This window comes from Mya arenaria, chromosome 8 (genome assembly GCF_026914265.1).
Source record: "Mya arenaria isolate MELC-2E11 chromosome 8, ASM2691426v1".
NCBI classification, from domain to species: domain Eukaryota; kingdom Metazoa; phylum Mollusca; class Bivalvia; order Myida; family Myidae; genus Mya; species Mya arenaria.
The window spans coordinates 46777882-46882925 of record NC_069129.1 but is presented as its reverse complement, the minus strand read 5'-3'; the positions used below and the strand labels follow the sequence as shown (position 1 = coordinate 46882925).

The window sequence follows — 105044 nt, the reverse complement described above, 5'->3', positions numbered from 1 at the left end:
AAACACTACCATATAGATCCAACATCGGAATCTCTGAAAATAATTCCTTCTTGTCAATTTCCTTTGCAATTTGGCAATTTTGTAAAAATAAAAAAAAATATATTTATTCATTTATTGATATTTCTTTTACACTATATACTTAGTATACAAATAGTATACGACAGCCTTTGAACATATTAGCGATTTCCATAACGCAACACATAATCGATGTCTTAGTAAACGGACTACTTCATGCTTGAAGTACACTGAAATATATTTCATAACAGACTGGAGAATTGAAAATCGGGTCGTTCGAAACATCGGTTCCCTCGAGGTTAAGGCTCGGTCCCCGGCGACCTCGAGCGATCGCAGTTTAACTGTACTTTTATACATTTTATATACTTATACAAACACAAAGATTATGAACAAGGTAAAAAGAAATGCATTTACATAAAGCATATAATATAGCTAACGTCCAAGTAAAGCCGAGTTATTGCGCATTTGAACAATAAATACGGCCTTGTCGAAATAAATACAAGACAAATAAGTATTGTCAATAACCATAACAGGTTATTATAAGTTACTGGGTTGACCCGATCTGGGATATACGGGGCAATAGAAACCATATCGGGTGATAGCGAAGCTCGAACCTTAATATGGTTTCCTGCGCCCCGTATATCCCATATCGGGTCACCTATTAACCCCGTAACGTATATAGCACGTCGACAAAGTATGTGAGCATACTAACCAAAAAACGTAAATGTACATTTAATTCCTTTGATATGTTTTACTATCAGACATGATGATACAAACTATCGAACAACGAATACATGTGTGTATGTTATAAAGCATGTATGCACCAGTCAATTGAACCCCCCCCCCCCCCAGGTCCGGGGAATAGCGAAAACCCCGACACGCGGGGACGAACTGATGGTAAAATTCCGGCCAAATGCCCCCGCACCCCAGGGACCCTAGGGAAGGCCCACCGCATTCACCCGCACTGCGGAGCCACAAGGTAGGTAAAACACGGCCCATTTCCCAGGCTATCCCCGGTATACCCCCGGACCTGGGGGGTGGGGGGGGGGCGTGATTACAATTGACTGGTACATTACAAGTCAACAGTTTTACCCATACGACCTTCGAAGATTCCCAAGAGTTAAGTCATTACGTTTAACTGCTTAATGGAAATTACTACGCGATCTACTTGCAGTGTAGTTAAAGTGTACCGATTTCTGACATTGTAAACCGTCTATATACATCCGAGGTTGTTTTCGATAAAAATGGCCGAGGAGTTCCGAATGTTATTTTCATCCGAAACAACCTCGGATTTATATGGCGATTTAAAATGTCAGAATTATTTACCTTTAACTACGCTGTAATTAGATGGCGTTGTAATCGCAAATGTCTTATTTTAATTATAAAATACTTAATTATTCACTGCGACTATTTTCTTCCCTTTTAAGTTCCGGATAAGATTAATATTTTTCACTAATTTGAGTAGTTGTTCTTTCGTGCGTCGCTACAGTACATTTTGTGCGTTAAAATATGTCATTCTTTCTTTGTTGTCGTGCAAGGGAGTTGACGTTGGAAACTACCCTCAAACCCAGCCCTTATTAATGTTTAATTGCTTCATGTTGCGTATATCCTTGAAGAAATATTGTTGCTGTAATTTTTTATAGCTTTAATACTTCAAATTTAATGTGTATGATGCGTATTGCATGATTTAGCATGTTGTTTGTGGTTGTCATGCATATTAATGGTAATAAGATTAGTATGTATAAATATATTTAGAATTTATTTCATTTTTATATGAGTTGACGGATTTATACATTACGTGAAAAATTGTTAAAGTAATTAGTTTCTTATTCCCTTTTGCTTTCCGTGATTAGTTTCTGAACTAAGGACAAGAAAAAAGTTGATGCATAGCATCAAGTCGGCGCAATGAAATAAGAAGAAAAACGTGCGTGCAGATACCCAAAATGTTTATTATTTCAATAATAATATTTTTGTTTGTGTTGGGTGTACATATACTCAAAGGATATGGTTAATGATATCCTTGCTTTATATTTTGTATAAGTTTTTGATTACCGAATTCCCCTGTCTCTGTGCTGCTTTGATATTTTTAGGCAAAAAAGTCGCCTGTCTGACACTTAAAAAACAGCAGAATAATATAAAAAAAATACAATGAAAATAGTTTCGGTTAATACTACTGTCAATAGATAGTTTAATCATACTGAGAATTATTTTCCCGTCCCGAATGATCTGTCATCAAGAAAGTATTTACAACAAACATATCTGTTTAGAGGGTAATTGTTTGTTTAGTGAATGATATAAAAGAAGCACAATAAAGGTTTACACTTAATGCACCAGTTAATTGTAACCACGCCCCCCCCCCCCCAGGTCCGGGGAATAGCGGAGACTTTGACTTTCGGTCCAGCCAACCCCGGGTAAAATCCACGGGGACGAACTGATGGTAAAATCCCCGCCAAATGCCCCCGCGCCCAAGGGACCATATGTAAGACCCATTCCTCGCTATAATTTGCGCGAAGACAAAACCACCGCATTCACCCGGCACTGCGGGGCCACCTGAAAGGTAAAACACGTCACATTTCACCGGCTATCCCCGGTAAACCCCCGGACCTGGGGGGGGGGGGGGGCGTGGTTACAATTGACTGGTGCATTATTAACATAATTAGGCATTTAAATTAAATATTTTTTGTATGTGCATCTCTGAAGTGTAAATCTATAGTGTTACCCCTATGATATATACCACCGAATTAGGACCAAAAGCTATATAAAATTATCACATAGTGGCATTGTCACGAGTGAAATATTTCCTTTTGGTGTTCACGAGGTGAACTATATTGCAATCATACGATGAAACAATCAATTTTTTGTTTTGTTTTTTTTGGCCTTAAAAAGGATATTAAATGACAGTTAATTGTCGCATTTCAGCAAAGTGCGATAAGTTATATGCGAATGCAGCGTCATTTCGGATATGGTGTCATTGAAATTGTGTTTTCAATCAACCCTGTGCGCGCTAACGTTTATTTAGGAAGTGAGATCGGACTTAAATTTCAAAACATTAAAAAATATCAAATGGTTATTGCACCATTTGAATCAGTCAAATATAATTCCATTTTACGGATAAATCTTTATAACTATTACTCAGTATATAAACCTGAGATTTATCACATGATATACCTTGTGTCCGGTTTTAATGTAGACAGTCATCACGTATTATTCTTTATCACGCCTCCAACACAACTTCAGGACTGGTCACGCGGTGACCCCATAGTTTACCATTATGGGTCACCAAATTTAAATCGTACCAAAATGGCGTCTATTTTCCGATTTCAATGAATGAATGAAACATTTTAACATGAAACATGTTTTCGATGTGATATATACGCTACGGGGTTAGCTCGAACCCAAATATGGCTTCCTTTGCCCTGTATACCCCATATCGGGTCACCTACTAACCCCGTAACTTATAGTATTACACATGTGTAATATAATGCTCATCTTTTTCTATTGGTCAGAAAATTACACTCCGCCTGTTTGCAAACAAAATCAATAGCAAAAATAATTGCTTAATTAATAAATAAATTCTGGCAAGTTTCGCATGTTGTATTTGTGATGAAAATTTATTTGAATACAGTAGTACCTGTTCAATCTAATTTTTAAGAGGAAAGCGTCGAATTTCTTCTTGATTTCAAGAAAAAAAAACATTATGGTTAAACAGGAAATGACGTCATGATTTAAAAGAAAGCAAATATCATTAAAATAATTGTGTTTTTGTTGTTCTTACCTGATATAATCTTAATACGCATTCTACTTAGAAACATATTTAAAACGATCTGATGTATCGGAAGTTTTAAATTATTCCGGGTTCTACATTTTTGCAATGCATGTAGCGCGGGAAATGGCATTGCTATGTGCAAAAGAGCAGGTGAAACATGCAACGATACAGATATAACTTTCATGGGTTAAAACCAGTTAATAATTTCTTACTACATTTACATGCCGAGTGAGAGGAACGGGAGCTAGCGGTACCGGGACAAGATACAAAATACAAGAGTCTTTATTTAAAGTCGGGTATATGCTAACAAAACACCGTAGCTCAATGAGCTATTTTCAGACATGAATAACACACATAAACAACATATCAAAACATTACAAAGAGCTGGTGACCTGGAAATAAATGCATATAGTTTTAAATAGGTACAAAGTTGGAACAAGTTTTTACTAACACCGTTTCTTATAATATTCATGCATACCATAACAAAAAGTAAGATGGAATATAACACCGAATACAGTGATATCATCAACTAGTTTTTTCCAGGTGTACGGCCAGTCCACTCGCACACGGTTCCTCTAGTTTACCTACCACTATAAAATGGTTAGTTTTTTTCAAGAGTATAAATTAAGGATGCTCGTAAACATTTTAAACAGCAACATTCTAAGTAGCCTTATGTACAAGGGAATTACAGCTTAGCACAATGATGTGCAATTGATAAAACTTTTATAATTAATTTAGCTTGCTAGAAAAACAAATATTTGGAGAGTATTCCTAAGAGGAGGTGAATATTTTGACATGAAATTTAAATATTACTAGATTTTGCTGATATTTTAAGAAACAGTTGCGTACAAAGGCATGGTAACTCAGGACTATGATTTGGTCAATCTCTACCTACAGGTAACCATCAAAATCTCTACCCGGCCACCGTCCCGACAATATCAGCTCAAATAACTGTGTAAGAATGTTAAGTGAAAATGCAAAATCGTAACACCTTAACAAATACCTGCCAAAAACAACCCTCAAGTAGTTGTATGTGTTCGAAAGATGTTAATGATGTATAGATTTGAAACAATCATAAATAGATAGTCTTTTTCCATGGAGACAAAGGATAACATATATTCAGTGAAACACCTTTTATTCTCAAGTTCTTCTTATTTTTAAAGTTATAAAATATTTCTGAGCATTTACAAAAGGGACACATCCAGGTGCGGATCAGCCATCTAAATTCCAGGTAGTTTTGAGAGCAACTTATTTCCTTCGGGAGGCTGTTCCATACCTAACTAGTCTCAAAACGTACCTTATTTGAACAACTTTTATACAAATTGCTATCATAGAAAGTCAATATTTCTAATATGACTTGCGACAGGCTAGTATTAAACAGTATTAAAATAAGATAAACTGAATAGAATGGGTAACAAGACGCGCCTGGGAAGGTCAACAAAACATAAATTATGAGGAATTTGACTTTGCTATCACACATTTGTAAATAACGGCAAATTTAATCAAAGTTCTGAAAGTAATGCAGGGGACTGTTTGCAATATGTTGCCTTGAGAGGCATATTTAAGTATGTACATGGTATGGAAAATATTTTCACAGCTAATGAATGTTGCATTAAATATGCTGATGAATAACATGTGATCATTGTGCGAAATGTCCAAAATATATTGATGTGGTATGGAACGAAACGCCTACAATAATTCTGGGTTTAAAAGTTTACATAGTACAAAACGTTAAAGTGCCTCCAAAGGCTCACTAACTAACATATTTCAGGAACTTGGTTAATAAAACGTGTATCATCCACGTTTATCTACGAAATTCCGCCAAATTACGTCCCATATTACGCTGACGTCAAACTTCTATACTGTTCAAATTTCTGATGTCATATCCGTTTTTAAGTCGTTTTGTTCCGGGTTGATTACACGTACAGTCTGTGATACAAGATGGCGTCATCAAACTTTGTAGAAGCCCGAGCGGTGATAAAGTTTAGCGTTGGATTGGGGAAAACACTGGCACAGACTATGGAAATGATGGCCGAGGCGTAATTGAAGTAACCTGTGTGCCGTTCATTAGCATTCAACTGGCATTAACGTTTTAGAGAAGGGTAAGATTCCATAGAAGACGATAAGGGAAGAGGACGGAAGAAGACGAGGGCACGACGTTAATGACGTCGGTGAAGAACATCATCGACGGGGATCACCGTTCGACAGTCCGTGATGACACGAGCGTCGTCGGGGCGGGGTACGGAGGTGTGCAAAGGATTTTAACGGACGATTTAGGCATGCGTAAGGTTTGTGCGAGATGGGTCCCTCGGTTGTTGGACTTGGAGACCGTGGCGCACCCGCCACAGTCGCCAGATCTTGCGCCAATGGATTGTGCCGGTATTCCCAGAAATCAAGAGTCAGCTTAGATGACATCGTTTTCATTCATTCCATCACTGCAAGTTAATGTGCATAACGCGATATCCACGTTTTGCAGAGAGTGGTATTTGAATGTTTATACGCAGTGGATTAAGCGCCATGAAAAGTGTGTCAGTGTTGGTGGGAAATACTTCGAAAAAATGTGACGCTTTATGAGCGCAACGTCACTAACGTCATAGGACTGCGTCGGTCGGGTTTAACCATATGTCATTAATGCATTATAATTCAGCAAAAAAAAATATGTATTGTTCTGAAAATTTCAGGAATTATACTAGATATGCCATATGTATTGTATGTGAATTTTCTTAGTTCTATGTGCAACGATATTAGAATTATTAAAAAAGTCCACGTAACTCTGGATCAACCCTCGTATAATATGACGACTCCTGACAGATCCTTTATAGACATAGACTGGTATCATTGTATTTTAATAATGTTACCGCGCATGCTCTTCCATTCCTTCTAACTGAACTTTAATATTTTCATAATTATCGTTCGGAAGCGGGTTTTGAAATACAAACTGCGTCTCAAATATGAAAGATGCATTCCCGGTTCATTGACAGTAGTTGTTAGTAAAGTTTAACAATCAGTTCATAATTAATGCCAAATTAATAGACTATCGTTAGACGCTTATACATAAATGTTATGTTTTATGTACCATTTCTTATTTACTGACAACTTCTTATAAACAAAGTCTTTGTTTGACTTTTTAATGTATACAATTCTAACCTTTAAAAAGGAAATAAAATACAAAAGGGGATGCTTCATGCATTTGACACCTGTATTAATGTCGATGCATTTGATCATTTGGAAATCTTTGGTCGCTGAACTTGTTAGTTTTTAAGTATATATGTATTGTTAGTAGAGCCTTGAATCAATTATAATCTCATTTGGGTTTGTATAAAGAAGACAATAAATAGTTACGTGTGTGAATAGATCAGTTTGGATGTAATTGTTTGCAAATAAGTGTAGTGTCATAATAACATGGTTCAAAACTGCCTTTTGGCTTGTTTGGTCATTTTCACATTGTGGCTGCCATCAACTTGCAATGCGCAGTCCGAAGTTTGCCTGCGCGTTCCCCGATCCGTTGATGACTGTTATGCCCGGGCACTGGTAAAGTCATTTATAACATATCAATTCTGAGACCAGATTGAAAATTAATTGAACATATGCACTAAAGTAAATATTTCTCCGAATCAGCTTTGTAACGCATCTATCGTTCAGCGGGCTGATACGAAAAATATGCAATTCCGGCAATAATAATTGCATAGTAATCGTTAAAAATAGAGCTCTTTTGGTGTCATTACAAATAACTTAATAAATTCCTATTATGCCTAACCAGCCACTGATAAATAATCAGGGTTAGGGTTGTACTCTTTGTCATGTTATTTGTAGAACTATTCAATAACGCCAACGTCGGCCAAGGTGGATTGCTTGCAGCAGCTATTATGGAACTACAAGCCAGACCAGAGCCTTACTAGTCGAGACAAAGCTTCTTTTGCGGAATTTTCAAGCACTTCGACAGAATCAGAACCCCGTGCCGGATTCCGCATACGAAAAGAGTATCGAAGGTTGACCACTCCTGAACGGTTGAGACTGCACGCCGCGTTCAATAGGTTATACGAGGTAAGATTTATTTTACATACAGAACACTGGCAAGTTTAGGAATTGGTGTGCAACCCTCCCTCAAATATCCAAGTGAACTTTTCTATGTTAATATGGTAGAAAAAAAACTTCCAAGTTAACGATGGCGCACTAGGCGCCTCCACCTTCCTCCGCCTCCTCACAGGCAAATGCTTTTTCAATACAACTTACTGAGATTGTACTTCCATTTAAATAAAGTAAATTTAAAAAAAAACGTGTATACCAAATCCTATTTATCAATTACCTGTTAATTAAAAGATCAAATTGTGTCGCAGACCGGGTCAGACTGGGATAAAAGATTGGGGAACACAAATACATGGCTTTGAATGAAAAAGTGCTATTCATTCAAAATGCCATACAAAAATGAACGAAATATCATTGAAAGATACGTAAATCTTGAAAGCAAACTCTTTTTATTTAATTTTTGGAAATAGAATATGTGGGTGGAATAATTCCCCAAACGTAGAATCCACCGCCAAGCTATTGACAAATTACTATCTTACAGAGAGGGACAATACAGAGATATGCTGATCTCCATGCAAATGCTCTACGTACTGCGCACTCCGGAGCAGCCTTCCTCGCATGGCACCGGGTATTTCTAGTAAAGTGAGTTAAAAACGCGTCTTGTCTTAAGTTCAAGTTTAAAACATTGTTATTAGCGCGATAAGTAGATTTTCTTTCTCGTTCAATTAGAATATAGAATTCGGCTTTCATTGCCTTTAAGCAGAGATATGCGTTTTACAAACGTCGGACATGTAAAGCGTGTTGAAATGTAATATCTTATTATATTTGCAGAGTTCCGCTTGATTTTTATATATCTGTAATGCGTGTTAAAAAGCCATAGCTTATTTCACTTGTCGTGATCCGCTTGTTATGTTTCTCCCATCGCTGATAAGTAGATCCAAATACATGGCCATGTTGAAAATCCTTATCTTGGCCACGGGCAAAGATTAAAAATCTTTATTTGATATAAATAATTTCTCGCTTCAAATTGCACCAGAAACAGTTTTCACGCCGCATTCAAGAATAAATGCTACACTCTCCTCAGAACTATTTAAAGAACGATTTGACTATTTACATATTTTGAATTACTGCGCGCATATCTATGCCAACCACATATTATCATATATCTATACCCAAATTATTTTCACTACGCACAAAAGAGTTCCAGTGATAACATATATTTTAAACTTATTTTGTTTCACTGAGGTGGGAGAAAAAGCATCTTCCATGGTCGCTCTATAAGATAGGCTCATTATAACCTTCAAGCAGGTAGTTCTGCGGAAACGAGGTTACCCTGCGTTCGAGTTGGGATGAACCTAACTTACACGAGCGGCCATGGAAGAAACTTACAATCTGTAATGCGTGTTAAAATGTTATATCTTATTACACTTGCTGTATTCCGCTTGTTATTTATCTGTTATGCGTGTTAAAATGCCATATCGTATTACACTTGCTGTTTTCCGCTTGGTATTTATCTGTAATGCGTGTTTAAATGCCATATCGTATTACACTTGCTGTGTTCCGCTTGTTATTTATCTGTTATGCGTGTTAAAATGCCATATCTTATTACACTTGCTGGGTACCGCCTGTTATTTATCTGTTATGCGTGTTAAAATGCCATATCTTATTACACTTGCTGTGTTCCGCTTGTTATTTATCTGTTATGCGTGTTAAAATGCCATATCGTATTACACTTGCTGGGTACCGCCTGTTATTTATCTGTTATGCGTGTTAAAATGCCATATCTTATTACACTTGCTGTTTTCCGCCTGTTATTTATCTGTTATGCGTGTTAAAATGCCATATCTTATTACACTTGCTGTGTTCCGCTTGTTATTTATCTGTTATGCGTGTTAAAATGCCATATCTTATTACACTTGCTGGGTACCGCCTGTTATTTATCTGTTATGCGTGTTAAAATGCCATATCTTATTACACTTGCTGTGTTCCGCTTGTTATTTATCTGTTATGCGTGTTAAAATGCCATATTGTATTACACTTGCTGTGTTCCGCTTGTTATTTATCTGTTATGCTTGTTAAAATGCCATATCGTATTACACTTGCTGTTTTCCGCCTGTTATTTATCTGTTATGCGTGTTAAAATGCCATATCGTATTACACTTGCTGGGTACCGCCTGTTATTTATCTGTTATGCGTGTTAAAATGCCATATCGTATTACACTTGCTGTTTTCCGCTTGTTATTTATCTGTTATGCGTGTTAAAATGCCATATCTTATTACACTTGCTGTTTTCCGCCTGTTATTTATCTGTTATGCGTGTTAAAATGCCATATCGTATTACACTTGCTGGGTACCGCCTGTTATTTATCTGTTATGCGTGTTAAAATGCCATATTGTATTACACTTGCTGGGTACCGCCTGTTATTTATCTGTTATGCTTGTTAAAATGCCATATCGTATTACACTTGCTGTTTTCCGCCTGTTATTTATCTGTTATGCGTGTTAAAATGCCATATTGTATTACACTTGCTGTTTTCCGCCTGTTATTTATCTGTTATGCGTGTTAAAATGCCATATCGTATTACACTTGCTGTTTTCCGCCTGTTATTTATCTGTTATTCTTGTTAAAATGCCATATTGTATTACACTTGCTGTTTTCCGCCTGTTATTTATCTGTTATGCGTGTTAAAATGCCATATCTTATTACACTTGCTGTTTTCCGCCTGTTATTTATCTGTTATGCGTGTTAAAATGCCATATCTTATTACACTTGCTGTTTTCCGCCTGTTATTTATCTGTTATGCGTGTTAAAATGCCATATCGTATTACACTTGCTGGGTACCGCCTGTTATTTATCTGTTATGCGTGTTAAAATGCCATATCTTATTACACTTGCTGTTTTCCGCCTGTTATTTATCTGTTATGCGTGTTAAAATGCCATATCTTATTACACTTGCTGTTTTCCGCCTGTTATTTATCTGTTATGCGTGTTAAAATGCCATATCTTATTACACTTGCTGTGTTCCGCTTGTTATTTATCTGTTATGCGTGTTAAAATGCCATATCGTATTACACTTGCTGGGTACCGCCTGTTATTTATCTGTTATGCGTGTTAAAATGCCATATCTTATTACACTTGCTGTTTTCCGCTTGTTATTTATCTGTTATGCGTGTTAAAATGCCATATCTTATTACACTTGCTGTGTTCCGCTTGTTATTTATCTGTTATGCGTGTTAAAATGCCATTTCTTATTACACTTGCTGGGTACCGCCTGTTATTTATCTGTTATGCGTGTTAAAATGCCATATCTTATTACACTTGCTGTGTTCCGCTTGTTATTTATCTGTTATGCGTGTTAAAATGCCATATTGTATTACACTTGCTGTGTTCCGCTTGTTATTTATCTGTTATGCTTGTTAAAATGCCATATCGTATTACACTTGCTGTTTTCCGCCTGTTATTTATCTGTTATGCGTGTTAAAATGCCATATCGTATTACACTTGCTGGGTACCGCCTGTTATTTATCTGTTATGCGTGTTAAAATGCCATATCGTATTACACTTGCTGTTTTCCGCCTGTTATTTATCTGTTATGCGTGTTAAAATGCCATATCTTATTACACTTGCTGTTTTCCGCCTGTTATTTATCTGTTATGCGTGTTAAAATGCCATATCGTATTACACTTGCTGTTTTCCGCCTGTTATTTATCTGTTATGCGTGTTAAAATGCCATATCTTATTACACTTGCTGTTTTCCGCCTGTTATTTATCTGTTATGCGTGTTAAAATGCCATATCTTATTACACTTGCTGTTTTCCGCCTGTTATTTATCTGTTATGCGTGTTAAAATGCCATATCGTATTACACTTGCTGGGTACCGCCTGTTATTTATCTGTTATGCGTGTTAAAATGCCATATCGTATTACACTTGCTGGGTACCGCCTGTTATTTATCTGTTATGCTTGTTAAAATGCCATATCTTATTACACTTGCTGTTTTCCGCCTGTTATTTATCTGTTATGCGTGTTAAAATGCCATATCGTATTACACTTGCTGGGTACCGCCTGTTATTTATCTGTTATGCTTGTTAAAATGCCATATCGTATTACACTTGCTGTTTTCCGCCTGTTATTTATCTGTTATGCGTGTTAAAATGCCATATCGTATTACACTTGCTGTGTTCCGCTTGTTATTTATCTGTTATGCGTGTTTAAATGCCATATCTTATTACACTTGCTGTGTTCCGCTTGTTATTTATCTGTTATGCGTGTTAAAATGCCATATCTTATTACACTTGCTGTGTTCCGCTTGTTATTTATCTGTTATGCTTGTTAAAATGCCATATCTTATTACACTTGCTGTTTACCGCCTGTTATTTATCTGTTATGCGTGTTAAAATGCCATATCGTATTACACTTGCTGTTTTCCGCCTGTTATTTATCTGTTATGCGTGTTAAAATGCCATATCGTATTACACTTGCTGTGTTCCGCTTGTTATTTATCTGTTATGCGTGTTTAAATGCCATATCTTATTACACTTGCTGTGTTCCGCTTGTTATTTATCTGTTATGCTTGTTAAAATGCCATATCTTATTACACTTGCTGTGTTCCGCTTGTTATTTATCTGTTATGCGTGTTAAAATGCCATATTGTATTACACTTGCTGGGTACCGCCTGTTATTTATCTGTTATGCTTGTTAAAATGCCATATCGTATTACACTTGCTGTTTTCCGCCTGTTATTTATCTGTTATGCGTGTTAAAATGCCATATCGTATTACACTTGCTGTGTTCCGCTTGTTATTTATCTGTTATGCGTGTTTAAATGCCATATCTTATTACACTTGCTGTGTTCCGCTTGTTATTTATCTGTTATGCGTGTTAAAATGCCAAATCGTATTACACTTGCTGTTTTCCGCTTGTTATTTATCTGTAATGCTTGTTAAAATGCCATATCTTATTACACTTGCTGGGTACCGCCTGTTATTTATCTGTAATGCTTGTTAAAATGCCATATCGTATTACACTTGCTGTTTTCCGCCTGTTATTTATCTGTAATGCGTGTTAAAATACCATATCTTATTACACTTGCTGGGTACCGCCTGTTATTTATCTGTAATGCTTGTTAAAATGCCATATCGTATTACACTTGCTGGGTACCGCCTGTTATTTATCTGTTATGCTTGTTAAAATGCCATATCGTATTACACTTGCTGTTTTCCGCTTGTTATTTATCTGTTATGCTTGTTAAAATGCCATATCGTATTACACTTGCTGGGTACCGCCTGTTATTTATCTGTTATGCGTGTTAAAATGCCATATCGTATTACACTTGCTGGGTACCGCCTGTTATTTATCTGTTATGCGTGTTAAAATGCCATATCGTATTACACTTGCTGTTTTCCGCTTGTTATTTATCTGTTATGCGTGTTAAAATGCCATATCGTATTACACTTGCTGTTTTCCGCTTGTTATTTATCTGTAATGCGTGTTTAAATGCCATATCTTATTACACTTGCTGGGTACCGCCTGTTATTTATCTGTAATGCTTGTTAAAATGCCATATCGTATTACACTTGCTGTTTTCCGCCTGTTATTTATCTGTAATGCGTGTTAAAATACCATATCTTATTACACTTGCTGGGTACCGCCTGTTATTTATCTGTAATGCTTGTTAAAATGCCATATCGTATTACACTTGCTGGGTACCGCCTGTTATTTATCTGTTATGCTTGTTTAAATGCCATATCGTATTACACTTGCTGTTTTCCGCTTGTTATTTATCTGTTATGCTTGTTAAAATGCCATATCGTATTACACTTGCTGTTTTCCGCTTGTTATTTATCTGTAATGCGTGTTTAAATGCCATATCTTATTACACTTGCTGTGTTCCGCTTGTTATTTATCTGTTATGCGTGTTAAAATGCCATATCGTATTACACTTGCTGTTTTCCGCTTGTTATTTATCTGTAATGCTTGTTAAAATGCCATATCTTATTACACTTGCTGTTTTCCGCCTGTTATTTATCTGTTATGCGTGTTAAAATGCCATATCGTATTACACTTGCTGTTTTCCGCTTGTTATTTATCTGTAATGCTTGTTAAAATGCCATATCGTATTACACTTGCTGTTTTCCGCCTGTTATTTATCTGTTATGCGTGTTAAAATGCCATATCGTATTACACTTGCTGTTTTCCGCTTGTTATTTATCTGTAATGCTTGTTAAAATGCCATATCGTATTACACTTGCTGGGTACCGCCTGTTATTTATCTGTTATGCGTGTTAAAATGCCATATCGTATTACACTTGCTGTGTTCCGCTTGTTATTTATCTGTAATGCTTGTTAAAATGCCATATCGTATTACACTTGCTGGGTACCGCCTGTTATTTATCTGTTATGCGTGTTAAAATGCCATATCGTATTACACTTGCTGTTTTCCGCTTGTTATTTATCTGTAATGCTTGTTAAAATGCCATATCTTATTACACTTGCTGGGTACCGCCTGTTATTTATCTGTTATGCGTGTTAAAATGCCATATCTTATTACACTTGCTGTGTTCCGCTTGTTATTTATCTGTTATGCGTGTTAAAATGCCATATCGTATTACACTTGCTGTTTTCCGCTTGTTATTTATCTGTAATGCGTGTTTAAATGCCATATCTTATTACACTTGCTGTGTTCCGCTTGTTATTTATCTGTTATGCGTGTTAAAATGCCATATCGTATTACACTTGCTGTTTTCCGCTTGTTATTTATCTGTAATGCTTGTTAAAATGCCATATCGTATTACACTTGCTGGGTACCGCCTGTTATTTATCTGTTATGCGTGTTAAAATGCCATATCGTATTACACTTGCTGTTTTCCGCTTGTTATTTATCTGTAATGCTTGTTAAAATGCCATATCGTATTACACTTGCTGTGTTCCGCTTGTTATTTATCTGTTATGCGTGTTAAAATGCCATATCTTATTACACTTGCTGTTTTCCGCCTGTTATTTATCTGTTATGCGTGTTAAAATGCCATATCGTATTACACTTGCTGTTTTCCGCTTGTTATTTATCTGTAATGCTTGTTAAAATGCCATATCGTATTACACTTGCTGGGTACCGCCTGTTATTTATCTGTTATGCGTGTTAAAATGCCATATCGTATTACACTTGCTGTGTTCCGCTTGTTATTTATCTGTAATGCTTGTTAAAATGCCATATCGTATTACACTTGCTGGGTACCGCCTGTTATTTATCTGTTATGCGTGTTAAAATGCCATATCGTATTACACTTGCTGTTTTCCGCTTGTTATTTATCTGTAATGTTTGTTAAAATGCCATATCGTATTACACTTGCTGTTTTCCGCTTGTTATTTATCTGTTATGCGTGTTAAAATGCCATATCGTATTACACTTGCTGTTTTCCGCTTGTTATTTATCTGTTATGCGTGTTAAAATGCCATATCGTATTACACTTGCTGTTTTCCGCTTGTTATTTATCTGTAATGCTTGTTAAAATGCCATATCGTATTACACTTGCTGGGTACCGCCTGTTATTTATCTGTTATGCGTGTTAAAATGCCATATCTTATTACACTTGCTGGGTACCGCCTGTTATTTATCTGTAATGCTTGTTAAAATGCCATATCGTATTACACTTGCTGTGTTCCGCTTGTTATTTATCTGTTATGCGTGTTAAAATGCCATATCGTATTACACTTGCTGGGTACCGCCTGTTATTTATCTGTAATGCTTGTTAAAATGCCATATCGTATTACACTTGCTGGGTACCGCCTGTTATTTATCTGTTATGCGTGTTAAAATGCCATATCGTATTACACTTGCTGTTTTCCGCTTGTTATTTATCTGTAATGTTTGTTAAAATGCCATATCGTATTACACTTGCTGTTTTCCGCTTGTTATTTATCTGTTATGCGTGTTAAAATGCCATATCGTATTACACTTGCTGTTTTCCGCTTGTTATTTATCTGTTATGCGTGTTAAAATGCCATATCGTATTACACTTGCTGTTTTCCGCTTGTTATTTATCTGTAATGCTTGTTAAAATGCCATATCGTATTACACTTGCTGGGTACCGCCTGTTATTTATCTGTAATGCGTGTTAAAATGCCATATCTTATTACACTTGCTGGGTACCGCCTGTTATTTATCTGTAATGCGTGTTAAAATGCCATATCTTATTACACTTGCTGTGTTCCGCTTGTTATTTATCTGTTATGCGTGTTAAAATGCCATATCGTATTACACTTGCTGTTTTCCGCTTGTTATTTATCTGTAATGCTTGTTAAAATGCCATATCGTATTACACTTGCTGGGTACCGCCTGTTATTTATCTGTAATGCGTGTTAAAATGCCATATCGTATTACACTTGCTGGGTACCGCCTGTTATTTATCTGTAATGCGTGTTAAAATGCCATATCGTATTACACTTGCTGTGTTCCGCTTGTTATTTATCTGTTATGCGTGTTAAAATGCCATATCTTATTACACTTGCTGTTTTCCGCCTGTTATTTATCTGTTATGCGTGTTAAAATGCCATATTGTATTACACTTGCTGGGTACCGCCTGTTATTTATCTGTTATGCGTGTTAAAATGCCATATCGTATTACACTTGCTGTTTTCCGCCTGTTATTTATCTGTTATGCGTGTTAAAATGCCATATTGTATTACACTTGCTGGGTACCGCCTGTTATTTATATGTTATGCGTGTTAAAATGCCATATCGTATTACACTTGCTGGGTACCGCCTGTTATTTATCTGTTATGCGTGTTAAAATGCCATATCGTATTACACTTGCTGTGTTCCGCTTGTTATTTATCTGTTATGCGTGTTAAAATGCCATATCGTATTACACTTGCTGTTTTCCGCCTGTTATTTATCTGTTATGCGTGTTAAAATGCCATATCGTATTACACTTGCTGGGTACCGCCTGTTATTTATCTGTAATGCGTGTTAAAATGCCATATCTTATTACACTTGCTGTGTTCCGCTTGTTATTTATCTGTAATGCTTGTTAAAATGCCATATCGTATTACACTTGCTGGGTACCGCCTGTTATTTATCTGTTATGCGTGTTAAAATGCCATATCGTATTACACTTGCTGGGTACCGCCTGTTATGTATCTGTTATGCGTGTTAAAATGCCATATTGTATTACACTTGCTGGGTACCGCCTGTTATTTATCTGTTATGCGTGTTAAAATGCCATATCGTATTACACTTGCTGGGTACCGCCTGTTATTTATCTGTTATGCGTGTTAAAATGCCATATTGTATTACACTTGCTGGGTACCGCCTGTTATTTATCTGTTATGCGTGTTAAAATGCCATATCGTATTACACTTGCTGTTTTCCGCCTGTTATTTATCTGTTATGCGTGTTAAAATGCCATATCTTATTACACTTGCTGTTTTCCGCCTGTTATTTATCTGTAATGCTTGTTAAAATGCCATATCTTATTACACTTGCTGGGTACCGCCTGTTATTTATCTGTAATGCGTGTTAAAATGCCATATTGTATTACACTTGCTGGGTACCGCCTGTTATTTATCTGTTATGCGTGTTAAAATGCCATATCGTATTACACTTGCTGTTTTCCGCCTGTTATTTATCTGTTATGCGTGTTAAAATGCCATATTGTATTACACTTGCTGGGTACCGCCTGTTATTTATCTGTTATGCGTGTTAAAATGCCATATCGTATTACACTTGCTGGGTACCGCCTGTTATTTATCTGTAATGCTTGTTAAAATGCCATATTGTATTACACTTGCTGTGTTCCGCTTGTTATTTATCTGTTATGCGTGTTAAAATGCCATATTGTATTACACTTGCTGGGTACCGCCTGTTATTTATCTGTTATGCGTGTTAAAATGCCATATCGTATTACACTTGCTGGGTACCGCCTGTTATTTATCTGTAATGTGTGTTGAAATGTGATATATTATTAATAATTGCTGTGTTTCGCTTGTTATTTATCTGTAATGCGTGTTGAAATGTTTTATATTATTAAATTTGCTGTGTTGCGCTTGTTATTTATCTGTAATGCGTGTTGAAATGTCATATCTAATATCAATTGCTGTGTTCCGCATGTTATTTATCTGTAATGCGTGTTGAAATATGAAATCTTATTACACTTGCTGTGTGACGCCTGTTATTTATCTGTAATGCGTGTTGAAATGTAATATCTAATAACACTCGCTGTATTCCGCTTGGTATTTATCTGTAATGCTTGTTAAAATGTCCTATCTTATTACACTTGCAGTGTTTTGCTCGTTACTTACCTTGTGTCTCTATTTCAAAGTTTTGAAGAAGAGTTACGACGTGTGGACGCGACCGTCTCTATCCCATATTGGGATAGTAGCCTTGACTTCGATATGGACAACGGTGTCAACTCCGTACTTTGGTCCGGCGAGCTCCTTGGTAATGGAAATGGAGATGTCATAACTGGACCATTTGCTGGCGAGTATATATTTTGAAACACTTACTATGTTTAATTCTCTTTTTTCAAAGGCTTTGTTTCGTTTTGATTCCATACACATATTCTAATATATATATTCTAATATTAAGATTGCAATACCGCTGTAAAAATGTGCCATCAATGGTTACAAAGTTCTATAAGTTTTTAGCGTTCTCTGGCAAGTTTTTTATTTTGTATATATGTGCAGTATATGTCAAATCAGAATACAACACGCGTAAAATCAAAGTGAAAAGTTTCCGGAAAGTATTGATTTATAACCATATTAATGATCAATCAAACACGGTTCCAGGTTGGATGACAGGTCGTGGCAATCTGGCCAGGAGGTATGGCGTTAGAGGGCGTTTGATTAGTGACGAAAAAATACAAAAGATGATCAACGCCTGTGAAACTGACGTACGTATTCATTCAAGATTTATAATAGTTTTAAGGTGACTTCAACATATGAGTGTTTCTCAAGACATAAAAGCATTTATAAGACATTGAAATTAATGTATATGTTATAATATGTATGCAGAAATATTATTTTAAAAAAAAACAATAAAAAGTCTGCAATTCTTATAGATAAATTTAAATTGAGTATTAATACATATACTTACAGTGAAGATGTAGTACTAAACAGGAAATAATATTAATATACTATATGCTATTCTGAGAAATCAATTATAGATATGTATAATGAACAGATAATAAACTTAAGGTGATTAAGATACTTTGTTTACCATGTTCTGACAACATAAAAAAGGTTTTTAAGATAATCTTGAGTTGGACTGATTATATCGTGTTTTGCATGTAATCAATGAATTTCAATCATACAAGGCCTCACCAGGTATTTTCTTTTTAAATAAGTTCTAGGCATATACTTTAGAGAAACAAGCAAAGTACTGTTTTACTTCTATTTTACAATTTGGCTAGGGAAAATCTCGTTTTCATGAATAATTAATGAAGCAGTGTCATTGGTTCCGCAAAGTACTAGATGCTTAGATGCTTTACGGTTGAAAAAATTTTCTGGCGATTTGAACCGGGTCGGCCTTCTCGGTACAATACTATTTGGCATTAGTCAAGACCATACGGCCACAAAGGCGTCTGACCCTGTAAAGTTATTGAACAATGTTTGAGTGTAACATGCGAATTCATTGGAAGAAGAGTTGTCTCTCGTGCCTCATGCATATTCATTAAACCGAGATTTTGTCAGTCAAATGTCCCACGGTATGTATGAAGTGTAACCGAAGAAAGTACCGTGGTTGCCGACGACAGACAAAATTAAACTAGTTTTTACTCTCTGTTTCGCTGACCGTTCAAATGCGGTAACCCTGGTAATTAATTAAGATTAATATGTTAATGTTTATTGTTATATTTCAACATACATATTTATATGTGTTGCAATGAGACGATGTGTGTTTCTTGTAAATAGTTTGTTTGGCCTTGAAATGTGTGTCCCAAATCAGGGTTATTATTTCATATTTATCTTCTGTGATGTGTTCATTGTTTCATTGGGAATCCCAACGAAAATGATATATATTATTTTTAGGAGGTAGTCTTCCCTCAATTAGACCCCGCCGACGTACGGGAGAGAGATTACATCATTGAGTTCCACCATAACGGCGTACATAACTGGGTTGGTGGGGATATGGCGGATGGGTCGTATGCTGCATATGACCCTGTCTTCTACATGCATCATGCATTTATCGACTTTATCTGGGAGAAGTTCCGTCGGCACCAGATCTCCACTTGTCAAATAAACCCTGAAACCGCGTATGCAACACGAACCGGAAACAGTGGACATGGGCCAAACGACCCTATGTATGGATTTAGCTCCTTGAATAATATAGATGGTTTGAAAAACGTATGGACTGAGAGGTTTTACAATTATGAAGAATCGCCGCAGTGTCCTAACTGTAACTCGAGGTATCTTTACTGTGACACAATCACCTACCGCTGCGTCAGCCATTCCCGCAGAACTGATTTCAATGTAGGAAATTTCATGTCCACACCGAAAGCCACGACTTTTGGAATGGTAAACGAAACCATTGAGCCAATTACGCAAAGCATACCAAAGCGGATTATATCCCCTTTCATACCGTCACCTAATCCTGATGGACGATTTCAGAGTACAGCAAAAGAGGATGCAATGGCTGCAGTCGATTTACAAAGATCTCGACTACAACCGAATGCTCCTGGACCTGTTCCATTAAATGGTTGGATAAATCTAGAGCCTGATTCCGGGGGAAGACCTTTTAGCGGCCCTGATAGGATAAGGAGGAGAAAATTTATATCGTTGTTGTAAGGAATCTGATACACAAATCTGTTAATTTGTTTGCTGGGTAACTCCAAATTATCTTCATTTATTTTTTGTTATACTTTTTAAGGTTTTGGTGTGAAGAGAATGCCAAAGTAATAAAATAATTTAACACACAAGTTTGTTTTCCTTATTTGCGTTAAATTTCAGTTGGAATAAAGTGCATGTATAAAAAAAAATGTAAAAATGTATGTATGATATGTACTAGTTTTCTATTATACATAAAAGTTTTAAACGACTAAATTCCTGTGAAATGATACCAAAATTTAATTGAGTCAGAAAACTACTAGTAGCGAATATGTGGGCTGGATTCCATAACAAATGCAAATCAAAGGTGTCAACCATAACAAACACGACCATTGCCTTAAAAAAAATGCGCATTCTTTAGGAATTTAGAAAACAACCTACTACTTTGACAATTATGTCACTCGTGTTAATGCCATGTATTATAAGATATTCCGTTATCTTATTTGAAATACAACCGCATTTGTTTGACCTGAAAGCTGCTCATCAGAAGCAGGCCAGTTTTAATTATAAAGTTCATACACTTTGTGTACTAGAAAATGAGTGGCAACCAATCTTTATTTTTATTTGCAGATAATATTGTTTGAACGTTTTGCTCCTTTCATTGGAGTGTCAGTGGCGGTGTATATGACATATTTATTGGTAATTAAAGTCTAATAACTCGTATTTTCGTTATTTTTGCATAATGTATATAGATAATTCAATGTTATGTAATGAAAGTAAGTCAATGCAATTGTGCTGTCCCATGGTTCATAAAGACCGTTAAATATACCGAAGGCACGACAAAGAATTACGTTTATACGCATTTAATTAAATATTTACAACAGAACGGAATTTGACAGTTATGTTGAAAAAACACAAATTATAACTAGTCTTATCACCATCGAACAGTAGAGCTATTGTTTTTAATAACTTGTAAGTAGTTTGCCTGTTTTTACGATTGCGATAAGTAGGACATGCAAGTACGATATTAATGCAAATTCTCAACAATTCTTTTTAAATTATAATAAGTGTTGGTTCTCTTATCAGCAAAATATTTAATTATAACCCGGAACGCGATTCGAGTTTATTACTAGTATGAAGATAGGACATTATATATGTTTCACTAACATCATCCCTCAAATACGTTTGTTGTCAAGTACAATTTTAACACTCGTGTCATTGCCATGTAGAACAATTATTTGTGATCATATATGACGTGGAACCACTTTTATTAGATCTGAATGTGGCTACTCAGTAGCAATTGAGCTTAAATCAAATGGATCATACACTTTGAGAACGAGAAGTTAACTTAGTACCTTAAGTATTCTAACTTGTAGATACGATATATTTGCATGCGTTGCATCTTTAATTGGTTTATAGGTTATGTTGATTTAAGTTTGGTTTAGGCGTTCGTTATGTTAATATGATTGCGCTTATAGTTCGTTGTCATTTTGGCCCTTGCCACTCATGGGCTTGTCCATGAAACAGTGTGTGTGTATACCACGTGATAAATTGCGTCATATATGCTACATCAGAAGGCAACATTTTGCTTAAAATAAAGACTTAAATCAAAGATAACTTTTCTTTTACTACACCATTTTAAATAAAACAAAGGGCAGTCTATGCCGCTTAAAGAACCGCGGCTTCGTTTTATTACCGGAATTTGATAAGGTGATTAATTTTATCAAACACTTCGACAAACATGTTTCCAAAGTAATGTTTTGACAGTGCTCCGTCAGACGGCCGTATTGTGAAAAGGTTTGTCGGAGTGTTTAAAGAAACTACACTCTCAATCACACTCTGGTAAAAGACCAAAGGTTGGTCTCCGTAAGCGGCGCAGACTGCGCCATGTTTCATTTAAAGTGGTGAAGAAATAGGGAAGTTATCTTTATTTAAAGTCTTCATTTGAAGCACCTAGCATTTGTGATGCAATTTATCACGTGGTATACACACACTGGAAAGTGTTCATTATACATTGCAAGTATGAACAAAGCAAAATCGGTTGCGTTGATGCTTTTCTTGGAAAGTAATGATAGGATTAGCCCTGTTGAGCCTTAATTTTGGATTAATACATAAACTGATATATACATATACAATCCATTGTTTTTATTTAATGTTTATTTAGTATGCTTTTAATTAGTAATAATTAGTATTGCAATAATCATTATGCATGTATAGGTTAGAGTTTGATTTGTAATTTCTTCTTGAATAAGTAACCTAAAGAAGCGGAGCGCAGCGATGCAACCGTGCTTTCTTATGCACGAAGAATTTACTGAATAAATTCTAACCGACTTAATGTTAGCCCCTCCCAAATTGCATCCTTTTTAAAATTAAGCCGTGTGCCTGTCAAAAAGACCTGTAAATCACTGCAAGATTATGTGAAATCAGCGTTGACACTGAACTTGCGCCATTACATATACAAACAGTAGGCGTGCCTATATGCGCATGCGCAGTTAAAGCAATTTACTTAATCATGATGAGTCGTCTTCAGCAATATGTAACGACTGTCCACAAATAAGAAACTTAACATTTTAAAAAACGCCCCGATTGGCTAATAATCTAGAGCAATTGATTAATTTCAATGGCATTTTTCTTTATATAGAGTATCTGTTTTTTGTTGCATAGCGAATCAAATTCAACAGAAAATTACACACGAAAAAACACTGCTTTTTAGTCGATCGCGTGGGGAAGGCGTGGGGAAGAAGATGTAGTGGGGTTGATATAGTACACACGAGTGTGTATAATGCGTAGTGTAGACAGTTGTTACTGGGTCATTGTAAATAAGTCGAAAAGGTTGACTCACACGCCTTTAACCTATTTTTTACGCGATCATAACAATTTGGTATATGTAAATATATGATTAATATCATGGACTGTTGATTGCTCAATTAACTTACAATGCATATTATTTTGCGTAATGCGTAATGTTAAAAACTTGAAATGCAATTGTTGTGATGCTGCATGAAGTCGTTGTTATATCGCAATTTAAATATGCACTCTTACTCCCAAATAAGATTTACCACAATAAATACAATTGTTTTGATATACCAAAAAGAATGAATGATGTCGAAAACAATGGTTGTTGTGAAGGATACCGAGTTGAAATTGAACAAAGGGTGCAGAGAACAATGGTATTTCTACCTAATGTGACGATAATAGATCTTTCAGCATTTACCAATCTTTAAAAAAAAAATGCGTTTTCAGCTATTAAATACAAGGTTACAACATTGTTATCAGTAATTAATAGTTTCCATTTACGGTATGCATTATTTAGTAAGTAGTTATATGTGTACCACTCAAAATTATGATTGTCATACATGTGTTTGTATTGATTTTGAATAAAAGTGTCACTTTAATGCAATAAAATGGCGTGCTATGCTTACTTTATTCAATTTGCAAGCGCGTAAGGTCAACCCAGTGAAATAGAGCTTATTGTTTAGCATTTAAGTAAGTGTTTTAAACAGTTGCAACATATCTACAACAAACAACTGTAAAATTTCTAGCCCTGCCGGGTAATATTTTTTTTCAAAATGTATTAGTCATAGCTTGAACGAAGAGTATTGACATACGCATTACTCAAAGAAAATAATGGATCACGTATTTGAATCTCCCTCTAATTGTTTTATTTGTATAATGCAAAAGCAATAAAGTCGAATGCTCATTTATCAAATGAACTTCAAGGACCACGACGAACACATTTATCATGAACGATTCGTTTTATTAAAAACAATTTGCATTGATTATATACTAATATGGACTAATAACCTATGAACAATAAACGCAAGTGTTACATTAAAACAGACAGGTATGGATGTGTTGGATGTATCAGCCCGTTTCAGTTTTTGCAGTTGTTACTTCTTTGTTTCCTTTTCGTGTAAACCGAGCTCTAGAAGTCCATTTATCATTTCTTTTTTTTTCAAATGTAACGCAACAAATGATCGTCCGACGTAAAAAAGTAACGGCAGGTGCGGAAGGCCAATTTTACGAGGAATGTTTTCAACTTCCGTGGCCATAATAAGGTCGAGGTGTTGCTTTGGTTAAACTCATACCGTCTTGAGTAAATGACACAATGTGGACCGCTATACTTGTACCAAGCGGAAGTCCAGTGGCCCGATTAACCATGTGAATGTATTAGTCGAGAAGCTCCAGACATCCTTTTAAAGCGTTTTTATTTGAAATATCCGTTGCTGTTACTTTATTGCAAGCGGTGTGTTGCCTGTAATCAAACACTTTCCATGTGTTCCGTGCAGCCAGATATGAGGTAAAACTCATGGTCATAGGCTGCATAGTCGGCGCCCGCCAACGTCTTTTAAAGCGTTTTTATTTGGAATATCCGTTGCTCTTACTTTGTTGCAAGCAACGTGTTTGCTGTAATAACTCACTTTCCATGTGGTCGGTGATATCAGATATGAGGTAAAACACATGGTCACAGCGTCTTATTAAGCGTTTTATTAAGAATATCAGTTGCGGGTCATATGTTGCAAGCAATCCGTTGCATGTACTAGATCATTTTCCAAATGAAAATAGAATTATATTATATGATTGAGAGTTTTCATTGACAGTAATGGCTTAAGTGAAATATAACAAACATACCATAATTTAAGCCAAATTAACAGTCGATTTTTAAGCTCTAATAATTGATTTAAATGTAAGTATTAATCGTTTTTTGTTTTAATAAGGTTACAGATGTCAACTGCTTATACAGATGGTCTTTGTTTTAGTTATTAATTTATACCACAATGACATTAGGAAAGTAAATACAAACAGGAAACAGGCAGGAATTTTGGACTGGAACCATATGTCACAGGTTATAGTGTCAAGGCATTTAAATATCTTTGGAAGAATCGGGTCGCTGAATTAGTCATTTCGAAGTATAAATATCCAGCAGAACCTTACATCAACCATTACTCTAATTTTGATTTATGTAGCGAGCATAGATAATTTCCTATACACTTTTGATCATTTTGGATGTTAATTTGTATAATGAGTGCGTAGTGGTCGTACCATTATGGTTCAAATCAGACTCTTACTGAGCTTGTTCGTTTTCACATTGTGGCTAACATGGACTTGCAATGCTCAAACTGAAGTTTGCCTTCGAGTTCCGCGCACCGTTGATGACTGCTATGCCCGGTCAAAGGTAGGGCCATTTCTAATATTCAACAATCTCAAATCAGCAGGCAAATCAATTGAACATACACAATTAAAACAATCCTTCTCATGACCAGCATAATACAATTGTCAGCGAGATTATACGTAAAATGCAACACCGATTTAAAAAGAGTTTCCGTTATCATTTAAAATTGAACCTTATTGGTTACATCAAAACACTTTTCTATTCTGATTAAGCAACCAGTGACTAATAATACATGGGTTAAACAATGTGTTCTTTATTTTGTAGAACTATTCAATAACGCCAAAATCGGCCAAGGTGGATTGCTTGCAGCGGCTTTTATGGCACTACCAGACAGACCAAGGCCTTTCTAGTCGAAGCATGTCTTATTTTGCGGAATTGTCAAGCACTTGGACATATCCAGTACCCAAAACTGGGTTTCGCATACGAAAAGAGTATCGAATGATGACCAGGGACCAACGGGAGAGATTGCACGACGCATTCAATAAGTTATATGAGGTAAGATTTAGTTTGTATACATTACACTGGCGGGTTAAGAGAGTCGGGTGCAACCCTCCCCGAATTTTCCAAATGAACATTTCATGTCAATACGAAGATGAAATAAACATAAATTACACCAGGATGCGCCATTTTATACTAAATTTAGCATACTATTTAAGGGCGTGGTCCCAAAAAGCACTACTCCATGTCTGCATTCTCATTCGGTTCATGTTAACATATTACGTCAAATCGAGTAACAACCACTGCAATATAGAGTTGAGCTCACTGCCTCGCAATTGCCGTTGGATCATAAGTGTTCCAAGCACATATGGAAGAAGTGTAAAAGAATAGAATGCGTATTCAATGCGTATTCAATGTATAACTAAGAATGACGGCTTGCTCAAAATTTTGCAGTACAAGTTACTGAGATATTAAATAAAAAACGGAAGAAAATGTGCAGACCAAATCCTTAAAACATACAGACGATTGCTAGTTTAATTTTCTTTCAGAAAGGGACAATACAGAGATATGCTGATCTCCACGCGAATGCTCTACAGACTGCGCACTCCGGAGCAGCCTTTCTGGCATGGCATAGGGTCTTTCTAGCTTAGTAAGTTGAAAAAGTACTTTGAAGGAAAATTTGGCCATACTTATACAAGATTTATATTCAATATTCGGCTTTCATTGCGCCTAAATAATTTCATGCATTTTAAAGATGCATTTGAAAACTGAGGGTTTAACAAACTTGGTACATACAAAATGAGTAAAATGTGATGCATAAGTGTTACAATTTGTTACAAACCTGTCAGTAGTGCACTTCTTTAATAGTAGTTCGTTCTCTTGTTCATCTGTTGTCATCATTTCAAAGTTTCGAAGAAGAGTTACGACGTGAGGATGCGACCGTCTCTATCCCATATTGGGATAGTAGTCTTGACTTCGATATGGACAACGGTGTCAACTCCGTGCTTTGGTCCGCTGAACTCCTCGGGAATGGCAATGGAGATGTCATAACTGGACCATTTGCCGGTGAGTTTGTTTGATTAACATGATATATATTTAAGTTTCTAAATCACGTGTTTTGTTTTGATTTCTGGACTGTGTTCCCATTTCCAGTATTTCGAATAACAAACAGCAATAAAATGTTTTGTTTAACGTACCATTGGAACCTAATGGGACGTCAATTGTTTACAGGGTTCCATATGTATTTTAGTGTTCGTTGCCAAGAGTTCATGTTATACTTACGCATTTTGTTTGTTTTGTTTTTTTAAAGAAGAAGAAAACTACAGGTGAAACATTTAGTTGGAAATGCGAGAAAAATATTGATCTATCACCTTATTATTGATAAATTAAACATGACTACAGGTTGGATGTCAGGCCGCGGCATACTTGGCAGGATGTATGGCGATAGAGGCCGTTTGATTAGTGACGAGAAAATACAATTGATGACAAGCGTCTGTCAAACAGATGTACGTACATACTTGTATTCATATCTTATTTCTATTTAATAATGTGTTGTTATTTTTATTATTTTTTTCAGTTTATACAACCTAGCGTTTCGAATAACGCAATCATATAAAACTTATCAAATGGTACGTAAACACACATAGTCGTTAAAATAAATACGTTATCCTTTTTCTGAAGCTCAAAAGGAATTGTGCAATGTATACACAAAATTATATATACATTACATATGTGGCATAACAGTAACATCTAAATAGTATACATATTTTGTTTAACACAATCTTATTTAAGATGTTTAGTTTCAATTAAGAATTCGCTCTGTGTTAGTCTCATATTATTGGTATCCGGCCGCAAATCCATCATAACACTCTCATACTTATAAGCCTAAACAACTTTTTGACTTTATATGAATGTCGCTAGGTACATTTAGCACAAGTCTTGCGTATGATGTTGGTGTCGATTTGTTTTTCTGTGCATTAATACACTGTGAAAGTGAATTTATGAAAAACGTTTGTTGTAACAGATACAGCGAAAATTACCAGTATTGCCCTTCTTATCGCAGTTGTACAATATAACTTCACGACGGGCAATCATGCTCAGCCATAACATTTTATGCGATATAAAATGCTCCAACGAGTCTTCCGTTGTATTGACATTGACTTCAGTGACAGTAAGAATGTTTTTTATGTTTATTTTTGAAGGTTTGTAATAGTAAAATTAAAAAAAATCGGGGATTGTAGTTCTACAAAGAATTGACTATAGGCTGTGTTAAATGCATAAAATAATCTGAACATAATTCAAAACCTGATCCTCCAGAACTTGCATAACCTGCTAGAGCTTCATGTTGACAACGTAAGTATCTGGATTTTCATGAAAAGTGTAATTGTATATTAGGTTCTAGCAATGGATTCACATCATTCTGGCATTTTCTTGACAAAAGATTGCCTCATGAGATTCGATTTCAAAAAAAATAAAATTAAGAAACCAATACTCCTAACTTTCGTCAATTTGCCACTCTTTGTCGCTACCACGGAAGACGTGTTTGAGCATTTTCAACGCATAACACAATATTATGGCTCCGATTATTAGAGTATGCAGTTTGCATTCCTGATTCTCAAACTCAGACTCAATACGTTTGTGAATATGTGTATTATTATTATACCTAACGTGACTTTGCCTTTATTATTTACCTATAGTTAATTATTTCCGAATGTCTCAGGTAGTTTTTAATACTAACCTCGCTTCGAGTATAAAATAGATATCTTGCTCTTTCACGCTAAGCGTTTCGAAAAAATGTAGCCGATATAAAATAATTATCTATATATAATTATTTATATGATACAGATAGTTAAGGTAATGCAAAATGTTACCTGTAAATATGTGATATATTAGATGTGTTATGGCGGTGTGTTTTAATCTTTATCTGTCTGTTTGGCCTTGAAACGTTTTCCCCTAAGCAAGGTTATCGTTTAAACTTCGGGTACTGGATGAACTCTATTGTATTATTAATATTCTCAAGCGCTAATCAAATGATAAGGAAAATATGCATATTATTTTTAGGAGGTAGTTTTTCCCCAAGTGGACCCCGACAACAGGGAGGAGAGAGATCATATCATTGAATACCACCATAACGGCGTACATAACTGGGTTGGTGGGGATATGGCTGATGGGTCGTATGCTGCATATGACCCTGTCTTCTACATGCACCATGCATTTATCGACTTTATCTGGGAAAAGTTCCGTCGGCACCAGAGCTCCACTTGTCAAATAAACCCTGAAAATGCTTATGCAACACGAACGGGAGGCAGCGGACATGGTCCAAATGATTTGATGTATGGATTTACGTTCTTTAAGAATATAGAAGGCTTGAAAAACGTTTGGACTGAGAAGTGGTACAATTATGAAGAATTACCGCAGTGTCCAAATTGTGGCTCAAAATATCTTTACTGTAACACAACCACCAACCGCTGCGTCAGTCATTCCCGGAGAACAGATTTTAATGTCGGAAAGTTCATGTCCTCACCGGAAGCCTTGACTTTTGGAATGGTAAACGAACTCGTTGAACCATTGACTAACAAAATACCAAGGAGAATAATCTCCCCGTTCATGCCGTCCCCGAATCCCGATGGACGATTTCACGGTACAGCCAAAGAGGATGCACTGAATGCAGTCAATATTCAGGAATCTCCATTACAACCACCTTCTAGTGTAAATATAGCTAGATCTTTTCCATTCAATTCATGGGTTGAAAATCTAGAACAAGCCTCTGGTGGTACTCCTTCTAGCCGCTCTGGTAGGAGAAGGAGGAGAAAATTTATATCATTATTTTAAGAACAATGCTCATGTTCTCTGCATTATATTCACTGTGAAATTGTTTTCTGCAAATACACTTGGTGTTTGCACTTATTTGTGTGCTAATAACAATCGAGGATTTACTGTAGCTTCATATCATGTAGAGTAGATCTGACAGTAAATACAACAACTTATTTTCATAGAGCATAGTTTGTCAGTCTACATGATTTACGTCTACCTTTTTATACATCGCTATGCCCTGTGCGCATGCGCCAAGTAACTATGATTGACAGTTAAAGGTGTGGTTGTTTGGAAGTTGTTACGCCTACGTCATAAACCAGAATTTAAAATAGATATGGGGAAAACTATTAAATCGTATTGACAACCAATTAGTATACAATTAAAATATGTATGTGACATTATTTAAATACAAATTAAACATTTACGTGTCTTTCTTTAATATGGTCTCTAAGATATACAACCAATCAAGCCATTCGGAACCCCTCGGCCATTTTTATCGAAAACAACCTCGGATTTATGCCGGTACATCAGTTGAATTAGTTCGTATTTTTTTAAATTAAATTAATTTAGAAACGTAGTGTTTTAGAATTGTATTTATTGATCTAAGTTTAAACTGATTGCCAGTGAAGTATATTATTGCAAACATAATTAAGATTTCCAAGAGTAAAGTCATAGAGTTTAACTGCTTAATAAAATCACTACGCGATCTACTTGTAGCGGACTTAAACGTACCTCTTTTTTAGTATGTAAACCGTCCAAATACATCCGAGGTTGTTTTTGAAAAAAATGACCGAGGAGCTCCGAATGCCAATCAAGCAAGCTCAGTATCACAATGTGCAATATTTTGTTGATCACTCAGTAAAGTCTGTATTATGAAACATACCAAGGTAGATCTAATAACCCAAATGTCAGCATTTTGTTGATTTTTTTAACAAAACATACCATGCATGTTCATGTTTCGGTGCTTTTCCATTTTCTTTTATGAAGATCAATCCATTTAAAAACAATTATATAACAATAATCTACAAAGCCGCAACAATTTACCATCACCCAAAACTCGTTTAATGAAACCACCTTTTATTTGCAAACCTATTTGCCACGTCAGATACGCCGCTACTTTTAGAGTTGAGCATTATGTGTTCATGCTATCCTTCAATCAATACCAATATTAGTAATCGTACAAAGGATTTTGGTATATTTTAAGACAACATTAATTTTTGGCGCAACCCAAGTGTTCTACATTACACTTATTTATATTGAACACAGACAAAACAAAATAAAACGTTTTAAAGCGTAAGAGACTTCACAGTTGTATCTTTTGTTAAACAAATTTAACACTTTTGGTTGCTGCTATATGAACGCAGTATCAACCATAACAGTCCCGGCCTTTGCATGTCTTCAAACGTGCGTATTGTTGAGAACGGAGAATCAAGAAACAACAAATAAACTAAAGTTTGCGTGCTTATTTATAATAATTATTGAACAACGTTTTACTAATTACTTTAAGAGTACAAAAATAAGATACATGATGTTATAAATATGTAAAATAACAATATATTACATCATCAACTTCCAACAGGGGAGATTGTTGTAATGCCTTTGTTATTAGTTTTTAGGTAACTAACAATATTTATTTTAGGGATGGCAACGAGTAGTAAAATTAATACTCGAGTACTCAGACGATCGTTCGATCGAGTACTCGGGTACTCGATTACTCGGAAAAAATGAATATGTGTTCGCAAAGACAAGATTGTGTATACATGTATCGTAAATGACGTATATTGTGCGTTGGTCGTATTATTGGTCATTTTCACCTTTAAAGTAAACTTTCATTACGTGTTTTTACTATTTTAACAAAAAATGATATAAAAAGAAAACAAATGTTGTTTCAGACTTTTAATTTGTCTTATTCGTTTCATTTTATACAAGTAGGTTACACACCACCATTGTTATTCCCTATATAATTCAATGTAAAATTATAATTTTCAGACAACATTTAAAGGCATTTCAAGCGAATGCAGGCTATGATAACCACATATATTCTTAAAGTACAAGCTTTAAATTATCTTTTAAGCCAATAAAAAGGGGGGGTCAAGTTATTCTTAAGAAAAATCACTCCACTTGAAAAACAAACTCTAAAAATTGCACCGTCCGCCATGACAGATCTTCCAAAATGACCTTTCAACTATAGGGCAGCGGTTTATGCTTTAATCTCTACTCTAAATGATAAATCAAGCAAGAATAGATACTTAAGGTATAAAAGTTTCAGGAATAATGATAGTTTTGATTTACAGTGTATTAAGCATGTGAAAACATGTCTATCAATCATAAGAACATTTTTTTTATTGAGAATTTTCCACACAACGGAAGTACATATGAGGTAATGGTGACGTCATTCCTATAACTAAACCCGTCCCTGCATTTTTAATGAAAAACACTTTCGATTAGTCCTTCATACATAAATACACCCGAAACTAGCTCAATCTGATAGTCTGTGTCAGGTTTTCCAGTTTCACTGCCTGTCACCCAAGTGCCTGTGCGTCTGTATTTTCTAAGGCGTTTTGGCCCAAAATGCCATTCTTTGAGGTTTTTCAACTGAACCTTGACTCAAATGGCATTCTAAGCATCAAATTGGGCAGTTCTACACATCTTTGCACACATTTCAAGTTCTCGCAGTCAAATTTTCACCAAATTTTATTCTAATATGTGGCTACGATAAATTTGAATGCATTGTTACTATTATTTGGTTGAACCTTGTTTCTGATAGACTGTGACATGTAAGAGAGTTATGGCAAAATCAATTACTCGTCAATTCCTATAATATTAGCTTTGCATAAATTAGAATAAATTCAATTTTATGTCACGAATATCAGTCAATGCATTTGCGTTGTTCAAAGCATAACAAATATCTTTTGAGATAACGGAGGTAGTATAATGAATTATGGCGTTTTCTTGTTGGAAATAAGAAAGTGTTGGTATTATATCGGTTTCACGAACTGCGTGTTTGGTGTAACAGTTTAAAAAAAAAATAAAAAATAAAAAATAAAAAAAATGTATTGTTAATTTTACAAAAACCGAAACCGGAGGCGGTCTTCGGTTTGTTCCATCCGAAAACTAGGTCACTTTGAAAAACAACATGGCGGACAGTGATCAAACACGTGTGTTGAAACACTATTTAGATAAAACAGGTCAACAACCATGTGCGTTATAATTGTCTAGAAGACATTCGGCAATAATGGATTCATGCAGAAATTCCACCATGCTGTTGAAACTGTGCACAAAACCATGCTTTTGTAAATTTTTGAAACAGGTTTCTAAACCAATGAAACCATTATGCCCTCATGTTGAAATTCGCAACACCATCTAAAAATCATAATAAGTGTAAGCATTTTATCAGCAAAATAGTTTACAATGATACAAAAATACCCGGATAGTGATCCTTTATTTCAAATACATCCCACGTATGAAAAGGTCATTATTGGTTTCTTGAGGCTGTTAATATGAGCAACAGAAAGAAATATGTCATCAAATATATGTACATTCACGTTGAACATTTGGAACTCCTCGTCCATTTTCCATCGAAAAAAACCTCGGACATCATTTGAAGTAGTTCCTAAAATTCGGAATTATAATAGTATTGATTAATTGTAATGTTTTAACGTGTATTTTGTATTACTAAAATGAAATCGATCACCAGTGAAGTGTATTAGTACATAATGTTTAAGATTCCCATTAGTAAAGTCATAAAGCTTAACTGCTTAATAAAAATTACTCCGCGATCTACTTCCAGCTAAGTTAAACTGTATATATTTATGACATTGTAAACCGTCCATATAATCCGAGGTTGTTTTCGACCGAAAATGGTCGAGGAGTTCCGAATGCATATCGCAATAAGAAAACTCAAACGGTCAACCCCCGAAATAAATTGCTTAAACACACAGTTGTTGCAATACATCTTATATGTAAGCCTTTCAGCAAAATAGTTAAAATTATCGACTACAATACGAATACACAATTTTAAGTATTTCCTTTCAAACAAAATATAATATTCAACATATTCATGTATGTGTCAAATTATTGATACATTATTCATTTTAAAAGTAAATAATGGATTATGTTTTTGAACTTCTCCCTGTTTGAATTATTTCGAATATAAAAAGCTCTTAATTCATATGCTCATTTATCAAATGACAATCATGGACCACAGCGAACTTATCGATCACGAACGATGCGTTTACTTAACCAAATTGATGGTATACTAATACGAATAAATTAATTATTAACTTAAATGATCAATGAAGGCAACTGTTACCATGTGCTTAGTTTAAACAGACATTTTTTCGACAACCGTGGAGGTAATGAAAGTCTCAGTCCGATTCAGTTGTAGTTTCGTTAGTTGTTGGTGTGATCCCAACGTCTTGGCTGGGTTTATCTACGCGTGGTTTCACTTGATTGTTTCTTCTTCGCATAAACCGAGCTTCAAATGCCCGCTTTGCATCTCGTTTTCCAGTAACTAATGTTCTTCCGTCGTTAAAAGGTGATGGCAGTTGCGGAAAGGCAATCTTACGGGGAATGTACTCCACTTCCGTATCAATGTTTAGGTCAAGGTGTTGCTTTGGTCCAATGTTAAAGTCATTCCGTCTTGAGTCAGCAACACATCGAGTCTTTAACTTGTCACACCATAGAAACTCAGAATTGCAGTTCGGACAATACGGGGCTCTGGTATAATTGTACCAAGCGGTTGTCCAGTGGCCAGAATAACCATGTGCATTTATCAGTTCAGAAAATCCGAACATCTTTTTAAAAGCGTCTTTATTAGGATAGTCAGTTGCTGGTACTTTGTTGCACGCAACACGTTGTCTGTACTGGAATACTTCCCAAATGTGGTCGGTGCAGGCAGAAATAAGGTAAAACACAGGGTCATAGGCTGCCGTGTCGGCGTCCGCCACCGTGCCACCTACCCAGTTAAATACTCCGTTCTGGTGGTACTCCATCACATACTGTTCATCAATGTCTGTCCCAATAGGGTATGTAATATCCTGCAGGTAAATGCATATATTTAATCGACTATATTTTACGTGAAAAGAAACTAAACTGAAATAACTAATTATAGCAGTATTTATTTTAAAATACATTTTTCGTGCAAAAACTGCAGTTTCATCTTCAATGAGAGTATATTTAGCACAATTTAACATATATTTACAGACCAACCAATGGTTATTGCAAAGTTAGGAATCAGGCCCACAAATGTGTGAGGTTTAAATGATTAGTGGTCACACAGTATTTTGGTATCATTTGAAAGGGTTGTGCGTGCAGAAAACTATTATTAACGAAAACCTTTTAACAAAAAGATTTATTGGCCTTTAATCATTGCGAAATAAGTCACTTTACGTCCGATTTCAGTTGAAAGAAGGCAAATACACAGACTGAAATAGCTGTATGTGTAATGTACTGGGGTCACTTTTTCACATATTAATAGTCATCAATCAAATTTAAATTGATACCGATATTAAATGGAGTCCACAGATACCAGAATTTAACTTTAAAGTTAAACGGAGCTATCAGAGAAGTAGCTAATTTGTACGTCGGATGCCATAGGTATGAATAAAACAAACATTTGTCAAACGGAAAACACAGATACACAAGATCGCCGCGAAGCGAACGCCAAGGTTCGTTTGACATGTTTTTCAGTTCTAATAGATTATTAAAATCAGAGCTATGAGCCTTTCTCGACTATGTACGTTTTGCCCCTGAATACATGTGTTTTAAATTATGGCCAATGTTTAAGTTGTTGAACTATGGTGAAGACGCCGCCGACTCAAATGCCAAAGCTACAACAGAACTCCGACATTTTTTCTAAGGAAAACATACGATTTGAAAATCAACATGCCATAGCATCCATGTTAAACAGGCAAAACAAATGAATATATCCAAAAACAAATTTACTTACAGCTGCATCGCATTTTGTCATAATCTTGGCAATAACGTCCCTGCTTATAAGGACACCATAATTGCTTTCCCCATATCGCCTCTGCAAAGGACCATGAGTGGTTCGCCAATGTCGGAAATCCCCTGTCACAACCTGACCATTGCCGTTCCCCAGCAAGTCAGGTGTCCAGAGAATCGAGTTGACAGGGTTGTCCGTCTCAAAATCGGCTGTGTAATCCCAGTAGGGCAAACTCACTGTATCGTCCACTCTCCGCAGCTCTTCCTCGAAACTAGACAGGAAGGCAGACTTAATACGTTATTTTTTATTGAATCTTGAATAACATGGCCGTTCATAGAACGTGACGTATTATAGTTGCACTTGCGTGTTCGGGCAGTCGGCCGGGCGGCGTCCAAGGTATTGTCCGATCTATATACGTTGAAGCATTTATTCAATCATTACAAAATTCGATCAAAATTTGTATTGGCAAAATATCTCGGTTAAGTTCGATAACCAGCCATATCGCCCGAGTAAATTCGAGAATTATCGACTTTTTATTAGAAATTACCTGAAATTGGTGGTGTCCTATCAATTACTTTAGAAGCCTTGTCTTATCATCAGCATATTTGGTCAGAATGTGTTTTGACATAATATCTTGAAAAAGTTCGTTAATCATCCATATGGCTGGATTTACTCGAGGGTCGTCGCCATTCAATTATTGATGCTTTCTAAAATCGATCTATTCTGACACTAACTTCAGAAGCCTTGGTCAAAATCACCAGCCACTCCAGGGTTATTTCCCTTGAATTGACAAAACTGTATCACAACAGTGTCCGCTCTCTGAATTTGGCCAAACATGGTGTCCTTAATAAATAGCTGGCAAATTTTGCGAAAGTTGGCACTCTTGTTTGTAATAACTTCGAGTTAAGTGTTGGAAATACCATAGTTAGCGAACACTATTTTTATCGTTCAAGAAATAATGAATACTGAAGTTAGTTATACCATAGTTGCAGGGCTTGTCCTTGTAGTTTTCGTTGTTTTATAGAGTATGCATTAAGATAAATCATGCTACGTTCTTAAGAACTATTAACTTATAAAATAGGACTCGCTTTCTTTACTAATAATTATATAAACTTTATTACTAATACAATTCGTACCAGTTATTATATACCGTCGTCTTTATTGAAGTTGTTTTCGTTCAGGTTGGTAAAACGGCCGATGAATACGTCCAAATAATTTGCTTCAAGTATTTTATTGGTTATTTTAAATGGTGGCAATATTGTTAAGTATATCAACTATTTTTGAATGCATATATCGCAACTTACAAAGCCAGGAATACGCGCTGAAAACCAAGAAATTCGGGTGACAGCTTGACCTCAGGATTAGCATTCGCCATCAGTTTTGCGTAGAGACGAATTGTTCCTTCCTAGAAATATAGTTAAAAGGCCATTAGTTTCTTTTGCTCTGAAACTTTTATTTTCTGTTGAATGATATAATCCTATTTACATTTTAATCACTTAATTGGATCACTGCGGTAGGAATTATTGAGTATGGTAAATTGATAATGGCTCTTTAATATATGTTAACCTATCAATTAAGTATACAATTCAAATAATTATGTTGTAATGATAAATGGGGAGAATGAGACACAATTTTCAACGTTATGACAATTTCCTCTTATGATAATATCCTTTACCAATAACCCTTTGCCATTTACAGGAACACATAGTAACTAATTGTGCTCTGGGTTTTTTTTTCAGCTATAGTATTTCTGATCAAAGTTTACACAGAAGCTTGCATTAACATCGACAGATTTGCATAGACATACTTCATACAAAATTTGAAGAGCCCTGTGGAAATTGCTCCGTTCCTGTCTCGACAACTGTCGGTACTCCTTTCTTTGCCGAAAACCGGTTTTGGGTGAAGGAAATTGGAGAAATCTTTCAGAGAGCTCCTTGAAGTATCGAGAGTCTGCCTCGGAGAGGTTGGTTGCCTTGCTCAAGGACCAAATCAGGTCTTGTAAACAGGAAGTGCGTACGAATTCAGTACTGACCGGTTGAAACTGCAGGCAAAGAAGAATGGTGAAGAAAAATTACCATTGCTAATCTCAGCACTAATCCGAAATAATAACTCTTTTTTATAATGATAATAAGATTTTTTTTCTGTGTGAGTGTTCTTTCTAAAACTAAATTTGTCCACAGTTTTCCGTTTGATCGTGACTGTATGGTTGAAATTACTGGTAATTTCAATACTATGAACGTCCCTATGACTGGCTTATCAAAGCGGTTTTCAATATTCAAATAGTATGATTCTATATTATGAACAATTAGCATGAATTACCTAAAGACATTGGAACTCAAATCGAAATAGTCTCCACCAAATGATTCCGATTTAATTAAAGGGATATTTTTTTTAATTAAAATATCATGAATATAATCTAAAATGAATCTATTTATCGAGTTAGGGTGCATATATATAGACTGCATGTATTACAAATATATATATAAATGCTAGTGTTAAAAGTTTGATCATGTGCCTTAATATTTTGATAGGATAACAAACAAAGAAAGGTTTGAAAACTTACTTCCGCCTCCTGAAAGCACCCTGATGTTTTATTGGGTATTTTCAAACACACATGCGCCTGCCCATCTCCATATTTAAAGGCCATCCAACTCAAAACAACTAGAAACACTCCGATATTTTTGACCGATGCCTCTGGAAGTCAAATGTACAAAAACAAATAGCATGATAATCTTCTCAGTCAAACATACTTAATCAACACTGACATTAAATTATACATTATTAGAAAATATAATAATAATAATAATAATAATAATAATAATAATAATAATAATAATTAAAAAAATAAAAATGATGATGATGATGATGATGATGATGATGATGATGATGATGATGATGATAATAATAATAATAATAATAATAATAATGAGAATAATAATAATGAGAATAATAATAAAAAATCAACAATTATAATAATATAGAAAATGTAAAAAAATAAACAGATTTACATTTAGAAATTGGCTGAATGAAGATCCTTTATCCAAAGAGCTTTGGAAGAACTTCATACTTCAATCTATAGTTCGATACAGTACAAAACTGAAAAGGAATAAAAGTACTTACTCATACCGAAACAGTAACAGTTCCAGGTTAGAAATGAATTAAAATACCGGCTTGACAATGAAATATGTTTAATTAAAAAGAAATATGCATCAATTATTATTTTTCAAAACAAATTAATCATATCGTATCACTTGAAAGAATAGTAGGCTTTTGTTTTAACGCTTTGAGTGACAGATCGATCACGGACTGAGTACAGAGGAAATAAACATACATACCTTGTTCATCATCGTTCACATTGAAATACAAATGGTATATGTGCTGACTCATTGGAGAATCATAGAAACATGAAAAAAGCAACGGACACTATCTATATGTTTTTGCCTATTTTTCAGTGTTTCTTTTTAAGCAATAGAGATTATGTATATGTTGTTTTTTTTGTTACCTTTATTCATACTTATGTGGAAAACTACAGAAACAAGCTCAGTAGCCAAAAGTTAACATAAACCCTGTTTAATGGCACGGGGTAAACGCCAAAGACATATCATACCAATACTAGAACTTTGTCCGTTTTTGTAATTTTCTGCATCCATGAACGACTTTTATTTATAATAAAATAAAACTCAGTTGCATATTTATATACATTTGTAAAGGGGTATACATTTATAGAAATAACCTCATTGTTTCTGCTTACCAGGCTAGAGGAAAGGCTTTTCGATGGGAAAAGTATTGCTTCAAAGGTCATGGTGAAAACTTTTATATACAATGTATATCCCGTAACCGCACGGACACAGTACCGAAACCATGGAAACACACGACTATACTAAACAAAAACAGGCAGTTAGAAGATTTTTTATAAAATAAAACTATCCGCTCAATGCAGTCGTTGAAATTAGTGTACTCTGAACGCGTATAACGAGGTCAAGCCAAATTTAAGAATCGCAGATGTAAATGAATACTTATATAAATACTAATAATTGATTGCCAATTCCAATGGATGGGGATTAGTTTTGACGAATTGACGGGTCCTAATGACATATCATCATTGGATGTGTTATGGTGATAGCCTATAAATATATATTAATACATCAATTTAGTCGACGCTCATGCCGACTCACATTGCGAACAATTAATGGTAAACTATGCTTTTTTCGACATAACAACACATCACAAGGTCACTCCAGTGGTCGGAACCAATCATAACTATATATCCTATGGAATTTCGTTCCTATTTTGCATGTTTATTTTAAAATGGGTATGATTGTTTAAAAAAAGTCTGGAATTAGCCGAATTTAAATTTTGTGAAAGGTTTTTCAGTATTTCTCCAATACCGAAACAAACATTTTACTTAATAGCCAATACTGATGCGGCGAGTTTCGTTTTCGAATCGGTAGTTTTTTTACTTATTAAAAGCTGGGACCAATAACAAATCCTACTTAAAGTTAAAAGGCGATATCATGGATGTAGTCACTTTATCGAAATACATAGTGGTTACGTTCAACAAACTGTTTTTTTTTCTTATAAGAAACGTCACCTTTTATCTCAAGTTTTTTTACAGTTTAGTACACAAAAGGGACTTTTTGGGGAATCTTGAAACATTAGAAATCAGTGTTATTTATCGTGCTTATTGGTCAGTTGACTTAAAAATATGTAGAAAATTTATTTCTTGGTCTCTGACCTACATAACTGTGTATCATTCGAATGTCTGATTATCTTGTTTTCAGTACAAGATGTCATATTGCGAAGTCCGGTGAAGAACATAAGTTTATATCAATACGTGATTTACAATTCAGGTATATTATTAATATTGCTTAATTTAATTTAATCTGCATTCTATTAACTATATGGTTGTTAAATGTTCGACCTTATTCTTTGGAAAACCGGAACACCTACTAGAATGACCCAAATTAGCATCCGAATAAGTCACTCAGTAACCACTGAATGCAATCGGTTTCACGTTTCACTGCCCGTGTATGCTGGTCACAGTCTAGACCGTAAAATAATTTGAACATTATCAAAATTTAATATACTAACATTAGCAACAATAGAAAAATGAAATTATGATTGGTTTCGATTGATGTGGTGTGTTACTGATGAAAAACAGTATTACAATCCGGGGAAGATTCATCGCGTTGTTTAAAGCTGCACTCTCACAGATTTACCGTTTTAACAAATTTTTTTAATTTTTGTCTTGAAAAGAGCAGCTGCACTCTCACAGATTTACCGTTTTAACACATTTTTTTTTTATTCCTTGTCTTGAAAAGAGCAGCTGCACTCTCACAGATTTACCGTTTTAACAACTTTTTTTTATTTTTTTGTCTTGAAAAGAGCAGCTGCACTCTCACAGATTTACCGTTTTAACACATTTTTTTTTTTTTTTTTTGTCTTGAAAAGAGCAAATTTTTGCGTAAATATCGGCAAACCGATGATAAAAGATTGCTGACAAAAGATCTACAAAAAGTAGAATGCAGATTTTCAAATTTCCGTTCGAAAATAAATGTTTCATGGCTTAAACCGTGACTAACGGTTTAAGAAAAATGCATACAACATCAATATTTTAACTTAAATATAAAAATCTGCATTCTACTTTTTGTCAGCAGTCTTATATCACTGGTTTCCACGCTTTTTTGCATAAATCGGCTCGTTCCAAGACAAAAATTAAAAAAGTTCAATCTGTGAGAGTGCAGCTTTTAAATGCGCTAAAATTTAACAACCATATGATTACAAATGATTGTTTTTAAGAAAACAATTATCATGCACACGGGTGTGACTGTTTCATAATGGAACAGGTGATTAACATGCATTAATATGCGTGCATCAGGCACACTTGACGAATTGACTTGCATATATTATTTCAATACAGCAGTAATGTGCAGATTAAATGGGAACGTGAGCAAATTATGTTAATGATGCAGTCTTACTCCAAAATAAGATTTACCACTATTAATTCATTTGTTTTAATATACCAACAAGAATGAATCACTCAAAATGTATGTTTGTTATACATGAGTATGTATTGATTTTGAATAAGAGTGTCACTTTAAGTTGCTGAAAAACAGAATTTTAAAACACCATGCAACCAGCGTTACCATGCAAAATCTGACAGGTCCACCACAGCATACATTGTTACAATATAATTCTTTTAAAGAAAGTCTCAATGAAAATCTTACACGTTAATTATAGAAACAGTATCAAAATACACTAGATTTGAGATTTCCTACGGGTAGAAGCTGTCACTGCCAATTTATGGTCGTGTTCGTGTATGATATGTCTTGGAATTGGCGAAATTTGCGTAAATGTCCGTGATGTAAGACTGCTGACACAAGTCAGATCACAGGTTTTCTTATTTAAATTCAAAAACTGATGTTTTATGTATTTCTCTGAAAGCGTTAGTAACGCTTTTAGCCATAAAAATAACTTTCGAACGGAAATATGAAAAACTGCGAGTTGATCTTTTGTCAGCAGTCTTATATTACTGGTCGTCAGATATTTACGCAAAAATTTGCTCATTCCAAGAAAAAAAGTTGTCAAAATGGTAAATCTGTGAGAGAGCAGCCTTAAAGCTTGCGGATCAAACTTTCCATATAAAATGTCGTGTTTATTCCCGAATTATTGGGTAAACGGCGACATTGTGGAGGAAACCAAATACATACCTGGAATCAATAATAACAGAGGTCATCTTGTACATATCCTTGTGAGAAATTAAAAACATATCAATATCTTGGTTACTTAAATAAAATTTCTCACCTCTCGTCTTGTTTACCACCATAAACCGGCGTGTTTCCACCATAAACCGGCGTGTTTCCACCATAAACCGGCGTCATTCCACAACTAACCGACGTTATTCCACCACTAACCGGCGCTGTTCCACCACTAACCGGCGTGTTTCCACCATAAACCGGCGTCATTCCACCACTAACCAACGATCATCCACCACTTCACCTCGTAACGATTGGACACTGTTTAAGGGTCACTTAATTAGAACATGTATTTGTGTGTGTTTCTAATAAGGTATGAATGGTTATATTTGTCGACGCTTTGTACAATATTCGGTTCTGTTATGTTCTGTTTGTTTACCGTCTACATGATGATGCTTAAGCAGTAAAGACATCATAGTAGAAAGCCGTTGGTTTTAATTTTGAAATATCATCTGCCACATAGGTTAGGCATCATTTAAGCCATTCTGATAGCAACCGGGGTCAAAAATGTTGATTATATTTGTCTGGGTTTTATATCGTTGCATTTGTATAAATGACTGTTCCTAACCAAACTCATATGTGCCTAATCGACACAAGTCGTCAGATTAGAAGCAGATTCGCTAACCACCTCGCTAACTGGACAACCTAAGGTCCAAGCACTGCTAAGTTTTCCAATCTTTATTCAACATAATTATTGTACTTTGTCTTTAGTCGGGTAAATAGTTGTGTTTTGGAGATAAAGAGAGTGAGACTTAGAGATGCGATGTTCCTAATGACTATTAAAAAAAGTAAATGAAATAACTTGAACTTGGCCGCGGCATTAATTCAACTCAGTCGATATTCCGTATCTAGGCATATAGTTAAATATTATGGTATATTTTGAAGGAAGAAAGCTTGCAAGGTCTAATTACCAAGTGCGAAATATACTAAGTATAAATTATTTTTAGATGTATTCACAATGTTAATATATAAAAAATAATATATAATTTGATATCATTGAATCGTCGGAGAAGAAAAAAAAACTAAAAGAAATACCGACAACTGATAATACTAAATTAGCTCCAGTTCATATTTGTTTTCACTCATATATTATAGCTCATTTCGAAGACAATAATGTATAGTTGTAATTCAAACCTCAAGACTAGTTTCCTGAGTAGAAATTACTGTTAATTTGTAATACTTATACAGTAGGTAGCCAGATTGTGTTCGTTTTAAAAAGCTCGAACACACGACCTATTGGTCGTTATTTATATTATTTTTATATGATTTATGTTTCGGAATATTAAAAAAAATGAAGACATTTTTTTAAAGTTAAACTATTCAAGACTGTGAGCAAGGACTGTAATAATATATATCTTTGATGTGAGTAAGTTTTGCCAAAAATGCTGCCGTTTTGACTCATGTGAAATAATACGATAGTTATTCCTGACCCAAAGTGTAGTTTAAGGCTCAATACGGTACACATAATTTAAATCCGTTTATGCAAACAATATTATTTACTATTATCAGAAGCCTGCCAAGTTCAAATATAATTCAAGTTTGATTGAATTGTGAAACATTAACATATTTATATATTTTATGAGCAATGTACACCATTGTCATTAGAAAACCGATGTCGTGTCCGCGATTTGCTCACGTGACTCTTTCCTACATCCGGGGACTTTCACCCAAACAACGCCATTTTCGCTGTTTTGGCTCCGCGAAACAAAGGGCGACGTTTCAAGATAATCTCTTTGATGTAAAGAAAGGAATCGATATAATGGTATATTAAGCGTCTATTTACTTCTAGAAATAGCTTTTGGGAGTGTACTATACGTGTATGTTCGTAAGTCAGACAGGTATTTTTCCCGCGTGTACACATTGATCTCGTAAGCCCATCGGACCAGGAACAGTTGAAATTACTCGGAATTTCTTTAAGAGTGCAATATTTATTTCGAGTGTTTTGGTGGTGTTTTATCTATTCCATTTGTAGGTTGTGTAAAGATTTTCCTGAGGGGCAATTCAAGGTATAGCTTATGGTTAGGTCAGTCGTAACTAGTGTGAAAGTGTTTTCTGCCTTTTTTCTGTGGCAGTCAATAGTTTTCAAGTCACTACTTGATGCCAATTGAAATAGATTTTTTTATCTAATTTGCCCCAGTTGTCTTTCTTGTTTGTTATTATTAATCATCTATCTAATAATTAAGTGGCAAAAGTCAATTTGTGGTCAAGTTCTTTGAACTTTTGCGATTTGTTTTTCATATACTCAAAAAAAATAAACGATTGTGTTTAACCCGGCTGCCAATGTAATCACGAAACACAAAAATAATTTACCATTTTGGTAAGCACTTACGTCTTTATACAAGCAAGCGCACATTCATGCGATCTGCTGCATAAAACACTTAATAGATCAATTAGCGATTTTATTTTAGCGACCAAAACAATGCATTTGTTGTCCATCAGCTTTCTGTGGGGTATTGATTTTCAGCCTTTTTGCAGCTGATCAGTGGACTGAAGAATGAAAATTGTGATGTTCCTTGGAGGAAACACAACTGAAACTTACTAATAACCTCCGTTTAAAATTAATAACCTCTGTTAAAAATCATTTGTTAAAAATCATTTTGTTTACATAACAATGGAAAGCGGTTCAGATGGCTACAGTAAATTGCTGTTATTGTATGATGTAAGCTTACCACAAGAATGCAGTCGTATGTGCATTTCAGAATGTGATTTTTGTTCTTGTTGAATACATTAAACCTGGTCTAAAACTATGTTACTTTTCAGATTTTATGACAATTACATAGTGACTGGTGCGAACACATGTTCAAAGTTCAGAGCTCATGGTTGAAGATGTTCTTGTTTCGTTTTCTTTGGAAAACTCCCAAAAACGTCACTTTATATTATTTCTCTACAAAATAATAATTATAAAATTATATGCTATTGATCATGCAAATGATGTCACAGGTTATGGTTCAAAATCATGTCAAATGTTGGCTGCAATTACAACATAAAATAAATGAATGTACTGTACTGTACGTTTTTTTCAATATGAATAAAAAATCCAGAATTACTTCTGAACAATTTTTATATGATTTTAATCTTGCCCCAACTTGTGTTAAATGAATAAAAAAAACATCTAAACTAACTTGGGCAGTGCACATGATTGTTATGTCATGCTTTATGTCAATTTAACTTTTCAGGCAGATCACAGATCGCATTGATTAGTGACCACCTAGCCGGAAAATAAGGATGGAGGGTGCTGGAGAAGGCCAGGCCATCAGTGCCGAGATGCTGCAGAGCATCCAGTCAGGTAACACTTATTATCAGTTATGCAAAATAATTCTCATTAAACATTTGGCAAAACTATTGGCAATTATGTGGTTTGATTTTGGACTCGCATACTCACAACATGAGAGTGAAATTTAGATATTGCAAGCGACTTTTGTCTAAGCTCACAAAACTCAGCAAGTAGATATTTATCTTCTCAGAACAAAAGTAGAAGTTTCTGAGCACTTGTTTATTTAACAAGGATGTTTGAGTACTGGATACATTGTATAAGTTGCGCACACACTGGTAATAGATGTAGGGGCACATGATGTAACAGTTCAGCTTTGTCATTGGCTGATTTGAACACACATCTCCTGGAATCCAGATTTTGGAGGTTAAACTAAGGACCATTATTTGCATGTATAGCAACCGATATGCGATTTATTTTTAATAACATAACATGCAGATAAAAAATTTAGATGACATTTTTAGCTTGACTATTTAAAGAATAAGGAGATCTATACTACTCACCCTGATGTCAGCGTCGGCATCACACCTTGGTTAGATAATACTTTTTTAGAATATAATGCAAATTATGGGCCTTTGTTATTTGACTTAGAAATTTTGGTTAAGGTTTTGCATATAGGCACACATAGGTTTATATATCAGAGTTTATTACCATGCTTCTGATACTAACGTCTATCATTTCTATGTGGCTGCCATTAAATGTATAACATGCTTTCCATGCACAGCTCTGATTTGTTTATGTTTCTCCATCAACTTAAAAATCATAGAGCCCGTAGATTAGAAAAGTTCAGTCTTTATGAAAGTGCAGTACACTATAGGCCTTGAGTTTCTGCAATACAATCTGCATTTTAGTCTTGCTTTTGTTTAACGTTTTAATAAATCTTAGTATCAGTGTTCTCAATAAGAACCAACTAAAGGCCAAAATAGACGGTTTAAACAGCAATTGGGCCGGTTCAAATCTGGAAAAATAAATGAATTTTAAGTAAAATAAGTAGTAGCTGGTCGGTTACTTTACTATTTGAGATAGTTCAACCGAAACTTATTGAGAACCCTGTTAGTAAACAGATACAGTCATTCACAAAAATATACAGATGTCTGAAGTTGAATAATTTTTTGATCACTTTGTGTTTTATTCTTCAATAGAATTTTTTTTTACCTCAATATATTTTACCAGACACAAGCTCCTGCAATATCAATGTTATTACAGCACCTCAGCAGACTGCAGGTTCTAAGTATGACATGATCATATATATCAGTTTACCATTACAGCTGTAGGTACGGGAGGCGTGATTGGCCAGGTCCAGGTGATCGAGACAGAGAACGGACCAATGACTGTGATCTTCATGGAGGAGGGAGCAGAAGGGGTGGGAGAGACTGTGGGCGGGACAACCCTGGGGATGGAGGGGGATATCCAGCAAGGGGAGGATGTTCAGTATACATACCAGGTCGTGGATGACAACACATTCACTACCACTGGTGAGTAAACAAATTACAAAACCAATTTTGTTATACAGTTATGTACTATAAGCTTAAACTATATGACAATTTATTCCATTATTGAAAATTAGTTGAAAATGGAACTTGTTTATGGAGAATAATACTATAATAGTTTTTGTAATATTTGGGGGAAAGAAAAAGATTGAGGTGTTGTCATAGTGTTTGTGTCATTGGTGGATATTTTTCTTGCCACACATCTGTGAAAAATATTGACATGAAATGCTATACATTACCGGCTATACATTACACATGCTCATTATAACAATTTGACATATGGAGCAAGCTCAATAAATCTGACTTAAATATTTGTTGAGCTTGGCCTATAAAAACGAATGACTGCAGGTGTTTTACAGCCTAGATTTTTTTATGCCTTGAAAGTGGGCATATTAAATTGCTGCGTTCATCTGTTTTTCCATGATCTGGCTGTAACTTTGTCATGCCTGAACAGATTTTACAATTACTTGGCACATGTGTTTTGTACTTCATGACTGCGTGTACCAGGCAAGACCCATGTCCCTTTTTCAATGGACAATGTCACAGTTGTTTATCATTATGTAATGGTTATTGGTGTCTGGGCTGTATCTTTGTTGTGCAAGGAGGGATTTTAAAAGGCACATGTATGTGTTCTTTAAATCCAAGATCTTGTCACATTTAAAACCCACATCCCTACCTCAAAGGTTAAGGTCACACTGAATGGTTTATCATTATATAGATTGCTGCATATATGCACATGGAGTATAGTAAGTTGTGTATGGGCTGTAAATTTGCTTGAGATATTTTTAAATGTCTTTTTGCACATGTTTGGTACATAAAGATGTCGTGTCAAGTGCAAGACCCGGGTCTCTACCTGCATAATCAATTGAACTTGATGACACTTGCATCGAAATTGTCATTGACTGACAGTTCCATCTTTTTTTCGAAAAGGCCCCTATGCGATTTTCAGTGTATAAACCAAGTATAAATGTTGCTCTGATTGCTTAGTGTATTTGGAAGGTATTCTTAGCCATATAGTTTTTGAACCTAGACTAACCCATACTTTTTCAGCAACCAGAAACAACATTAGGGCTTTATAGATCCCTTCATTGACTTGAGAAGTTTTAGTTATCAAGATTTAATGGAAAGTTGCAATGTGTAGTACTATATTACAGGTAACCTTCAGGACTCGACCCAGCAAAGCATCCTAGCAACTGAGACAGTCACTACAACAGACACAACATTCGCGCATGATCCGGTTGTGAGTCTGCAAAACAGCACTGACAACTCGCAGATAGCAGTGAGTGATGCAATGCAGACAATAGTGAGCAATCCCTCGCAGATAGTTGTAAGTGACAACTCTCAGATAGCAACAAGTGATGCTACACAAATAGTGGTGACTGATCCTTCACAGATAGCAGTTGGCGACACCACACAGATATCAGTGAGTGATGGAACTCAGATTAACGAAAACGACACATACTACATCACTGAGACGGGGGAATTGGTAAAGATCGACAGCTCTCTGCTAACTAATGCAGACCTACAGCAGCAGGAGACATACATCCAGACATCAACAGATTCATTTGGAAACCAGCAGCTGATCCTTCCTGAAGTTTCAGCTGTTTCTAGTAGTATCATGCAAACGCCAGTTATCCAGAGTCAGACGCTTATTCCTGAAACTGTCCAGAGTCAAACAATTATTCCTGAAACTGTTCATAGTCAGACTATTATTCCTGACACTGCACATAGTCAGACTATTATTCCTGAAACTGTCTATAGTCAGACTTTAATTCCTGAAACTGTCCACAGTCCGTCTATTATTCCTGGAACTACTATCATGACTTCGAGCCAAGAGGATGTTTTGACAGCCATTAAATTGTCTCAGAATAACTACTCCGCTGGAGCATCAAATGCAATCAATACGAGACCACTCACGACGTTCAGTAAAAATAAGCCTTTTGGCAGTGAAAAATCATTACAGACACTGAGAAACCCTTATGTGACTTTGCAGACAACAATTCCTACACAGACCATGGTGTTCCCAAAAGCAAATGTGAAACAGCCAGTTATAAATGTCAGGAAGTCTACTCCTATAGCTAGAACCCCTATCGCCGCTAGGACCCCAGAGACAGTTAATGTTAGGTACCAGCAGACAACAGGTTCAGGACTGTTTACATACAAAACTGTTAAAATAAACCCTCCGGGTGAACAAAAGACTAGGTTGACAGTGAACACGAAACCCCCACTTAGAACTCAGTCTCTGATTTCCCAGTCATACCTTGGTACCAAGAAGACCGAGCAGAAACCGCAGGCTAGGACCCATGTGCTGTCGCCGGCAACTACCATAAAATATGTGTCGAAACCAACTTCCACAGTTGTGAAACCTGTGACACCCAGACCTACAATGACCCAAGTGAGAGTCCAGCCACCTGGGTACAGAACGGTCCCAATTAAACAATCACCCCAAATTATGATGAAGCAATCCCAACAACAAGAACTGAAGAGTGCCACAGACTTACTGTCCAGTGCAATTCAAGAAGCTGACATGAAACTGCAAGAACAGAGAATCTCTCCAGAAACCACCCGAATTGTCCTGCCCACAGCAAGTGTAAATCAGTCCCGGCTTCCCACATCCCTCCTTCCCAGTCGGGCTGCTGGAAATGTAGCCACTTCTCTGATTCAACCAGCTGTGGAAGCACCAATGAAACCAGCAGATCAGGGGGATTTTTCAGATTCCGCCATGCTTACACTTGTGACGCAGGCTCTGGATTCTGGCTATCTAGCTGTCCCCTCTGAGCCTTCAAAGGTGTCCGAGATAACCACATCATCTACAGTTGTCCAATCCACAGTTGAAGCCATTCCAAAAGACATTAACCAGTTGCTAGATGAGCCCCCAGCTGTTGCTGTTCCAGTCTCAGAGTTTCTGGCTGATAATCTCGCTATGGATATTGATGAACAGTCAGCTGTTCAGAAGACAACTGAACTGGAGAATGAGGATGCTGCTCATGCTACAAAGTCTGGTGATAAACCCGCCAGTGAATCTGAAAAGGTAGACACTGATATTCAAATTGTTAAGGTAGATGATAGTGAAAATGTTGTTATTACTTTTGATGAAACTGACTTTGATAAAGTTAGTTGTTTAGAGTCTGAGACTGAAAGTGCAGATTCTGAAATAGTAGAAACTGCCAAAGGTAAGCGAAATCTTAAGATGATTATGAAAGCAAATTTAACATATTCTTCAAATCAAAATACAGATAGAATTTCAAAAAAGTTTTGGCCAGTTACATTTGAAATTGATGAAAGTTCTGATGAGATTGGTGATGATGAAAATGCTATTGTGATAGATTCTGATAATACTCCTGAAACATCAGTGAGAGATGAATTAGGACCTCAGATTAGGACACATGATTTGTCTTCAGCAACTACCGTTAAAAATGTTTCTAAACCACTGCTCAGTAGATCTATTATTGAAAGTAAGTTTAAACCATCAGAAAGTAGGTCTAAAACTCCAAAAAAGATTAAGGATAAGTTACATATAAAAAGAAATTCAAAACCAAGTAGGAGTAAATCAAAAACACATGTTGATGCCAGTATAGATGATAAGAACATTCAGAAAATAATAGATGGTGCAATTTTAGAACTTGAAACAGTAAAGACATTAACGCTTACCCATGATGTGAATAGTAGCCAGGTTGGAGGACGGTCCAAGATACCATCAATAATGGATGCCTTGAGAGTGTCGAAGGTTTTTCAACCTAGAGTTCTTGTTGAAAAGCTTCCAGTGCCTAAACCAAATGTTGTGAAAGAAAGTGGTAAAAAAGATCCAAATTTGTATTCAAAAGCAGAAATGAATGTTGAAGCTGTTGTAAATAAACGCTCAATGCCAAGCACCATTAAACATATTGTGCAACCAACAGTATTTGTATTAAACCACCCAGCTCACACAATGAGCAAAAACAAAGGTGAGGTTGATACAAGTGTTGTTGAGAGAAAAACTGATAGTGTAGGTCCAAGATCAGAGCCAAGAATGGTAATTCACTATTCAACTACTGACACAAGTGATTCTGGAAAATTCAAAGTAGTACCAAGATTTCTTGTGAAAAATATTGCAAAAGCTCCTTCACATGCACCTGAAGCACATGTTGATGTTAGTGATCATGAAAGAAATGCTGAAAGAATTATGGAAACTGAGATTTTTGATCTGGATTCACAAAACAATGTCTTTGATTTTCATGATGTTGACAAACAAATCAAGGAAGAAATTGTAAAAGATTACACTTTAAACATGTCTGGTAGCATACAACCAAAAGTTATCACGAGACTTCCAAAGTCTGATCTGAACAAAAGACAGAATGGTATTAATATATCTGGGAGAAACTCTCAGAGGAAAGATGATACTGTTGATAGAAATTTAGATATAGGAAACAAAAAAGATGCATGTCATAGCAAACCAAACACATCCACAATAAGTGCAGACTTTATATCTGGTGTGACAGGAGTGACATCTAATAAGCTGCAGCCCAAAGTTGTTGTGAGTAGGCTAAGTAGGAAAATGATTAATGAGTTAAAATCTGAAAAGAAACAAATGAAAAAGAAGTTATCAACCATTGACCAACAGAAATTGAAGGAAAAGCTTGACAAAAAATTTGCCGAGATGGCTGAGGTGGAAGTCAATAGACAATTAATAAATATCAAAAGGATAAGAAGTGCAGTGGATCAAGAAACTTGTGTTTACTGCTCTCTGTGTGATATAAAGTTCAAACATACTGATGATTACACTGATCATGTGGCTAAAACCCATCATATCAAAAGACTCTACCAGTGTATGCTGTGTCAAGACTGTTTTCAAAGTAAAGTGTACTTCGACCTGCATATGCGCTCTGAACACAAAAAGATTGTCATGAAATGTCCAAGTTGTGAGCAGTCTTTCTACCAAATGTGTGACTTAACAAGACATTACACTTTCTGTAAAAAACAGGCATCACCTCAAAATGTCATTGTAACATCCCTGAATTTGAACGCTCTGAAATCTCTGCAAAGTAAAGATGGCAGGAAAGAAGTTAAGTCTGAGCCAACAGACAACATTTTTGGGAAACCTAGAATCGTTTTTAAGTATAATTGCTCAAATTGTAATGCTTCATGTGATTCCGTACAAGAGCTGTATGTGCATATGAAGCAAGAACTCGAAATGACGTATCGAGAGCAAGCCAAGAACAATGACAAGAGTCAAAAGAAATCTGAAAATATGAAGGATAAGGATAGATACAAATGTGATAAATGTGACAGAATGTTTAAAAACAAAGGCATTTATGATAAACACATGACTGCCCACAAAGGCTTAAAACCTTTCAAATGCCCAAAATGTATTTATTCATTTGCGAAGAAGAGTAGCCTTACATACCATGTATCTGTGTGTGGAACTGAAAAAGAAAACAAACGACTAAAATGGATGAAAAGATTTGATGTCAGGGGACAAAGAAAAGTTTTCAGAATAGGGCCATTCAAATGTGAAATTTGCACTGCATCATTTTTCAGGAAAACGAATTTCATGAGGCACAGAAAAATAAAGCACAAGTTGTTCTTTGAGAGGAAAGCTTCAACCAAGGAGAATGACAAAGGGTTTTCGGTGAGACTTGTTGATCAAAAAGAAATGAAGGGTTTGTCATTCAAGGAAAATAAATATGCTCGTCATAAAACGCAGTGCAGAATATGTGGACAACAATTTCCAAATGAAAATGCTTTAAGAAAACATAGGTTTCTTGCTCATTACAAAGAAGGACGTTTTTCCTGTGATACTTGTCAAAAAAGATTTTTAACTGATGCAAGTCTAAAGAAACATGTACAAACAAAGAAAGACAAATGGAAATGTGACATTGAAAATTGTTGTGCAGTCTTTTGTGAGCCAAGCAAACTGACTGTCCACACTTATTCGCACATCAGTGCCTATCAGTATGAGTGCTCATGTAGACGACGTTTTGAAAAAAAATGGGACTTCTATCACCATGTTAGAACAGATAAATGTAGGGTAGACTCTAAAACCCAGGAAGAAGTTGACAAGTTTTACTTTGAAGGTACTAATATTAAAGACACTCTTGTTGTTCCTCCAAAAGATGCCCAGTACTATGTGATGAAAGAAGAAAATGACACCGATGGGAGTAAGGCTCCATACAGTTGTTTTTTATGTAAAAGACAGTTCAAGACTCCCTTGCTAGTAAAAAAGCACATTAGGAAAAGGCATTCTGGAAAATTCAAGCCAAAGAAATTTCTATGTGATAAGTGTGACTTCACTTCAGACTTTAACCATTTGTTTAACAAACACTTGCAGAGACATACAGCAAAGTACCCATGCTTTCTCTGTAAATGTTCATTTGAAGATAGATTTGCATTTGAAATGCATCTGAAATTTCACTTCAAAGATAAGTTTGAATGTAGCTATTGCTCCGAAATGTTTTCCTCAAAGAAAGCTTGTTTTATGCACATTCTGCTAGATCATTCTAAGGAGGAAAGAAAGTTGAAAGTAAAAGAGGAGACTGACCCCAAGATCGCAAGAGAAAAAGGTGTAAATAAACACGAGAACATAGAGGAAAGTAGAGTTTCTGAAGTAAAGGAATGTCTAGGAAATTCAGATGAAAATCATTTTAAGGAAATTGAAGATGAAAATGTGATCCAGTCTGTAAGTCTGTTGGGTTTTCCAACAGAATTGGGTTGCAAGCCAGATACAGATGAACAGTATCAGCTTGGGTACATGTTAAGCATACCAGAAATGTGTGCTCCTTCATCAGATCAGGAACTTTTGAACAATAGTATCGAGGAAATGCTTGTTGAAACAACTGAATCAAATATTGATAATGAAGTGGAAAACCATGAGGTTTACATTGATAATGCTGAAGGTAGAGGAATTGATACCGCTCAATCTGAGTCAGAAGTTGTTACTAATGAAGATACTTTCAAGGATGACCAAGGACTTGAAAACGAATTTGAGGATGATATTGAGCAGAAACCACAGATTGGTTCAGACTCTAATGAAGAGTTTATGGCTGCAGTTAATGTCGAAAACCCTGAGGGTGGCATCCAAGCAATCTATGAGGAAGACATGGGCAGGGAGGATCTATGTACAGTCGAGGAATTGAAGAATGGCACCAGAAAAATATACAAGGCACCACATGAGAATGTGTAAGCTAACCACTTGCTTATAAATGTAATTTTCCGCCTGAACAGTTGCTTTTTTCTTACAAGGGAAATTTATGTCCAAGAAATATTTCATTGTCTGAAATGAAGGATTCTTTAATTTGACGCTTGTAAAAATGGTGTAGATAACATTTTAATGCTAGTTTTGACAAACAATGTGTTTAATAGAACATTTTTTATCTTCAAGGCTTAAAAATGCTGTGGGTCAGCCCAAACAGCTGGATCTGGATGTGGATATTGAAGGGCCTTTCTTTGAGTTTCGCCTTCCTGTGCCATTGCTTGCAGAAAACTTAAAGCCGCTATGGAGAATGTACTGTTGCAACCTCTGTGAAAATAAGTATGAAATGAAAGACGACTTGACGAAACATTTCAAGAGCTGGCACACAGCAAAACGAACTTGCTTGGAATGCCAAATTAAGATATGTTCACCATTACTGCTTACACACATGTTCAACACTCATTTAGCGAGAAAACCTTATGTCTGCCCATTTTGTTTAAAGACATTTCTGAAATCAAATCGATATTGGCACCACGTGCAGAAATATCATGGACGCTGTCATTCTTGTAACCAGTGCGAGAAGAAATTCTTCAAAATTGGGGATTTGAACTGGCATATACATTATACACATGTGAAAAAAATGTTCTGCTCGACTTGTGGGAAAATATTCACGGACAGAAACATGCATATTGACCATCTATACAATGTTCATGGCAGAAAAATATTCAAATCATTCCACACGAGACTGAAAAAATCGTGGGCACCAAAAAAGAGATATAAATTGAAGGTGTGTTTAGAGATTAAAGCAACTGGCATCAACATGTGAAAGCAAGTAAAATACAGATTAACCTGTATGTTTATTGAGAATGAAAAAAGTCAGAACAAAATTTAGGCGCTTAAATAGGTTAATATAAAAATACAATAATCTCCAAACATGGTAAAACAAAACAAAAGCATTAGTAAAGTATAGTAGTGTACTTTGAATGGTAAGTAGTGTTGAAGTGAACACAACGGCAGAAGCTATGAAAATGCAGGTTGACCTGTATCAATTTTCATGTGTTGTTGTCAAATTTAAATATGAAAGTAAATTTTTTGAGAACATTTTCACTCAAATCATTTTTGAACTCCTCTGACATTATTAACAAGTCGTCTTTAAATTCATTTTTATAAAAGCTCTTGTATTCGGTTAAATCCAATTTTTTAATCAATGTGTAGATGACTTGTTTTTGGAAGAGCCTAAATTGTTTTTATTAAGTTTAAATGATACTGTTTTGGTTACAAATAATTTGAATTTGAATCATTGAAACAGTTATTATGCTGCTGTATATCACATGTGTCTCAAAGTAGTTTGACAATTCTTAATGTTGACTATCATATTGGTCTGTTAACAGAAAGATGAGCAGAAAGCAGAGACCAAGACGGCGAAGATTTCCATGGTGGTGGCTTCGACCTCCAAAGAGGATTTACCAGTTGCTATGGAAACAGACGAGCCCACAACCTCCGCCACTCAGACACCTGCCCCTGAGCCTGGCACCAGTAATTCACCAGCGACAAAATTTAAGACTATTGAGTGAGTTTCTAAAATAATTCACAGCTAGTAGTCTAGGGCCTGTTTCAATATACACCTTAAAATACAACCTACATTTACAGGCAATGCAGTTGCAATCAGTAATTACTAAGCTTTATCATTAAGAATTCCAACTTTCACGGGTGTTTGAAGGTACGCCCACTGCGACTCGTGCAATACATGATCCCTGCATCAGTTTTGCGTTGACAATGTGTCAGCCAATGAGGTTTTATATTGTAAATCAGGTATGTGACCCGAATTAAAATCTTAATGATTAAGAAGTGCTAGTTTGCTTCAATCACTCCACTCATTCTTAATCATTAAGATTTTAATTCATCTTACTATCACTTAGTCAATCTCAGTAGTATATTGTGATTATCTTAGTGTCATTTTTAGCTCGACTATTCGAAGAATATGAAGAGCTATACTACTCAACCAAGCATCGGCGTCACACCTTGGTTAAGGTTTTGCATGTAAGCAACTTTTATTAAGTCATTATCTCAGTAAATACATCATGTATTGCATTGAAACTTTAAATATGTATTCCAAACTATCTAACCTACTAAATTAATGAAGTTAGACAACAATAATTTGAATATAATGCAAACAATTGGCCTTTCTTATTTGACTTAGAAATTCTGGTTAAGGTTTTGCATGTAAGCACACATACGTTAATTTCTCAGCAACTACTTGATCTATTACATTAAGACTGTATACAATGGTACTCAACCATCCAACCTACGTAATTAACCAAGTAAGATAACTCTTGTTTGCATTTAATGCTAATAATGGGCCTTTATTATTTGACTTAGAAATTCTGGTTAAGGTTTTGCATGTGAGCACACATAGGGTAATATCTCAGCAACTAATTGATGTATTGCATTGAGACTTAATACAATGGTACTCAGCCATCCAATCTACTTAAATAACCAAGTAAGATATCTCTAGTTTGCATTGAATTCAAATTATGGCCCCCTTTTTTACTGGACATTGAAATTCAAATACATCATGTATTGCATTGAAACTTTATACACAGGCTCCCAACCATTCAACCTTCTTAATTAATCAGGAAAGATAACTCTTATCTTGCATATTTTATAATTTTTGCCCCTTTATTATGCGGCTTAGAAATTATGGTTAAAGTTTTGCATGTTAGCACACATAGGTTAATATCTCAGCAACTACTTCATGTATTGCATTGAGACTTAATGCAATGGTACTCAACCACCCAACCTACTTGAATATCCAAGTTAGATAACTGTATTTTGCAAATAATGGCCCTTTATTATTGGACTTAGAAATTCTGGATTAAATTTTGCATGTAACCACATTTATGATAATATCTCAGCAAATACATCATGTATTGCATTGAAATCTAATCTAAGCTTACAGTGATCCATATTTCGCCAAAACTTTTCAATCCTTACACAGAAAAGCGGTGGAATAGTCGAGCGCGCTGTGACAGCTCTTGTTGTAATTCTGCTATATATTTGATTTGTTCCTTAAGTTGCTTAATAACCAGTTTTCAAAATAAAAACAAAGTTGAGGAAATGTGTGCGCTTGTGTCACTGAGTTCTTGATGGTGGTGGTGTTAGTAGTTTATACTTTGGGCCCGGCATTAGCACATTGAAGTGTCCCAGAGTGACAGTTCATCCACCACACACCTATCCTGGGAGGTTAACCAGTACTAGGTGCCTTCACCTCTTCAAGGAACTGACAACGTCTGTACATACCAATCACAACAGAAGAGACCTGCTCCGCCCGGGAATCAAACCCGGGTTGTCCGATTCAAAGTCCAACGCTCTACCAAATGAGCTAACTGGGCGGACGACAGTTCATTCACCTGTTTTATCCTATAAGCTTATGTGTTACAGTGTACCTGACTCAGATGTGACGATTGAGCTGTATGCAGATGGCACCCTGGTGACCAAGGACAAGTCCGGCACAAATTACAGCAGGGTAAGTACATGGTACAAGATTGGTAGTATTAGCTATTGGATAAACAAGCCTAAATCCTTGTACTGGTGCTTGCCATGATTTTTTTTTATTAAGCCCTGCTATTTAAAACACAGAATTTGAGCAAGCCCAGAAAGCATTTTACCAGTGCAGAGCTTACAGGCTTGTGCTAATTTTGACCACTGGAATTGCAAGGTCCCTCACTCTAGCATAAATAAGGGTTGAGCTATGCCCCTTTGTCTGCAAACTGCAATAAAACAATGGTAATATGAGTGTTGGCATCTGTTGGTGATGCTCTTGTCCATTTATTAAGTACATTTTGTATTCCTGCACCTTAACCTACTTACTCGAGGTCTAAGTTACAAAACTAGTTCTATTGTTTGATGATTGCATTTTTCGTCTGGTCCATACCTCAAATATCTTGTTCAACATTGATAAAATAATGAGGGATGAAACGATACCAAGAATATTGATACAATACTGACATATACAGTCACTGATACATATTGATACATAAGTCTAGTGTATCGATGCAAGTTAGTCGAATATCATACTAACATCATACTTAAAGGGGCTATACTCCGTATGATGAAATAGTGAAAAAAGAAAATTGTCGAAAACTGACATAAACTTGGTATCGATGTGTACAATGCATTGAAACTTACTAACTGAAGTACCACACAGTTTACAATTAATTGATTTTTTCGCAGTTTTTTCGTATTTTTCCATTAAAAAAGATTACTAGGTATGTCTACCTAGTAGAATTCATTCCTTATGCGTGATTGGCTAGTCGATGTTATCACGTGATATTACCAAGTTAGGTATATAGCTTAGATATTCCAACCGTTCATGGTAAGCCTTCGTAGCACAGTGAATACAACACTGGTCTGCAATTTTGGCGACACTTGTTCGAACATGGTCTCCGACTCAATTTTATTTTTACTTTTTGATAATTTATTTTACAATTATGATATCAAAGAGTAAAACATTTTATCATATAATTGTCCTTAGATTTGACACAGAAAAACTTTTTTTGGTGCCAATCTGGTGTACAGTCCCTTTAAGAATACAGTTTCAAAATACAGATATAAAACAATCCCTTAGGTGTGCCTTTAGCTCTACTGGCCAAATTTCTCCCCATATTTGGTGTTCTGAAGCACTAGAAATCAGTGTCATTTCGCGTGCGAAATTGGTCATTTGTCCAAATAATATATAGGAAATTTATTAGTCTCTGACATCGATTGTGACTGCCAGTAGAGCATAGACCCAACAAACAAGGGTCTCTTATTTGTCTTCAGCCTTAGTCTGTATATATGTAAAATGTAACTGTAAGACTTTGGTTTTACAATTACTTGTTTATTTAAAAAAAATGGGTAAAATTCGCTTTACAATACTGACAGATAATATTGCAAAAGTTATGAGTTTTGAAAAGAAAATGGCTATAAAAATTATGACAATTTTTATTCCTCTAGTGTTTTTTTAAGTTGAATTTAAGTTTCGTTATCTGATAGAGATGATCATGTTGGTGAGTAGTTTAATAGATCAGCATCGTATCACGTGATAATGGTATCGTCTCATTCCTAGAATTTATCTGTCATGTTAGAATTTGAAATTAATGTCAATATGAAATAAACAGTAGTACGGTTTAAAAGTTTAAAGAAGACATAATTTAGTTAATGATTTTTATGCCAAAACTGTGAAGTCAAAATCAAGCTTACACTTTGTTTCAAATCAGACTCTATTTTAGTTTAAAGCTGCACTCTCAGTGATTGACCATTTTGACAACTTTAATTTATTGTTTTGAAATGAGCCAAATTTTGTGTAAATGACAGAAATAGGGTGATATAAGACTGCTGATAAAATATAAGGTCGCAGTTTTTAATAACTATGCTCGAAATTTGATGTTTTATAGCTAAAAGCGTTACTTTGGCTTAAAGTAAAATTAAAACTTTGTTAGCTTTCAAAACAATCTAGATCTGTTCTGTTATGTGTTATTCTAAATGACTGATTTGAAAATACTGATCAATACCAAAATCTGCTGATTCTGAGACAAAAAATTAAAAAGTTGTCAAATTGGTCAATCTGTGAGATAGCAGCTTTAAAATCTTTTGTTAGTTTTTGAATTTTTTTTATAAAAACAAAAATTGTCATAGCCAAGGTCTTGTCATAAAATTAAATCTTTAATGCGAGTTGTTTTTTTTTGTCACCATTTTGGGAATGGGTCTTTCTGATTGGGGGAAAACGTATTTTTGACTAAAATTGGGAATTCCACTTTTGCCTAGAAATGAACAGGAATGCTTGAAAAATAAAACACAGAAAAGATAAAAGAATGTGATCAATTTGCTTCTTTAAGAATATGCTATATAATTGCTGTACAAAAACACGGTTAAGGAGTCGAAAGAAATTGGGAGTTTTCGTTTCCTGGAAAACATTAATATGTTTAAGCAATTGGAATTGAGCTGAACTTTGTTCTGAAAGTGGTCAGAAAAAACTACACCGGATGCTGGCTTGCTCTCATCAATTTTATTGTAATTATTGAGGGTTAATATTAAAGAAAAAAACATGATGATATAACTATGTTTTGTGTGGTTGCAGGTGAAGCTGGAGGACCTAGGACTAAACAAGGAGATGCTATCTGGGAACACAGACATCGAGCTGCTAATTGTGCAGGGAGATGGGAAGGAGGTCCGTGCCTGCATCAACACCAGCATTCTTGAGAATGCCGAGCCCTCAGACAATCCGGAGAGTGACAGTAACAACAAGCAGACTGCGACTGTGGTGGAGGGGGGAATACACAATGTCCCTAAGGAGTCACTCACCGGCAATGCTCTTAGGCCTTATAAGTGCTCTATGTGTCCAAGGACTTTTAAATTTTACAGGACTTTTAGATGCCATGAGGTTGTACATACTAAGGAGGTTACTTATACATGTCATATGTGTAAAAGAGTTTTTGCAAGGGAAACAAATCTGGCTTCCCATCTTGAGTTGCACCAGAAGAAAGCAGCTATGGGGATCACTGAAGTTAAGGAAAAGTTGAGCAAAGATAAAAAGAAAGTACTGAAAGAACCTAAGCTGGAGATGAAAGAATGGAAATGTGGCGATTGTGATGAGGTTTTCATTGAGCACAAGGAATTAAAGTACCATAGAAGGAAAGTACATTGTTCTAAAGGTCCTAAGCAAATCTGCCCACATTGTGACAAGACATTTTCCACAGAGAGTGCCTTCCAGAAGCATACATCTGTACATACTGGTCCATTTGTCTGCCCTGTCTGTCATGAAAGGAATGAAGAGATTGTCGATCATATGAAGCACATGGGAGACAAGCATCAAGATAAGACCTTAACCTGCACAATATGTGACAAAGTGGTGCTTAGCAAGCCAGACCTGTACCAGCATGTTACAGTCAGGCATGAGAAAGAACCTGAAGAGAAACTGCAATCAATGTATGACCTTCTGTACCAGGAATGTCAAATCTGTCAAGAGAAATTCTTGAAGAAGAATGATCTTGCCAATCACATGGATACGGTACATGAGGAGGAAAAATCAGAGGTTTGTTTCTTCTGCGACAAAAGCTTCATTAAGAAGGCACAGCTTAACACCCACATTGGAATGCAGCACAAAACAATGGCTGTCTATGAATGCAGAAAGTGCCTTGAAGACGTGGCAAAGAAAGATCTGTACAATCACGGAAAGGTCCAACATCTGCCACCATACAATTGTAATGAATGTAAGACTGAGTATGAGTCTAGGAATGAGATGGAGCAACATCAGTTTGAAGAGCATGATGGTGGATTCTCCTGCAAGAAATGTGACGTGAAGTTTACTTACTCCCATGAGCTGAGAACCCACTACAAGAATCACGAGCCTGGATCCCAGCCATTCCTCTGTGATGAATGTGGTGAAGGATTTGAAATCAAACCCCTGCTGAAGACTCACGTTCTGCAGCAACACTTCAAGAATAATCACTCAGAAATGCTGAAGCATCATCCTGAAATGAGTGGCGTCAACAATGCTATAACCTGTCTCATATGCGGAGAATTTAATTTTGATTTCAAAATGGTGTTTGCAAAGCATATGAGAGATGATCACTTCAATGGTGATTTAGAGCTTGCTTACACAGTCTTTCCATGGTTAAAAGCCAACTTCCCACCCCCAGGAGATCCACCTACCTGCGACACTTGTGGAAGGGAATTCCTCACTTTGCCAGCTTTGAAAGCCCACATGAAGGATCATGAACCAAGCAAGACATACAGTAAAAAGCCAGCAGCAACTCCTAAGAAAGCTGCTTCTGATGAAGAAAATGAGTATGAAGAAGAGCAAGTGGATTTTACCCATATTGAGCCGAGGGAGACTGAAAAGGCTCATAAGTGTGAGTTTTGTGATGAAAGTTTTACACGGAAAGTATCTCTGAAGAAGCACATTAAGTCTAGACACAAGAAAGGTACAACTAAGGCAGCCATTGGAAAGCTAGAAGAAAGGGAAGAAGAGATAGACAATGAACTTGAAAATGAATTGACTGAAGATGTGGCAGAAACGATTGATTCAGAGGTTTCCAAGAGTCCAAGAAAGAAAGTGAAACTGAATTTTTGTCAGATCTGTGAAGAGATGTTCAAGACCATGGAAGAACTTATATCTCATGTGAAGTCTGTCCATGAAGATAATGATGACAAACCAGAGGATCTTGAGGTTAATCCAGTCTCGTATGATCTTGAAAAGAAGGCATGTCTGCTCTGCAGCACACCCTCAAACATGAAGAATTTCTTTTCTCGATATGGTGTTAGGAGACACATGAGAAACTGTCATGGCATAACGATCGAAGATGATGATTCTGTGGATACACCCAAATCAAGTGAAAAGAAAAAGAAACCAGCAAAAGACAAAATATCGACCAGTCTGTTCAATAAGAAAGATACACCCAAGTCTCAGTTGAAGAAACCCAAATCTAAGAAGCCATTAGGAAAAGGTGCCATGAATATTTCAATCAATACTGATATGGATAGCACAGCTGATGAAATGGATTATGAAGAGACCAATGATATATCTGCTTTCCTTGGAAAGAATTTTAACCTTGGAAAGGCTGTTCAAGGAATGATAAGTGATGAGATGGAAAGAGACGCTCGAGAGTGTAAAGAATGTAACGAAAGCTTCAGTTGTTTGGATACATTGAAAAAGCATAAGATCTTACACGAGATGAAGAAAAATCCCTATCTTAAATTGGATGAAGAAATATTGGGTAAAATTTATGCTTGTAAACAGTGTAAAAACATGTACTCCAATGCTCTGAGCCTTATACACCATAATAGGTCTAAACATGATGGCGATCATGAAGAAGAAATACTATCCTATGTTGATGAAGTAGATGGAATACTCAAGAAAATTAAAGAAATCCAAGAGCAGAACAAGGGTAAAACTTCAAAGGCAAAGAAAAGAAAGATGTCTTTACCGGAGTCAGATGCAAGTTCACGTGCGAAGAAAAGAGAGAAACTCGATATTGCAACTGAACCGGAAAGCATGACAAGTCCTCCTCAGTTCAGCAAAACTGGAAGACGGATTACTAAGTCTAGAAAGCTGGTGGAGCAGTTTAGTTGTTATAAGTGTAACAAGTCGTTTGATATGGAAAGAAGTTTAAAAAATCACATCAAATTGGCCCATGATGCGAAAGAATCGCCAATCAAAGCTCAATCATCTCCTGTATCTGGCTATGAATGCTCGAAATGTAATAGAGTATTTGATGAAATGGTAAACCTGCGACGTCATACGCTGATGAAACACAAAGAACGATGGGAAGCCACAGGTTTGAAATCGGAAAACAGTGCTTCAGCACAGGTGAGCACAAGCACCATGATTTATGAATGTGACGTCTGTAACCAGAAATTCTCTGTATTGTCCGCATTGCGCCACCATATGATATCTGTTCATGATGAAGATGATGAAGGAGATGTAAAGGTCAAAGAAGAAGCTCTAGCCTGTACCATCTGTTCACAGGAGTTTGCCTCACAGCACACACTGAAAATCCATATGAGAAAACATACTGGCGAAAAGCCGCATACATGCTGTGTATGTTCCAACAGTTTTATCTCTAAATTCAAACTCCACTTGCATTTGAAAAAGATCCATGCAAAACTCTGGATGAAGAAGGTCCACTGTAAAACTTGCTTTGCCCTTTTCGATAATGAGAAGGCAATGTTGAAACACAAAGATGAGCACAATAGAAGAGATGAGGAGGAAGATATTTCAGACTCTGGGTCATTGCAGCACAAATGCAAGGAGTGTGGTAAGTCCTTCAAATGGAAGAAAAATCTTGATTCCCATATGAAGTTTTTCCACGAGGAAACGTCAACGAAGACATGTGGAGTGTGCAACAAAGTTTTTCCGAATAATAAACTCATAGAGGAGCACATGAAAACCCACAGTAACAATTGCAATTATTGTGGAAAACATTACACATCTGAGAATGTCTTGAAGACTCATGAGTCTCAGTGTCGAAGCAAAAAAACTAGTGAAGGGAAGATGACTTGTGACATTTGTAAGAAGAATTTTGCTAGTAAAGCCAAGCTTCTAGAGCACATGCTTAATCATACTTCTATAAAATCTGCCAAATGTGACCACTGTCTGGAGTCTTTTAAAGATGAGTCAAGCTTGAAATCTCATAAATGTAAAGCAAAGAAGACAACAAAGCAATCTGGAACAAAAACTGAATCGAAAAAGGACAAATTGCCTACCAATAAAAAGGGTCTGAAGAAAATGCCTTCAAAGTTTGCCTGCGGGAAATGCGGCAAGAAGTTTTCCAAGTTGTACCAAGTAAGAGACCACAAAAGGTTAGTTCATAAAATCAGTGTGTCGGACAAAAGTAGCTCAATTCAAACAAGGCGATCATCAGCTGAAGCAGAAAGTACATCAAAATATGGAATGCGAACAGCATCAGAGCGTAAAGCAAGTGCAGGAAATCAAGACACTGATGATAATGTGAAAACAACATCAAAGCAATATACACCAAGTACACCACAAGCTTCAAGTTCTGAAATGAAGACATCATCAAAAAATGTCACAAGCTCCTCAAAGTTAACACCAAAACCTTCAGGAGTAAAAACACCAAAAACATCTGGAACTCCACAACAGAAAGGTTCGTCAAAAGCTGCTGGAAAGACTCCAAAACCCATTGGAAAAGCTACACTAACTCCTAAAGGAACTGGACAGGGCACAAAATCCAAGAAAGAGGCACAGACTGTAACTAGCTCTTCTTCTAAATCAATTGAAAAATCTGGTGAAGAAGTTCACAAAGTAGCTGTTTGTCCAATCTGCTCAAAGACTTTGAAGATGAAACGGTACTTGAGAGATCATTTGAAGAATGTTCACAAAATTGCTTCTGAGAAAATCAATGAAACTATTGAGAAGGCGAAAACAAAGAGAGTGAAATGCCTTTATTGCAGAGAATGCCACAAGATGTTTTGGAGTAATTCACTGTATGAAGAGCATATAAGACAAATGCACCCAGATAAAGCTGCTCTTGAACTAGACAAACAGGTAATGGAACAGCTGATTAAAACTGAAGTCAGAAGTCCTCCAGTACCTACATTAATGGAAGGAGATGCATCTGATGTGCAGTACAAATGTGAATTTTGCACTTCTATAATGTGGACAAAGGACAGTTTTGATGACCATATAATCGAGTTCCATCCTGAGCATGTGGTCGAATATGGAATTCCTCAGGAGGCCCTGTCAAAATCTATGGATGAAAACAGTGATGAAGACCCAAGTAATACACTGGATGTTGAGGTGTACCAAGGTCTAACATGTGAACAATTGTCCACTCAGCCAGTGGTAAGATTGCAGAAGATGCCAGCTTCACCAAGCAAAAAAGCGCAAAACTTGGAGGTAAAAGAAAAGGGTGAAGATATGGGAGCAGAAGAACATGCTGGAAAAGGTATTGAGAAACTTACTAAAGGTCAAGATGCTTCCTCAGAGGATTCCAATGGTAGTGTCAATGATACTGATATACAGAAGGAGTCAAACAGAACGTCAGAAAACGAGAATTCTTCAGATACAAAAACAATGACTGAGTGTGACAAAGAACAAACCTATGATGTTGATGAAATACAGAGACAAGCTATGGAGACAGAAATGCCTGCTGTTGACTATTACGAGTTTGAATCAAACAAAGATGGGGAAATAAATACATCCACAGTCAGCACTGAAAATGCTACTCCAGACGCAGGAACTGACACTTGTGAAAAGAGTGTAACTAGTCCAGACAAGGACACCCCTCAGTTACCTGATGATGGAGATAGCCAGCAAGAAGGACAGAAAGATGTGACGTTGAAGAAAGAGTGTCCAGAGAGTGATGATGTTGAACATGTAGATTCAAAAGAAGATGACTCTGAACCATGTATTGATGATGTAAAGAAAGATGATGAAATAACTACAGATAGTCCTGTTGATAAGAACATATTTGCTGTAGACCAAACAACAACAAATTCTACAAGTGAAGTGGGTCATGACAGTATAGAACAAACTAAAGATAAAGGAAATGATGAAGACGTTAACCAGGAATATGAAGCAGAAAAGGGTGATATGGTAAGCGTGGAAATCAATAAGGAAGCAATGGAAAATGGAAGTCCCATTTTGGAACTATTTGTTAAAACTGAAAGTGAAATTAGACCTGACATTGTAGATGACATGAGCATTGTACCAAACTTTGGACAATATAGTGAAATTACAGACCTGCCAATAAGTGGTGGGCAAGAGACTGGTCAAACAGACGAAGGCAATCAGGATGATCCAATCATAGAGCCAGCGTTACAAAAACCGGATTCGCCCGTGACTGAGTCTGAACAACCCAGTCTGGTTTCTATAGAGGAAGACATTCCTGCACAATATGGCGGGACAGTAGGAGTAGCTGAAACAAACAAGATGAATGTCTTAGATTCTCTTGAATCGGCTGGTGTGAATTATAATAGTTTTGAACAACACGTTGAATATAAAGCTGTATCGGAACAAGACACTGGGCGAATTAATGAACAAAACGATGTGAATATACCACACAATGAAACACAAGGCACCGATATACAGGGTGTTCTAACAGGAGAGTTGAGTGATTATGAACCAATGGACTTTGAGTAATAAGACAATAAGCAGTTGTATGATTCTGTCCTAATGCAAACGTTAACTAAGAAATTTACATTTTTAGATAAAAACATCAATTTCACGTGTTTATTATCGTTTTAAACTCTGATAAACTTTGAATTATTTTGTATTTATTTTAATGATTACTAGAATCTTGAATTATATTGGTTAATGTGAATCTATATATATATTGATTTGATTGCTTGGCATACTTTTATTACGGTTTTATATATTATTTCTGTTAAACCTAACCAGTTGCATTTGTTAATCTTTGTTATGAAGTGTTTCTAAATTATGTCAAAATAAGATTGTCTCTTACTGTAATCGTAAAATAATGTCCACCATAAAGACAAATACAGCTTATTGATAGTCATAACATGTTCTCATGTAATTTTGCTGAAATGATGTATGTTTTATTCGCGTTTTCATCCAATTGTGTTCATTATAACGACATTCATGTGTAAATAAAGATTGTACAGAGCTAGTTTTATAGTTTGATTGTTTAACCTTCATGCCCGATTTTCTCGAAGTCAATCTTGAGTCCTGATAAGCGAAGCACCTTATTTTCGTTTGGGTATAACTTGTATATTATTCTCCTTTTCGAATAATTTTGATTGTTTTAATGGATTCATTTTATGACAATCTTAGACTTTTTTTATTTTATGAAGAAAACAAAATCACACGTTATTTGATTCAATCCTCTTAATTTTCGAGAAATTTGGGCTGCCAAAGCTTAGTTAATCAAGAACATTAAACCTGTTATCGGACATAGTGCGTCGACAGCATAGTCTTGATGAGACTAGCAGTCACATTTTTTTCTACCAAATGTTTATGGAACTTGGTCAGAGTTTGCAAGTCCGGTCAAAAAGGCCCTCGCTATTTTGAATGTTTGAAAAGCAATACTTGAGAATAAGCTTGATGAATGAATATTATGTTTGCCTCAGAAATCTATGTCAAGTTCGAGTCTAGGTCACTAGGTTAATTGTTCAGAAAACCACAGGGCAAAATCCATACAAGTATTTCTATTCACTCTAGCGTATGTGTATCTACAAAGTTGAGCCTTTAGGTCAAGTTTGAGAATCGAAAAAAAACAAATCACTGTCAAATGAAAAACACAACAGGAAAATGTCTTACGAAATAGTGAACGTCTGGTATAGATCATGTCTCAGTAGAATGTAACCCACTACTAAGTCGAATGTTTAGACCCGAATATGGGATTCCAGAGATCGATCGAGGGTCTTCCTGACTCTTTCGTTAGTTCCCAATTTTTAAAGAGCAAGTCGACTTATTGTCATAGTCTTGGTTTCGGCGTACAAACCAGTTTTAAACCTTGCTCAAAGCTCAAACCCCGTTCAAGATGTCACAGGTAACTAAAACCATGTTACCAGTAACAATGTGTAGCAAAACCCATAACTTTGGGCTTAAAGCTGCACTCTCACAGATTGAACCTTTTGACAACTTTTTATTATTTAATACGAGCCAATTTTTGCGAAAATCCATGTTAACCAGTTATACAAGAGTGCTGACAGAAAATTAGATCGCAGATTTAATATTCAAGTTCAAAAATTGGTGTTTTATGCATTTTTCTTAAACCGTCAGTAACGGTTTAAGCCAAACAACATTATTTTTTGAACGGAAATATGAAAATCTGCGATCTGATTTTTTGTCAGCAATCTTATATCATTGGTAAGCAGATGTTTACGCAAAAATAAACTCTTTCCAAGACAAAAAAAAAAACTTGTGAAAATGGTATATCTGTGAGAGTGCAGCTTTAATTGCCCTTGGTCTTGCGGTATGCGGAAAAAGCTTCCTGGTTGGGATTGCCTACAGTCAAGGCCAACGTTGCATAAAATAATCCGCTCTCTTGTTCGAGTCATTAAATAACTTATGCAATATCTATCTCGTATTACTTGCCCTTAGACTTCTGATCCCATATTGGATCATGTTCGGATGAGGAGAGAAGGAAATCATTCACTCAACCTTAATGCATGTGGTGTTAATGCCTTTGCCGGATACCCACGGGTCCATTCCCTTGTTTTCATACCATTGTACGATGATGGTCGGATAACCACGGCGGACCCATTTCGATCCATGTATACATACCATTGTCGGATGAATGGTCGGATACCCACGGCTGCCCCATTTCCACGTCTTTATAACTTAATACCATTGCTGGATGTATCTACGGATACCCACGGCGGATCCATTTCGATCCATGTATAAATACCATTGTCGGATGAATGGTCGGATACCCACGGCTGCCCCATTTCCACGTCTTTATAACTTATTACCATTGCTGGATGTATCTACGGATACCCACGGCTGATCCATTTCGATCCATGCATAAATATCATTGTCGAATTAATGGCCAGATAAACAACTTACACGGCGGATCCATTTCCATGTATTGAGAGTAATTTAGTACCATTGCCAGTGTAATTTTACATTTTGACCGCGTTGAATATTGACACATTGTTCATTTTTCATCGGATGACGGATCTTGTGTAACGTTGAAAACATACCCCAACAGTTAATCAATGACCCTTCGTTGCGTGAAACGTTGACCCCCGTTGAAAAGTAATCACGGGTGATATTCAATATCAAATTTAATTTTATATATTGTATATGTTGGTTATTTATACAACACAATCCGATTTACTACATCAGTCCTAGAACCAATTTAGACCACCCCAACTGTAGTCGGATCATTTTTCAACGTTGAAAACTGACCCGAAGAGTTGCATGCACGGTACTTAATTATTACCATGCGGTACAAATTTCAGCCGGTTAACAGTTTTGGATAGTAAGTAATATCCTTTTAGTGAAACGTTTTCCACTAGCTGATTTAAGTTCCTGTGAAATTTGGTAACTGTGGGCACCTTCTTCGAATAGTCTTAATTCTAAATATACTCGTAGCGCAGTTTGTTGTTGTTGTTGTTGTTGTTGTTGTTGTATTCTTTTTTGTTGCAGTAAATGAATAATTATCATAAAAATGCAATTTTTAAAATTACTCCGTTAAATTGACTCACGGGTTACTAACAAAGCGTTTTAACGAGACACATAAGTCGTTTTAACGAGATAAAAACACATATATATGGCATATGTTTGATTTGCCACCGTATATATTATATAGCTGTGGGAGGGCATTTATGGGTCAAGGTCACCCAATACAATTGGATTTTGTATTATGTAACACGAGCTGTAACTATTGTCTCAGGACCTGTCAAAACTGGTTCATGGCGCAGAAATAAATAAAGTAGAATGTCACAAAGTTTAAGCGTCCAATATCTACCGAATGTAAACAAATACCGAACTACTTAAAGTGCAGTGAAATCAATATTAGGTACAATACGATAGATAGCTCTGTAGCGGATAACTTGAAAAGAAAGATCGGCGTGATTATTTTGAAATAGGTTAAACTATTTCTTAAATTTCAAGTCTTTGACTTAATTATCTCAGTTTGCTGTAGTAATAAGTAACGTTTGTGTGGACTTAAGAAGAAAATACGGTGGTTATAAATACATGCATATATACATTAATTGTGATGGAATTTTCGACTACTAGTATTTAATATAACAGTTGGATTGTTTAATAATTTCATTCATCGTGTGGTACGCACTTAAACTAAGTTCTTGGAATAAGTTATATTTTAAAATGGAAAACATCAGGTTCAACATTTTAGCATGGTTTTGTGTGATGTCTCTTGTAGGAAAGTCTTTATCGAACCAGGACATATATACTAGTAAGTTTGACCATTTATGCTTCAAAATGTTATACATTTTAATATAGTAGTTTAGCAGGGTGTTGCCTTTTTGGTAAGACCCTTCCTCCCTTGAGCATCATTCGGACTGCATATAATTAAATGCCTTATTTAAATTAACACGATGGTAATTTTTGTTTGATTTTGATTTTATTAAAATTTATAATATGATTATAAATACATACATACAAACTCTACATATTTTGCAATATAAACCTAATATTACTTCAATTAAGCACGATTCTCTGTCAAATTCATAATGTTCAAATCTATACAAATGTGCCCCTTTTACCCTTTTAATAACACCCTGTCCTTTTTAAAACCTGGCTTAAACTCTATACATATATTTTAAAAAAGGTTGAAGATCTAAATGTTAATAAAAAAGGTACATCAATTGTAAATTATATAGATTACATTGTATGATTTAGTGGTACTATTTCGTATTTTGTTGTATTAATATGAAGAGCACATTAAATTATTTACATGTTTTAGGAATAAGATTGCTAATTCACCGGCCTTCTGTGGACGGTCATTGACTGAAAAAATACTGCGTTTTCTATTGTAATACCTATAAATGCTAATCTGTTAATACCGCCTGCTAAGATCATAAGTGTAATGGCCTGTTTTGTGTGCATAACCAGATGGTAAACTGAAGTGGTACCCGTCCCATTAAGGTCACATTGTCTTGATCTCTCGAAATCATGAAAATGGACATCAGCACTAGCGGATCCAGGGTAGGGAGAAAAAGAAATAAAATACGCTCAAAATGCACCATTTCTGACTTGAATTGATAGTCATTTCTTGGGGGGGGGGGGGGGGGGGAACCCCAAACACTTAAAATCATATTAATTTCAATTTTGAGGGAGGGACGAATGCTAAAATGTTGCGTCCCTAAGTAACGCCCCCTCTAACGGCAATTCCTGAATCCGTCACTGACCATTAATGGGTTCTTCCCTTAAACGGGCACTCGATCTATACGAGATTAGTATACGAAATAAGTATGCTATAGTAAGAATTACATAATAAACTGTTGTTTTAAAAACTGTTTAAATTAAGGTCTCCGTATAAAATCTGGTGAAGGATGGGCCGTTTTCTCTTAAAATGAAGGATCACAAAAACAAATACTATTTAAATATGTTGATCGATGAAGGCTCATGTTCGCATAATAAAAGCAATTTGATTGATGTTTAACCTAGGTCAACGTTTAAACTGTGACCTACCATAACATTAGAATATGTACATAGGTACAGGTAAATAAGTCGACCAGATATAAACCCGAGTCAGTTTGCATTCATCTTAAATGTGATCCCACTTTTTAGTCATTGCTCAGGGCTAGGAATGCTGCATTAAGTGATTATTTTTCATCTTTTTTATCTTCAGTTTCTAGTTTCAAAAAAGTAACGATATGTAAAAAATGTTAATGGAAAATTTAACATTAAAGGGGCATACTATAGGTTACATCGGCTTGATAGATTAAAAAAATGAAATAAATAATATTATAGCGATATTTAAGCGCTGTTTTAACTGGGAAATTGAGCCCAATTAATTGAGCTATTAATTGAAAAACCCATTTCTAAAGACTAATATTTGCACAATTATTGTTTATAATAAAAGTTAAATCAGTTAATCATAATAGTTCATTTAAATGAAAAAAATGCATGTATTTAGTGTAACTTATATAACGCCCCTTGAAATCAGTTCAAGGTAACATAATACTAGTACTGTAATATGCGCGTGTAACTTAATTGTGGTGTTCATTTCAGTCAATATGCATGAAAACTGTGGTGGTAAAATAAACTTGAGAAGAGAGTCGGTGTTCACTGCCAATGTCGAGTTCCGTCCCTCACAGATCACAGCAAATAACCTTAACCCCTTGAGTTTCACTAGAAACAACGGTATCGATGATCATGGCGACCTTCCCGCTGACGTCATTCGTCACCATGGCGAGGACGAAGAACTTCTCTGCGAGCTTACCATTGAGAGCTGGGACTTTCAGAACAGACTGCTCGTGCATTTTGAGGAGGTGAATCTGGGTCAAGGTCAAGGTCATCAGTTATGTAACAACGGCTTCCATCTTGAATTGATAGACGGCCCGGATCGTGGTTCGCCAGCTCTTTTTGGTACGGGATTTCTTACAGTGAGATTTATGATTAAAACTGGCATGTATTATGTCCGGAGATTAATCTATTTTTCGTAACAGATGAATACTAGTATCATATCGAAATCTGAAACGTATAACTGAGTTTCAGTATGCAGCACGCTGTTAGATAGATGAAAAACTACATACATGTAAATGTAGCTTAGCGCACAATAGCCGCAAATTTTAGTTAATAAGACATTATTTACTTCAACTTCAATATATTTATACATTTATGGTTTAGGCGTTTCGAACTCCATCTGCTCTGTCGAGGAGGAAAAATTGCTGGAGAGGTCTTTTATGACGTCAGCCAAACATCTGACATTCCGTTACCATGGCAAACAGTTAGCTGATACAGATTCTGTTGTCAGAATCGTCGTCGTGGCTTTCCGAAATGGTGAGCCAATATATACATTGTATAACAAACTATATTTCTAGTATATAAATATATAACATATAATTATATTAACATTCCTACCCTTTTCCGGAAAACAATTAAATAATAAATACATCTTTACTCGTCTGTTTTTTTTTAAGAAAACGTCAGGTATTGGTCAAGGTTGACATTTCGTGGTCTTGCTGTTTTATAAAAACTTGGCCATAACTTGGAAACTTATAAACTAAATTCCAATGCAATTTAGTAAACACGAGAGTTCACAACACTAATTAATAAGTGTACAACGTCAACAAGTCTCAACAATATGGGCTTTATTTCTTCAGGCCCATGCCTATCGTACGAGTATGGCTGTTGGACCGGTCACTGTATCATGGAGGACCTAGTCTGTAACGGGCACAACCCCTGCGGCGACCACTCAGACTGCCCCATCAGCGTACGGACGGCGGAAGTGGTCGGCTCGGAGGACGACGAAAACATCCCCCTGGTCGTGGGCGTCACTGTGACCTCCACGCTCATTCTAATCATCGGAGTCGCGATGTTGTGTAGATGGTACTATGTTAGCAGAAAACACAGGGTAAGAAAGTTGAAACAATGAAATAGTTATTTTTTTGTATGTTCAAAAAATGATAAATCGGTTTGATGTTTTTGTCTGCTGCGACGCATATCAAGTACATTATGTATAAAAGTTTCTATCACTATCATCGGTAACAATTCAGACTACAAGATGTGCAATCCTTTACTTTACATCCAATCGCAAGGTTAATACTTTTTTTAAGAAATGTGTACAACGTGACTTCATTGGTTTATATTTAACATGTATACCATTGTGATATTTCAGCATCTAAATCGGCCATTCACGTTCGAGCTGCCAGTGCGGGGGCGGCCCGCCTCGGCCATCGATGAGACAACACCGGCCATCCAGCGTTCCGTCAGCCAGGTGGAGGCCATGAGACGAAACGCGCCGCCCTCCTACTCCCAACTACCGATCCTTGAACAGGAGCACGAGACGGACGCGGAGGAGTCGTCTGTCACTACACCGGAAGTTGAAAACTGCCTCGATCCGGATAACCAAAACCCGCCGTCTTACGTTTGCGTAATGCTACATCGAGAAGATTACCACGTGTCGGTGACGAGTCTATCACGTGACAAAGACACTAGACATAAAACCTGATAAATGCACGCATACTCCAAGTTCATAAAGACTTCTGATTATGGTGCGAAATCCCTGGTACCGATAGCTTATGATTTGACGTAGAAATGTAGACAATTAAAATGACTGAAAGATTATTATACGTGTCGTGGGCTATAACGCTAATATTGGTACTTTTAGGACGTATATGTTACATGCGTGACATAAGAACATTCAATACAAGAAGATATCATCTTATCCGGTGCTGGTTGTGACACAACACTCGTATCAACTCGGCCATCTCCGGCAAGCATCGAGATAGACATTTATGTTGGATACTGACCGAGGTGTTCCGATTGGTGACACAAATGTTGATCGTTCAACGATGTTGTCAAATTAAGTTTGTATTTCTCTTGCCCAAGCTATTTGACAAGTGCAGTGATTGACATGATTGCTTCTGCATATGATCGATATGCTGTGTTTTCAAACTTTATCAAATGAAAAAGTGTTTTTCTCACATAGCGATCAAAACATAATCGTAAAGTGGCGTCCAGCGAGAAATCCGATGTCGCGTTAGTCGGGACGGTACCAAACTGTGATAGCTTGATTGGTAGAATAGGTCTACATATTGTCTCTGTTTAACACTCAAAGTCACAGTTGCTTGAAGTGTGTGTGACCTCTTGACCTCATTTTTTTAAATAACACTTTATTTATCAAAATGTATTGCGTTTTATGTTCTTAAAACTGCACTCTCACAGATTTACCATTTTTACAACTTTTTTTGTCTTAGAAAGGGCAAATATCTGCGTAAATATCTGCAAACCAATGATAAAAGATTGCTGACAAAAGGTCAGATCGCAGATTTTCATATTTCCGTTCGAAAATTAATGTTTTATGGCTTAAACCGTTACTAACGGTTTAAGAAAAAGGCATAAAACATTATTTTTTGAACTTAAATATCAAAATCTGTGATTTAATTTTTTGTCAGCAGTCTTATAAAACTGGTTTCTATGGACGTTCGCAAAAGTGGCTCGTTCCAAGACAAAAAAATAATATAAAAAGTTGTCAAAACGTTCAATCCGTGAGAGTGCAGCTTTAATATTTAGCTCAACTTAACTCAACTTAACACACTTTATTGCATGAAATGTATCATGCGTTTTGTTTAATTGTTATACCGAGAGGTCACATCGGGTTCACAGGTCGAGGTCACATCTGTGGGTATTCACATTTCTGTGGAGTAGACGCACAATATGAATACAGTCAAACCCCGTTGGCTCGAACTCCAAGGGACTGCCGAAATACCTCGTGCCTTAGAAAAATCGAGGCGGGAAAGCTTACCTTCAGTATATATAGAAATCGGTCCTTTAAATCCAGTTCGAGCCAACGAGGAATTCGAGCCAAGCGAGTTTGAGCCAACGGGATTCGACTTCATTTGCATTTTCACCATACTTTATGATGTAATAACAGTTTTGAAAGCCATAGCTTGCCTTTTATAGATATGTGCATGGATATTTGTATTGATATACTGTAGTGATTTTTTCATGATTTTTAAACATACTGCCATTTTAAATCATACCGGTACGCAAACATATATGTTAGTTCTATTTCTAGACTTTTTAAACGGTTCGTTCAGTGTTTCAATAATTACTGAAATATATATTTTTTACCTTGTTACTGCAGTCTCATTAGTTTCTTTGTCTCATGATCAAAGCGGATCCGGGGGGGGGGGGGGGGGGGGGGGTGGAAGGAGTGCGGGCTTCGTCTAAAACGAAATTTATTTATATAAAAATTTATTTATTTATTTATTTATTTATTTATTTATTTATTTATTTATTATTTATTTATTTATTTATTTATTTATTTATTTATTTATTTATTTATTTATTATATTTTTATTTTATTTTTGTGTGTGTGTGTGTTGTTGTTGTTTTTGCACCCTTTAAGGCCTACCCCACCCTCACCCCCCACACCAAACGTCGAATCTTTGAGCCGCCTCTGATGATAAAAGAACGCCAGTTCTTCTATTTCATTTGGTTTTAAATAACCAACACGCAAACTTGATTAATTAGTCAAGTCGAGTATATTCCTATTGATTATCAAACACGAGTTGCACTGATTCTCCAGGTTTGTTTGTTTTATAGAGTTTCTATAAACCTGCCAGCGCTCATAGGCTGCATTATGGTAAAGTGTATATACACGAGTTAGAAGTGACACATCCAGATATCAAGGAGAACCGGGTGTAATATTCTAGCTCTTTTAGCGATACCCTTGGCTCTTTAACATGCCCGGTGTAACACGGCTGTCAATCACGTGACAATTGTTTTTGATAAAGTAGAAAAACAGCTTTCTGCAAAGTCGACCAAGTCCGGTAAGTGTTCATGTTTAATCAGTATATTGGGTAAAATGTTAACGCCCATATTCCTTGATATATGTAAAGCACCGATACAGGGGACATAACTCTCGTGGGTTTAAACCAGTACTGAGTACTACCACCCTCCACCGGACAACACAGTCGTTTGATGGGAATGAACTCCTGCTTTGGTGTGTTATGACCTGTACAAAATTTAGTGACATTTAACCTAAAAGTGTTTTTATTCTTCATATCTATCGAAGGCTTGTCACTCCTACCAGCGATATAGCATAAAATAACTATGCATAACTGCAGTTTAAAAATGTCAGAAAATCTCAAAAGGCTATTTTGGCCTTATACATTAACTATATAGGTGATATATATCTTTAAACTGACTTGTCAGTGGATAATATCCAGATACTGAAATTGTTCATATTCCACTCAAAATACATGGCCACTAGTGGATCAAGTTTCAATATTGGAGAAAATGAATAATACTGAAGACGTCCAAAATGCACCATTTCGGACTAGAAATATAGAAACCGACGCACACTTAAAATTGAAGCATTTTGAATAACGTCCATGTTGCGAAATTGGTGTGATCGTCACTGAAATGCGCTGTATTGGTGACTTTTTATGTATAAGTTACATGTATATGATATGAAGCAACATCTTTCTTATTTAGAATGGGTGGAGTCAGCATAGCAGACAGGCAATCATTAAGTACAAGGCTTAATCATTAAGAATTTCAACGTTCGCGGGTGTTTAATGGTCCGCCCACTGCCTCCCATTCGACACACACTACAATGTGTCAGACAATGATGTCGTATTCTAAGACAGTTAGATGACCTGAAGCAATATATTTAAAATTAAGAAGTGATCGTTCGCTACGCTCACTCCACCTTTTCTTATTCGTTAAGATTTTACTTCATGTCATCTGACTATTACCTGCCGATTTTCTAGGCTTTCACGTCTGATTTCCCAATATATATTTTACTTGTTTTTGACGCATTAGATTCGGACACAAAGAATAGTTCGCAGCCACCTGCTATAGGCGAGAATTTATGGGGTTTATTTGCAGGTCAGCTGGGCATTGTGCGACATTCAACTACTGTGCATGTTGTTTGGACTTCCTTTTTTGATAAGGATTTGTGTGTTTTTTTTGTTTAATTTTGGACATCAATTAGTTGAGATACAGATCAGACAGTTCGGAATGGAAACTCTTACCAATGGAAATCAAAACATGTTCCTTGTGCTCTATACCTTCATCGGTAAGTACATTAATTAAAATAAGAGTTATTATATACTATTGGTATTGTATTCTGTTTGAATTAGGTCAATTTCAGTGACGCTGTTTGAATATATTTCTAAGCGTCTGATTATCCGTGTTTTTTTAACAGGCAAAACTATATCGCTTTCAGTACGACTTAATTCGGTCTTATTAGTATGTATGTAGTTATTCGTAATTAACTTTGTTACTATTTTATGTATCAAGGGTAACTGCATGAGTATCTCACGTTCCGAATATAAAAACGACAACAACAAATATTCTGTCACAATCATTTCAAAGGTGTGATCGGCATTGCCGTTAACGGACTGGTGCTGGTGACGCTGCGCCGGAAGCGAAATTGTTCGTGGCTTAATATACAGCTGTGTGCTGCCAACATGCTGTCCCTCAGCTCCATCGCATTCGCTGCTCCCTCAGCCTGGCATGGCAGGTGGGTATTATGTGCCACTGTTTAGTTCAGTGTTGTTTATTTTGCTTTCGTTCACTTTACTTTCTTTAACTATCGTTTACTTCCGTTTACCTACATTTACATTTCTTTGCTTAACTTCACTAAATTTAACCTCACCTCACCTTCCCTCCGCTCATATCACCTCAACTCATCTATTTTTTACATCTCCTCACCCAATCTCGCATTGACTTACCTAACCTTACATCACCGCACCACACCTCATCTAACATCACCTCACCGCACCACAACTCATCTAACATCACATCACCGCATCTATCCTCTCCTTACCTCACCTCACCTCACCTCATCTTAACTTCCTTTTCATCACCTCACCTCACCTCACCTCATCTCATCTAACGTCTTATCATCCCATCTCACCTCATCTCACCCCACCTCACCTTCCTATCTTACCTTTCCCCACCTAACCTAACCGTTCCTCCTCTCACCTCACCTCATCCCATATAACATCTCCCCACCACACCTCACCTCACCGTCCCTCCTTTCACCTCACCTCACCGCATCTTCCGTCTCCTTACTTCACCTCACCTCACCCCATCTTACCTTCCCTTCCTAACCTCACCTCTCCTCACCTCACCTAACCTCACCTTCCCTACCTTACCTTTCATCACCTCACCTCACCACACCTCATCTAATCTAACGTCTTATCACCCCACCTCACCTCATCTTACCCCACCTCACCTTCCTTACCTTTCCTTTCCCCACCTCACCTCACCGTCCCTCCTCTCACATCACCTCATCCCATCTTATATCTCCCCACCACACCTCACCTCACCGTCCCTCCTCTCACCTCACCTCATCCCATCTTACATCTCCCCACTACACCTCACCTCACCGTCCCTCCTCTCACCTCACCTCATCACATCTTACATCTCCCCAACTCACCTCACCCCACCACACCTCACCTCACCGTCCCTCCTCTCACCTCACCTCATCCCATCTTACATCTCCCCACCTCACCTCACCTCACCGTCCCTCCTCTCACCTCACTTCATCCCATCTTACATCTCCCCACCTCACCTCACCTCACCGTCCCTCCTCTCTCCTCACCTCATCCCATCATACATCTCCCAACCTCATCTCACCTCACCGTCCCTCATCTCACCTCACCTCACCGCATCTTCCCTCTCCTGACTTCACCTCACCTCACCTCATCCCATCTTACATCTCCCCACTACACCTCACCTCACCGTCCCTCCTCTCAACTCATCTCATCCCATCTTACATCTCCCCACCTCACCTCACCTCACCGTCCCTCCTCTCAACTCACCTCATCCCATCTTACATCTCCCCACCTCACCTCATCTCACAGTCCCTCCTCTCACCTCACCTCATCCCATCATACTTATCCCCACCTCACCTCACCTCACCGCATCTTCTCTCTCCTGACTTCACCTCACCTCACCTCATCCCATCTTACATCTCCCCACCACACCTCACCTCACCGTCCCTGCTCTCACCTCGCCTCATATCTCACCTTACATCACCTCACCTCACCTCATTAGACATCTCCTCACCTCACCTCACCACACCTCACCTCACCGTCCCTCCTCTCACCTCACCTCATCCCATCATACATCTCCCCACCTCACCTCACCTCACCGCATCTTCGCTCTCCTGACTTCACCTCACCTCACCTCATCCCATCTTACATCTCCCCACCACACCTCACCTCACCGTCCCTGCTCTCACCTCGCCTCATATCTCACCTTACATCACCTCATCTCACCTCATTAGACATCTTCTCAACTCACCTCACCACACCTCCTCTCACCTCACCATATCACATCATACATCTCTCCACCTCACCTCACCTCACCTCACCGTCCCTCCTCTCCACTCACCTCAACGCATCTTCCCTCTCCTGACTTCACCTCACCTCACCTCATCCCATCTTACATCTCCCGAATACACATCACCTCACCGTCCCCGCTCTCAACTCGCCTCATATCTCACTTAACATCACCTCACCTCATTAGACATCTTCTCACCTCACCTCACCACACCTCACCTCACCGTCCCTCCTCTCACCGTCCCTCCTCTCACCTCACCTCATTAGACATCTCCTCACCTCACAACACCTCACCACACCTCACATCACCACACCTCACCCCACCGTCCCTCATCTCACCACTACTCACCACACCGTCCCTCCTCTCACCTCACCTCACCCTCCCTCCGCTCACATCACCTCACCACACCTCACCTCACCTCACCCTCCCTCCGCTCACATCACCTCACCTCATTAGACATCTCCTCACCTCACCACACCTCACCTTACCACACCTTACCACACCTCACCCCACCGTCCCTCCTCTCGCCTCACCTCACCCTCCCTCCGCTCACATCACCTCACCTTACCATACCTTACCTCACCCTCCCTCTGCTCACATCACCTCACTTCATTAGACGTCTCCTCACCTCATCAAACCTCACCTCACCACACCTCACCTCACCTCACCCTCCCTCCGCTCACATCACCGTCCCCCCTCTCACCTCACCTCACCTCACCTCTACTCACCTCACCCTCCCTCCGCTCACATCACAACACCAAACCTCACCTCACCACACCTCACCGTCCCTCCTCTCACCTCACCTCACCTCACCCTCCCTCCGCTCACATCACAGTCCCCCCTCTCACCTCACCTCACCTCACCTCACCTCAACTCACCTCAACTCACCCTCCCTCCGCTCACATCACATCACCTCACCTCACCTCACCTCACCACACCTCACCTCACCGTCCCTCTTCTCATCTCACCTCACCCTCCCTCCGCTCACATCACCTCACCTCAGCTCACCACACGTCACCTCACCACACCCTCCCTCCGCTCACATCACCGTCCCCCCTCTCACCTCACCTCACCTCACCTCACCCCACCCTCCCTCCGCTCACATCACAACACCTCACCTCACCACACCTCACCTCACCGTCCCTCCTCTCACCTCACCACACCTAACCTCACCACACATCACCTCACCTCACCGTCCCTCCTCTCACCTCACCTCACCTCACGCTCCCTCCTCTCACCACACCTCACCTCACCTCGACTCACCTCACCCTCCCTCCGCTCACATCACATCACCACACCTCACCTCACCACACATCACCGCCCCCCTCTCACCTCACCTCAACTCACCCCACCCTCCCTCCGCTCACATCACCTCACCTCACCTCACCTCACCACACCGTCCCCCCTCTCACCTCACCTCACCTCAACTCACCTCACCCTCCCTCCGCTCACATCACCTCACCTTACCACACCTCACCTCACCACACCTCACCTCACCTCACCTCACCTCACCTCACCTCACCACACCTCACCTCACCACACCTTACCACACCTCACCACTCTTCACCACACCTCACCTCACCACACCTCACCACATCACACCACACCTCACCTCACCACACCTCACCACACCTCACCTCACCACACCAAACCTCACCACACCTCACCTCACCAAACCTCACCACACCTCACCTCACCACTCTTCACCACACCTCACCTCACCACACCTCACCTCACCTCACCCTCCCTCCGCTCACATCACCGTCCCCCCTCTCACCTCACCTCACCTCACCTCTACTCACCTCACCCTCCCTCCGCTCACATCACAACACCAAACCTCACCTCACCACACCTCACCGTCCCTCCTCTCACCTCACCTCACCTCACCCTCCCTCCGCTCACATCACAGTCCCCCCTCTCACCTCACCTCACCTCACCTCACCTCAACTCACCTCAACTCACCCTCCCTCCGCTCACATCACATCACCTCACCTCACCTCACCTCACCACACCTCACCTCACCGTCCCTCTTCTCATCTCACCTCACCCTCCCTCCGCTCACATCACCTCACCTCAGCTCACCACACGTCACCTCACCACACCCTCCCTCCGCTCACATCACCGTCCCCCCTCTCACCTCACCTCACCTCACCTCACCCCACCCTCCCTCCGCTCACATCACAACACCTCACCTCACCACACCTCACCTCACCGTCCCTCCTCTCACCTCACCACACCTAACCTCACCACACATCACCTCACCTCACCGTCCCTCCTCTCACCTCACCTCACCTCACGCTCCCTCCTCTCACCACACCTCACCTCACCTCGACTCACCTCACCCTCCCTCCGCTCACATCACATCACCACACCTCACCTCACCACACATCACCGCCCCCCTCTCACCTCACCTCAACTCACCCCACCCTCCCTCCGCTCACATCACCTCACCTCACCTCACCTCACCACACCGTCCCCCCTCTCACCTCACCTCACCTCAACTCACCTCACCCTCCCTCCGCTCACATCACCTCACCTTACCACACCTCACCTCACCACACCTCACCTCACCTCACCTCACCTCACCTCACCTCACCTCACCACACCTCACCTCACCACACCTTACCACACCTCACCACTCTTCACCACACCTCACCTCACCACACCTCACCACATCACACCACACCTCACCTCACCACACCTCACCACACCTCACCTCACCACACCAAACCTCACCACACCTCACCTCACCAAACCTCACCACACCTCACCTCACCACTCTTCACCACACCTCACCTCACCACACCTCACCTCACTACACCACACCTCACCTCACCTCACCTCACCTCACCACACCTCACCAGACCACACCTCACCTCACCTTACCACACCTCACCTCACCACACCACACCTCACCTCACCTCACCTCAACACAACTCACCTCACCAGACCTCACCTCACCTCACCAGACCTCACCTCACCAAACCTCACCACACCTCACCACACCTCACCTCACCACACCACACCTCACCTCACCTCACCTCACAGCACCTCACCGTCCCTCCTATCACCTCACCTCACCACACCTCACCTCACCTCACCACACCTCACCTCACCGTCCCTCCTCTCACCTCACCTCAACACACCTCACATCATCGTCCCTCCTCTCAACACACCTCACCTCACCACACCTCACACCACCACACCTCACCACACCTCACCACACCTCACCTCACCGTTCCTGCTCTCACCTCACCTCACCACACCTCGCTTCACCTCACCTCACCTCACCTCACCACACCTCACCACACCACACCTCACCACACCACACCACACCTCACCACACCTCATCACACCTCACCTCACCACACCTCACCACACCTCACCTCACCCCACCACACCTCACCACAACTCACCTCACCACACCTCACCTCACCTCACCTCGCCGTCCCTCTTCTCACCACACCTCACCTCACCGTCCCTCCTCTCACCTCACCTCTCCTCCTCTCACCATACTTCACCTCACCGTCCCTCCTCTCACCTCACCTCACCTCACCTTCCCTCCGCTCACATCACCTCACCTTACCTAACTTTCCTTTCGTCACCTCATCTAACTACACCTCACATTAGCCCACCTCAATATTTATGTTCCATATACTATATTTTAAAAGAAATAAGAAGTGGTGCGTTGTTGCGTATTACTCATCTGGCATGGATGAGGGGGCGGGAGGCAACAATCTGTTGTTTTTAGTATCCATAAGATAACTTTAATTGACGACTATAATATTTATTGAAGAGGAGCACTGATGTCTTTTATACCTGGTCATAAAATAAATCTTGTGCAATACATTTAAAAAATAAAATGAAAATGGTCTTCTTGTAATGTTGGCATTTTAATGCAATATATTCATATCTTCAGATAAAGTTATAGAAAAGATCTAAACGAATATGGAAAGCTGCGCCTTCGCTGTAATGTTGGTTCACTTTATTTGTTCTATTTATTTGTCTTGTCAAACGGCTCACGTTTTCCTGCAAACATATAAACGTTGTCGTACATGTTCCAGGTGGGTGTTCGGGGACTTCCTGTGCCAATGGTTCGGGTTTCAGGCTTTTACTGCGGGATTTGCTGAGATGATGTTCACTTCCGCTGTTTGTATAGACACATACTTCCTTCTCACAAGGACAGACGCACGTACGTAATAATATTAGGAATGAGGAAATATCTTAGTTGATATACATTGCAAAAGGCTACGCGTTTTTTCTATAAATGAGACAGATTAAAACATATAGAAATGAGTGACGATATTTGACATATAAACATATATATGCATGAACACGCTGTTACTATCAAAGGTTGCGGTGACGGGGTCCTTTGATAAGGGAGGGGGGGGCGTCGTTTTGGCAAAAAAGGGGAAATACTAATTCAAATCTTTTATTCAAAAAACTTGTTACATCTATTTATGGTACTAAATTGCTGAATTTGCTAGATGTTAAGAGGTCAATACTCCTCTTAATGTTTTTTTTTTTACCCAGGTAAGATGAAAATATATTATCAGGTAGGGAATGGGGCTGCAATTCGGCCCAAAATGGGCCGAAAAAACACTTCTAGTGTAAAAGTAACTTTTAATCGTATATTTTTTTTTTTTAATTATTTGTTTTCGTTCAGTTTCATTGTACAACTATGTCTCTGTTTAACATGTTTTGTTCAATTTTAGAGCAAGCATATAACAAGGCTGTCTACACGCTGGTGTCCGGCTGCATCTGGGGCTACGCTGTCTTCTTTGGAGCAGCCCCCATTCTGGGATGGAGCAGGTTAATCAAGTTTTGAGTTTTATTCATACTCGTGGTCAAAATGAGAATGAAAGATAACAAACAAATAACTTTTATCAAGACACGAAACAGCAAAAACAGAAAAATAATAAACCATTTAGACAACAGAACAACAGCATTTTTAATAAACAAAGAAGTATATTCAAAACATACATTATAATAATTCTATGTTAATACTGAAAGCAATTGCATACAGCACAGGGACACATTCACAGATTTCATGTTCAATGGTGTTGGCAACATTTTTATTTTGAATTTGGTAAAATTAAGTTATTTTAACTACTTTTACAAACAAACAACAACTGGCATATACATGTACTAATTTCAACAGGTTTTGCAAATCGAATACTAAAGTAATTCATTTCAATAGCGTTACTGACGGGCAATATAGTTAAGCAATTTCTGTTATATTTTTAAGAACTGATCAAAATAGAGCTATTATTTACACGTACGTATTATTATCGTTGCAAGCATTTTGGTATCATTTGAAAACAAAACATTTTTTTAATATCCGAACCTTAAATCTGCACTCTCACAGATTGAACGTTTTGACACCCTTTTTTTTTTATCTTGGAATGAGCAATTTCTTGCGTAAATATATGCAAATCATTGATAAAAGACTGATGGCAAAATATCAGATCGCACATTTTCATTTTTCCGCTCCAAAATTGATGTTTTATGCATTTTTCTTCAACCGTTATTAACGGCTTAGGCCATAAAACATTAAATTTGAAATGGAAATATGAAAATCTGCGATCTGATCTTTCGTCAGCAATCTTTTAAATTCCAAGACAAAAAATAAAAAAGGTGGAAAAATGGTAAATCTGTGAGAGTGCAGCTTTAAAACGTAAAAGAATGCCGTTAACGATGAGCATCCCATGTATATCCTTATCATCGGATTTATGATGCAAAATGAGATTTTTATCACAACAGTTGTTTAAATAGCCATAACACTACAATGAACATATTTGAAAATTAATATCAAAAGGGGCACAACATGTGTTACACTTGATGGATGCAAAACATTTTTTTTAACTGTACAAAAATCATACTGTATGTTTTGTTTTTGCTTTGATCTTTAAGGTCAATTGAGTTAAACTTAATGAGCACAATGTAGGTTGATGCATCTATTTCTTTATTTTTATAAATTTTAATGCATTATTATGTTTCAATAAGTTTTTACTTAGCAAAAGTACGTACAGTAATGGTCAGAAATGATTTAATTCAGATACAAACACGAGAAATATTCCGCGAGCTGCGGGTTGGATCTGGACACTGACACGAGCAGTAACTTCTCGTACATCATGGTCACCCAGACGCTTTTCCTCGCAGCGTCCCTGGCGACCGTCATCTGCCTCGTTCTGGCCGCTCGCCGCGCACGGACAGACAGACAGAGTTTCGCTCCTCTGTGTTCTGATGCTAACATGGTGAAGGTATGTGACTTGTATACATGGTGATGTATTTTCAACTCTCATACAACAATAAAAAAAATAATTAAATTGCATTACTTCCCTTTAATCCTTACTGTTTGTCTTTGTAAATCTCACACCCCTCCAAAGGAATAAGTCAGAAGTTGGATGGTTGTGAGATGTACAAAGACACAAAGTTTTCACCAGAGGATCCAGGAGGGGGAGCGGGGGCGCATCCGGCGCGCACCCCCTAAACTCGTCCAAGTTTACTTTGAAATTCAATAAAGGAGAAAAGAAGTTATAAAATAAGCCCACAATGCCCCATTTAGGACAAGAAATTGTTACAAGTTAAATTGTTGGAGTACCCTCAAACAACCCTGCATAGACTTTAAACCGAATAGAGTTTTGTTATGAGGGAGGGGCACAAGTCAAAAGGTTACGCCCTTAAGTTACGCCCCCTGTAACGTCGAATTCTGGGACCGCCACTGGCTTTGATTACACGTTTACTGTATGAAGTCCGATTAACAAGTGCTTTTAAGTGTACAAATCCAGTACTAGGTAATAAACAATACATGCAATAGAGTTGATGATTAAAGGGAAGTAATGCAATTAAACTCATTGTCTAGTGTAGTGTTTGAGTAGTGTAGTTAATACAACACATGGTAGTAAGCATTTGTTTGAAATACGTCAAGTATAAGATAAGTCTTAAGTTCTAATGTTAAGTTCTAATGGCGATAAATACTGTATTTTGTATTTAATATGTATATGTAAAAACACGAATATAATGACCAATGTCTTTAGAAATTAGCGAGCTTCTCTCATAATCCATGGCTTATCCGAAAAAGGAAACTTACATACAATGGTGCATATTAAACATCCCACATTGCTAAACAATGATTTTGCAATAAAACCCCATCTATTGCAGCTGAGCGCATGCTTGTTCCTTGTCCTTGCTGTCTTCTGTGTGCCCTACTACATGCGCGTGCTAAGTTTCCTGCGCGGCGAGCCGCCCTACTTCCGGAACTTCCTGTCTGTGGAGTTCTCCCACCTTGCGATGAAGGCCGGCTGCCTTTTCCAACCGTTCGTCTACATGGCGTTCTCGGACGCCTTCAAGAAGGAGCTGGTTGAACGCTTGTCGGGGAATACGGCCGTCGTCGAGTCAAAGAAATGTTAACCGTTCAAATCGTTCAATCTGTGAGAGTGCAGCTTAAAAACGTAAAGAATCCCGTTAACGTTTAGCATCCCATGTATATCCTTACCATCGTAATTATAATTTAAAATGATTCAAACATTAAATTTTTTATCACAACTGTTGATTGAATAACCATAACACTACAGTGAAACTATTAAAAAATATTATAAAAATGGGCACAATATAGGTTACTACACTTGATAGATGCAAAACACTTTTTAACTGTACAAAAAGAATATGTTTTTTTTTTGCTTTGATCGTTAAGGTCAATTGAGTGACACTCTTATACGAAACCAATACATACACATGTATAACAAACATCAATTTTGAATGATAAACCTTGTACTACTTCCTATATCATTCTCCCACCTTGCGATGAAGGCCGGCTGCCTTTTTCAACCGTTCTTCTACATGGCGTTCTCGGACGCCTTCAAGAAGGAGCTGGTTGAACGCTTGTCGGGGAATACGGCCGTCGTCGAGTCAAAGAAAAGTTAACCGCTCTTTCTACATTCCTCGCCGGCAACCCCGAAACGTATTCCGTTTCGTACTACATTCAATGAAGTATAGCGTTATAACGTCCAGGCGTTATCCGACGAGGATCTACATTTAGAAAAACGTTCATCCTTTCTGCTTTGAACACTGGTTATATTGAATTGTGCATCAATTATAGTGGCTTCATATTTATTCGCTTCTAATGAACGTGTTAAATGGAACAATTGATCATTCGGAACTCCTCGGCCATTTTTTTTATCTAAAACAACCTCGGATGAATGCCGGTACATCAGTAAAAGTAGTTCGTAAAATTTTGAATTATATCCTGAATTAAATGAAGTGTTTCAGCTTGTGTTTGTTGATTTGAGTTTAAATTGATTTCCAGTGAAGTGTATTATTGCAAACATTATTACGATTCACAAGTGCTAAGTCATTTAGTTTAACTGCTAGATTAAATTACTACGCGATCTATACTTGCAGCGGACTTAAAAAGACACTATTTCTGACATTGTAAACCGTCCATATACATCCGAGGTTGTTTTCGATAAAAATGACCGAGGAGCTCCAAATGGCAATTGATTTGAGAAAAAATAAACACGGACAATATACAAGAAAGTCATAGACTCGTGCGGCCAAACGAGCACTGTCCCAGTGTATACTGCGACAAACAAAGATGATAATTATATGAGCTGGCACGCATGTTGTATATATGTATGTGTTTTATCATTGATTTAAATTCAATATTCAAATGAGAAAGGTTTTAATTTGTCAAATTATCTACAGCACTAGTGATAGGTCTAATCTAATATGTAATGTCAGTACAACTGGATTTTTGTCACACTTTTTTATTCTTTTAAGTCTTATGTTGCATATATACTTTTGACACCTACGACGAAAATTTGAATTATTATAAACATGTACATCATGTAATAGGTGAATATAAGTCTTCATTTCCTATGTGAAATGTGCTACTGTAATGCATGTATGAGATCATTTCAACTTAATATAGATGCACGTTTGCCATATTATATATTTTGCAAATTGTACCACATGGGTCTATGACCTTCTGGGAAAAGATAAATAAACTTGTAAACTTGTATCATTTTGTCATACCTTGAACTTATAAATGAAGTTTTCTTTTTTTTGTTTCAATCATAGCAAGTGTGTACATGTATATGATAACAACCACTATGATGTTGAATGATAATAATGATATATAATACTGATAGATAATACCATTTATACCTTTGACATTCTAATTGGTTATCAGTGGACTGGAAGCTGATTATGTGTGGATGGTTAGTCATATTATTTAACTGTACCTTACTTTACTGCGTGTATTGTGATGAAATATATGTGTTGTATGTTGTGAAATAAACGGAAAAAAACGGTTCCTATGGTTATAAATTTCTGCAAATGCTCACAAGAAAACGAGCGAGTGAAGGGACATATATGAGTTATAATTTCAACGAAATGTGACGAAAGTGGAGTAGATATATTACACGTGTATAATAAATAAATAATTTATTCGTGTAAGTACATTATAAAGGCAGCAACGACGGATTTCTTACGTGAGCACGTGCGTTTGCTGAAAACGATGCCTCTGTTAGGCTCTGCTGATAGGTACGAGGCACTGTCCTCGTGCAACGATTCCGTCGTATACGCAGTGGTTTCCGGCTTCGTAGAAAAGAAACAAAAATACTGGTTCCCGGATTATTTGTATGTACTCGAGATTTACTGGACAAGTAAAACTACTACATACGCCAAGCGGAGCTACAGTGACATTATAACTCTCCAGGAACAGCTCTTGGCTTATTTCAGTGAAAAGTATGATGCGGGATTACTCAAGTCGCCTGTGTATGTTCCAAGGTTACAAGGTGGAGCATTCAATGTTGTATATAGAAGCACACCAAGAATACACTTTTAAAACTTTTATGAAGCATAACTATATCAGGGGAAATTGCATTTAAAATGCTGTATAATTTGTCGCTCAACGGGCTCCATGAAATTAAAACATTAATCCAAAAACATATGTTTAAAGCTGCACTCTCACAGTTTGAACGTTTTGACACCTTTTTTATTTTTTTGTCTTGGAACAAGCCAATTTATGCGAATATGCATATAAACCAGTGGTATAAGACTGCTGACCATAAAATGAGACCGCAGATTTTCATATTTAAGTTCAAAAATGATGTTTTATGCATGTTTCTTAAACCGTAAGTAACGCTTTTAGCCATAAAACATTAATTTTCGAACGGTCATCAGTCTTATACCACTGGTTCGCAAAGATTTGCTCATTCCAAGACAAAAAATAAAAAAAAAGTTGGAAAAACTGTCAATCTGTGAGAGTGCAGCTTTTATAACTATATCCATAATCATAGAAGAACACGTGTATATATATATGCTCAATATTTTATTTTGTAGGGAAGAAAATGTTCCGACAAAACAGTATTGACCTTGCGGAACAGCGGGAGGCTGAAATTCAAAACTTCTTTAGGGAATTGCTTGGCGGTAACCCTCTGGTAATTAAATAAACATTTTCTAACTTGTTTCAAGCTGTTATTGATAGAACATTTTTAAAAGTAATTCTTGAAACAAATAAGGTATGAAAAGGCATGGCTTTTTATGCAAGCGGACAACAAAGAAATACTACAGAAAGTTGCTGTTTCTCACCCAACGTGCGTCATTAGACTAAAAACAACATGCATACATGTCTTTCGAAAAACTTTATTTTACGTGTCTCCGGATATCTGAGTAATATTGGTCTTAATAAGCTCTAAGAACGATGATACCGTTTTTATAAACATCGAAATTTTAACACCTTTTCCTCAACAAAATCTAGGAGAATCCAGTTACCTTGAATTGTTTCATTTACCGTTTGCAATGATGATATGACTGGATCATAATACTTTTTCAGGTTTCAAGTAATAAAATCGTAATAGACTTTTTGAGCCGGAGGCACTCCGACCCAACGCCCAGTACTTCCGGTGGAGATAATCACGTCACTTCCGGTGAAGACGATGACGACGGGGACGACGTGTTGTTTGACCGATGATTTGGATGTTATTTTTTTCTGTGATAGTAAAAAACACTGATAGTACATGACCATGTATGTTATTGGCTGTGTTAAACAAGGCTTTCGACCTTTTAGGTCACGTTCAATTACATTATGTACTGTGTGTTTTATTTAATAAATTAATTTACTTTGCATAAAATATGCATATGCTTTACATGCTTTATTTGTCACATCATGAAGAATAAATTTATGAAATTGTCAACCAACACTGAACCCTTTTAATTGTAAGGTATGATTTAAACACAAGCGGACCTAAATCATCCAAGTTTACTTTTTATTTCTATAAAGGAGAAAAGAAGTAATGAAGTGCGCCGTAAATGCACCTATTCGGACTAGCAAGTGTTAAAAAAATGGAGGAGTGACTACCCCCCCCCCCCCCCCGCCTCCCCCACCACTAAAACAAAACAAAATCGGTTCTGAGGGAGGGGGCCCAAGCCAAAAGGTAATCCCTTTAGTTACTCCCTCCTCTAACTTCAAATGCTGGAGACCGCCCCTGGGAAATTACATTACAAATGCTGTATAATTTATCGCTCAATAGGCTCCTTGAATTTAAAACAATAATCCAAACAGATAAGTTTAGAGTTGCACTCCCACAGATTGAACGTTTTGATAACTTCTTTTATTTTTTGTCTTGGAACAAGCCAGTTTATGCGAATATGCTTGGACACCAGTGATATAAGACTGCTGACCAAAAAATGAGATTGCAGATTTTCATATTTACGTTCAAAAAATGATGTTCTATGCATTTTTCTTAAACCGTAAGTAACGCTTTTAGCCACAAAACATTAATATTCGAACGGAAATATGAAAATCCAATTATTTACATTAGACTTAAGACTTTAAGAAGCTAAAGTCGGAATGGACGCTGAGAGTGGTGTACGTTTTATCTAACGACACCACCGGATTAGCCATGGCTGTCAGCCTAATGGGAGTTTTCTTTGGTTGTGGGGCATGTAGTGTACAGGCAGAATGTAACCCTGGTAAGAGCTACCCTGGCCTTTTAAGTGCGCTATCGTATAGCACTGTCACATGTGACCCCCCCCCCCCCCCTTGAAAATCCGTCATGGAAGACGGTTAGTATTTTGTATTGATTAGGCACGAGGTCGAAACTGTGATTTATGGATTGACAGTTTAGTGGTCGTTACCACTAGCCCCCGACCCCCCATTATTTTAAGATAAACATAGGTATTTAATCGATAAGCATACACAGGAGACGGAAGAACATGATTTTACACAGAGTTTGGGATGCAGCCAATGCCGGTATTAGGTGCACACCCCAAGTACCATTTATTATTTAAAAGCGTTTTAGAATAGTTACTTTTATTCCCAATGATGACTGGTGGTTGGTTTTGTTTCAAAAACATGTCATTAAATCAAATCATGAATTATACATGCCATATTTTTGAAAGGCTCCCCAGAATTTTGTTCAGAATTCCAGGGGATTTGAGTCCCATACTAGGGGACTTTCATAATCGCCATTTTCATAATCTTTAATTTTGGAGGATATTCATCCCTAACCGGGGAACCGCGGGATGCTTCGAAATTCCGGGGGATTTCCCCCCCCCCCCCCCCCCCGCCGGTATGGCATGTATGATGAATGAAAACGTTCTCTAAATCATCAATATTTTTAGCTAATTCGTTAGCATGCTACATGCTGGGAGTTGCGATGTCTTCGTTATATTTTTGAATACAAAAAATGTACATCGAAACTGCTTTAGTAATTTAGTGGAATGACAACGTATGATCAAATGGATGAAAATAACACAAAACTTGCAACACAGTGAACCCTCAATTACGTCAACGCGCACCGCCACAACCAGAACACGTACGCTTCAATATAACCGTCTAGCACTCCCAGTCTCAGTGCTGGAGGCGTGCGTCAAGCAGACGCAGTAAACGTGGTAGTGCCAACGCCTCGCAACCGCGTCTACGCGTTCATGGAAAAAATGACAGAGTATATGACGTATTTCAACGTGGTCACTAGACGAATATTTAATAATTCAATACTTTTCAACGATTTGAAATTACTGTAAAGGTGTTTTATTAGTAGTATTATTTATTAATCTATTACTAGACTCGTATGTGAACTGATGCAAATTGCTTACATTAAAGACAACCTTCAACCAGCTTAGAAACAGAAACCATGAAACTGACTTCAATACTTCAATACGTTAATACTTATCAGTCTGTAAAAAGTGTTCTTCGTTTAGCATAGCTCTTACTATCACGATTTCGTTAAAGTTCGTCCCGAAAATCACGACATGGGGACAATGACCATCTCGACGATTTATGGCACTGCCTTTAAGGCTTACCATTACATTTCTACAAGCGCTAAATGACGTTTGTATACGCCGTTGCTACCTACCACGATGTCCGAAACTTTGCTAAAGAAATAAGCAAGGATGGACACGCTTGTTTTCTAAATTGTATGCGTGTGGTGCATCTTACTGCAGTCTTCAGTATCGAAGTGAATTCATAAAGGTAGCCTAAGATAACCGTACTGTAAAACGTAACATGATTCGAAAAAAAATCCAAAAAAATCGACATTTTGTTCTGACAGATGATTATTCTCCATTGTAGTATATGTATATTAGGGATATAAAATGATAGCTAATTGTAGTTTCTAGCTCTAATGGCCAAAGGCAAGTATTGCTATCGTTATCATGCCAATCTTTTTTATTTGCATCGCCTTCACAAAAAATGGTAATATTGGCACTGTTCGATTTTTTGTAAAATATTTATTACCTTTATTGCTAAGATAGTCTGTCAATATAAGGGTTAACGTGTCGATGTTACATGCATCATTGATCATGCAGTTATACGACCATACCCCTAGCAGGGCTATTGAAAGTGTCTTCTTGTAAGCGGATTGTGCACGAGAATTTCGAGTAATCCCACTAGCTTATACATTGTATTTAGAAAAGCTATAATAATAATCTAATGTTTATCTTTCGGAAAAAAATATTTCTATTCATCAATTTATAAATCTGTATTTATTCAGTAATGCATTTATTTCCTCATTAATATATGCAATACACTTATCGTCGTATAAGTCAGAAACAGTTACTCGTTTTTTCAATATTTCGTGGAGAAAAACTTATACTATATATATTATTTAGACCTCTCTCGAGACGAGGTAGATCCGTCGACAAGTCTTCAACAAAATAAGGGCAGAACGTAAATTATGTCCACAGAATTATATTGAGTCAGAATTTCAGTTGCTACTATGCTGTTCCACCTAGGGTGATATACGTAGAAATCATGAAATTAAATCAAACTGGACTAGCTCGGTTAAATTGAATAATTTTTAGACAACAGGTACCTCCAGCCGGCCAATCATATGCCTGCAAAAGTGTTTGATAAATTGCACACACAACTGTTTTTCTGTCGGATATTTCAACTGGTAGATCTCGTGCAAATCGTGCACCTACTTATGTTACAAGGACGTTCTTAATACTACAGAAATTTTGTTCCCTGTGCTTTCCTGACATTTTTCTCATACAAATGTATGGTATCGGACTGGGAAACAAGCAATACACGTTCTGTTGTCTAAGTCGGTACGCTCGCATACATACCAGATGTTATGAAGTTTTTTGCTCATGAACGTTTGTGTCTTTTGATCATATCAATAATTATTTTGTATAATCGGCCAAAGGCATAGTTGTATATATTTGTTTGACGAGATGCTTTGTTGCATAAGTCAAAATAAACTTCTGTTCTGTTCTGTTCATAATGCTGATTGGCCAATAAAAACTTGTGACCTTTTTTAAACAAAATAAATGCATACTTTAACTTCGCCCACCGGTACAATACACGCTATATTAACATAATTCATCTAATCAGTGCCAGGACAGCAACCACTCTAAATTTTAAATATCCAAACAAAATAGACGGTGAAAGGATTATATTGTATTCAAACAATGTATTCTAGCCCCTGGACATGTGTACAATTAGGTTTGAGTGAACGGAGTCATATGTGGTCAACCTTGCATATCAATACCTGTGTTAGGTATACATTGGACAGTTGAAGCGGGAAAGATAACAAAAACAAATTGTTATAGTGGCTGCCATGAGGAAAATCTTGTCTGTTTCCAGGCTATTTCTTTTGGGTTGTGCTTAGATTTAATATTGTGTTGGACTATGCGGAACTGTTTCCATTGAGTTTTTCGCTTTTCATTCACTTGCTGGTTGTAAAAGAAATCGTTCAGGACATTGGATCATTCAAAAGGTACCAGCTTAACAGTTAAATATCGAAATATTTACAAGAATGTCAGCTTTATCTTCATTTTTCTGTGAACGATTTTATATATGAGTGCTCTGCCCGGAAGTATTTAAAATCAGTTTAATATAGTTCAAATAGTCGCTGACGCCTCTTCATGATTCATTGACGCACAACCACGACCTATTTACCTTCGCCCTATGCAGCTGCCATGGAAACATCAACGAAAGGCAAGTTTAATTTTGCTCTTTTTCTTGTTTATTTGAATGAGTTTAAACCCCAAACATCTCTTTTTTAGTTATTGCTCTATCTGCATTTTTAGGATCATTTCCCATAAAAGGCAAGCTTAAGCTGTTTTCTCTAAATAGATCACTTTATGTTTCAAAAGCTAATCATTTATGAACTACAATGAATTGGGAAAAATATATTAAGTACTCTTAGGTTCATAATGAAATCAATAATTGTTTGAGAGAAAAAAATAGTCTTCGTATCATAATTAATAAAAATATAGAAATTTAGAATAACAAGAATTGCAAACAGGCTTTTCTGTTGTTTTAAGAAATACATGAAAATGCTATAAGGTGGCAGCATCCTTTCCCAAGATTTCTCTAACCGAAACAAAGTAGCAGAAAATGTTTATTTCATTTTCGTGTATATGAAAATATAATATTTTTAAATAAAATGTTTCACATTGGAGGGACTTCGAGTATACTTTGAGTATAAACGTGGTTAATAATTAAACTGGTAGGAAAGGCTCATGAAATGGGAGTGCAAAGCAATATTAAAGTGATTTAATTCATATGCATATATTTGTTTAAAGAACATAATTTAACTGATTTCGAATGATATTAGTATATAACTACTTAATTCACATGTTTAACAACTTTTTATTTAATTATGATACTTGCTTATTTTATATATAAACTTCTTATTGAAATAAGTTACTGCATCGGTTTTTCATATAAATATCAATGTTACAGCGTCCACGGTACCAGAAGTGGCCAACCATCCAACCGGAAGAGATGCTCTTTGCAGTGGAGTTGGCGAAGAGGCGTAATGCGGCTACAGTGGGAGTCAGGTTTGCTTAAGGTTATGTGGACAACTTCATCGAAAAAGATATGTATTGTTTTGCTTACTTTTTTGTATAAGTTTGTTTTTACACTATTTGGATCGTCATTGTTTTTTTTAAATAATAAATCTTAAAGGAATGTTTTTACTAAGTAGGCCACTTGATATTTCATAGCCATATGGTGAAGTGATTAAAGTATATCAACAACATTTTTAAAAATTCTTATTAAATCAATTCTTTTATCAAAAAAATCAATAATTCTTCAAATTATTATTCTTCTTTTCTAAATACATGAAAATAGAAAAGGCATTTTCTGTTGGTTTTAGAAATCTTACAGTGGAAATGCTAAAAGGTACCAGCATCCTTTCCCAAGATTTCTTTAACCGAACCCAAGTAGCAGAAAATGTTTATTTCATTTTCGTGTATGTCAAAATATAATAGTTTTAAATAAAATGTTTCACATTGGAGGGACTTCATTTGTATGAGTATAAACGTGGTTAATAATTAAACTGGTAGGAAAGGCTCATGAAATGAGAGTGCAAAACACTATTAAACTGATTTAATACATATGAAAATATTTGTTTTAAGAACATAATTTAATTGATTTCGAATGATATTAGTTTATAACTACTTAATTCACATGTTTAACAATTGTTCATTTAATTATGATACTTGCTTATTTTATATATAAACTACTTATTGAAATAAGTGGCTGCATCGGTTTTTAATATAAATATCAATGTTACAGCGTCCACGGTACCTGAAGTGGCCAACCATCCAACCGGAAGAGATGCCTTTGGCAGTGGAGTTGGCGAAGAGGCGTAATGCGGCTACAGTGGGAGTCAGGTTTGCGTAAGGTTATGTGGACAACTTCATCAAAAAATATATGTATTGTTTTGCTTACTTTTTTGTATAAGTTTGTTTTACACTATTTGGATCGTCATTGTTTTTTTTTTTAATAATAAATCTTAAAGGAATGTTTTTACTAAGTAGGCCACTTGATATTTCATAGCCTTATGATGAATTAATTAAAGTATATTGACAACATTTTTAAAAATTCTTATTAAATCAATTATTTTATCAAAAAAATATCAATAATTCTTCAAATTATAGAAAAGGCATTTTCTGTTGGTTTTAGAAATCTTACAGTGGAAATGCTAAAAGGTGCCAGCATCCTTTCCCAAGATTTCTCTAACCGAACCCAAGTAGCAGAAAATGTTTTTCGTTTTCGTGTATGTCAAAATATAATATTTTTAAATAAAATGTTTCACATTGGAGGGGCTTCATTTGTAGAAGTATAAACGTGGTTAATAATTAAACTGGTAGGAAAGGCTCATGAAATGAGAGTGCAAAACAATATTAAACTGATTTAATTAATATGAATATATTTGTTTAATGAACATAATTTTATTGATTTCGAATGATATCTGTTTATAACTACTTAATTATCATGTTTAACAATTGTTCATTTAATTATGATACTTGCTTATTTTAAATATAAACTTCTTATTGAAATAAGTGGCTGCATTGGTTTTTCATATAAATATCAATGTTACAGCGTTCACGGTACCTGAAGTGTTCAACCATCCAACCGGAAGAGATACCCTTTGCACTGGAGTTGGCGAAGAGGCGTAATGCGGCTACAGTGGGAGTCAGGTTTGCGTAAGGTTATGTGGAGACTTCATCAAAAAAGATATGTATTATTTTGCTCACTTTTTTGTATAAGTTTGTTTTTTTCACTATTTGGAACAGCATTGTTTTGCTTTTAAATAATCCATCTTAAAAGAATGTTTTTACCAAGTAGGTCACTTTATATTTCATAGCCTAATGTTGAATTAATTAAAGAATTTGGACAACTTTTTTATAGGTCCTTATTAAATCAATTATTTCATTAAACGTATCAATAATTCTTCAATTCTAAATACATGAAAATTGTAAAGGCAATTTCTGTTGGTTTTAGCAATCTTACAGTGAAAATGCTAAAAGGTGCCAGCATCCTTTCCTAAGATTTCTTTAACCGAACTCGAGTAGCAGAAAATGTTTATTTCATTTTCGTGTATGTCAAAATATAATATCTTTAAATAAAATGTTTCACATTGGAGGGGCTTCATTTGTAAAAGTATAACGTAGTTAATAATTAAACTGGTAGGAAAGGCTCATGAAATGAGAGTGCAAACCAGTATTAAACTGATTTAATTCATATGAAAATATTTGTTTAAAGAACATAATTTAATTGATTTCGAATAATATAAGTTTATAACTTCTTAATTCACATGTTTAACAATTGTTTATTTAATTTTGATACTTGCTTATTTTATATATAAACTACTTATTGAAATAAATGGCTGCATCGGTTTTTCATATAAATATCAATGTTACAGCGTCCACGGTACCTGAAGTGGCCAACCATCCAACCGGAAAAGATGCCTTTGGCAGTGGAGTTGGCGAAGAGGCGTAATGCGGCTACAGTTGGAGTCAGGTTTGCGTAAGGTTATGTGGACAACTTCATCAAAAAAGATATGTATTATTTTGCTAATATTTTCGTATAAGTTTGTTTTTGCACTATTTGGATCAGCATTGTTTTTTTTAAATAATAAATCTTTAAGGAATGTTTTTACTAAGTAGGCCACTTGATATTTCATAGCCTTATGATGAATTAATTAGAGTATATGGACAACATTTTTAAAAATTCTTATTAAATCAATTATTTTATCAAAAAAATATCAATAATTCTTTGAATTATAGAAAAGGCATTTTCTGTTGGTTTTAGAAATCTTACAGTGAAAATGCTTAAAGGTGCAAGCATCCTTTCCCAAGATTTCTCTAACCGAACCCAAGTAGCAGAAAATGTTTATTTCATTTTCGTGTATGTCAAAATATAATAGTTTTAAATAAAATGTTTCACATTGGAGGGGCTTCATATGTAGAAGTATAAACGTGGTTAATAATTAAACTGGTAGGAAAGGCTCATGAAATGAGAGTGCAAAACAATATTAAACTGATTTAATTCATATGAATATATATTTGTTAAATGAATATAATTTTATTGATTTCGAATGAAATCGGTTTATAACTACTTAATTATCATTTTTAACAATTGTTCATTTAATTATGATACTTGCTTATTTTATATATATAAACTACTTATTGAAAATTAGTGGCTGCATCGGTTTTTCATATAAATATCAATGTTACAGCGTCCACGGTACCTGAAGTGGCCAACCATCCAGCCGGAAGAGATGCCTTTGGCAGTGGAGTTGGCGAAGAGGCGTAATGCGGCTACAGTGGGAGTCAGGTTTGCGTAAGGTTATGTGGACAACTTCATCAAAAAAGATATGTATTGTTTGCTTACTTTTTTGTATAAGTTTGTTTTTACACTATTTGGATCGTCATTGTTTTTTTTTAAATAATAAATCTTAAAGGAATGTTTTTACTAATAGGCCACTTGATATTTCATAGCCTTATGATGAATTAATTAAAGTATATTGACAACATTTTTAAAAATTCTTATTAAATCAATTATTTAATTTTATTTTATCAAAAAAATATCAATAATTCTTCAAATTATAGAAAAGGCATTTTCTGTTGGTTTTAGAAATCTTACAGTGAAAATGCTAAAAGGTGCCAGCATCCTTTCCCAAGATTTCTCTAACCGAACCCAAGTAGCAGAAAATGTTTTTCGTTTTCGTGTATGTCAAAATGTAATATTTTTAAATAAAATGTTTCACATTGGAGGGGCTTCATTTGTAGAAGTATAAACGTGGTTAATAATTAAACCGGTAGGAAAGGCTCATGAAATGAGAGTGCAAAACAATATTAAACTGATTTAATTAATATGAATATATTTGTTAAATGAACATAATTTTATTGATTTCGAATGATATCTGTTTATAACTACTTAATTATCATGTTTAACAATTGTTCATTTAATTATGATACTTGCTTATTTTAAATATAAACTTCTTATTGAAATAAGTGGCTGCATTGGTTTTTCATATAAATATCAATGTTACAGCGTTCACGGTACCTGAAGTGTTCAACCATCCAACCGGAAGAGATACCCTTTGCACTGGAGTTGGCGAAGAGGCGTAATGCGGCTACAGTGGGAGTCAGGTTTGCGTAAGGTTATGTGGAGACTTCATCAAAAAAGATATGTATTATTTTGCTCACTTTTTTGTATAAGTTTGTTTTTTCACTATTTGGAACAGCATTGTTTTGCTTTTAAATAATCCATCTTAAAAGAATGTTTTTACTAAGTAGGTCACTTTATATTTCATAGCCTAATGTTGAATTAATTAAAGAATTTGGACAACATTTTATAGGTTCTTATTAAATCAATTATTTCATTAAACGTATCAATAATTCTTCAATTCTAAATACATGAAAATTGAAAAGGCAATTTCTGTTGGTTTTAGCAATCTTACAGTGAAAATGCTAAAAGGTGCCAGCATCCTTTCCTAAGATTTCTTTAACCGAACTCGAGTAGCAGAAAATGTGTATTTCATTTTCGTGTATATCAAAATATAATATCTTTAAATAAAATGTTTCACATTGGAGGGGCTTCATTTGTAAAAGTATAACGTAGTTAATAATTAAACTGGTAGGAAAGGCTCATGAAATGAGAGTGCAAACCAGTATTAAACTGATTTAATTCATATGAAAATATTTGTTTAAAGAACATAATTTAATTGATTTCGAATAATATAAGTTTATAACTTCTTAATTCACATGTTTAACAATTGTTTATTTAATTTTGATACTTGCTTATTTTATATATAAACTACTTATTGAAATAAATGGCTGCATCGGTTTTTCATATAAATATCAATGTTACAGCGTCCACGGTACCTGAAGTGGCCAACCATCCAACCGGAAAAGATGCCTTTGGCAGTGGAGTTGGCGAAGAGGCGTAATGCGGCTACAGTTGGAGTCAGGTTTGCGTAAGGTTATGTGGACAACTTCATCAAAAAAGATATGTATTATTTTGCTAATATTTTCGTATAAGTTTGTTTTTGCACTATTTGGATCAGCATTGTTTTTTTTAAATAATAAATCTTTAAGGAATGTTTTTACTAAGTAGGCCACTTGATATTTCATAGCCTTATGATGAATTAATTAGAGTATATGGACAACATTTTTAAAAATTCTTATTAAATCAATTATTTTATCAAAAAAATATCAATAATTCTTTGAATTATAGAAAAGGCATTTTCTGTTGGTTTTAGAAATCTTACAGTGAAAATGCTTAAAGGTGCAAGCATCCTTTCCCAAGATTTCTCTAACCGAACCCAAGTAGCAGAAAATGTTTATTTCATTTTCGTGTATGTCAAAATATAATAGTTTTAAATAAAATGTTTCACATTGGAGGGGCTTCATATGTAGAAGTATAAACGTGGTTAATAATTAAACTGGTAGGAAAGGCTCATGAAATGAGAGTGCAAAACAATATTAAACTGATTTAATTCATATGAATATATATTTGTTAAATGAATATAATTTTATTGATTTCGAATGAAATCGGTTTATAACTACTTAATTATCATGTTTAACAATTGTTCATTTAATTATGATACTTGCTTATTTTATATATATAAACTACTTATTGAAAATTATTGGCTGCATCGGTTTTTCATATAAATATCAATGTTACAGCGTCCACGGTACCTGAAGTGGCCAACCATCCAGCCGGAAGAGATGCCTTTGGCAGTGGAGTTGGCGAAGAGGCGTAATGCGGCTACAGTGGGAGTCAGGTTTGCGTAAGGTTATGTGGACAACTTCATCAAAAAAGATATGTATTGTTTTGCTTACTTTTTTGTATAAGTTTGTTTTTACACTATTTGGATCGTCATTGTTTTTTTTTAAATAATAAATCTTAAAGGAATGTTTTTACTAATAGGCCACTTGATATTTCATAGCCTTATGATGAATTAATTAAAGTATATTGACAACATTTTTAAAAATTCTTATTAAATCAATTATTTAATTTTATTTTATCAAAAAAATATCAATAATTCTTCAAATTATAGAAAAGGCATTTTCTGTTGGTTTTAGAAATCTTACAGTGAAAATGCTAAAAGGTGCCAGCATCCTTTCCCAAGATTTCTCTAACCGAACCCAAGTAGCAGAAAATGTTTTTCGTTTTCGTGTATGTCAAAATATAATATTTTTAAATAAAATGTTTCACATTGGAGGGGCTTCATTTGTAGAAGTATAAACGTGGTTAATAATTAAACCGGTAGGAAAGGCTCATGAAATGAGAGTGCAAAACAATATTAAACTGATTTAATTAATATGAATATATTTGTTAAATGAACATAATTTTATTGATTTCGAATGATATCTGTTTATAACTACTTAATTATCATGTTTAACAATTGTTCATTTAATTATGATACTTGCTTATTTTAAATATAAACTTCTTATTGAAATAAGTGGCTGCATTGGTTTTTCATATAAATATCAATGTTACAGCGTTCACGGTACCTGAAGTGTTCAACCATCCAACCGGAAGAGATACCCTTTGCACTGGAGTTGGCGAAGAGGCGTAATGCGGCTACAGTGGGAGTCAGGTTTGCGTAAGGTTATGTGGAGACTTCATCAAAAAAGATATGTATTATTTTGCTCACTTTTTTGTATAAGTTTGTTTTTTCACTATTTGGAACAGCATTGTTTTGCTTTTAAATAATCCATCTTAAAAGAATGTTTTTACTAAGTAGGTCACTTTATATTTCATAGCCTAATGTTGAATTAATTAAAGAATTTGGACAACATTTTATAGGTTCTTATTAAATCAATTATTTCATTAAACGTATCAATAATTCTTCAATTCTAAATACATGAAAATTGAAAAGGCAATTTCTGTTGGTTTTAGCAATCTTACAGTGAAAATGCTAAAAGGTGCCAGCATCCTTTCCTAAGATTTCTTTAGCCGAACTCGAGTAGCAGAAAATGTGTATTTCATTTTCGTGTATATCAAAATATAATATCTTTAAATAAAATGTTTCACATTGGAGGGGCTTCATTTGTAAAAGTATAACGTAGTTAATAATTAAACTGGTAGGAAAGGCTCATGAAATGAGAGTGCAAACCAATATTAAACTGATTTAATTCATATGAAAATATTTGTTTAAAGAACATAATTTAATTGATTTCGAATGATATAAGTTTATAACTTCTTAATTCACATGTTTAACAATTGTTTATTTAATTTTGATACTTGCTTATTTTATATATATAAACTACTTATTGAAAATAAGTGGCTGCATTGGTTTTTCATATAAATATCAATGTTACAGCGTCCACGGTACCTGAAGTGGCCAACCATCCAACCGGAAAAGATGCCTTTGGCAGTGGAGTTGGCGAAGAGGCGTAATGCGGCTACAGTGGGAGTCAGGTTTGCGTAAGGTTATGTGGACAACTTCATCAAAAAAGATATGTATTATTTTGCTAATATTTTCGTATATTTTTTTTTTGCACTATTTGGATCAGCATTGTTTGTTTTAAATAATAAATCTTTAAGGAATGTTTTTACTAAGTAGGCCACTTGATATTTCATAGCCTTATGATGAATTAATTAGAGTATATGGACAACATTTTTAAAAATTCTTATTAAATCAATTATTTTATCAAAAAAATATCAATAATTCTTCGAATTATAGAAAAGGCATTTTCTGTTGGTTTTAGAAATCTTACAGTGAAAATGCTTAAAGGTGCCAGCATCCTTTCCTAAGATTTCTCTAACCGAACCCAAGTAGCAGAAAATGTTTATTTCATTTTCGTGTATGTCAAAATATAATAGTTTTAAATAAAATGTTTCACATTGGAGGGGCTTCATATGTAGAAGTATAAACGTGGTTAATAATTAAACTGGTAGGAAAGGCTCATGAAATGAGAGTGCAAAACAATATTAAACTGATTTAATTCATATGAATATATATTTGTTAAATGAATATAATTTTATTGATTTCGAATGAAATCGGTTTATAACTACTTAATTATCATGTTTAACAATTGTTTATTTAATTATGATACTTGCTTATTTTATATATATAAACTACTTATTGAAAATTAGTGGCTGCATCGGTTTTTCATATAAATATCAATGTTACAGCGTCCACGGTACCTGAAGTGGCCAACCATCCAGCCGGAAGAGATGCCTTTGGCAGTGGAG

General features: G+C 36.5%; 7 protein-coding genes across 8 annotated transcripts; 6 read left to right on the top strand and 1 right to left on the bottom strand.

Annotated features, from left to right (window-relative positions):
• Nucleotides 1–5943: 5943 nt before the first annotated feature.
• LOC128244269 (putative tyrosinase-like protein tyr-3) lies at nucleotides 5944–20587 on the top strand. Its single transcript, XM_052962287.1, has 6 exons — nucleotides 5944–6069; nucleotides 7595–7825; nucleotides 8349–8449; nucleotides 18088–18284; nucleotides 18593–18696; nucleotides 19832–20587. The coding sequence occupies exons 1-6, from the start codon at nucleotides 5944–5946 to the stop codon at nucleotides 20585–20587; spliced, it is 1515 nt and encodes a 504-aa protein (XP_052818247.1).
• A 5090-nt stretch (nucleotides 20588–25677) lies between these two features.
• Nucleotides 25678–30008, top strand: LOC128244268 (putative tyrosinase-like protein tyr-3). The gene is made up of 5 exons (XM_052962286.1): nucleotides 25678–25742; nucleotides 27085–27242; nucleotides 27579–27682; nucleotides 28494–28529; nucleotides 29238–30008. Exons 1-5 carry the CDS (start codon nucleotides 25678–25680, stop codon nucleotides 30006–30008), a joined length of 1134 nt encoding a protein of 377 aa, XP_052818246.1.
• A 4349-nt stretch (nucleotides 30009–34357) lies between these two features.
• LOC128244267 (putative tyrosinase-like protein tyr-3) lies at nucleotides 34358–38617 on the bottom strand. Its single transcript, XM_052962285.1, has 5 exons — nucleotides 38501–38617; nucleotides 37745–37978; nucleotides 37242–37342; nucleotides 35941–36208; nucleotides 34358–35029 (listed from the first exon to the last, which is right to left on the bottom strand). The coding sequence occupies exons 1-5, from the start codon at nucleotides 38582–38584 to the stop codon at nucleotides 34358–34360; spliced, it is 1359 nt and encodes a 452-aa protein (XP_052818245.1). The 5' UTR covers nucleotides 38585–38617.
• Nucleotides 38618–44334: 5717 nt separating this feature from the next.
• On the top strand, nucleotides 44335–67748 carry LOC128242814 (uncharacterized). Of its 2 annotated transcripts, XM_052960157.1 has the most exons (7): nucleotides 44335–44454; nucleotides 45869–45978; nucleotides 47232–47438; nucleotides 48608–50484; nucleotides 56013–56191; nucleotides 58063–58147; nucleotides 60740–67748. In XM_052960157.1, the coding sequence occupies exons 2-7, from the start codon at nucleotides 45918–45920 to the stop codon at nucleotides 67262–67264; spliced, it is 8934 nt and encodes a 2977-aa protein (XP_052816117.1). In that variant the 5' UTR covers nucleotides 44335–44454; nucleotides 45869–45917; the 3' UTR covers nucleotides 67265–67748. The 2 variants fall into 2 exon arrangements, with proteins under 2 accessions (XP_052816117.1, XP_052816116.1); XM_052960156.1 differs by lacking the exons at nucleotides 44335–44454; nucleotides 45869–45978; nucleotides 47232–47438; nucleotides 48608–50484 and adding exons at nucleotides 50498–54608; nucleotides 54811–55408.
• Nucleotides 67749–70644: 2896 nt separating this feature from the next.
• Nucleotides 70645–76311, top strand: LOC128244723 (uncharacterized). The gene is made up of 5 exons (XM_052962775.1): nucleotides 70645–71009; nucleotides 72791–73147; nucleotides 73409–73561; nucleotides 73885–74135; nucleotides 74400–76311. Exons 1-5 carry the CDS (start codon nucleotides 70922–70924, stop codon nucleotides 74730–74732), a joined length of 1182 nt encoding a protein of 393 aa, XP_052818735.1. The 5' UTR covers nucleotides 70645–70921; the 3' UTR covers nucleotides 74733–76311.
• Nucleotides 76312–78253: 1942 nt separating this feature from the next.
• On the top strand, nucleotides 78254–88000 carry LOC128244266 (mucin-6-like). The gene is made up of 8 exons (XM_052962284.1): nucleotides 78254–78311; nucleotides 78611–78762; nucleotides 80300–80644; nucleotides 81204–84187; nucleotides 84652–84779; nucleotides 85303–85399; nucleotides 86646–86850; nucleotides 87752–88000. Exons 1-8 carry the CDS (start codon nucleotides 78254–78256, stop codon nucleotides 87998–88000), a joined length of 4218 nt encoding a protein of 1405 aa, XP_052818244.1.
• Nucleotides 88001–89826: 1826 nt separating this feature from the next.
• LOC128242131 (uncharacterized) lies at nucleotides 89827–91740 on the top strand. The gene is made up of 3 exons (XM_052959183.1): nucleotides 89827–90387; nucleotides 90935–91032; nucleotides 91428–91740. The coding sequence occupies exons 1-3, from the start codon at nucleotides 90108–90110 to the stop codon at nucleotides 91563–91565; spliced, it is 516 nt and encodes a 171-aa protein (XP_052815143.1). The 5' UTR covers nucleotides 89827–90107; the 3' UTR covers nucleotides 91566–91740.
• The last annotated feature ends 13304 nt before the right edge of the window (nucleotides 91741–105044 follow it).

Bases quoted from the DNA above. Each gene is read 5' to 3' on its own strand.
- LOC128242131 (XM_052959183.1), top strand. From the start codon at position 90,108: ATGCCTCTGTTAGGCTCTGCTGATAGGTACGAGGCACTGTCCTCGTGC. The intron at 90,388-90,934 runs GTGGAGCATTCA...TTTATTTTGTAG, and splicing joins GTATGTTCCAAGGTTACAAG to GGAAGAAAATGTTCCGACAA. The intron at 91,033-91,427 runs GTAATTAAATAA...ATACTTTTTCAG, and splicing joins TGCTTGGCGGTAACCCTCTG to GTTTCAAGTAATAAAATCGT.
- LOC128244268 (XM_052962286.1), top strand. From the start codon at position 25,678: ATGCTCAAACTGAAGTTTGCCTTCGAGTTCCGCGCACCGTTGATGACT. The intron at 25,743-27,084 runs GTAGGGCCATTT...ATCATTTCAAAG, and splicing joins ACTGCTATGCCCGGTCAAAG to TTTCGAAGAAGAGTTACGAC. The intron at 28,530-29,237 runs GTAAGTATCTGG...TATTATTTTTAG, and splicing joins TAGAGCTTCATGTTGACAAC to GAGGTAGTTTTTCCCCAAGT.
- LOC128244267 (XM_052962285.1), bottom strand. From the start codon at position 38,584: ATGGCCTTTAAATATGGAGATGGGCAGGCGCATGTGTGTTTGAAAATA. The intron at 36,209-37,241 runs GTAAGTTGCGAT...CTTCCTGTCTAG, and splicing joins CAGCGCGTATTCCTGGCTTT to TTTCGAGGAAGAGCTGCGGA. The intron at 35,030-35,940 runs GTAAGTAAATTT...ATTTACCTGCAG, and splicing joins TGACAAAATGCGATGCAGCT to GATATTACATACCCTATTGG.
- LOC128244266 (XM_052962284.1), top strand. From the start codon at position 78,254: ATGGAAACTCTTACCAATGGAAATCAAAACATGTTCCTTGTGCTCTAT. The intron at 78,763-80,299 runs GTATTATGTGCC...TCACCTCATTAG, and splicing joins CAGCCTGGCATGGCAGGTGG to ACATCTCCTCACCTCACCTC. The intron at 84,780-85,302 runs GTACGTAATAAT...GTTCAATTTTAG, and splicing joins TCTCACAAGGACAGACGCAC to AGCAAGCATATAACAAGGCT.
- LOC128242814 (XM_052960156.1), top strand. From the start codon at position 50,644: ATGATTATGAAAGCAAATTTAACATATTCTTCAAATCAAAATACAGAT. The intron at 54,609-54,810 runs GTAAGCTAACCA...TTTATCTTCAAG, and splicing joins AAGGCACCACATGAGAATGT to GCTTAAAAATGCTGTGGGTC. The intron at 56,192-58,062 runs GTGAGTTTCTAA...TATGTGTTACAG, and splicing joins ACAAAATTTAAGACTATTGA to TGTACCTGACTCAGATGTGA.
- LOC128244269 (XM_052962287.1), top strand. From the start codon at position 5,944: ATGACGTCGGTGAAGAACATCATCGACGGGGATCACCGTTCGACAGTC. The intron at 18,285-18,592 runs GCGAGTATATAT...ACACGGTTCCAG, and splicing joins CATAACTGGACCATTTGCTG to GTTGGATGACAGGTCGTGGC. The intron at 18,697-19,831 runs GTACGTATTCAT...TATTATTTTTAG, and splicing joins TCAACGCCTGTGAAACTGAC to GAGGTAGTCTTCCCTCAATT.
- LOC128244723 (XM_052962775.1), top strand. From the start codon at position 70,922: ATGGAAAACATCAGGTTCAACATTTTAGCATGGTTTTGTGTGATGTCT. The intron at 71,010-72,790 runs GTAAGTTTGACC...TGTTCATTTCAG, and splicing joins GAACCAGGACATATATACTA to TCAATATGCATGAAAACTGT. The intron at 74,136-74,399 runs GTAAGAAAGTTG...GTGATATTTCAG, and splicing joins ATGTTAGCAGAAAACACAGG to CATCTAAATCGGCCATTCAC.